The 116,189-nt window shown below is 41.8% G+C and overlaps 2 protein-coding genes across 2 annotated transcripts; one reads left to right on the top strand and one right to left on the bottom strand.

Annotated features, from left to right (window-relative positions):
- Window positions 1-335: 335 nt before the first annotated feature.
- SCN11A (sodium voltage-gated channel alpha subunit 11) lies at window positions 336-101,356 on the top strand. Its single transcript, XM_060180409.1, has 29 exons — window positions 336-602; window positions 7,897-8,015; window positions 9,166-9,247; window positions 12,649-12,660; window positions 24,359-24,363; window positions 25,236-25,364; window positions 28,918-29,012; window positions 31,150-31,332; window positions 32,156-32,210; window positions 34,204-34,215; window positions 39,008-39,149; window positions 40,603-40,800; window positions 41,843-42,016; window positions 43,052-43,181; window positions 45,798-46,036; window positions 50,594-50,791; window positions 55,318-55,686; window positions 57,656-58,054; window positions 64,147-64,242; window positions 65,924-66,044; window positions 69,296-69,459; window positions 75,803-75,976; window positions 78,925-79,026; window positions 79,472-79,735; window positions 81,455-81,508; window positions 82,923-83,064; window positions 88,659-88,759; window positions 95,829-96,099; window positions 100,004-101,356. Exons 1-29 carry the CDS (start codon window positions 336-338, stop codon window positions 101,017-101,019), a joined length of 5,313 nt encoding a protein of 1,770 aa, XP_060036392.1. The 3' UTR covers window positions 101,020-101,356.
- Window positions 101,357-112,736: 11,380 nt separating this feature from the next.
- Window positions 112,737-115,008, bottom strand: LOC103108344 (2',3'-cyclic-nucleotide 3'-phosphodiesterase-like). The gene is given in 2 exon segments (XM_060180410.1): window positions 112,737-114,733; window positions 114,735-115,008. Coding segments are annotated over 2 exon segments (1,263 nt in total). The 5' UTR covers window positions 114,939-115,008; the 3' UTR covers window positions 112,737-113,674.
- Window positions 115,009-116,189: the final 1,181 nt, after the last annotated feature.

Below are 116,189 nucleotides of genomic sequence, written 5' to 3' on the forward strand. Positions count from 1 at the left end.
CGTAATTCCCTGGAGTGATTTATGGTCTATGTTAGACTGAAATTCATTAAATTCTGTTATGGGGAATAAAAGCATTCAACCTGAACTCTGTGACCTTTTCTCAGAGTCTAGTTCTAAGCGTGGGGCTATCAAGGAAGTTCTTCTGGAAGGGTCTGTCTGCTATAGATGCCAGGAGAGTTATTATCTCAAGGTAGACTTACCCTATTAGCTTTGGCAAATCTTTTCTGGGCTCTCTCTCTCTATCTGTCTCTCTCTCTGTCTCTCTCTCTCTGTCTCTCTCTCACCTCCCAGAGTTCTCTGACTATCTGCTGCTTGTCTCTGTCTCAAGGGTGAAGATGGATGGCAGATGTTACCCAGTAATATTCCCAGATGCACGAAATTTCCGCCCCTTCACTCCTGACTCTCTGGCTTTAATTGAGAAGCAGATTGCCATCCAAAAGGAGAAAAAGAAGTCCAAAGACCAGACAGCAGAAGACCCCCCACCTCGACCTCAGCTTGACCTAAAGGCCTCTAGGAAGCTGCCCAAGCTCTATGGTGACATCCCCCGTGAACTGGTGTCGAAGCCCCTGGAAGACTTGGATCCGTTCTATAGAAATCATAAAGTACGTCCATGGGGGAGGGAGGGATGGGGTGTTCTGACTGCAGCTACAACAGGTGTTACAGAGATCTCCAAATACCGCTCAGGGGTCTGCAGAGGACAGACCATACTTCTTGGTTACCTCCTGCACATAGTTCCCGTCATCACCTGGGGGGTCCTTTTCAGTCCTCATTTCTCTCTAGAATGTATGTCTGTCTCCAAGAAGAATATAAGGACTAAGCAACAGAAAAGCTGTAGGGAAAACCGAGGAGACTTAAAATGGTACTGAGAGAGAGGTCCGGGGTAAGAGTCACAAAAGTTGGGTGTAGACCACTTAATTATTTATTTGATTTTTTTTTATAAAAAAGGGAATAAACTTATAATCTTTCATTTACCCTTCTTTTCTTTATTGGGGGAATGGCTTACAGATGACAGTAAAATACAGTAGTTTGTACATGTATAACATTTCTCAGTTTTCCACATAACAATTCAGCCCCCTCTAGGTCCTCCTCTGTCACAGGACCTGAACCCTCCCCCCACCTCAGAATCTTTTTTCTTTCTTTATTGGGGGATTCATGGTTTATAGTCAACAGTAAAATACAATGGTTTGTACATCCTTAGCATTTCCCAGTTTTCCATATACCCAAAGTCTTTTACTTTGGTGCAATACACCAAACCCAGCCCAAGTTCTGCTCTGTGTTTTCTTATTTTTCAACTTTTTAAAGATTATCATCAGTGATTTAATAATGATCAACAAGATTGTGGGATAAGAGGGAGGATGAGTCATATAGCTCCCACCACCAGAGTACCTTATCTCATCCCCTCCATTGGAAACTTTAAAGAAAATCTCTATTCTTTATCCCTCTGGGGGTGTGGACCAAAGATCTCTATGGGCTGCAGGGCAGAGGTCTGGCTTCTGTAATTGCTTCTCTGCTGGACATGGGTGTTGACAGGTTAATCCATATCCCCAGTCTATGTAGAACACTTTAAGATATTGGTTTTGTGACTCTGGGCAAGTCACTTCACTAATTTTCACACTTCTGGTATGTAAAAGTGGGAAGAATAACTGCTTTTGCCACCACACAGCTATGGGAGCATTTTACAAACTATAAAGTGTTATATTCACACAAGGATTAATATGCCTATTTAGGAATAGCCATTCCAGTAACAAGATTTTATCTTTAAAAACTTTGGACTTGGGAGGGCAATGGGGCAGTGTTCCCAGTAGAAAGTGCATATTATAGTGCACCAGGATCTGGGTTCAAGCTATCACCCACCCACCTGTAGAGAGTGGGGGAAGCTTCACGAGCAGTGAAGCAGTGCTGCAGGTCTTTCTCTCTCCCTCTTGGTATACCCCTTCCCTCTCAACTCCTCTTGGTCTCTTTTCCAAATAATAATAATAATAATAATAATAATAATAATAATAATAATAATACACCTTTAGACTTGGGGCCATATGGTGGTTTAGTTGGCAGAGTGCTCACATTAACATGCATAAGGAACCAGGTTCAAGCCCCTGGTTGCTATTTGCAAGAGGAAGCTTCATCAGGAATAGAGCAGTGCTGCAGGCATCTCTCCTTCTCTCTGCTTCTCTCTTTCTCTATCCCTCTCATCTCTCACCTCTACCAAAAATAAGGAAAAAGAAGTGATTACTAGAAATGGTAGAGTCATACAGGTATGAGGTCCCAGTGATAACCCTGGTGGCAAAAAAAGAAACCCCTCTCAACTTAAGCTTGGAGTTATTAAATAAGATTTGTAAAGCACAAAGCTCTAGCCTGATGCCCAACATTTCATAGGAACTCAATACATGAAGTCTAAGAATGTGAATATCAGGTGGGTACATGCATACACATCAATCCGTGATAGGTTTGATGTTTCATATGCCTGGATATAATTTGTGATCATTATGTTTTTTCGCAGCAGGGTTATCACTGGGGCTTGGTGTCTGCACAGTGGATCTACTGCTTCCAGTGGTCTTTTTTTTTTTTTGACAGAGACAGAAATTGAGAGAGGGAAAAGGGAGAGACATAGTGAAAGAGAGACCTGCAGTACTGGCTCACCACTGATGCTTCTTTCCTATGTGTGGGGGAATCCAGGGACTTGAACCCACAGGAAAATTCTGTCAAGCAATTTCTAAAGGTTTTATGAGTCAGAAAATACGAATTCTGTGCTCCTTTGCTGTTTGAACACTCAGGACTGTGAAGAGAGTCCTTTACAGACCAGCCCCTTTCAGGAGAGTCTGGGTAGACCTTGCCAGCATTCTTTGCAAGTGTCCTGTGGAACAGTGTGGAAAACCAAGTTGAGGTCAGAGAGAAAGGTAGCTGGGGAAGTTGGAGGAAGTCCTAGAAAACACGGGGTGATGAGAGCATTCTTTGCTGGCATCCACCAGAAGTTGGCTCCCCGAGGAAAAGCTGCCTGGTTTGCATGCCATTACACTGTGCATACTTGGAGTTGTCAGGCCAGAAGGGCACTGTGGACAGAGGAGAGTGCAGTGTAAGTTGGAAGGACAAGAAAAGACAAGAAACATGATAGCAGACAAGGACCTAGAGGGGGTTGAATTGCTATGTGGAAAACTGAGAAATGTTACACATGTACAAACTATTGTGTTTTACTGTTGACTGTAAACCATTAATCCCCCCAATAAAGAAAAAAAAGAAAGAAAAGGGAGTCGGGCGGTGGCGCAGTGGGTTAAGCGCAGGTGGCGCAAAGTGCAAGGACCGGCATAAGGATCCCGGTTTGAGCCCCGGCTCCCCACCTGTAGGGGAGTCGCTTCACAGGCGGTGAAGCAGGTCTGCAGGTGTCTGTCTTTCTCTCTGTCTCTCCATTTCTCTCTGTCCTTTCCAACAACAAGGACACCAATCATAACAACAACAACAACAACAAAACAACAATAGCAACAAAAGGGAATAAATATTAAGTAAATATTTAAAAAAAGAAGGAAAAGAGAAACAAAGGGGCCACAGTCTCAGTTATCCCTGGATAACTGGGGCTCAGGACCCCTAACCATCCATTTCCCCTAACAAAAAACATTAAAAAAAAGAAAGTCCAAGAAAGACACAGAAACAAAAGCACTGTAATATTTATCTTTCTTTAAAAAATTTGGATTTTGATTGTCATTAATTAAAAATATTATATTGTACTTATTTATGACCCAGAAAAAGAAACTGAGAAAGGGATAGAAAAGAGCGAGAGAGAGAAAGAGAGAGGGAGAGGGACTTGTAGCCCTGCTTCACCGCTTGTGACGCTTTCCCTCTACACGTAGAGACTGGGGCTTGAACCCACGTTCTTGAGCATCGCAGTCTACCAGATGTGCCACCACCCAGATCCCTTTATTATGCATTTATTGGATAGAGACAGCGAAGTCAAGAGGGAAATGGAAGATAGGGAGAAAGAGACCTGCAGCACTGCTTCGCATCTTGTGAAGTTCCCATCTGCAAGATGGAACGAAGCTGGGCTCAGTCCCAAGTCTGTGCTCACTGTAACATGCAGCTCCACTGAGTGCTGGCCAGCGCACCCCCACCCCTTCTTGGCCTTATAAGCCAGAATTCTGGGGGTTCCTTGCAGGCACAATTGCCAGAGGTGAGGTAATTGCTGAAGGCCTCCTTCTGCCTTCAGACTGGAGAGGAGACCGACAGGCAGGCCACCTCTTGGGGTGTGATGGGCAGTGCCAGGAGGACAGGCTCTGTGTCACCCAGGGTGGGCATTCTATGTCCATCTCTGTTCAGCCTGGTTCTCCCTTGAATTTCGAGGGCGTGATGTTTAAGAGTTTTGTGTTCCTACAACACCACACGGCTGGTGCTCTCAACATTCCTAGAGAGTATGTGTATTGTGAGTACTCTACAGATGAGAAAACTTCGAGAAGTCAGTCAAGTCAGGCCATGGTGGCTGGGCAGAAACACACCTGGTAGAGTAGACAGGTTAAGTCAGCCCAGGCCCTCAGGAGGAGATGGAACTGGGACGCATACCCAAGTGCTCTGGTAGAGTAGACAGGTTAAGTCAGCCCAGGCCCTCAGGAGGAGATGGAACTGGGACGCATACCCAAGTGCTCTCTCTGTAGCTGCAAGTCACTTCCTCACTTTGGACGCGTTCACTTCAGAGAGCTACAGGGCAAGGGGTGGTGGCAGTGTGTCAGCAGGCAGAGAGGAGCCAGTACCTATCATTTTAATCATTAAAACCCTGGTCAGCATAGTGGATACACCATTAGTTGAAATATTTAAAACATTCAGAAGAGCTATTAATAAAACATCAAAATCAAAGGGCTCTGATGTAGACCCATGTCCTACCACCTATTAATCGGGGCGCCCCATCTCCAGGAGGGGTTTACCCTTTTTTTTTAGAAGGCCTGAAATTGCCTTCTATCCAAAGGAAGAGCACACAACTCACAAAGTGGGTCTTAGCATCCAGCTTTTAGAGCTCCTGTGACCATCTCTCACTTTTCTATGGAGCCAACATCTGCCCTGCAGCCAGATGGCGGAAGGCTACGTTCCAACTTCATAGAAAGGTGGGTAGTTGACAGTGACTCCAATTATGGCATTTTGGCCAAGGCCACTCCCAACCTGCTGCCTCTGGACCTGGGTCACAAAGGTGATGTGTCAAGTCAGACAATGACACAGACAGAAAGGAATGACCCTCATTCTGTGAAGGTGTTTCCACCTTGGGGAAATGTAAGTGAATGACCAACTTACCCAGTTAAATGGAAATCAGGCTTGGCAGTAGGTAGTGGATGGTTGCTACCCAGGGCTTGTTTCATTCCCAGAGCTCAGGAAGCCCTGGGCTAGCTGGCGGTGTTACCCAGCGAGGCCTAGGACATTCTGGCCAGGAAAAATCACCATCTGGCAGGTCTGTCCTGCCTATTTAGCATCCTGGATCTATTCAGTAGGTCAGTGAGACTTTTGTGAGACTATTAAAATATTTTGTAAAACTATTAAAATCTCACATGTGTTTCCAGATACTTCCTATAGGGTTTCCTCTGCCAGTTGAGAACTATAGGCAAATTGTTTCTCTGTCTGAGGTGGGTGAGGGGTGGGGGAGGAGAGAAAATCTGGGAATCTTGGCTGTGTGTGTGTGTGTCTGCAGCCTCATGTATGTACAAGTTCAAGTTCAGCACTGCAGCCTGCATTTTCATTCAAATGAAGAGACGTAGAGAAGGAAATAAATACATCAAAGCACTGGAGCTTCCTCTGGTCCTTTGTGGTGCTGGGTCTCAAACCTGGAATGTGTGCATAGCAAGACACTCACCTCTCTGGTTAAACCTGGAATGTGTGCATAGCAAGACACTCACCTCTCTGGTTAAACCTGGAATGTGTGCATAGCAAGACACTCACCTCTCTGGTTAAACCTGGAATGTGTGCATAGCAACACACTCACCTCTCTGGTTCCTTGATCTTTTTACTGAATAATAATAAAAAAAAATCTCAATTTTTTAAATTGAAGGCTTTCAATGTTATAATTGATTGGAAGACTAATTCATATAGAGTTTCTTAGAACTGGATATAATATTTGGACCCTCTAGGTCCTTTGCTGGGGCTCACGTAGGGGTGTCTCCAGCCAGGAAGGTAAACTTACCGAGTTTCTAATCACCAGCTCAAGGGACTGCGTGATAAAGAAAGAGACTCAGAGAGGATTCTGGTACGAACGCACTCATTTATTGGGGGGTGGGTTTTGGTTAATATAGAAAGTTAGACAAAGAACATTTTTCACATACGTCAGAATTCACAGGTTTCTTTGAGGTCAGCTTGCCCCCTATGGTAGGGGGTTGGTATAACATGAGTTGATGTGATACACAAAGGTCCTAACAGTCCGTCTCCTGATGCAGGCATTTAATTATCCAAAGGCATTTGAGAGAAGAATAGGGGTTGAACCAGTAAGGTGAGATAGAGAAGGAAGATCAAGGCTTTAAGGACATCAAAAGGGTTCTAGGAAATAAGGTTTTGGGGGCTTTTCAGTGTGTGACAGGATGTGTTCTTCCTTTGTGATCAAAAGGCAGAGTGTATGTGTGAACTATGAGTGAGTGAATCCTAAGGTAGGCAACCATCTGGCTGTCAGCAGGGGGAACTAAGTGAGAGAGGGTGTAAGCTTTTTGTGAATTTGGGAGTCTAACAAAGGGCAAGCTGAGTCTGATAGACTTTTCCCTCTTGGCTCATCTCTATGGAGAGAGGCTAACAAGAGGGGTGTCTTTTCAGACCTCCATCTGTGAAGATGGGGGGAGCTCCCCTAAGCTCTACCAAACTTCCACATAGTCCCACGGTCCTTGACTATTCTAAGATTCATTAAGTTTTATTTATAACTAATTATCATTAAAAATAATTTACTAGGGGGCCAGGTAGTAGTGAAGCAGGTTAAGCATATATAGTGTGAAGCATAAGGACTACCACAAGGATCCCGGTTCGAGTCCCCAGCTCCCCACCTGTAGGGGGGTTGTTCACAAGTGGTGAAGTAGGTCTGCAGGTCTTTCATCTTTCTCTCCCCCTCTCTATCTTCCCTTCGTCTCTCAATTTCTTTCTGTCCTATCCAAAAACACCACCAAAAGTGAAAAAAAAAGATGGCCTCCAGGAACTGTGGATTTGTAGTGCAGGCACTGAGCCCCATCGATAACCCTGGAGGGAAAAAAGAGAAAAAAAAGAATTTGCTGAGTGTGACTATCACCTCTACTGCTATCTCTTCAAGTTCTCTCACTGTGTTTGTCTCCATAGATATTTCCTACAGAACACCCTGTGGAATGTTTTATTTTTCCCCTGTTATTACGCCTCTATTTTCTTTGTTTGCAGAGCCCAGAATACAGCCATATGTCACATAGTGCATTTCAGTCAAGAACAGACCACATTTGTGACAGTGCTCCCCAAATGTACTCTTGCCTAGTGACATGGTAGAAAACATTTTCAGTGAACTATAGAAGCAGTAAAAAAACATGGGTGACTTAAATGTTTTCTAAATTGCTGTGCCCGTGGGATGGAGAAGTACTGTGTAGACAGTGACACATTGTCATGTTTATACAACGGGATGACATAATGACACTTCTCAGACCATGTCCCCTTGAAAGCAACACCAAACTGTATTCCATCGGCTGAACAGTCTAGAATCCAGTATTTATCTTGGACTCTGTGTAGGACTCGGGTCCCATGAAGGGATCTGTTGTTCTCAGAGTCCCAGTGTAACATAATCACAAAGAACTTGGACTTGCAAAGCTGCAGTTTTCATACCAAGCCAAGTCATGCCTCAGTTTGTAGTGCCACTGAATTTCCTGCAAATGAACTCATGACACATATTGCTTTGTCAGTGCATGTAATCCCTGTTGTGTGTGTGTATGTTTTTCCCCCTAGATATTTATGGTGTTGAACAAAAAGAGAACAATTTATCGCTTCAGCGCCAAGCGTGCCTTATTTATTTTGGGACCTTTCAATCCACTCCGAAATTTCGTCATTAGAATCTCAGTTCATTCATATCCTTTTGCTGTATCTTTTACTGAGTCCAGGTCATGTGAAAAGTGCATGAACCCTGTATTGTGCTGAGTGGCAACAGCTCATGCTTTCAACAAATACTGCCAGTGAACTTACTGTTACAGGACAGGGCAGTGCGGGTGGTGTGACCAAGGTGTGACGCCTTGTTGTGAGATTTTGTGTTCTCTGAAGGTAGGCTAAGTAGGCAGGAAGTGGTAGAGTGGAGAGCTGCCTTCTTCTGTTGGGGCATCAGGGTGACTTCTTGGAGAAGCATCACTGGTTTTGAGACCCAAGCAAAGGTTGTAAGTTGGCAATCTCTGCATGACACTCAGCTGATAGATGGGGGTGTTGGACTGACACAGAGTTCAAGACCTTCTGACATTAAAACCCAGGCTTCCAGTTTCTTTTGAGAACGCAGAAACTTTTGCAAGGCCTGCGTTCCTGTATGACAAAAAATCAAGTGTAATAAGCCACTGTCTCTTTCAGAGGGGCTCTGCAGACTTGTATCACCATGTCTCCAAGCCTGCCTTTGTCCCCATTCCACTCATTTGTATGATTTGACACTCTCTTAAGACAAGCTTTCAACCTTAATCTTAAAGGATCAGATAGATTAGAATTAATCAGCATTATTGATGTGTACAGGGCTGGAGGAAACACCAAGAGAACCTTAGACAGAGAAGGTGGAAAAGATAGGCACTGTGGAAATGGAAAGGGGCAACATTCTGGGTTGGGTCCCCTAGAAGCAGAGGCTGAGACAGGGATTCTTATTTAAGTGAGTTAGCAGGAAGGTGCTCTTTGGAGAAGGAAAAAAAAAAAGCAGCACAACCGAAAAGGAAGATCAGGCACGTATGAGAGGCCAGGTCAGCATGGCCCCACAGGGGGCTCTGGACAAATCGGACCACAGAGCTGCCCACCCTGGAAGCAGGGGGCTGGGATTTTAGAGACCAGACGTGTGGAAGCATCTGTGTAGCCCTCATAGTGGGGAGCTTTCCATTTGGCAGAGGACATTTGTTCAGGAAAGGAGACAGTGTGAGTCCTTCTCTGTCAATGCTTAGACGTAGAAGTCAAGAGTGTCCCTGTCGGAACAGGGTCATTTTGGTAACTCGGGATGCTGCTGCCTGCAGTGAAGCTGCCTTAACGGACCCCCGTCACTTTGTTCAGCATGTTCATCATCTGCACTGTCATCATCAACTGCGTGCTCATGGCCACAGCTTCGGAGAACGAAAGCAGACCAGTCCTCAATGCTGAGTAAGTGTCAACGTGTCTTCCTCCACTTCTAGACTAATACCCCTAAGAGAAGGAAAAAGTCACCCAGCATCCCAATTACTGAACTCAGATGCTGATGGGATAATTTCATATATATGCTATTGTCCTTAAAGATCTTTTAAGGTTGCATATAAATGTTATATCTGATAATTTTTATTGATTTAATGGTGATTGACAAGACTGTAGGATAAGAGGGGTACAATTCCACACAATTTCCCACTACCAGAGTTCTGTATCCCATTCCCTCCATTGGAAGCTTTCTTCTTCTTTATACCTCTGGGAGTATGGACCTAGGATCACTATGGGGTCCTGAAGGTGGAAGGTCTGGCTGGATTCTGTAATTGCTTCTCTGCTGGACATGGGCATTGGCAGGTTGATCCATACTCCCATGTCTAATTTTAAAGTGTTTATCTGTACGCATATGTGAAATTTACAGGAGATTGTTTTGGCGACTATATATATATGTGTGTGTGTGTGTGTATATATATTTATAATACATATATATTTTCAGGTGAATAAACCCCAAGTGACTTAGCCATTTTAGAGTTTTACTACTATTGATGACATTGCAAGAGGTGTCTTTCTGCATAAAACTCTTTAAAATTTGTTGATTTGATAGAATCTTAAAATGGGATTACTAGATCAAAAGATACATATACCTTTAAAATATGTCAAGTTTGTATCATCATACACTACCATTCACAATGCATTATAACCAGTCATATTATATTCCCGCCATTACTTATTATTATTTATTTTTCGCTAATTTATGGAGTTAAACATGTATTTCCTAATTCAGATGAGTAAGATGTTTTGTTATATTTTTTCTTTAGTTGTGTACTCTGTATTCTCATCTTTGCTTATATACCAATTCTGCTTTTTTTTTTTTGGATGAGTTATTTGAACCAACAGAATATGAATATGATCTCTTGGCAATTTCAACTGCAATTCATATAAAAATTAATTTTAAAAAATATTTTATTAATTTATCAGTGAGAAAGATAGGAAGAGAGAGAAAGAACCAGACATCACTCTGGCACATGTACTGCTGGGGATCGAACTCAGGACCTCGTACTTGAGAGTCCAAAGCTCTACCACTGCGCCACATCCTGGACTACCAAATTAATTTCTTTAACCTGGAAAATTCTCTCTGTTGTTTACAATTTCTTTTTTTCTTTATTGATTGATTAGTGTTTTACAGTCAATAGTAAATATAATAGTTTGTACGCACATAACATTTCTCAGTTTTCCACATAACAATACAACCCCCACTAGGTCATTCTCTTTACAGTTTCTTTCTATGATTTAACATTGGTTCACAATATTATAAGATTTTTTGAGTATAATATTGTGTATGTGCATGTGTATATGTGTGTAAGAGAGAGACTTATTGTACCTACCACCGAAGTTCCTGTGCCCTAATGCCAAATTGAATCCTCTATCTATTCCTCACCCTCACCCCATTCCCACAAGTTATACAAAAGCCACCATAATCTCAAGGGTTCCAGGAGTCAATCTGGTTATTACTTTTACCTTTGCAAATTTGTCTGTTTTAGTTCTCCATTTTCCACATATGAGCGAAACCATTCAATAGTTATCTTTCACTTCTTATTTCACTTAACACCATCACTTTGCACTCCACCCATTTTGTTCTGAGCACACAATGTCATCTCTTAATGACTGAGGAACATTTCATTGACTTTATGTTGTGTAACTTCATCATAATGGGAATTTACCAGAGTACTGTCCAGTTCTGGTTTATGGTTGGTTATGTGGGGGATTGAATTTGGGACTTTGGAGCCACAGGGCTGAGAGTCTCTTTGCATTAACCATTAGGCTCTTTAGTCCAGAGGGAATTTTGGTTGACTCCCTATCTTAACTATTGTGAATCAGGCAACTGTGAAGGTAAGGCTGCATATCTTTTTGAATCAGTATTTTCATGTCCTTTGGATTAGATGTGGGATTATAGGATAGTCAAGTATTTCCTTTTATGATTTTTTTTTTTTTGCCTCCAAGTTTATCACTGGGGCCCAGTCCCTGCACTATGAATCCACTGCTCTTGGCAGCCATCTTTTTTTTCATTTCTGTTGTTGTTGTTGCTGCTGCTGTTGTTGGATAGGGCAGAGAGTAATTCAGAGACAAGGGAAAGAAAGAGAGGAGGAGAGAAAGATAGACGCATGGAGACCTGCTTCACTGCTTGTGAAGTGCCCGCCCCTGAAGTTAAGGAGCTGGGGCTTGAACTGGGATCCTTGCGCTGGCCTTTGTATTTCACACTATGTGTGCTTAACCTGATGTGCTACCTCTACTCCCCTTTCTGATTTTTAAGGAACTCCCATGTCATTTTCTATTTCCCATTGGTTCATATTCCCACCAACACTGTATTAGAGTTCCTTCTTCTCTTCCTATACACAGAACTTGGTTTCACTATTTTTATTTGTGCTTCAATAATGTTTTAAAAGGCAATAAAATCACAGGATTCTGGTTACACACCATGGCCATCACCAAATTCTGTTACCCATCCCTCTGGTAACTATGATTATTCTCAGGAAGTCTGAGACAGTTTTATGTAGGACATTCTAACTGGTGAAGGGTGATATCTCATTGTTTTAATTTGCATTTCTCTAATGAGTAGTGTGGAATTTTTAAAAAAATATATCTGTTGTCCATCTTTAAGTCTTATTAAGGATTTCAATCATATCTTCTGTCTGTTCTCTATTGGGTTGCTTAATTTTCTGGTTTGAGTTTCATTAATTTCTATTTTTCCCCATTTTTTATTTGTGATTAATAGTGGGCTACAAGATTGTAAGATTTCAGGGTATAGTTCCACATCATACCCACCACCAAAGTTCTGAATCCCTACCCTCCCACCTTCCAAAGATAACCACCATACTTCTTACAAGTCTTAGAAACAGAAACAGTTTGCTGGCTTCCCCCCCTCCCCGCCAAGTTCATGTGTATCAGTTCTCTAGATCCCACATATAACAGACATCATCTGGTAGTTTTCTTTAATCTCTTTACTTATTTTGCTAAGCATAACTTTCAATAGTTTGTCTGTTTCATCCCAAAGTATACAATATCATCTTTTTTGATTGCAGAGTAGTGTTCCATCAAATATATACCCCACAACTCCTCCTTCTCTTCCTTTTAATTCTTCTTTAATTATAGAGCTTCTTTTTTACCTAGTCATCTGTTGATGGGTATTCAGACTGCTTTCACTCTTTGGCTATTGTGAATAATACAGCTATGAACATAGGGGTGCATATGTCCTTTTGAATTAGTGTTTAAGTGTCCTTTGGATAAATTCCCAAAAGTGATACTGCTGATCATAAGGCAATTCCATTTTTATTTGACTGAAGACTATCCATACAGTCTTCCAATGTTGTTAAAATTTCGGAGGCTCTAGCTGGCCGGGCTAGCTTCACGGGCGGGTAACAGAGACGACTAGAGACATACGGTTGGGCAGGGAAGCTGTATTTCTTTATTCAAGAACAACGATTCATAAACTAAACCAAACTAATCACCAAACAGAACTCTGCTGTCTCTTTGCAGCGGCGCAAGCACTCTCTCCTACTCTGGAACTCTCCAACTCTGGAACTCAGGAACTCTCTCTTACTCTGGAACTCAGGAACCCTCCGAACTCTGTCACTCTGGAACTCTTCAACTCTCCAACTGTAGAACTCTCCAACTCTCAAACTCTGGAACTCTCGAACTCTGGTGGGGGTTCCTTGGGGCAGGGCCAAGCGGGCCCGCGAAACCAACTGGACTGATCCAATTCTCTTGGCGGGGGAGAACTAGAACCCAATGTAAAGCATACAACATTCCAAAGGGGCTTTACCAGTTTGCAGTGAAGCAGAGTTCCTTCTCCACAGCCTCACCAACATCTGTAATCTCCTGGCTTGTTGATGTAGTCCATTCTCACAGGTTTGAGATGGAGTCACAGTGTAGTTTTAATTTCCATTTCTCTAATGATAAGCAAAGTGGAGCAGTTCTTCATATGTCTGTGGGCCACGTGTATCTCTTCTTTAGAAAGCTTTCTGTTTAGTTCTTTGCCCCCCTTCTTACTGGGTTATTTTTCCTTTTTTCATAGATCTGTAACAATTTAGTACAGATCTTTGATATCAGTTGCTTGCTGGTAGTATGATATGCAAATATCTTCTCTCATTTACTGGATTGCTTTGTTATCCTTGTGTAGTTTGCTTTTGATGTGTAGAAACATTTTAATTTCATATAGTCCCCTTTATTTACTCTTGATTTCATTTCCCATGTTGATGGGATTGAGTCTTCAAATACATCTTTGATGTGAAAATCCTGCAAAGTTTCACCAACATTTTCTTCTATAAATTTTAGAATTTTTGGTTTAATATCCAAATCTTTGATCCATTTTGATGGATCATTTTGAGGTAGTGGTCTAATTTCAATTTCCTACATGTGGCTGTTCAATTTTTCCAGCACCATTTATTGAAGAGAACTTCTTTACCCTATTGGATGGTTTTGGCCCCTTTTTCATATAGTTGATGACTGCCTATTTGTTGGCTCAGTTTTTGACCCTTGATCCTGCTCCATTGATCCAAGTGTCCATTTTTATTCTAGTATTACACTGTCAATTACTATTGTTTTGTAGTATAAACTGAAGTTGGAGAGTATGATACCTCCATTCCCCCCCCTTTTTTTCTTCAGAAGTGCTTTGACTATTCATGGTTTATTTATTTATTTTGGACAAGTTGCTCAATTGTTTTGGGTAGAATGACCATTTTTTAAAAGTTTTTTAAAAGTACTTTAAAAAATATTTATTTATTCCTTTTTGCTGTCCTTGTTGTTTTATTGTTGTTGTTATTGATGTCGTCATTGTTGGAAAGGACAGAGAGAAATGGAGAGAGGAGGGGAAGACAGAGAGGGGGAGAGAAAGACAGACACCTGCAGACTGTAGGTGGGGAGCCGGGGCCTTGAACTGGGATCCTTAGGCCAGTCCTTGAGCTTTGCGCCATCTGCGCTTAACCTGCTGCACTACCGCCCGACTCCTGATAGAATGATCATTTTAATAATGTTTACTCTTCCAATTTAGGAACAAGGAATGTTCTTCCATTTCTGTATGTTTTTCTCTCTCTCTCTCTCTTTCTCTCTCTCTCTTTCTTTCTTTCTTTCTTTCTTTCTTTCTCTTTTTCTCTTTCTTTCAACAATATCCTATAGTTTTCCTTGTAAAGGTTCTTAATCTCCTTTATGAGATTCATCCCAAGGTATTTTATATTTTTGGGTTCGAATGTAAATGGGATTGAGTTTTTTATTCTCTTTCCTCTTACTTGTTTAGATATACAGATGCCACCAATTTATGTGTACTTATTTTGTATCTCACTCCTTTACTGAATTTATTAATTATATCCCGTAGTTTTTTGGGTACAGTTATGTTATCTGAAAATAGTGATTTTTTAATTTCTTCCTTTCCGGTATGCATACCTTTGATCCCTCTCTCTATTTTTTTTTTTTGCCTCCAGGGTTATTGCTGAGGTTTGGTGCCTGCACTATGAATGCTCCTGGAGGCTGTTTTTTCCCTTTTGTTGACCTTGTTGTTTATTGTTGTTGTTATTGTTGTTGTTGTTATTACTGTCACTGTTGTTGTATGGGACAGAGAGAAATCAAGAGGAGGGGAAGACAGAGAAGGGAAGAGAAAGATAGACACCTGTGGGTGGGGAGCTGGGGGGCTTGTACTGGGATCCTTGAGCAGGTCCTTGCATTTTGTGCCAGGTGCGTTTAACCTGCTGCACTACTGCCTGGCTCCCTGATATCTCTTGTTGGACTGCAGTGACAAGTACCACAAGCAAGTGGTTTATCTATTTTATTTATACATTTAAAGAACCAGCTTTTGGTATCACTAATCTTTTAGGCTGTCTTTCTTGATTTGGTTTTATTAATTTCTACCCTGACTTTGACTGTTTTTTCTCCTGCTGACTAGTATCTTAAAAAATATTCTTGCAGATATTGTAAGTTAGTCACAATACCCATGATAACTAGTATCTTCTTGCAGATTGATCCTTTGATAATTGCATAGTACTTTTCTCTGTAGCTTATTACCATTCTTGGCTAGAAGGTTATTTTGTCTGATATAAGAATGGCAATCTCTGTCCTGTGCTTTGTATTATTGGCTTGAAACACTCCAGCCACACTTGTCTTTATATTGCATGTGAGCTTCTTGTATGCATAGTATAATAAATTCCTACTGCTTTTCAATCTAGCCAGCCATTCTCTCTTTTGAGTGCTCCAGCAATAACAAAACCCTGAATATTATAATTCAAATAAAATGAAGAAATGAAGATATCAGATTTATAGACACTAGTGGAATTTCCACCACCAGACCTAGCTTTTAAGAATTATTGAAAGGAGTTCCATAGAAAAAGAATATGCACAAGGTGATTACTAATGTTTGGAACTTACTCAATACCATTATTATTTTTTATTTTATATTTTTGTATTTATTTTCTTATTTGTTCCTACTCGCCATTTCATGTGAATTTTAAAAAAATTTCTTCTTTATTGGGGGATGATTAATGTTTTACATTCAACAGTAAATACAATAGTTTGTACATAACATTTCTCAGCTTTCCCCAGAACAATACAACCCCCACTAGGTCCTCTGTCATCCTTTTTGGACCTGTACTCTCCTCCACCCCACCCCAGAGTCTTTTACTTTGGTGCAATACACCAACTCCAGTTCAGGTTCTACTTGTGTTTTCTCTTCTGATCTTGTTTTTCAACTTCAGCCTGAGAGTGAGATGATCATCCCATATTCATCCTTCTGTTTCTGACTTATTTCACTTAACATGATTTTTTCAAGCTCCATCCAAGATTGGCTGAAAACAGTGAAGTCACCATTTTTAATAGCAGAGTAGTATTCCATTGTGTATATAGACTACAACTTGCTCAGCCACTCATCTGTTGTTGGATACCTGGGTTGCTTCCAGGTTTTGGCTATTACAAATTGTGCTGCTAAGAACATAGGTATACACAGATCTTTTTGGATGGGTGTGTTGAGTTCCTTAGGCTATAACCCCAGGAGAGGAATTGCGGGATCATAGGGTAAGTCCATTTCTAGCCTTCTGAGAGTTCTCCAGACTGCTCTCCACAGGGATTGGACCAATTTACATTCCCACCAGCAGTGCAGGAGGGTTCCTTTGACCCCACAACCTCTCCAGCATTTGTTGTTGCTGTTACCTTTTCTTTTTTTAAAAAATATTTATTCTCTTTTGTTGCCCTTGTTGTTTTATTGTTGTAGTTATTGTTGTCGTCATTGTTGGATAGGACAGAGAGAAATGGAGAGAAGAGGGGAAGACAGAGAGGGAGAGAGAAAGATAGATACCTACAGACCTGCTTCACTGCCTGTGAAGTGACTCCCCTGCAGATGGGGAGCTGAGAGCTGGAACTGGGATCCTTTTGCTGATCCACATGCCCTTAACCTGCTGTGCTACCTCCTAACTCCTGTTGTTACCTTTTCTTACGTATAACATTCTCACAGGAGTGAAGTGGTATCTCATTGTTGTCTTTATTTGCATTTCTCTGACAGTCAAAGACTTGGAACATTTTTTCATGTGTTTCTTGGCCTTTTATATCTCTTCCATGGTTAATATTCTGTCCATGTCCTCTCCCCTTTTTTGGATGGGGTCATTTGTTTTCTTGTTTAGTTTGGCAGACTGTTCATATATTTTGGTTATTAAACTCCTGTCTGATGTATGGCATGTAAAGATCTTCTCCCATTCTGTGAGGGGTCTCTTGGTTTGGGTAGTGGTTTCTTTTGCTGTGAAGAAGCTTTGTAATTTGATGTAGTCCTGGTCTGGGAGGTGGCACAGTGGATAAAGCACTGGACTCTCAAGCATGAGGTTCTAAGTTCAATCCTCAGCAGCACATGTACCAGAGTGATATCTGGTTCTTTCTATTTCTCCTCCTATCTTTCTCATTAATTTGATGTGGTCCCATAGGTTTATACTTGCCTTAGTCTTCTTTATAATTGGATTTGTTTCATTGAAGATGTCTTTAAAATTTATGTGGAAAAGAGTTCTGCCAATATTTTCCTCTAAATATCTGACAGTTTCTGGTCTAACATTCAAGTCTTTGATCCACTTGGAATTTACTTTTGCGTTTGGTGAAATATAGCGGTTTAGTTTCATTCTTCTGCATGTTTCAACCAATTTTTTCCAACACCATTTATTGAAGAGACTCACCCTTTTCCATTTAATAGTCTGGGCACTTTTGTCAAAGATTAGATGTCCATAGGTGTGGGGGTTACTTCTGGGCACTCAGTTCTATTTCACTGGTCAGTGTGTGTATTCTTGTTCCAGTACCAAGCAGTTTTGATGACAATGGCCCTATAATACGATTTGAGATCTGGAAGTGTGATGCCTCCAGTTCTGTTCTTTGTTCTCAAGATTGTTTTGGCAATTTTAGGTCTTTTCTGGTTCCAGATAAACATTTGCAGCGTTTGTTCTATTCTCCTAAAAAATGTGGTTGGGATCTTCATGGGGATAGCATTAAATTTGTAGATGGCTCTAGGTAGTATATTCATTTTGATGATGTTAATTCTTCCAACCCATGAACATGGAATATCTTTCCACTTCTTTGTATCTTTTTCAATTTCCTTGAATAGTAGCTCATAATTTTCAGTATACAAGTCTTTCACTTCATTGTTTAGGTTTATGTCTAGATATTTTATTGTTTTTGTTGCTATAAAAGGAATTGATTTCTGGATTTCAATTTCTTCTAACTTAGTGTTTGCATAGAGGAATGCCACTGACTTTTGAATGTTAATTTTGTAGCCTGACACCTTACTGTATTGCCTGATGATTTCCAAAAGCTTCTTGCTGGATTCCGTAGGTTTTTCTATGTATATTACCATGTCGTCTGCCAATAGGGAGAGTTTGACTTCTTCTCTTCCAATCTGTATGCCTTTAATTCCTTGCTCCTGTCTAATTGCTCTGGCAAGAACTTCCAACACTGTGCTGAATAGTAATGGTGATAGTGGGCAGCCCTGTCTAGTACCTGATCTGAGGGGAAATGATTCCAGTTTTTTACCATTGAGTATGATGTTGGGTGTAGGTTTGCTATATATAGACTCCACTATTTTGAGGAATTTTCCATCTATTCCCAGTTTTTGTAGCGTTTTGATCATAAAGGGATGTTGCATTTTGTCAAAGACTTTCTCTGCATCTATTGATATGACCATGCCATTTTTGGTCTTGTTTTTATTGTCGTGGTGGATTATGTTGGCTGATTTATGTATATTAAACCAACCTTGCATCCCTGGGATAAACCCCACTTGGTCATGATGAACAGTAATCTATGTTTATCAGAGATATTGGTCTTTTCTTTTTTGGGTTGTGTCGTGAATGGTTTTTGACAGAGATTTTCTCAGCTTTTTCAGTTTTTCCTGCTATGAATTTCTGATTCATATTTTGTGTTTACCATGAGTATTGTATCCAAATTATAATATCTAAAATTGTCTTAATTAAACTCATCTTGACTCATTCAATTGTATCACTTCTATCCATTTTCTTTTTTAAAAAAATATTTTATTTATTTATTTATTTATGAGAAAGATAGGAGGAGAGAGAAAGAACCAGATATCACTCTGGTACATGTACTGCCGGGAATTGAACTCAGGACCTCATGCTTGAGAGGCCAATGCTTTATCCACTGCACCACCTCCCGGACCACTATCCATTTTTTTTTACCTGTTAATATATATATTTTTACCTATTAATATATATATTAACAGGTAAAAAGAAAATGGATATATATATCACCTTTTACTTCCACTTTATTTATTTCATTTTATTATTATTTATGTTTCTGGTTTTATTTTACTGTTTATCACTTTCTCAGGGTTTTGCCATACCTGTTTTATTCTATTTTTGTGGGACTTCTTTCAGCAGCAGAAACCAAACTTCATTTGTTTTTGTAAACCTGAGAAGTCCTTTGTTTGTTCCTCAGATCTGAATTTTTTCAGATTCTATTTGTATTTAGCCCTTTGAATGTGCCGTTACATTTTCTCTTAGCCAGTTAGATTTATGCTGAGATCATGAGAACCTGATAGTGCCACCTTTATAAATCATTTTCTTCTTTTTTCTAGCTCCAACAACATTTATTTTTTGCAGTTGACTTTTGATTTTATATTGATGTGTCTCAGTCTTGGTCATTTTAGATTCAGAAATTTTTGTGTTTTCTCAGTTTTCTAGACATCTATGGTCACTTTCTAGATTTGGAACAATTTTTGTTATTTCTTTGAATATGCTCTTTGCTTCCTTCTATATCTCTTTTGGAATTCCCGCTGCCTTTATATTTGCTTTTATAATGGAATTTGATATTTCTGATAGAGTTACTTCATTTTCTCTCACCTTGGTTCTCTTTCCCCTGCTATTTGAATGTGGTCATTTTATCCTCTTATCCCAATAGTCTCTCCTCTGCATGATCATGTTTTCTTCTTTGAGTTTCTAAGTTATTCCAAACTTCTTTGAAAATGCTGTGTAGTTATTTTTGGTCAGCTTTGGGTCTTCACTAATATGAACTGACATTTCAGATTCAAAGAATAAGACAGAAAGTCAGAGAGAAAGAGGGGGAAAGACATAGGACCAAAGTTTCTTCCAGTGTGATAGTTCATACACTTTGCAAAGCAGCACACTGTTTGGGTGACTTACTTTGTCAGCCTCAAAGTGCTATTCTCAACCTGTATCTTTGGAACAATTCCTTCAAATCTTCAGTATTTTCAGTGAATTACTTCCTTTGTTCTTGTATCTGATTTTCTGTGTTAAGTTGAGATTTTTTTTTCTAATTTATTTAAGTGGCTTTATGATTAATCTTCTAAATCTGTTCCGTGGTACATCTTCCTGTTCTACATCTTTGTGGATTTCTATTGTAGACTTATTTTCTCTAGAAAAGAAATGAGTTGGTCTTAAAGTATAAATGGGGAATAAGAAATGCATAAATGCTGTATAATCAAAGGATGGTGGGATAAGAGTGATTTTTAAATGTATTTATATATAATACATTTATGTATAAATCATATAATACTTGCTTATATAACACATTTGCATATCTACAGTCCTGTATGCCTTTTTAAATCATGTAATTTTCTCACTAGTGGTGTTTTTTTGCCTCCAGGGTTATTGCTGGGGCTCAGTGTCTGTACTACGAATCCACTGCTCCTGGAGGCTGTTTTTTCCATATTGTTGCTGCTGCTGCTGTTGTTGTTGTTGGATAGGACAGACAGATTGAGAGAGGAGGGGAAGACAGGGAGGGGAAGAGAAAGACACCTGCAAACTTGCTTCACCACTTGTGAAGTGACTCCCCCTGCTGCAGGTGGGGACCCAGAGGCTAGAACTAGGATCCTTATGCTGGTCTTTGTACTTCACACCATGTGCACTTAACCCACTGTGCTACTGCCTAGCCTCCTCTCACTAGTGGTTTCAACATATTGTCTACATCACTTTTCTTTGTTTTTCTAAGGCTTCTCATCATATATATTGCATTGAGTTTCTTTAATTTTGTATTTATTCATGAAATGATTTTGTCGTTGTGTTGTATTCCTTTACAAAGTTCTGACTAGTACCAGTTCTTATTTACTCCTTCCTTTTGACTCAAAATTACCTGTACATCTGCCTGTCTCTTGAACATGCATATGTTTATTTCCCAGGTTTCTCCTTATGTAAATTACAATTCATTTTGTAGTATTGCAGCTTTATAATTTTTCTAGTTTATTTTATTCATATGTTGGAGACAGCTTCTATTTTTAATTATCTTTATTTATTGGATAGATACAGAGAGAAATTGAGAGGGAAGGGGATGACAGAAAGGGAGAAAGACAGAGAGACACCTGCAGCCCTGCGTCACTACTTATACAGCTTTCCCCCTGCAGGTGGGGACTAGGAGCTCAAACCCCAGTCCTTGTGCACTGTAACTTGTGAATTCAACCAGGTGTGCCACCACCTGGCCCTGAGATTGCTGCTATTTTTCTTAAGTATTATTCATTCAACTTTTATATTATTACCTTTGAATGGCATGCTTTTTGTCTGGAACAAAGCATTGTAAGAATAATGGGAGGGGGTGACTGGAAGACAAACTACGCTGTAGAGCCTTTGCTTGACCATATGTGAAAGTAGAGGATGGCCCTGGCACTACAAGGAAACGCCATGGCAGTCACCAGGGAGCTCCACGAATGGTAGAACAGTCAGGTGGTACCTCGACTGCCCCATTCACTCTCTTTCTTTACCCTCTCTTATTAATTTTTTTAGAAAAAGAAAAATCGGCCCCATGAGACAGCTCAGGAGCACCCTGTGTGCGAGAGGCCTTGAGTTCATTGCGGGTTCTTTTCTCCTTCTGTTTTGATTTGTTATCTTACCTTTGTTTTCATTGGAGAACTTTGGCTTATGGTTGTACCTGGAATTAAACCTGAAACTCTAGAGACTCAGGCATGAAAGACTTCTGCATGAGCCTGCTTCTTCCCACCCTGACACTGCATTAAAGAAACTATAAAACATGTATGTATATAGTTATATGTAATTATATAACTATATATGTCGCTATATATTGAGAGAGACAGAGAGAAGTGGTGGGAAGCATAAAGTCAAGAGGTTTTATTCTTCAGGGGTTTTTTTGTTTTTTTTTTTATTGCTACAGTTTGTATCACTTACCAAATGACTTTCACATCTCTTAAATACAACCACCAGTGGGACCAGGCGGTGGCGCACTTGGTTAAATGCGCACACTACGGTATGCAAGGACCCAAGTTAAAGCCCCTGATCCCCACCTACAGGGGGAAAGCTTCACAAGTGGTGAAGCAGGGCTGCAGGCATCTCTCTGCTTCTCTCCCTCTCTCTTTCCCCCAGCCCCTTCAACTTCTCTCTGTCACTATCCAATAATAAATAAGTAAAATATTTAAAAAGGCAACTACCAGATGGTTTTGCACATACACATGATATAAAGAATTGAAGCACATGAACTTGTAAAAAAAAAAAAAAGCTGAATTCTCACTAAGACTGTGAAAATTATGATGATTATCCTTGGGGAGTGTGAGGGAGGACCCAGAACTATGCTGGTGGTATGGAAGTATACCCCTGTAATCGGATGCTCTTGTGAATCATTGATAAATCACTAATAAAGATGAATTTTAAAAAGTTACCATCATAACCATTTTTAGCTGTATAGTTCATTGGTATTAAACAACCCATAGTTGTGCAGTTATTACCACTATGACTGTGTCTTACGTAACTGAAACTGTCTGTTCATTAAAAGCACGACTCCCTGTTTATCCTTCCCTCCAGGCCCTGGCAACTACCATTTTATTTTGTGTCTCTATGTATTTAACTATTCCAGGTGCTTCATGTAAATGTGGATTCTTAAAAAGTATTTTCTTAAAAATTGAGCTATTTCCTTTAGCATTATGACCTCAAGTTTAATCCATAGGACAGTATCTTCTTCCCATTTTTGAGGTTAACTAATAATTCATTGACTTGTACAATGTGCATATCACCTTTTTATTGATTTTTTTTTCATTTGTTGGTAGACACTTGGGTCCCTTTTGCCTGTTGTTGTGAACATGAGTGTACAACTATCTCTTAAAGACTCTGCTTTTACTTCTTTTTGTATATATACACCCAGAAATGGTATTTCTGAATCATATAAGAAATCTACATTTAATCTTTTAAATAACCTGTGCTGTTTCCCATGGTGACCACAACATTTTACAATGCCATATAATTGTACAGGATTCCAATCTTTCCATATCTTCGCCAATACTTACTACTTTTAATATGACTTAAAACTCTAGTGGTGTCATGTAGTATCTCATTGTTGTTTTATTTGCATTTCCCTGATGACTGATGATATTGAACATCTTTTCATGTGATTTTTGACTATGTATGCTATTTATTCATTTTTAACTTGAATATTTTAGATTTTATTGTTGAGTTGTAGGAGTTCTTTATTTATTCTGATTGTTAGCTTCTCAGCAGGAAGATGCTTTACAGTTATTTTCTTCCAGGGGACTTATAATTTAGCTCTGTAATTCACCTGAGTTAAATTTTGTATGTCTAAAGTAAGGATTCAACTTTGTTCTTTTGCATGTGGCTAACCAGCTTTCCTAATAGCAACTGTTAGGAAAAAACTACCCTCTTTTAAAAAAATATTTTATTAGTAATTTATTTATTTATTTAAAATTTCATTATTGGGGAATTAATGTTTCTTGTTTTTTAATTTTTAAAATATTCTTTTATTTCCCTTTTTTGTTGTAATTATTGTTGTTGTTATTAATGTCGTCATTGTTGGATAGGACAGAGAGAAATGGAGAGAGGAGCGGAAGACAGAGAGGGGAGAGAAAGACAGACACCTACAGACCTGCTTCACTGCCTGTGAAGCAACTTCCCTGCAGGTGGGGAGCCTGGGGCTTGAACCGGGATCATTACGCCAGTCCTTGTGCTTTGCGTCACGTGCGCTTAACCCGCTACCACCAGACTCCCGGGAATTAATGTTTTACATTGGACAGTAGTTTGTACATGCATAAAATTTCCCAGTTTTCCATATAACAATACAACCCCCACTAGGTCCTCTGTCATCCTTTATTCTACCCCCAACCTGCCCCAGAATCTTTTACTTTGGTGCAATATGCCAATTGTATTAGTAATTTAATATTGATTTGCAAAATTATGATGCTAGGGGTAGAGTTCTACACCACCCCCACCACCAAAGTTGTGTGCCCCACCTCATCCAGCAGTAACTACCATAGTTCTCCTAAGATCACAGATACGGGTTGACTATATGTATATTTTTCCAAGTTCATGTGTACATTCTCTGTATTCCACATAATAGTGGAATAATGTGGTAGTTGTCCATCGCTTCCTTTCTTACTTCACTAAGCATTATCTCTGCCAGTTACATTCATTTTACCCCAAAGGACACAATGTAAGACTACCCTCTTTTTTTTTGTAATTTTTTTTAATTACATAAACACCATTCTCACCACCAAAAGACTGTGTCTCATCCCATTCTCCCCCTCCCCCCCGCTGCCCCCATCCTGTGAAGCTGAACATCCAGCCTCACCCTCAAGCCAGAGTTTTTACTTTGTTGCCCTACTCCAAATTTAGTCAAATACTGCTTTTAGTTTTCCTTTCTGTTATTCAGAATAACAAAAAGGATGACTACCCTCTCATCACTGAATAGTCTTGGCATGTTTGTGGCAAATCATTTGACCATATATTTGAGATTTAGCTTCTGATGCTCTTTTTTATCCCTAATGATCTGCATATCTGTCTTTATACCAGTGCCACACTATTTTGATCATTGTAGCTTTGTCATAAATTTTGACATAAGAAAGTGTGAGGAAGGGTGGGAAGACTGCATAATGCTTATTATGCCTGAGGCTTTGAAGAAGTGCCAGGTTCAATCCCCCTACATAACCATAAACCAGAGCTGAGTAGTGCTCTGGTAAACAAATAAAAAGGATAAAAACTAAACCAAGAAAGTGTGAGACCTCTCCAACTTTGTTCTTTTCCAAGATTGTATTGTGTTTCCTGTATTTCCTGAACTTTCACATCAATTTCAGTATGGATTCTTCTGTTTCTGCAGATACATCGATAGGGGTTACATTAAGTCTGTACATCATTTGGAGTAGTGTGAGCATTTTAACAGTATTAATCGTTCCAATTCATGAATGTAGGATGTGGAAAGATCCAATTTTTAGCCTTCTCACTTACTCTCGTTCCTTTGCCCTTGTTCCTTTCTATAGACTTGAGTGATAGTTCTAGAACAGTGATGACAAGCTACAGCCCCCATTCCAGGGCATAGTGTTTGTTATGGCGACAGTAAGTCCTCAGTGTTACTAATAGATTGTCAGAAACTTTAACTTTGACACAGTCCTTGAATACTATTGTCTGCTTTTCACATGACTTAACCATGTTTCTTGTTCTGAATTCTTTACTTTGTAGGTATGTTTTCACTGGGATCTATATTTTCGAAGCATTGATAAAAATATTGGCGAGAGGTTTGATTCTGGATGAATTCTCTTTCCTCCGAGATCCATGGAACTGGCTGGATTCCCTTGTCATTACAACAGCGTAAGAATGTTTAAATGTTTTTTTAAAAAAGAGATTTATTTATTTCATGAGACAGATAGATAGGTAGACAGAACATCATTATGGTACATGCAGTGCCAGGGTTCAAACTCAGAACCCTATGCATGTAAGTCTAATGTGCTACCTACTGCCCAACTTCATGGGTCACATTTTTTTCCAGTTTTTCATTTCATCCTTTATTTTAAGGATGATTTTCTCTAAATTTGAGAGTACATAAGCTTGAACAGTCCATCTTTAGACAACTTAGAAGAGTCAACCACTTAGTAGAGGAATAGTATCAGTGAGTCTCACTTATTCACAAAGAAGCTTAGCTAGAAGAGAAATGACCTCAAGTAATGCTCCATCAGGCTAAAAACATTGTAACAGACCTAGATGTTGTCCTTTGTTGGGTAGTATGCCAGCTCCCCCTGGCTTCTGCTTAACCAAGCACCGGTATGCCTATATAGGGATTGGTTTGATCCCATTCAAAGCGGTCTATTTACATAAATCACTTTTACATTTACATAAAGCACCACACTCCCTCCAGGGCATTGGTGGTTTAGTGGTAGAATTCTCACCTGCTCCACCCCCCCTCCTTATCACACCCTGATCTTCCACCAGTCACTTTTCGCTCCACCCTCTCTATATCACATCCTGTTTCCACCCTACTTGGAGAGTATAAAAACAGCTGCTCTTCTGATTAAAGACACTTGGAAATTGCTTTCCGGCTCCGAGGGTTCCAGAGTGTATCTCCTGCAAAGTTAGTGCGGCACGAGTTCCTGATCCCTCTCCCACGCAGCAGCCTAGATCGGCTCCAGTTGAGTTCTCTCCAACCTAGAGAGCACTAGCTCGGGAAGAAGCATCCTCAGGCTATCCCGGCAGTCCTTGTTTGAGACCTGGTCCATTATAGCAAACTTACTTCACCACTTTTTTCATGAGAGTTTATCCCCTCTCTACTGCAGTGAGAGAGAGAGAGAGAGGGGGATGGGTATGGGGGCTGTTTCTTGCCAGAAGACAAACTGTAGGAAGTATGTTAAACTCTCTGCCACCGAGGTCACAGAAGCCCTAAGTTGTAGTTTTCAGTGATTAAACACCACCAAGATAAAGACCTCTCGGCAAGAAGTGTCGTCTTCACTCCCTTAGCATGACCAGTCAAGTCTTTCTTGAAGATTTGTGCTGTGTTCGGTACTATTCAGTTAATTTTCAGTTTGAAGTTAGTTGTGCTAGTGACATCTATATTCATGTCAAATTCTTCCCCTATTAGATATTCAAGGTAATATACAAAGACTCTGAATCCTTACTGTGACATCACCTTCTCCACTTGGAGGGTGGTAGGGGTAGTGTGGAGGGGAAACTTCACAAGTGGTGGAGCAGTGCTACAGGTATTGGTCTTTCTTCCTTTCTTCCCTTTCTATGTCTATTATAAATAAATAGATAAATAATCAAATAATGAACAAACATTATCATTAAAAAAAAACAGGATAGTCACAACTCTCAATGGGAAGAACTCGGACAGGAGCATGTACAGCAACCATGGAGTCTAAAACTCTGTTTACTGCAAGACCCTAAAGTATTTCAAGTTTTTTTTTCCTCAAAGTTTTGTGGTTCCTGCTGTTAAGTTTAAGTCCATGGTTTATTTTGACTTAATATTCACCTATGGAATGGTATGAAAATCGAACGTCTTCCTAATGGAGAGGCCATCAGTTTGGCCTCTAAATAAGTTGAAGTCAGCAAAATAAAAGGTAAGAAGAGTGAAGGTTCATTGCCAGCACAATACTGAAAACCTCTCAGTTTGCGCCAGCCATTATTGAAAGGACTTTGTGTGTATTTTCCTATTGAATATGCACAAAAGCCCTTGGAGATAGGTGTCATTCATCTCAGCACTGTCCACTGGAAGTCCAGCAGATAGGTGCTCTTAGTGTAGCGCTGTGGTGAAGAGTGCAGGCTCAAGAGGCTTCCTTTCAGACATGGCTGTGGAGTGGAACATCTGCACTGCACATGGAGGTCTAGGATGTGGATGTAATCACAACTGCCTTGATCCTTTCTGGAAATACTCCTTTTTTTCCTTACATTTCTTTTTTTTAATCTTAAGTAAAAAATAAATTTAAAAAAAAGAAAAAAAAAGGAGACATTGACAAAACCATAGAACAAGAGGGGTACAACTCCACACAATTCCCACCAGCAGATCTCTATATCCCATCCCCTTCCCTGATAGCTTTCCTATTCTTTTTTAAATATTTATTTATTTTCCCTTTTGTTGCCCTTGTTGTTTATTATTGTTGTAGTTATTATTGCTGCTATTGTTGTCATCATTGTTGGATAGGACAGAAATGGAGAGAGGAGGGGAAGACAGAGAAGGGGAGAGAAAGATAGACACCAGCAGACCTGCTTCACTGCCTGTGAAGCGACTCCCCTGCAGGTGGGGAGCCGGGGGCTCGAACCAGGATCCTTATGCTGGTCCTTGCGCTTAGCGCCATGTGCGCTTAACCCACTGTGCCACCACCCGACTCCCAGCTTTCCTATTCTTTATCCCTCTGGGAGTATGGACCCAAGGTCATTTTGGGTTGCAGAAGGTGGAAGGTCTGGCTTCTGTAATTGCTTCCTCGCTGAACATGGGTGTTGGCTAGTCGAGCCATACTCCCAGCCTGTCTCTCTCTTTCCCTAGTAGTGTGCGGTTCTGGGGAAGTCTGTCCAGGGACGTCTGGTTGGCATCATGCTGGCATCTGGAACCTGGTGGCTGAAAAGAGAGTTAACATACAAAGCCAAACAAATTGTTGAACAATCATGGACCTAAAGGCTGCAATAGTGCAGATGAAGTGTTGGGGGTTACTCACTGCAGACTGTAGAAATACTCCTTTTATGTCAAACTGTAAAGATTAGTGGGGAGTGACCTATTAATACAAACTAGGGTCCATGGCAGTAGCAAGTGATATTCCCAGATCAGGAAATGAATGTGGGGTTGGGAGGGTGAAGCTGGGAGGCTGGGCCATGGCACACCTGCTCAAGCACACATAGCGCTAAGTGCAGGTCCCTGCACAAGAATCCGGGTTTAAGCCCCTGGGCCCCACCTGCAGGGGGGATGCCTCAGAAGTGGTGAAGCAGGTCTGCAGGTGCCTATCTATCAATCCTTTTTTTTTTTTTTTTTAACCAGAGCACTGCTCAGTTCTGGCTTATGGTGATGCAGGGGATTGAACCTGGAACTTTGGAGCTTCAGACATGAGAGTCACTTTGCATAACCATTGCACTATCTACCCCTGCCCATTGTGCTGTCTACCGTGTACTATCTACCCCTTTTCTATCTCCCTTACCCCTCTCAATTTTTCTCTGTCCTGTCAAATATAAGTAGAAAAAAATGGCTGCCAAAGTGGTTTTGCAGTGCAGGCACCGCGTCCAGTGATAACCCTGGTGGAAGAAAAAAAAAAAGAGGAAGGTGAAAGCTGAAGCTGTAGATTTCACCACAGTGGAGCCATACTTCCTTACTTGTGACTTTTGTGAGGATGTGCATGGCACCTGCAAAGCTGAACAGAGCGGGGCTTTCTTGTGCTTTGTCTTTTAGGATCATATCATATTGCCCAGGTATCACAGTCAACATGTCATCCCTGCGCACATTCAGAGTATTTAGAGCTTTGAAGGCGATCTCTGTCATTTCAGGTAAGTCACTTGCACATTCAATGCTGGGTGTGAACGAATAGGAGAGGATCTTCTTACAGATTCTTTCCAAAGTGTCATCATGTAAAGTAAAGGTTCAAGCCCTTGCTCCTCACCTGCATGGTTGGGAGATGGGGGTTAGGGTGTGGGGTTCCACTTCATAAGAACTGAAGCAGGTCTGCAGGTGACTATCTTTCTCCTTCTCTGTTTCCCCATGCCCTTTAAATTTCTCTCTGTCCTAAGAGAGAGAGAGAGAGAGAGAGAGAGAGGGAAAAAAAGGAAAAATGGCCATGGAGAGTGGTGAACTTGTAGTACTGGCACCAAGCCCCAGCAATAACTCTGGTTTCAAATAAATAATAAATATTTATTGAAATAATAAACAAATAAGAAATAAATATCTTGGATGGAGCTTGAAGAAATCATGTTAAGTGAGATCAGTCAAAAACAAAAGGATGAATATGGGATGATTCCCACTCATAGGCAGAAATTGAAAAACAAGATCAGAATAGAAAACACTAAGCAGAACTTGGACTGGAGTTGGTGCATTTCACCAAAGGAAAAGACTGTGGGGTGGGGGGAGGGGTCAGGTCCTGGAACATGATGGCAGAGGAGGACCTAGTGGGGGTTGAATTGTTATGTGGTAAACTGGGAAATGTTATGCATGTACAAACTATTATATATATGATAGGTACTGAGCACTTCCTGTGTCCAAGCACTGTGCTAGCTTCATTGTATATTTTTAAGATGATGGTGGAGGTGATGATTTTTCCAGAGCACTGCTAAGTTCTGACTTATAGTGGTGTGGGGTATTGAACCTGGGACTTCAGAGCCTCAGGCATGAAAGTCTTTGGCATAATCATTATGCTAGCCTCTTTGGGTTTATGAATGAGTGAAAAGACAAAGATCCCTGCTCTCGTGGAGGTTATAGTCCAGGTGGGAATGGGTAAGGAGAGAAGTACACTAAGCCAGAACTTTATGAACAAATGAGTAAGTAAATTAAATAATGTCTTCAAAGTAAGATGAACCCTAGGAACATGAAGAGGTAAAGCAAGCAATATGAGTGGTGTTGGAGGCTACGGGTTCTTGAAAACAGCCTGCAATTTTCGTTCTTTTTTATGTATCTGATTTATTTTAGTGAAGAGGAGAGTACAACTTTGATAAAAAGTTCTACTGTGAGTAAAAATGTATCAAACTGCATCATTTGCAACAAATGAGAGAGGGAGAAAGAGAGAGAAAGAGAAGAAGAGACACCAGAGCACTGCTCAGCTCTGGCTTATGGTGGTGCTGGGGATTGAACCTCGGTCCTCAGAGCCTCAGGCATGAAAGAAAAATTCTTTTTTTTCCTTTTAAAAAAATATTTATTTATTCCCTTTTGTTGTTGCCCTTGTTTTTTTTTTTATTGTTTTAGTTATTGTTATTGATGTTGTTGTTGTTGAAAAGGACAGTGAGAAATGGAGAGAGGAGGAGAGAAAGATAGACACCTGCAGACCTGCTTCACCGCCTGTGAAGCGACTCCCCTGCAGGTGGGGAGCTGGGGGCTCAAACTGGGATCCTTAGGCTAGTCCTTGCGCTTTGTGCCACGTGCGCATAACCCACTGAGCTACCGCCTGACTCCCGAAAAATTCTTATTATAACTAGTCATGTGGGTTTGTCCCCAGGAATCCTCATTATTTGGATCTAGACCTAACACCACCTCTCAGTTTCCAGCCTCCTAGAGTAGCTGTGACTCGCGGCACCTCATGTACCTTACAGTAGGCAGTGACTGCTAAGCAGGAACAAAGCTCATGCCTCCTCTGGAGAGGACCTCACCTTGGCCTTGCTGCTGTGTGGGGCTCCCCTTTATGGAGGCACCTGCATAGCTGTCATCATGCTTTATAACGCTTGTCCCTGTGGTGTGTTTTTACAGTATCTTCACTCCTTACAGCACCCTTATGACAGAGTGAGTGCAAGGATGAAGAGGCTTGCTGGCTGCTCTCATGTCGTGCCATACACGGGGGTAGATCCCAGTCCAGGCCACTTGCCCACTCCATCCTGCAATAAGGCAGTGTCCCAGACTCAGGATGCTCTGTCCCTGCCCCTTGCCCACATCTAGTTGGTTGTGTGCCAGGGCTGTCCTCACCCCTCTCTTCCTCCTCCTCAGGTCTGAAGATCATTGTTGGGGCCCTGCTGCGCTCTGTGAAGAAGCTTGTCAATGTGATGATTCTGACTCTCTTTTGCCTCAGTATCTTCGCACTTGTCGGTCAGCAGCTCTTCATGGGAAATCTGAGCCACAAGTGTGTCAGGAAGGACTGCCTCCAATATAATATTACTCTCAGCAATATGGGTAAGTAGACCCTTTCACTTCTTGATTTGCGCGTGGCTGACTTTTATTTATCCTCAGTCACACTACCTGCATATACTCATTACAGAGTCTCTTAAGAGCAAGGGATGGATGCATCCATCCAGGGTATCAGGTGGCAGGTGCTTTTGTTAGAGGATTGATTCACTCTTTTGGGTTTCTGTAAAGAAAGGAGAGTTTAAAATTACATCCACATGAAGAGCATTGGCCCCCATCTTTTCCTATTTGGATATCTGTCCACAACTTTATCACGTCTCAAAAGAAGTCTTCAGAATGCCTTCATTTGGTCAAAGGGAACCAACAACATCACAGTACCCCCCTGAACATATGCATACATTTCAGATTATATCACTTGTGTATGCCCCACTCATCCCCTGCAGCCCCACACCAATCTCATCTCTCAGGGCTTTACTTTCCCCATGTCTGTCTTAGCTTATGAGCTACTCATGGTCTGGCTTATGTCTAGCACCTCCAGCACCTCCAGGGCTAGCTTCCCCTCCCTTGTGCACTGAGAGGTAGGGTGGAGGTGGTGATGGTGGTGTAATTGCTTCCTCCTCCTCCTTCTTTACCTCCTCTTCCTCTTCTTCCTCCTCCTCTATCTCATTCCTTCTTTCTGTTCTAGTCTCCTTTTCCTTCCTAGAGGCTTGGTTCCAGTTCCTCTTTGGAACTGTTTTGATCATTTTAAAGAATTCCAAGTCTCATCTGTTTCAAGTGTAATCTGGCATATTTTCTGTGATCTTTCTTAGAGAAAGATCTTGTGATCTTTCTTTCTTTTTTTTTTTTTTCAATCTGATTGTTTCTTTCTTAGACTATTGCTTAGAAAAGAAAGACAATTGCAGTGACTTCAAACTGTGTGGCACCCGGCTGAAGAATGACAGGTAAGAGGTTTCTACTCTGGTTTTCTCCCAGGCAGAGAACCTCGGGACCTTTTTGACAGTCTCCCATCTATGACTTGTGGAAGCTCCCCAGATGTGGTTATATGAACACTAGTCCTAAGGCCGCATTCTTAGTATCTGATTACCTCTCCAAAACCCCATTTCCAGATATAGTCATCATGTTGGGGAATAGATTTTCAAAATAAGAATTTGAGTGGGGTGGGGGGGAGAGAATAACCTATTACCCTTTAAGAGAGGTAAGCAAAACAAGAATTTTTTAAAAAATTTTTTATTTAAGAAAGGATTAGTGAACAAAAGCATAAGGTAGGAGGGGTACAACTCCACACCCAACACCCAATCCCCATAACCCACCCCCTCCCATGGTAGCTTTCCCATTCTCTATCCCTCTGGGAGCATGGACCCAGGGTCGTTGAGGGTTGCAGAAGGTAGAAGGTCTGGCTTCTGTAATTGCTTCCCCGCTGAACATGGGCGTTGACTGGTCGGTCCATATCCCCAGTCTGCCTCTCTCTTTCCCTAGTAGGGTGTGACTCTGGGGAAGCTGAGCTCCAGGACACATTGGTGGGGTCTTCAATCCAGGGAAGCCTAGCCAGCATCCTGGTGGCATCTGGAACCTGGTGATTGAAAAGAGAGTTAACATATGAAGCCAAACAATTTGTTGAGCAATCATGGATCCCAAGCTTGGAATAGTGGAGAGGAAGTGTTAGGGAGGTACTCACTGCAAACTCTAGTGTAGTCCTGCTTTCAGGTATATATTTTGCAGTAGTTTATGGATACGTGTGCACATAAGCTCTCTCTCACAGAAAATGGTGTATATCTAGGTTATGGGACTTTGTTGGAAAGTGAACTACCTGAGATGAAATTAGAGTGTACTATTAAAGGAAAGGTCTCACCCGAGTAATGAAGCTGAAGGGTTGTCATTCCACACGTGAAGTCTCTGGATACATTCTGAGGTGAAGCATGTTGAGGTAGCAATCGTTGCTTTGGTTAGGTTGTGATCGGCAGATACAATGTTATTTGGTTTGGATTGGGAGATGCATACGGGAAAGTGGGCCCTATCCAAGGGTTCCAGGACTGGGGGAAGTAGGGGCTCTATAGTGAATATGTGAGGTTCCTGCTGTCTTAGGGTTCAAAAAGACAATCAATAGTTAATATTATCATCACATTATTTGTTAATTGGGTTAACTTTGAAAAGTCCCTTTGTTATGGTTTGCTGGACAGTACCCAGTATCTTGTATATAGCTGTGCTATTGGAAGCTTCTAATCTACTTGGTTTAGGCTTTTGAGAGAGTCCGCATATCAAATACATAGCCTATATATTAAAAAGATTCAGTTTGTCTCTTGAGAAACTTTGAGACATACAATTGATTTCCCCCTCTCATATTAATTAGCTCCTGATTTATATGTCTACATTTTGCTAGGAGTGTACATAAACACCATTCCCACCACCAAAGGACTGTGACCCATCCCTCCCGCCCACTCCCACCCCCCACTGGCCCAGGAAGCTACATGCCTACCCCTCACCACTAGGTTTTTACTTTGGTGCCCTACTTACAATTTGATCAGGTCCTGCTTTTAGTTTCCCTTTCAGATCTTCTTAGTCAGCTTCTGTTGATGAGTGGGATCATCCCATACTCATCTTTATCTTTCTGACTTAGTTCACTTAACATAATTCCTTCTAGCTCTGTCCAAGATGGGTCAGAGAAGGTGGGTTCATTGTTCTTGATAGCTGAAAACAAGAATTAAGAGCATCAAAACTAACTTAGGCCATTTTTGACAGAGAAATAAAAAATAAAATGATGAAATAAAAATATGAAATAAAATATAAATAAAAAAATTAATAGAGGCCTTTATGGAATTAAGAGAGATGCATAAAATAAAAATACCTTGTTATAAGAAAGAAACAGAATAAGAAAGAATTTCTGACAACATAATTATTAAAAACTATAATAAAATGAAAAAGATTAGGGAAACGGTCCAGAAAGTAGTAACACAAACCAGAGACAAACATAGGAGGTTAAATATCTAGCCATAAATCTCAAATTTGTTGTTGATGTTGTTGTCACCAAGGTTACACCACTTCAAAACCAACTTTTTCTGGATAGAAAGGGAGGGGGAGTGGTCTGGGAGGTGGTGCAGTGGATAAAGCATTGGACTGTCAAGCATGAGGTCCTGAGTTCGATCCCCAGCAGCACATGTACCAGAGTGATGTCTAGTTCTTTCTCTCCTCCTATCTTTCTCACAAACAAACAAACAAACAAATAAATAAATATTAAAAAACCAAAATAAAATAAAGGGAGGAAGGGAGAGAAGAATATGACACCACAGCACCGAAACTTCCTCTAGTGAAGTGGGGATTGAATCTAGATAATGTGTGTGACAAAGTAGGTTCACTATCTGAAGAAGCCATATTACTAGGTCTGTGAGTCCTAAGTTTTAACCAAGAACCTCAGTAACAGAGCACAGAAAAAAAAAGGGGGGGGGGGAGAAAATAGCAAATGTGTAATACAGATAACTTGCCAGGAAGTACTAATGCATATCTCCTGATGTTTGTTCCATAATGTGCCCAACATGATCAATGAAAGAACCATACAAATACATAGTCATGGTGTTTCAGAACCTTTGGGCGTGGGTACCTCATATGCAAGATAAAAAGAGAAGGGAAAAAAAATCAAAATGACTTCAGAATTTTTAGCAGCAATAGAGAATAATACCTGTGCAGTGCTTCCATAACTTCCTAGGGGAAAGTAATTATTTTTATTTTTTTTGCTTCCAGGGTATTAACTGGGGTTCAGTGCCAGCACTATGAATCCACTGCTCCTGGAGGCCATTTTTTCCATTGGATAGGACAGAGAGAAATCTAGAGGGTAGGGGAAGACAGAGAAGGGGAATGACAAAGAGACACCTGCAGACCTGCTTCACTACTTCTGAAGCGACCCCTCTGCTGGTGGGGAGCTGGGGGTTCCAACAGGCTCCTTGCACGGGTCCCTGAGCTTTGCACTATGTGCGCATAAACCAGAGGGCCACCTCTCTGCCCCCTGGGGAAAACTATTTACAACCCAGAATTCTGTTTCTGGCCAAACTATCGATTGGCTGAATATAGAACAAAAAAAGATGTTTATGTATGCTAAGATCACCCAGTCTTCTTAAGAAGCTACTTGAGATATTTTTTTCTCTAGAAAAATGAGAGTGAAAATTGGAAAGAGCAACTAACAATGGCAAAGAAAAAAATGTATTCAACTCAAGACAGCCATCAACACAGGCTGTCAACAAAGACTTTTTTTTTTATGAAGAATGATATTAGTAGTAACCCTCACTGACCATAAATTAGTCAACAAAAACTAAAATTAATAAATTGAATATCAGTATAATTGTATTTAAAGATATGTTTATAAAAGAGGCATAGGTGTTGGACTTGGGGTGCATGGTTTTCATTCCAAGCAATTGGATATCATGGAATCTTTTAAACCTCATGCATGCATTACTTTTCTAAAAATATCTACAGTAACACTTATAAAAACTAAGTGCCTACCTTTATTATATAGATAAGCCTAGTGATGGGTGTTTTGCTCATGTGGATGCAAGATATCCATTGCTTGTAATGTGAAACTCTAAAATTTGTAAGAGCAAACCAGTGTGGACAATTGAAATCTACAAATTTATCCTTAGCAAAGTACTTGGATAAATTATACAACCCCATAAAGATCTTTGGTCCATACTCCCAGAGAGATAAAGAATAGGGAAGCTTCCAATGGAGCGGGTGGGATACAGAACTCTGGTGGTGGGAATTGTGTGGAATTGTACCCCTCTTATCCCACAATCTTGTCAATCACCAATAAAAGAATAAAAAAATAAAAGATATCTCCCTACATGTTGATATGGATTTACCTCTAAATCATCTTTTTCCATGAAAAAAAATGTTCAAAGAAAGACTACATTCATGTATTACAAAAGGTGTGTGTGTGTGTGTGTTTGTGTGTGTGTGTGTTTGTGTGTGTGTGTGTGTGTGTGTATGTGTGTTGTTATTACTAGAAAACTTCTGTAAGGTACAAAAGTAACTGGTGTAACAATTATCTCTAGAAAGTGCCCGAGAAGCTGGGGAGAGAGGCAGACTTCATGACCATTGTTCCTTAAACTGATGTGCTCTCTCCCCAGTCAATCTTCATATTTGTTGTATACTCTTCTTTGTAATTTTATTATTTACTTATTTATTTGATAGAGACTGAGAGAAACTGAGAAGGGAGGAGAAACAGGGAGGGGAAAGAGTGAGACATCTGCATCCCTATTTCACCACTCGCAAAAAAGCTTCCCTCCTGCAGGTGGGGACCAGGAGCTTGAACCTGGGTCCTTGCACATTGTAATATGTGCACTTAACCAGGTGCATCACCACCTGGACCCACCATTTTTTTTTCCTCCAGGGTTATTGCTGGGGCTCAGTGCCTGTGCCATGAATCCACTGCTCCTGGAGGCCATTTTTCCCCCTTTTGTTGCCCTTGTTGTTGTAGCCTCGTTGTGGAATTATTATTGCCATTGTTGATGTTGTTTGTTGTTGGATAGAACAGAAAGAAATGGAGAGAAGAGGGGAAGACAGAGGGGGGATAGGAAGATAGACACACCTGCAGACCTGCTTCACTGCCTGTGAAGCGACTCCCCTGCAGGTGGGGAGCCAGGGGCTCGAACCGGGATCCTTACGCTGGTCCTTGTGCTTTGCGCCACATGCGATTATCCCACTGCACCACCGCCCAACCCCCACCATTTTTTTTTAAATCAGAGGGCTGCTCAGGTCTGGCATATAATGATGATGATGATTGAACCTGGGGCATTTTGGTGCCTCAGGCATGAAATTCTTTTCCCACAACCATTATGCTATCCCTTAGCTCTACCATTAATTATTTATTATGTCACCATACTTAATTTTTTATATCTGATCACTTGAAAAAAATTACTCATTGTTCCAGTTAAGTATGCTGGAATTATGAGCACTATTCAAGGAATAGAAAATAGAAAACAGATACAAAGACATGAAAAGATAGCCCATGTTCATAGGCTGGAAGAATGAACATCACCAAAGTGACCGTTATACCCAGTGCCATATACAGATTTAATGCAATTCCCACCAAGCTCCTACTAATTTTCTTTAAGAGAATAGAAAAAAAGCTACAAAAGTTTACCTGGAATCAGAAAATATCTAGAATTGACGGAGCAGTGTTGAGAAAAAATGAGCAAAACTGATAGCATCACACTCCCAGATCTCAACCTATATTATAAGGCTATTGTAATAAAAACTGTCTGGTACTGGGACAAAAAATAGACACACTGACCAGTGGAATAGAACTGAGAGCCCAGAAATAAGCTCCCACACTTATGAACATTAATTTTTGACAAGGAACTCCAAAATACTAAACAGATGGTGATGGGAAAACTGGGTTGAAACATACAGAATGAAACTAGATCACGGTATTTTACCACACACAAATACAAACTCCAATGGATAAAGGAATCAGATGTTAGATCAGAAACTGTCAAATATTTAGAGGAAAGCATTGGTCAATCCTTTTTTGAATTAAAATTTAAAGACTCCTTTGATGACTTAAGCCCAAACAAAACCAAAAATAAGCCCATAGGACTACATAAGACATTGAAAAGCTAAAGGGAACCACCACCAAAACAGAGATTCCTTACAGAATGGGAGAAGAGCTTTACAAACTATACTGTGTACATACATCTTCTGGACAGAATAGTCACCGAAGAAGAGATACAAAGGGCTAATAGAATATGAAAAAGTGTTCCAAGTCACTGATTATCAGAGAAATGCAAATAAAAACAATAGTGAGATGCCACTTGACTTGCAAACGAGAATGTCATACATCACTAAGAACAGCAACAATAAATGTTGGGGAGGTCGCAGGGCTAAAAGAACCATCCTACACTGCTACTGGGAATGTACATTGGTGCAGTCCCTGTGCAGAGCAGACTGAGGAATTCTCAGAAATAGATCTACCCTATGACTCAGAAATTCATCTCCTGAGAACATATCCTAATGCAACAAATACACCCATCCAAAGAGATCCATGTACAACGTTCATAACAGTGCATTTGTAACAGCCCAAACTAGAAGGCCACTTAGGTACCCAACAGATGAGTGGCTGAGAATGTTGTGGTATATAAACACAATGGAATACTACTAAGCTGTTTAGAATAATGAAGTTATCTCCTTTGCCTCATCTTGGGTGGAGCTTGAAGGAGTCCTGTTACCTGAGGTAAGCCAGAAAGAAAAAGGTGAATATGGGATGATCTCACTTGTAGGTGGAACTTCAGAAACAAGAACAGGAAAGGGAAACACAAAGTAAAACTTGAAGTGGGTTTGGTGTCTTTCACTAAAGCAAAGGACTCTGGGAAAGGAGGGCAAGGAGAGGCCCGGGAAGAGGAGGGCTTTGGGTCCTACTACATGGCAGTGGGAAAGGACCTATTCAGAGGGTGAGAATGTTTTGTAGGCATCATGGTGAGATGAGAAAGTTCACTCATGTGTCAACAACTGTACTGTAAGCCAGAAGTCCCTCAATAAGATGGTTAAAAAAAAAGTTGGGGAAAAAAAACAGAGGTTGTGGAGACTCAGTAGCTAGAAGGGTGACCATGTGACCACTCTCTTCATCCAGGGTTATCTGATGTGAGCCTGGGCAAAGAAACAGTGCTGAGGGGGAAGTAAAAGAAGCTGGATTGCAGAGAATTTGATTTTTTTTCTTTGTTCTTTTGTTTCCAATATCTAGTACCTGTTCTTCAGATTTTAAATGCATGGAAACACAATTTAACCCTGACTATAATTATACAAATTTTGACAACTTTGGCTGGTCTTTTCTTGCAATGTTCAGACTTATGACTCAAGACTCCTGGGAGAAACTTTATAAACAGGTTATGTATTCTCTCTCAAGTTTTTTTCTTCTCTCCTTCCCTCCATCTCCTGCTGTTTTCTCAATTACTTATTTTTTTATTTATATTATTTATTTGTCTATGTATTTAGCCTCCAGGCTTATGACTGGGGCTTGGTGCCTGCACTCTGAATCTGCTGCTCCTGGAGGCCATTTTTCTCCATTTTGTTGCCTTTGTTGCCCTTTTGTTTTTGTTTTTGCTGTTTTTGTTATTGCTGCTGTTGTTGGATAGGTCAGAGAAAAATTGAGATAAGAGGGGAAGACGCGGGAGTCGGGTTGTAGCGCAGTGGGTTAAGCGCAGGTGGCGCAAAGCACAAGGACCGGCATAAGGATCCCGGTTCGAACCCCGGCTCCCCACCTGCAGGGGAGTCGCTTCACAGGCGGTGAAGCAGGTCTGCAGGTGTCTATCTTTCTCTCCTCCTCTCTGTCTTCCCCTCCTCTCTCCATTTCTCTCTGTCCTATCCAACGACAACAACAATAATAACTACAACAATAAAACAACAAGGGCAACAAAAGGGAATAAATAAATAAAATAAATATTAAAAAAAAAAAAAAAAAGAGGGGAAGACAAAACAGGAGAGAGAAAGATAAGCACCTGCGGACCTACTTCACTGCTTGCAAAGTGACCCCCTGCAGGTGTGAGCCGGGGCTCGAACCTGGATCCTTATGCTGGTCCCTGCACTTCGCACCATGTGCACTTAATCCGCTGTGCTATCGCCTGATCACCTATTGCTTATTTTTAAAAATATATTTATTTATTTAGTATTGGATAGAGACAGAAATCGAAAGAGGAGAGGGAAATAAGGAGAGAGATAGACACCTGCAGCCCTCCTTCACCACTCATGAAGCTTTCCTCCTGAAGGTAGGCACCAAGGGCTTTAACCTGTATCCTTGTGCACCGTAATGTGTGCACTTAACCAGGCATGCCACCACCTGGTTCCTGCATTACTTTTCTATCTCTAGATCATGTATTTGTAAACTTCTAGCTGATAGTCTCCTTTGTCATCTCATCCTCTTCCTTAACAGTTAGACTGTTAGGTCCTTCCTTAGAAATTCTGTCAGAACATTACAAATTATAAATATAATTTTTGGGAGAAGAGTGCAAAAATGAACCTCTTTACTACCTCTCTCTAGATCCCTGACTGTCTGAAGTTCTGCCCTTCGCTCTTTGTGTTGCATTGTTAGCTCTCTTGCCTTGTTTATTTAAGAATGCAGATGCCCATGAGAAAGTGATGGAGATGGGAAGGTATGGATGGCATTACTCACCAAGAGAGAGTACACCAGAATATTTGCCCCAGGTGGTCAGGGAGGCTAGTTGCTATGGGTAGTTGAACCAACCAGGTCCGGTGGGGAGACCAAATGCTATGTGTAACTTCTGTTGTGTAACTTCTGTGGAAGAAGGCTTCTGATGCAAGCATGCTCTCTGCCCCTTACAGACCTTGTTTACCTCAGGGCTTTACTCTGTCTTCTTCTTTGTGGTGGTCATCTTCCTGGGCTCTTTCTACCTGATTAACTTAACCCTGGCTGTTGTCACCATGGCTTATGAGGAACAGAACAGAAATGTAGCTGCAGAGATAGAAGCCAAGGAGAAGATGTTCCAGGAAGCCCAGCAGCTGTTGAAGGAGGAAAAAGAGGTGGGATATGTGGGGTCAGACAGTGGAGGGAGGGCTTTCCTGTGTGTGTGTGTGTGTGTGTGTGTGTGTGTGTGCCTGCCTGTGTGTGTGGAGGGGTGCTCCAGAGACCACAGAACTGGGACTCAAGGCCTGATTGCAGTGGTTTTTCCCCACTGGTCCTTTTTAGAGAATTTAAGTTCCTTGAAGACTTTTTTCCCTAGCTCACTTTAAGTTGTGTGATCTTGATGCTCTCTGGCCTTCTGAAGCATGGATCTTTGGAGAAAGAGACAGGGCCCAGATTGCTGGTCTTGGATGCAATATGTGTTAAAAAAAAAGAAGTCTCTGCTCCACATTTTGTGGGAATCTGGATACTTGTATTAAGGGCCTCTACTTGAGAAACTGGGAATATAATAATGTTGATTGTTTCTTAAAAAATAATGATTATATATATGTATATACATATACATATATAGATGGGGGGAGGAGAGGAGAGAGAGAGAGGAAAGAGGGGATTGAGAGAAAGACGAACACTGCTCAGCTCTGGCTTTGGTAGTGCTGGGAATTGGAAATTGAACATGGGACCTTGTTTTCCTGCTACCTTTACATTATTTCAATTGAATTCCAATATTTTCAGGGAAAGGACTATGTCTTCTACTTCTTGTCCTCCAGAGAGATTTGTTAAGTCCATTTAAAGTGCATAACATCTGCATCACCAGGAACAAACTTCTGTTGAGTGTCTAGCATGGGATGTCTACTGTTCTAAGGGTTGGGGACACAGAATTATGAAATTCAGCCTTCCTTTTGACGGCTACAGTCTTTTTGGGTAACAAAAACGTAGACATATTCCCCCAGATAAATAATAGCAGAGATGGTACGTTGTTCTGTTCACTGAGGTAAAAGAGTAACTGATAGGAAGCACCAGAAATGAGAATGTTGCTCACTGAGGTCAAGGTCATTTGCGTGTTTTATGAAGCTATGTGTGTGTGTGTGGGGGGAGAGTATGATCTGTTCATTAATTGTCAATGCTGTTGTTTTGATTGTTTTTTTTTTTTTTTTCCCTAAGGCTCTGGTTGCTATGGGTATTGACAGAACTTCACTTAATTCCCTCGAAGTGTCATCTTTCTACCCGAAAAAAAGAAAGTTGTTTGGTAGTAAGAAAAGGAAGTCTTTCTTTTTGAGACAACCTGGGAAAGACCGTGGCCCAGGATCAGACTCTGATGAAGATTTCCATCCAAAAGTAAGTCTTGGCTAGCGAAGTTGAAATAACTGGGAAAGACTTCAGACTGCCTTTAAAAGAGTCATTCACAAAAAGAAACCTGGTTGGTCCAGAACGTTTAGGAAATAAGTCTTTATCAACACTTGACTTATCTGGATAGCTGAAGGTTTTTGTTCTTACATATTCCAAGGCAAGGTGAGACTCAATATACTTTGGCCTCAAGCTGATACGTACTTTGGCTAGTATACATATTTTGTGATGGTTATCTTTACATTTCTTTTTCATTATGACTATTTAAAAATTGACTTGACAATCCACTTATCTAAATTTGTCCATTTCCTCCTCTTACACACATTGTTCCTAAATTATATTTTAATGCATTCATACCCTAAGCCATAGTACGTTACCTTGGGAAACATGTTTGTGGGTAATGAATAATAAATGAAGGAACTTACAAAAGTTGGATCAGATGTGGACAGTGAATGAATCACAGAGAAAGAAAAATGTCTCTTGGTAAGATTTGAGGCATGTGTACATATTACAAATATGGCTGGTTAGAAAACTGAATGTTTGTAGTGACATGAAGTTGAAGTAAATAAACCAATAAAAAAAAACCCTATTGCATGGGTCTGGGTGATGATACACCTGATTGAGTGCACATGTCAGAATGTGTGACTAGAGTTCAAGCCCCCAGCCCCTACCTGCAGGTGGGAAGCTTCACAAGTGGTGAAGCAGGGCTGCAGGTCTGTCTGTTATCTGTCTGCCTGTCTGTCTGTCTATCTACCTATATATCTATCATCTATCTTTTTTCTATCTATCCATCTATCATCTATCCATCTATTATCTATTTTTTCTTTCTTTCTGTCTATCTATCTATCTATCTATCTATCTATCTATCTATCTATCTATCTATCATCTCCTCTTCCCACTCAACTTTTCTCTGTCCTATCAGATAAATACATTTTAAAACTCCTATTACATGTAGCACTGAAATCCAAAAGTGTTGAGGTGAGTTGATCCCTGTCCTTAGAAAATCCACTAACCCTCCCCTCTTAGCCACCCCTCCTAGAGCAAACCAAACGACTGTCTCAGAATTTGTCAGTGGACCACCCTGATGACTTCGTAGACCCCGTCCAGAGGCAGAGGGCACTGAGTGCTGTCAGCATCCTCACCATCACCATGCACGGTAAGTTCCTCTTCCGGTCCCCAGGGGGCGGGGCTTACCTTCCATGCTGTTTTCTTGCACTTCTCTAGTAACACCCTAGAAACCCTCAGCAACTCACTTCCTATATGGGATCAGCTTTATGTATGTATTTATTTATTATTGAGGAGCTGATGGTTTCCAGTTTCTCGTCTCCTTGTGAAAGTTCTCTGCAGAACATTATCACCTACAACTTAATTTCTTTTACATTATCCTGCAACAAACCCCAAGGTTCTCTTCGTCCCCTCCAGCCTCCTCCTTCCCCAGAGTCCTTTGCTTTGGTGCAATAGACCCCATCCAATCCAAGTTTTGCTTTGTGTTTTCTTTCTCTGTCCTTATTTCTTAAGTTCCACCTATAAGTGAGACCACTCTGTATTTGTCCTCTTTTTGTCTTGTCTTAATTCACATGATGTCTTCAAGTTTCATCCAAGATGAGGTAAAGGAAACAACTTCATAGTTTTTAAAAGCTGAGTAGTATTCCATTGTGTACACGTACCACATTTTTTTAGCCCACATCTGACATTGGATATCTGATTGCTTCCACTTTTTGACTATTACAAATTGTGCTGCTATGAACATACATGTACCTAAATCTTTTCTGAAAGGTGTTGTTGTTTCCTTTGGGTAAACCATCAGGAGAAAAATTGCTGGATAATAGGGTAGTCCATTTTTAGCATTCTGAGAAATCTTCAGACTGTTTTCCACAAGGATTGGACCAATTTGCACTCCCAGCAGCAGTGCAGACATGTACCTTTTCCCTCAACAACTTCTTCACCATTTGTTGTTACTGTTCTTTATAGTGTAAGACAGTCTCACAGGTGTAAAGTGATATTTCATTGTTGTCTTTACTTAAACTTCTCCGATAGTGACTTTGAGCATTTCCTCACGTGTCTGTTGGCCATTTGGATCTCCTCAGTGAAGTTTTTGTTGTTGTTTAAAATTTATTTTATTTTTATTTATATTATTGGATAGAGACAGAGAGAGAACTTGAAAGAGATGGGGGAAGATAGTGAGAGTGACAGAGAGACACCTGCAGCCCTGCTTCACCACTCGAGAAGCTTTCCCCCTGCAGGTGGGAACAGGAATTTGCACCTGGGTCCTTGTGCACTGTAATATGTGTGCTTAGCTAGGTGTGCCACTGCCTGGCCCCATCAGTGAAATTTTTGTCCATGTGTTCACCCCATTTTCTTCTTCTTCTTTTTTTGATAAGTTTGCTGAGTTCTTTATGTATTTTGATTATTAGGTCTTTACCTAAAGTATGCTATATGCAGATACCTCATAGGAGCAGATTGGCTTGGAAGTAGTAAGTCCTCTATAAGCACCCTAAGCTAGCACGTGAGTAATGAAGGGAACTGCTTAAATTTGTAAGGAACTTGGGTCCAAGACCATCTGTGTGGGACCCTAAATAGGTCGTACCACCACAAGTCTCACTAACAGCAGTAGTCAGTCAAAGAAGAGAAGACACAGCAGTGTCTAGTAGGTGGCAGGTGGCAGAGTTAGGAGAGCTGTCATGGAGAATAAAACGTCAGTTGGCTGCAAGCCTGTGAAGGACTTGATTAGCAGATAACAGGAAGTTAGCAAAGAGGTGATATTCAAAGGCAATATTCAGGTTCCTGCAGGAAGGTGGCCAGATGAGTTCCTCAGCACTTCTGAGTATCTTAAAAGGTGACTTTTGTGTCACCTAAATTGGCCTTCATGAGTCTTTGAAATGATACCAGAAAAATCAAGGGCACAGTTTCTTTATGGCCTCAACTTAGCCAGTTTACAGAGAGACCTTTATTTTGTTTTTGCTTGTTTTTACCAGAGCACTGCTCAGCTCTTGCTTTTGGTGGTGCAGGGGATTGAACCTAGGACTTTGGAGCCTCAGGCATGAGAATATCTTTGCATAACCATTATGCTGTCTATCCCTACCCCTGTGGCTTTTATTTTAATCCTCTTAGATGTCCTGAGCTCTTCTCTGTTATAGTCATCTCCATGGTTTAGCTTGAGTGAACATAACATGGATTTCTCTTGGGTGCATAGCCAGTTAGTTTTGATGTGCTGGGGGCCAAGCAGTGCCACACCCAGTTAAGCTCACACTGTGCTAAGCACAAGGACCAGCTCAGTGATCCCCGTTTGAGCCCTGCTTCTCTCCTGCAGGGAGGCTGCTTCACTAACAGTGAAGCAGGTCTGTAGGTATCTCTGTCTTTATCTTTGCCTCTCTATATTCTCCTCCCCTCTCAATTTCTCTCTTTTCTATCAAATAGAATACAAAGAGATTTTGAGAGAGAAAGAGAGAGAGAGAGAGAGAGGAGAAAAAATGGTCACCAGAAACAGTGAGTTGATTTACAGTGCAAGCACTAAGCCCCAGTGATAAGTCTGCAGGCAAAACATTTAAATAACTAAACATCAAAGTAAAAAAAAAAAAAAAGACTTGCTGTGCTTAGTACACCACATGTAGCATGTAGGAAGCTTTTTCTGGCCACAAGAGCTAGTCCTCTTCTTGACTGAGCACCCTGACAAGATCACAACAAAGAGAGAGGAAGGGATACTCATAGTTTGTGGGCAGCCTCATTCTTTCAGCGCTGAATCTACAACTACTCTTGCATTCTTCTTTCCCAGAACAAGAAAAATCACAAGAGCCATGCCTTCCTTGTGGGGCCAACCTGGCATCCAAATACCTCATGTGGAATTGTAGCCCCCAGTGGATATCCTTTAAGAAGGGCTTGAAGATTGTGATGACTGACCCCTTCACTGAGCTAGCCATCACCATTTGCATCATAATCAACACCATCTTCTTGGCCATGGAGCATTATCCAATGGACAAGTCTTTTGAGGACATGTTGGATAAAGGAAATTTGGTAACAGCAGGCTTTTAACAATATAAAACAATGCCAGAATCTGGGCTATCACTCATTCTAAATCTAAGAATTTTTGAGTGACCTAAACTAACCTAGATTGTTGGTCACAAGTTGAATAGAGAGATAGGATTTTATTTCTATGCAGTTCAATAATTTTCATGCACCGGTGTTGACCTTCTAATATAAAGTTTGTTTCTTTTTTCTCTCTGTCTCTCTCATCTCTATTATTTCTCTTTCTTTCTCTCTTGCTACCCAGGCTTCACACCTTTATAAAGTGTCTCTTAAGTTATACAGTGAGGATCCATACTCAAGCAGTCTTCTTAAAAGATAATTTGATTGGCTGGGCAGTGTTGCATCCAGTAGAACATAAAGTTACCAAGCACAGAGACCTGGGTTCAAGTCCCTAGTACCCACTGGCAAGGGAGGAAGCTTCACAAGTGGTGGAGCAGTGCTGCTGACGTCGTTATTTCTCTTCCTCTCTCGCTCTCTGCCTCTCTCTCTCTCTCTCTATCAAGCTATAGGGAAAAAGAAAAAGAAAAACAGCTGCCAAGAGTAGTGGAGTTGTTGTGCAGGCACCAAACCCTAGTGATAACCCTGGTGGTGGGGAAAAAAAGATAATTTGGGGGAGAAGATAATCAAGAGAGCATTATCCATGTCCAGAGACTCATGTAATGGGCACCATGGTTCCAGGTGATATTATGGCATCATTTGTCATGGAATAATGTGGTCACCATTACTAGATGTTATTCATCCTGGGAAGATGAGTCATGGCCTGGCAGCAGGGAAGCTTCTCCGGAAACTTCCTGTGTGTAGAGCTTCTGTGGCCGGGGTTTCAGATTTGAGCATGCTTTATGTTTCTCGTGTGCTGGATTTAGTCTCACTCAAACTGGGAAAACTTTCCAAGAACTATTTACTTTAATTCATGGTTTCTGGAAAAGGCTTTTATTTTTCCCCCAGGGAAATTAATATGCCAAATGTCAGATGTAACAAATAATTACTGACTGAATGTCCTGCCCCAATAAGCTAATGAGTTAATGGACTCAGCATCTAGAATAGCTCATTCTTTCTTCTTGAAATATATTTTATTCAGTTTTCAAACTAGTATATGCTTTTTAAATTAAAAAAATAAGGGACTAAATCAAAAACAATTTTTTCCTATGGGTTTACTAGCAGAGATGACAACTCTTAGCATCGCAGTGTTTGCTGACTGTCTATAAACACAGCTTCTTTTATTACATGTCACTTTCTTGTGTTCACAGACATCCCTTTATTTCGACAATTTGTGGGATGACTGTAATGGAGCAAGTTTCTGCTGTGTCATTTCCCCCAAAGCATGCACTGAATGTAGTGTCTCTGTTACTTTTTGGCCATTCTTAGAGTATCCCTGATCTTCCCATAATGATTGCATCTGTCATTAGGAGCTCTGGTCAATCATTTCTGATACTAATATAGTAATTGTCTGTGGGGTGCTACAGAATGTGCCCTTATAGACAACAATTTAACCGGTAGGTTTGCTCCATTGACCACCCATCTCCCCATCTCTATCCTTCTCTTCTGGTCCCCCAACCCCTGGAGACACAGCAGTTTTTTTTTAAATTAGGGATTTAATAATGATCAACAAGATTGCAATATAACAGGGATACAATTCCACACAGTAGCCACCACCACAGTTCTGTATACCCTCCTCTCCATTGGAAGCCTCCCTATTCTTTATCCCTCTGGGCCTATGGACCAAAGAATTTTATGGAGTGCAGAAGATGGAAGGTCTGGCTTCTGTAGTTGCTTCTCTGCTGAACAGAAACATTGACAGGTCGACCCACACCTCTAGCCTGTTTCTTTTCTTTTTTTTTTTTTTATCTATTTATTTATTTTCACTTTTGTTGCCCTTGTTGTTTTTTATTGTTGTTGTAGTTATTGTTGTTATTGATATCGTCATCGTTAGATAGGACAGAGAGAAGTGGAGAGAGGAGGGGAAGACAGAGGGGGAGAGAAAGACAGACACCTGCAGACCTGCTTCACCACCTGTAAAGCGACTTCCCTGCAGGTAGGGAGCCGGGGGCTCGAACCAGGATCCTTACACAGGTCCTTGCGCTTTGTGCCACATGCGCTTAACCCACTGCGCTACCACCTGACTCCCACCCCTAGCCTGTTTCTACCTTTCGCTAGTGGGGCAGAGCTCTGGAGAGGTGAGGTTCCAGGACACACTGGTGAGGTCATCTGCCCAGGGAGGTCTGGATGGCATCATAGTAGCATCTGCAACTTGGTGGCCGAAAGGTGGTAAGATATAAAGCAAGTTGGTCAATAAACAGGAATACAAAGGTAGGAATACAGCACATGAAACTAGGGGTCTTTGTGTGGGAAGAAGCTAGGAAGTCCATTTTAGGTATGTTCCATGAAGATACAGCAATTTTGATAAGGTTACAGTGCTCTTTAATTGTTTATGTGGAAGGAAGAATTCTATCTTTCACTTTCAATCCAAAACTAGAAATGATTAAATCAGTGAGAAAGGATACAGACAATTGAGATAGGCCAAATCTAGACGTCTGATAATTAGTCAAGTTGTGAGTGCAAAGAACACGTTCTTGAAGGAAATGAAAAGGGCCACTTTGGTGAACAAATGAATGAAGCAAAATCAAAGAAACCTGGATAGCCTTTTTGCTGATAGTAAGACAGTTTCAGTGGTCTGCAGAAACTCAAGCTGGGGGAGGCGGTGGTTAAGCACATTTAAGTACAGAGCAAAAGGACCCACGCAAGGATCCCAGTTTGAGCTCCTGGCTCCCCACCTGCAAGGGGGTCACTTCACAAGTGGTGAAGCAGGTCTGCAGGTGTTTATCTTTTTCTCCCCCTCCCTGTCTTCTCCTCTCTCAATTTCTCTCTGTCCTATCCAACAACAACAACAGAAGCAATAATAACAATAACAACAACAACAATGGAAAAAAATGGCTACCAGGAACAGTGGATTCGTAGTGTAGGCACTGAGCCAGCCATATCCTAATACAAACAAAATAACACTCATTTTATTCAATCCTTTGAAAGTTGAGAGGCCATAAAGTTACAGAAGAAAATTAGAAAATTAGTAGGGGAAGTTGGTTTATGAAGTTTAAGAAAACAAACTGTCTCCAACCCATTAAAATGCAAGATGGCAACAAGTAGAACCTGAAGTAAATTATCTAGATGGTTGATGTATATAACTGTCTTATAAGTTAAACCAGCAATTAAAAGGCTCCTCTAAGCTAAAAAACTGAGGAGCAGGTGGATTCAGTGATGAATCTCACAAGACTCTCAGATACATAACATCCATCTTATTCAAATTCTTCCAAAAATTGAAAAGGAGTGAACACTCCCCAAATTTTCTAAAAGGCCAATATCATTTTCATCTTCAGTGCAGGATATGTCACTACAAAAAAATAAACAACCAAAAAAAAAAAAAAAACCCTACAGATCCTGATGAACACTGACACTGACCTGATTAAGTTCTTCAACTTAATCTTTGCAAATTGTATCCAACAACAAATTAAGGGATTAATCCATCAGCACCAAATGACATTCAGCCCAGGCATGTAGGGATGGTTCAACACATTCAAATCAATTAGTATAATAAACCATTTCAACAAAAAAGAAAGACAGTCATAAGAGTATCAATAGATGTTAGAAAGTCATTCCACTAGATTCAATGTCTATTTTATGACAAAACTGTTAGTTGGGAATAGAGGAGTATTCCTCAACACAATAAAAGTTGCAAGCATTATATTCATGGTGAAATATAAAAGATTTTCCCCTAAGATCTGGCACTAGACAAGGATGTCCATTCTTACTACTACTACTGCTCTTCACCATGGTCCTGGAAGATCAGCTAGAGCAATTAGGCAAGACAAAAAAATAAAACAAATTCAACTCCTTCACTCATTTTTTTCCATCCACTGACTATACATACCCACACCCACCTGTGGCTTAGTGAGTTTCTGAAGAAGTCTCAGTTATAATTTTATGAGTTTTCAGGTGATTTTTTGCTGCTTTATCTAGCTGTTCTGGGTAGAAACATACAGCCACTGTTACTCCATCACCTCCATTAGTTCCTAGACCTCTTTTATTCTCTGAGTAGGTGTTGAGATTGAATGGCTAGGTGAACTCTTTATTGAATTCTGGTTTGTGGAGAATATTTATCTTTAGTTTTCAGTGCTGTATACACACTTCTCTCTGCCCAGTTTTGAGTTTCTGTTGATATTTCAAAGAGAATTAAGAAGAGAAATGGACACTTCCTTATGTGTCAGGTACCAAGAAGCCAACATTACCTTCTTTTCATTAGAGTGGGAAATAAACTTTGTGCAGTTTATGAATTTGGTAACACTTGTGTGGACACCATAGAGGTGGGTGGGAGAACAAAGGTAGAGTAAGGCTACTTCAGTAAACGTTGCTTTTCCGTGGCTTTAGGGTAAACCATGTCACCCATGAACATATGTCCTATTTTTTGTAACCTCTAACTCTTGTAATTTTCTTAAAAGCGTGTCTTCAAGGATAGATGATTTACCTTTCTCGTTCTTCTTTCCCTCACTGTAGGTTTTCACTGGCATTTTCTTGGCAGAAATGTGCCTAAAAATCATTGCACTTGATCCTTACCACTATTTTCAACGAGGCTGGAACATTTTTGACAGTGCTGTTGCTCTTCTGAGTTTTGCAGATGTGATACACAGTATAGTGGGTAAGGATAATCAGGAAGGGAAACGAAGGCGGCCATACTTTCGACCTTTAAGAGTGGTAAGACATACTTGCTTTTTTTTTTTTTTTTAAACTAAGGATTGAAAGAGTCTTGGATTTATTTTTTATTATTAATTTTGTTAATCATGAATAATGCTATTAATAATCTTACTTTAATCAAAACTGTAACCTTCTTCCTCGTGCCTAAGGTTGTTTTTTTTCCTCCAGTCACTTTACTGAGGGAATAAAAATTCACAAGATAGTCATTGTTACCTGAGTACAGTATAGTAATCTTAGACAAGCTTTGGATTATTGCAGCAGAGTTAAAGACTCTAACGGGATTGTATGAGAAGGTTTGTGACTACTGGGGGCCTAGTGCACTGGAGGTGGAGAAAGATTTCAGTTGGTAATGTCTGTGGTACACAGACATCTATCAGGAAGAGGTAAGACACTATACCCACTTAGTTTTTCTTTTTTTATAATTTATTTTTATTGATTTATAAAATATAAATATTGAAAAGACTACAGGATAAGAGGGGTACATTTCCACACAGTGCCCACCCCCAGAGCTCCATATCCAATCTGCTCCCCTGATAGCTTCCTGATTCTTTATCCCTCTGGGAGTATGGACCCAGGGTCACTGTGGGGTGCAGAAGGTGGAAGATCTGGCTTCTGTAATTGTTTCTCCACTAAACATGGGCATTGGCAGGTTGATCCATACTCCTGTCCTGTCTCTCTCTTTCCCTAGTGGGGCAGGGATCTGGGGAAGTGGGGCTCCAAGACACATGGTGGGGTCCTCTGCCCAAGGATGTCAGGTTGGCATCATGGTATCATCTGGGACCTGGTGGCTGAAAAAGAGTTAAGATATAATGCAGAACAAATTGTTGACTAATCATGAATCTAAGGAAAGAATATTACAGATGAAGATTTGGGGTTTCCCTTTTGGAAGAAGCTAGTAGGTCTGTTTTAGATATTTTCCAGAGAGCCAATGACTTTACTAGTTTTTGCCTTCACCTGATATCTAATATGCAAGTGGACCCAGGTTATTGTCTGGGAAGATGGTGTCATAGTTGGAAAAAGAACTAGAAAGCTGGGTCAGGGAAGAGAGTAGCTCCCAAATATGGGGAAAATATATAAATATTGTTAACTGTAAACCCCATCGATTTGATCTGGGACTCATATTCAGCACAAGAGCTTATGTAGCCTCTGTAGGTCTGAGCTCACATTCTGTGGTCATGGCTAGGAACATTCCAGGCTGCACTAATTTCAGGACCCATCTTCCTCGGGTAGTAGGTAGAATATGTTGTCCAACTTCCCTTCAGAGAGTGGAACATTCCCTACCATTTTTGATCCACATTGAGGGCAAGGTCCTATAGGGGCCCACAAAGGGGTCCATTGTGTTGTTCCTGATGGAGATGACCAGTGACAGTGGTGAGAGGGATCTGTTAGAGATCTAGGCCCATCATGTGTGTGGGAACCCCGGGGCTCTCTGACTCACCCCAAGTGATAGGGTGGCCTGATAGTGACTAAAAAGTCATTGTTAAATTATGCCAGTCTCTTGTCCTTATTCAGCTTCTGTAGTTCTTACTTCGTCTGAAAGAGTTAGCTTTGGAGTGATTGGGGGACATGTAATAGGAAGTAGGTGAGGAGGATATCTAGGCTTAAGTAGAAACTATTTCATTAGGTACTTTAAGGTGTCTTTTTAGTCCTGTACACTTTCTTGCTTCATTTGTTGATTCACTGTAAATTATTGTGCACTTTTGCTTTAAGGTATGTATTTTTCTCGAACGTATGGATAACATGTACATATGCCCAACCTCATGGGCCCTGGTCTATGTGTAGGTTTTGAGATTTTGTTAAGAAGTGTGCCACTTGAAATGGAGTTAAGGAGTCCTATGAGCTAGGAAAGGTCTCACCAGAGTAATGAAGCTGAAGAGTTGACATTCCACACCTGAATTCTGTGGACACAGTCCGAAGTGAAGCATGCCGAAAGTCAGAATTCTGCTGTGAGGTCCAAGTCACTTTTTTAGGCCCTGTTGACCAGGATCTCTGTGGTAGCTGGGACATTTTAGAGTTTGGTGTTCAGTACCTTGGCTCCTATATGTAAACCCTTGGGATTCACTCAAGAGCATGTGGCTTCTACAGCTCTAAACAGCATCTTGAGCTCCTTTTTAAGCCACTCAGTTCATGAGCAGTTCCATGTAGGCACTTTGAATCTGCCACATGGATTTCAAGCACTTGAAAATATTGAGTCTACTGGCAATGCAGTGGTGTGTTTCTTTGAGTCTTTCCCTCCCTTCCCTGCTGTTCCCGCTATCCACATATAATCAACAACAGTGATATTTCTTTGTTTACCATAAATTTCAGTTATTCTATGATATTCATAGAAATATTTTATTGTAACATTTGTTTTCTGGAGGAGACCCAACTTCCTTTTTCCCCCAGAAGTATCAAAAGATTATCTTTTCAAAGATGAAGGAAGCACTGTCTTCAAGGAGTTGGCAGTCCATAGATAATACAAGAGAGGCAAGGCCAACGATGACTATGCTATCATTTTTTAAAAATTAATGTGTTTTTAAATTTTGTATTATCTTTATTTATTGGATAGAGACAGCCAGAAACTGAGGGAAAGGGGTGATAGACAGAGAGACACCTGTAACACTGCTTCATCACTCATGAAGCTTTCTGTCTGCTGGTTGGGACCAGGGGCTCGAACCTGGGTCCTTGTGCATTGCAAGACATGTGCTCAACCAGTTGTTCCACCTCCTGGCTCCAGAGATGACTATGATGCAAAGTAGAATGTCACAGAATCTATCATAGGAATAGGAGGAAAGCTACAGAGAAGCCGCATGAGAGGAATTGGAAACCTGCTAGGTGTCCCTTTTTCCTCTTCCAAAGATTTACTTTTTGGGAGAAGACAGCATGAATACAATATCTATTATAAGTCTTTCAAGTAAGGATATAGATTCATTTTCCTAAATGCATATTTTCTTCTTGAGATATGTCAGAAAATTGTATAACTCAAAGTCAGGCATTATTAGACTGCTCACCTTAAATTTTATAGGCATTCAGGTGAGAAAAATTACATTTGCTTTATCACTATTTGGGCTTATAGCTATGATCTGAGGCATAGAACTCTGTGGCATTGCCTTTGCATGAGGATAGAACCACAGTTTATACCTGATATGGCCCTAGACCCCCTCTGGATAAACAGTGGTGGACATCCCTTGGGAACCTAAGTTCTATTAGCTTTCAGTCTTTTTTTTACCTCCAAATAGTTGATACCAGGATTTTACTTTAAAAAGAAATCACTGTCTTATACTGTAAGTTTGAATTAGAAATGACCTATGAAACTAATTGCTGTGTTTTCTCTATGATTATTTCCTTGAAGTCTGCAGTATCTCTATAGAAAAAGAGCATCTTTAGAAATAGACTGGTGTATGGCTGACCTGCCAACACTCATGCCCAGCAGAGAAGCAATTACAGAAGCAATTCTCCCACCTTCTTCACCCCAAAAATAATTTTGATCCATACTCCCAGTGGGGGAGTAATGATAGGGGAAGATGACCAGAGGGCTTTGAACTCCAACTCCATCAGCATCCTGAGAGAGAAGAGGAAAAAGAGAGAGACATTGGGATATAATAATAGGTATATGTGTGACTTGGTAAGGAAGAGAAAATGAGGCCATAAAAATGGGCAGATATGCACAAATATAGACAGATAGCTGTAGCAATAATAGTTATCTATTATTATCTATTATCTGCAACCTTGGGAGAACTGCTGTAGCTTCCAATGGAGGGACTGGGGATCCAGAACTCTGGTGATGGGAATGATGTGGAGTTGTACCTCTGTTACCTTATAATTTTGTAAATCAATATTAAATCACTTATAAAATTTAAAAGAGAAAAGAAAAAGAATATCTTTGAGAATAGAATGAATGTTTTGAGTAATAGGCTGAGGACAAAAATGTCTCCTCCTCTCTGTGTCTCTCCCTCTGTCTCTCACCTGTTACCTAGAAAAAAAACATAGTCCACCAGGAGTGGAAGACTCATGCAGGCAGGGAGCCTCAGTGACCTCCCTGGTGGCAAACTAGAAAACAAACCCAACTTTATTTGTGGATTCAGAACTTTGAACTTCATATAATTTTCATGTGTAATATGTTTTTCTTCTTTTGTTTTCCAGTCATTAAAAATACAGAAAACATTCTTAACTCTCAAGTCATGCAAACTCAGACAACAATCTGCATTTGGTTTCTCAACTAGAGTTTTTACCCCCTAGTATAGTATGTAGAATTACAAAACACTGATTTTTACAATGAACATATAGGTTCTATTCTATTCCAAAGTCTGTATCACTAAAAGAGATGAGCAAACTTTTCAAACAAAAGTAGATAAAGTTGAGTATTCATTCAATTGGGACAAGGAGGTGAAGAGACTTGTTTAGGATGTATCTGGCATTGAAAAAATATATTTTTTTGAAAGTCATAAATGCTGTGTTTTGGGAACATGTCATTTGCTTTATAACTGAACAGATAGAATTTGTCCTAAGCTGGCTTTCCTTCTGTTTTTTATTATCTGTTTTTACAGCTGAGGGTCTTCAAGTTAGCCAAGTCCTGGCCAACTTTAAACACTCTGATTAAGATAATTGGTCACTCTGTTGGAGCCCTTGGAAACTTAACTGTGGTCCTGGCCATTGTGATCTTTATTTTCTCGGTAGTCAGCATGCAGCTTTTTGGCTCTCAGTTCAATTCCACAAAGACTGATCTCAAAACGTGTAACTGTACAAACTCATGTCTGAGACGCTGGCACATGGGGGATTTCTGCCATTCCTTTCTGGTGGTGTTCCGTATCCTCTGTGGAGAATGGATTGAAAACATGTGGGAATGTATGGAAGAAACTAAGAGCAAACTGTGCATTATTGTCTTTCTGTTGGTCATGGTGATTGGAAAACTTGTGGTGAGTATCCTTACACCTAAAAACCTAGATGGACTAAAAATTGCATTCTCTTCATTTGTAATATTTTTCTAGAAAATATTATATTGATATGTATATATGGTGAAATTTACATCTGCATCAGAATTTGGTTTGCAGGAAGGATGACAAATTTGAAACATAATCGTCTTGTGACATGATGCCCATGATGGCTGACATGCCAATATGTATATACTCTCCCCCAGGTGGCTATTTTAAGATGACCATATTCTTTTTGCCAGTTTCTTTGGTCAAGCTAAAGGTTCATGACTTAATTTGATGGATAAGTTGGAAATATATGTCCACTGTGGAGATTTCTCATTCTTAAAAGAAAAGGACTGAGGAAAAGAATGACCCTTTTGCTTCAGCAATTCCTTCTTATGACTATAATTCCTAGTAGAACTCCAAATGTTATGTAGCTGGGGCCAGGCAGTGGCACACCTGGTTAATCGCACACTCTACAATGTGCAGGGACCTGGGTTCAAGCTCCTGGTCCCCACCTGCAGGGGGAAACTTCTTGAGTGATGAAGCAGGGCTGCAGGTGTCTCTCTGTCTCTTTCCCTCTCTGTCTCCCCCCTCAATTTCTCTCTGTCTCTATCCAATAATAACTTTTTATTTTATTTTTATTTTTTTCCTTTATTGGGGGATTAATGTTTTACAGTTGACAGTAAATACAATATTTTGTACATGCATAACATTTCTCAGTTTTCCACACAACAATACAACCCCCACTAAGTCCTCTGCCATCCTTTTCTAGGACCTGTACTCCCCCCATACCACCCCAGAGTCTTTTCATTTGGTGCAATGCACCAACTCCAGTCCAGGTCCAATAATAAAGTTTTTAAATGTTGTGTAGCTGTGAGAAAAAGCAGCCTACAGTGACACAGCCAGCACTGAGGGAGGGAGAGGGAAAAGGTAGAGCAAGTCTACTTTCATGTCCTATTTGGTCCTCTCCCTGTCCTATGTTCAAGCTTCATGGTAATTGCCACTTTCATATTGTGGAAGCTTTATGGAGTCTGTGAGTTGAGCTGGAAACAGATATTCCTGGAGGGGCTATAACTAGGGCTACTCTATAGAGGATGTGAATAGATCAGAGACATACAAAAATACCCAAGCACAAGAATTGCAGAATCATGTAGGGGCTGTCATGAAAATATAATTAACTATCCAAATAGGAAAGCTCTACCTAGCTAATGGTGTAGAGAGACAGTAGTGTACAAAAAGTCAGATCAGACTATGACCAACAGAAAGGGAAAAGAACACTGAGAAAGGATGTGGAAGATAAAGTCTTTGGGAATGGACTTTAAGGGACAAAGGGATTTAGACAAATTTACTTGAGCAAATATCTAGTGTTCTCCTGGTGATGCTGAGAAATAATAACTGGATTGCTTCACACCAACAAGACACTGCTCTCCAAAGGGTGTGTGTGTGTGTGTGTGTGTGTGTGTGTGTGTGTGTGTGTGTGTGTGTGTGTGTTTTAACTGGTGAGAGTCACAAAGGAGTTTCAGGAGGCAAATATGTTCAACTGGGACACCATTTTGCATATAGAGAAAAAATGAGGAAGCTGTGGGAATTTTCTGGATTTAAAGTGACATATGCTTCAGCTGAAAAGTTGTAGACTCGACCTTTTGATTTTTATTTGATTTTTTTATTTTGCCACAATACCATTTCTGCTAGACACTGTCCAGGTTCTATGCTATATGTTGCTTATATTATCTAATAGAGAAACTACATTTGGCTTAACCTCAGTTTTCTTTTGGTTTTGCAGTCTCTATCGCCGGCCCAATCTTTCTTTTATTTATTTCATAGATGAAATTCTTTGGAAGACAGATGGACTTAGAACTATTTGAGTTTGTTTTGAATCATGGGGAAAAGCTGTTCTGAAAACCCCCCTTATCTTCCCTGCACTAGATTCTGTATTCTCCTTCTGTTTTATGACCACTCCTGCCCCCAGGTACTCAACCTCTTCATTGCCTTGCTGCTCAATTCCTTCAGTAATGAGGAGAGAGATGGAAATGGGGAAGGAGAAGCCAATAAAACTAAAGTCCAATTAGCCCTAGACCGGTTCCACTGGGCTTTTTGTTATGTTATGAAATCTCTTGAACATCTTTGTGGCAAATGGTGCAAGCGTCAAAATTTACCAAAGCAAAAAGAGCTGCCAGGAGGTCCTAATGCAGAAAGCAAAGACATCATTCCTCTGGATACCAAGATACAAAATGACTCAGAGACAAGTGGTGAACCCAACAGTTTGAATCTAAGACATGATCTGGTTTGGCTGGCTCCACTTGCTGAGGAAGAAGATGAAAGTGAATCTGTTTGTGGAGATAATGCACAGCCTGAGCCTGGAACAAAGGTACTGACTGGAAGCCTGTGATGCAGGGACAATGAGTGATTGCTCAGAGACAAAGTCTAAGTCTGTGAGGACCCATGAGGGGCTCTCTCTCACCAACCTATAATCTCTTACGGAAGGAGTGAAAGCAGTAAAGCCCCATCACTGGGTTTCTTGACTTTTATTAGTTAGTTTCAAGTTACAGCAAAGTAGTTCTGAAACATCTTATTTCAGCAAAAAAGCAGAATACATCATTAAGGGGAACAAATGGAGCAGTAGAGTGTGAAAATGATAGGGGAAGTAAGCCTCAGGACCTTCCTTATTTCAAGGCCTTCCCTAGCTAGCACTCCTCATGTCATCTCAGAGATTCATGGCGGCAATGGCTAGGAAGTCACATACTCCTTCAGTGACATCAGACACCAGTTGACTATGGCATGGAGCTTTGGCTTCTGGGGATTTGGCCCCATTGACACCTCTCAGTGTTTGAGGAGTTACAGATCCATGCTGACCATGAAGGGTAATGAGGCTGTGCTTTGCACAAGCCTGTGATAAGCACAAGCCTGGCATTCTGAGATAACTTGTCTACATGTTTTCCCACAAGGTATGGTGAACGTTCATAGATAGACCTGGAGTTATATAAAGTTAGTGTGGCCAGGGATGACAGGTTTTCTGCTCTGATGGGAACACTGTGTTGGGGTAATGTGATAAAGCGTGGTGACCACCTCTCAGTAATTCCTGCAATTCTTGTGTGAGTTCTAATCATGGTCTGCACAGGTGTTGCAGATGGGGTTATCTGAGAAGTTCAGAGGGGAGAGATCAGAGTTGACTTGGGCAACAGGGGAAGCAATTTATTTGGTTTAATACTCAACAAAATAAAGAATTTGGATTGGCTGAAAGGTGAAGAAGGGAATCGTGAAAAGTGAAGTATATAGCACAGCACAGCAGAATATACAATGGGGAGAGACTCAGTCTCTGTAGGGACCAGCTGGGGACTTGTGGGTAAGGAGTGCTGAAAGATGAGGTCTGTTAGGGAGCAGGGGGTGATGGGTTCCCTACATCAACTCAACAGCTTCAGCCTTAGTCCTGGACACAGCAGGGTTCTCTGTTTAGTCCTGAACTGTCCACCATAGTATAGCGTTCAGCAGTGGACAGCTACAACCATCTATTTGCTCCACATTCTTCCCAGTGTTTGATGTTGTCAGTAGTCTTTAGTTTAACCATTTTAATGAGTCAAAATGGTGTCCCATGTGGTTTTTGTTTTAATTTAATGGTAGATGGTACACATCTTTCCCACATATCTCTTAACCACTTGTAGGCCTTCATTGGTGAAGTGTTTTTTATCCATTTAGTTTTATTAGTGATGAGTTATAGGAACTTACAGTGACTGGGCAGTTTACACACCCGTTTGAACACACACATTACCATGCACAAGGACCCAAGTTCAAGCTCCCAGTTCCTACCTGCAGGGGGGAAGCTTCATGAGTGGTGAAGCAGTGCTGCAGGTCTCTTTCTTCCTCACTTTCTGAATCCCCTACCATCTCAGTTTCTATGTCCTGTTACATAATAGAGAAAGAAAAAAAAGGAAATGGTCTCTGGTCTGGAAGTGGTGGTGGACTAATGTAGGTACGAAGGCCCAACAATAACACTGCTGACAAAAAAAAAAAAAAAAAGAACATTCCTTATCCTGAATACACATCCTTTGTCAGATTTGCATGTTGTAAATATTTTTTTTGCCTCTTTGTGGTACATCTTTCATTTTATTAATGGTATATTGAAATTTGATAAAGCATAATTTATCAATGTTACTCTTTAAAAATTATTATTATTTTATTTATTTATTGGGGATTAATGGTTTACAGTCAACAGCAAAATATGGTAGTTTATACATGTGTAACATTTCTCAGTTTTCCACATAGCAGTTCAACCCCCTCTATGTCCTCCTCTGCCCTCATGCTCCAAGACCGCCCTCATGCTCCAAGACCGCCCCCATCTCAGAGTCTTTTATTTTGATGTCATACACCAACTCCAGTCCAAGTTCTGCTTAGTGTTGTCTTTTTTTTCAACTTTTTAAATTAGTGATTTAATAATGATATATAGGATTCTGGGATAAGAGGGCTACAATTCCTCACAGTTTCCACCACCAGAGTGCCATATCCCATCCTCTCCATTGGAAGCTTCTCTATTCTTTATCCTTCTGGGATTATGGACCAAAGAGCTCTATGAAGTGTAAAAAGTGGGAAGTCTGGCTTCTGTAATTGCTTCTCCGCTGGACCTGGGCATGGCAGGTCAATCCATACCCCCAGCCTTTCCCTACCTTTCCCTAGTGAGGTAAGGATCTGGGGCGGTGGGGTTCCAGGACACATTGGTGAGGTTCCTTTTAAAAATTTTTTATTAGTGATTTAAATCCCCCCCCTTTTTTTTTTTTTTTTTTTTTTTTTTTACCAGAGCACTCCTCAGCTCTGGTTTATGGTAGTGTGGGGGGATTAAACCTGAGACTTCAGAGCCTCAGGCAGGAGAGTCTCTTTGCATAACCATTATGCTATCTACTCCTGCCCTTTATTAGTGATTTAATAATGGTCTGCATGATTATAAGATTACAGTCGTAGATTGTCACACTGCACCCTCCATTAAAGTTCTGTGACACACCTCCTCCCGCAGGAATAACACCATAATTTTCAGAAAATCTTAGAGAAAATTTGGTCACTTCTTTCTTTTTTTTTTTTTGTTTACAAGTGTATGTATTTCAATTCCATATGTTCCACGTATGAGCAAGACCATCCAGTAGTTGCCTTTCATTTCCTTCCTTATTTATTAAGTATAATCACCTCCAGTTTCACCCACTTTGTCCTGAAGGATACAATACCATCTTTTTTAGTTGAAGAGTAGTTGTCCATTAACCATATATGCTGTAACTTTTTTTTCCTGTTCATTTTCAATTTCTGATTAAAAAGTGGGTTACAAGATTGTAAGATTACTAGTTCCACATTGCAGCCGCCACCAAAGTTCTCTTTCCCCACTCTCCTTCCTACCCGAGATAACCACCAGAGTTCTCACAAAGACACAGAGACTGTTTAATTCTAGGTTTCTTATTTCTAGTCCATTTTCTAGACTTCACATATGAGGAAACCTGGACAACCTGGGAGTTGCCTTTCATCTCTTTACTTATTTCACTAAAACATAATCACCTCCAGTTGCATCCATTTTGTCCCGAAAGACACAATATCTTCTTTTTATTGCAGAGTAGTATCCTGTGGAGTATATACCCCATAACTTCTTTAGTCAGCTCTCAGTCAGTGGGCATTTAGGCTGCTTCCACTCTTTGGCTGTTGTGAATAATGCAGCTATGAATGCTGGGGTGCACATGTTCCTTCAAATTAGTGTTTACGGTTGGATAAGTGTCTAAGAGTGGTATTGCTAGATCATAAAGAATTCCTTTTTTTAAATGTTGACCTATATTTTTAATAGCTTCTCAGGCATGTGGATCTGATGTAGAGAAGTTTCTCAAATCAATGCAGTATCCCCTCCCTTTTTAAATTCATTTTCTAATGATCGACAAGACCGTAGGATAGGAAGAGTATAATTCCACATAATTCTCACCACCAGAATTCCGTATCCCATCTCCTCCATTGGAGGCTTTCCTATGCTTTATCCCTCTGAGAGCATGGGCCTGTTTCTGTGTGTTTAAGCACTCTCCACTCAGTCTTCCAAAGGTGCTGCACCAGTCTGCATTCCCCCAACAATGCAGCAGGGCCTCCTCTTTCTCCACTACCTGCCCAACACCCATCTTTCCTGTTTTGTTGATAAAGGTTGTTATCACAGCTGTAAGGTGGAACCTCAGTGTAGTTTCGATGTATATTTCACTAATCAGTGAAGTGGAGCCTTTTCTCCTGTGTCTGTGAGCCATGTGTATCTCTTCTTTAGAGAACTATTTTGGGTTTTGGTCCATTTTTTTCTTCTTCAAGTGAGAACTGAATTCCCATGCCATCCACTTCCTTGTGTTAGAGAAAGGAAAGAGAGAAGGAGGAGGGAATAAATGGAAATAATGTGTTATTTTTTCATCACTGGAATGTGTATAAGTATGGTTATTTACAGCATGAAAATTAAGTTAGCAGAATGACAGCATGAACACAGAACAAATTAATCTCAAAGTAAGATAACTTAAACTAGCAATCATGGGAGGGGCAGGTGGTGGTACACCCAGTTAAGTACACAAAGATCTAGGTTTGAACTCCTAGTTCCCCACCTGCTGCAGGGGGCACTTAACAAGAGGCAAAGTGTGTCTGCAGGTGTCTATCTTCTTCTCTCCCCCTCTGTCTTCATTTACACTCTCAATTTCTCTCTTTCCTGTCTAGTAAAATGGAAAAAGTGACCACCACAAGCAGTAGATTCATGATGCCAGTACCAAGCCCCAGTGATAGCCCTGGAGGCAAAAACAAAACAAAACAAACAACCTAGCAATAAGAAACCACCACAAATAAAGAATACTGGTTATGGGACCAGGTGGTGCACACCCAGTTGAGCACCTGTAGTTTTGACTCCATTTCCACTGTTTTTATCATTGAGTAGTTTGCCATCACATATATGTGATACGTATCTTACATGTTCTTTATGCACCCATCAGTGGGTACTTAAGTCATTTGCAACTCTTGGTTATTTTGAGTGATTCTGCTATGAACATGCTTTGCACTTATCTCTTTAAATCAGTAGTTTCATATTTTTTCACTGAACACCCAGAAGCAAGATAGTTGAATCCTATAATACCTATTTTTGTTTCTGATGCATTGTCATACATTCTTCACAATGGATGCACCAGTCTATAACCCCACTAGTAGTGTATGAAAGTTCCTTTTCCTCCGATGGTGGCCGATACTGTTACTTGTCTTTGTGTTAATAGTCATTTGTACGAGTTCAAGGGTGTATCTGATTGTTGTTTTGACTTGTGTTTTCCTAATAAGGGATGATGAACTTCTTTTTATGTTTGTATATTTGCCCTGTGTGTTTTTGGAGGATGTCTGTTCAGATCCTTTGCCTGTTTTTCAATTGGGTTGTTCTTTGTTGTTGAGTTATATTAATTCTTTCTTTATTTTGGATATTAATCATTTCTCTGACCTGTTTTTATAGATAGCTTCTCTCACTCAGTAAGGTTACTTGTTTTTAACTGTAGTCTCTTTTGCCGTGCAGTGTTTTAGTTTAATACTGTCTCATCTATTGGCTTTCCTTACTTTATGACAACAGGGATACGAGCACAAAGTAAGGAAAGCCTTCCCAATAAATGGTGTGGGAATGGGACTGGATGGTATAGCACCTGGTGGAGTGCACATGTGACAATGCGCAAGGACCCAGGTTCAAGCCCCCAGTCCCCACCTGCAGAGGGAATGCTTTGCGAGTGCAATGTTGCAGGTGTCTGTCAGTCTCCCTCCCGATCTCCCCCTTCCCTGGCTGTCTCTATTCAATAAATAAAGATAATAAGAAAAATAAATGGTGTGGGAAAGCTTCAGAATCACAAGAATGAAACTTGATCATTATATTAACAGCAGTACAAAACTTAAAATAAAAAGAAGCCCATGAATATATGATCAACTGCTTATGACATTTTCACATATGTATGGTCTTCTTACTGGGTTTTCAGTTCTGTCCCACTGACCTGTGAGTCTATTTTTATTTCAGTACTTTTTGGCTGTTGCTTTATAGTGTAGTCTGCCACCTGGTTTATCATTGGAACCCCAACTTTTTTGCTTGTTTATTTTTTAATAGGAAAGATAAAAACTGAGAGGAGAATGATAGAGAGGCAGAGAGAAAGAGAGACACCTTCAGACCTCCTTTACTGCTTGTGAAACTTCCTCCCTGGAGGTGGGGAGTAGGGGGTTGAACCCAGATCCTCACTCTTGGTAATCTATGTGCACCACTGCTTGGCCACAGTGGTCTTTATTATTGTGTGTGTGTGTGTGTGTGTGTGTTTAATTCTATTCCTATATTTTGAGTTTTTTTTTAACCAATAATGAGTGCTGAGTTTTATCTAACCCTTTTCCCACACATATTGAGATAATTATAAGGTTATTGTTTTATCTCAAGTGAGATGTCCAGAAAGAATATTAATCTGGACTTCTCTGTGTCAGGCCTCTGAACTTCATCAGGAGACCAAGAAACCTTCCAGTCCAGGAGCTGCAAGCGTGGAAGTTGATCTCTTCTCTGAAGATGATGTTCCTCCAAAGGTAATTTCCCTAAGAGGCGCACAGATGGAACATGTGACCGATCTACACAACCTTCTTAGACACCCACTAGAGAAAAGCAGCACTGAGTAACCTGGCAGAGTCAGGGCTAAGATGGGCATAGGCCAGGATTTCCCCACTTGGTCACTGTGACATCTGGGTCAGGGTCACTGTCATTAGAGTGGACTGTTCTGTGCATTGTATGTTGTACAGCAACACTCTTGGCTGCTAATAACCAGATTCCCATTTCTAAGTGTGAAAAAAAGTACCCTGGCATTGCCAGAATGTCTCTTCATGGGTGAAATCATTGAGAACCACTGGCCTAGGGCCCAGGAACTGAGATAGCTGAAAAGCTTCCTCTCAGGAAAGTGGACTTACCCTCAGCATCTGCCTTCCCTGTTTGTGGTTTGTTAGCCAATCAAGTACAAGCATACCTCGTTTGTCACAGTTAAATCAGTTCCAGACTCTACCACATTAAGTGGATTTCTGAGAAGTAGGATTCTTTATTTATAAAATCAAATATTGTCATAAAGCATAGAAAACCTGTTTAAAGCCTTCTAAGTATGCGTTTGAACATTGTTAGAGCCCTCTAGACATGAAGTAATGGTAGACTCATTCAAGTCATAATGGCGGGCAACCTCCACAATTTTCTTGCCATCTTTGATCATATCCAAGAGCTTCACCTTCTCCTGGATGGTGAACATCTTCCTCTGGTGCTTAGTTTCATCGTCAGAAGACTGAGAAGAATCAGCTGTATCATCTTCACTGTCTTGATCAACTTTTTAATAAATATATTAAAAAAAACAAAATAGGAGGCCAGGTGGTAGTGCAGTGGGTTAAGCACGCATGGCGCAAAGTGTAAGGATCCCAGCTTGAGCCCCTAGTTCCCCACCTGCAGGAGGGTCACTTCACTGGCGGTGAAGCAGGTCTACAGGTGTCTATCTTTCTTCCCCTCCTCTCTCGACTTCTCTCTGTCCTATCCAACAACAATGACAGCAATAACAACAACGATAAACAATAAGGGCAACAAAAGGGAAAGAATAGCCTCCAGGAGCAGTGGGTTCCTAGTGCAGGCACTGAGCCCCAGAAATTACCCTGGAGGCAAAAAAAATAAAAAAGGAAGAAAAAGCCCGAGGTAGAGTGAAGCCAAGAAAGCGGAAGTACAAAGCAGCGAGGGAGGACTGCGTATGACCTGAGAGGAAGAGACTGCCTAAGTGTGTGTCTACTTATGTCTTGCCCTTCCTCAGCCACTGTACAGCAGTTTGAGGATTCTCTCTTGAATTCATTGGCCAGAAAAGATACCTAAATGAAGGGGAGTCAGGCGGTAGCGCAGCGGGTTAAGCGCACATGGCGCGAAGTGCAAGGACCAGTTAGGATCCCGGTTCGAGCCCCTGGCTTCCCACCTGCAGGGGAGTTGCTTCACAGGTGGTGAAGCAGGCCTGCAGGTATCTGTCTGTCTCTGTTCCTCTCTATCTCCCCCTTCTCTCTCAGTTTCTCTCTGTCTCTATCCAATAACAAATTAAAAAAAAAAAGAATCCTAAGTGAAGGACGCTTCTTGACATCTATCATTCCTCTAGACCTTTGTCTAGCTAGTGTGTTTCCCATAAATCCATGCAATGCTGTATTATATATTATCATGGTGGGGCGGTGTTTGTAAATGATTGCCTTTTTCCTTTGGTCTTAGATACAGAAGCTCGATGCTGTCAGTGTATTCTCGGAATGTAGCACCATTGATCCACAAGATTCCTATGGGAGAATACTAGAAATGGTTCCCAAAAAAGGACCAGAGAGATGTTTGCCTAAACGTATGTGACAATATTCCTGCGTCTGGTTTACAAGTTCACAGAATAGTTAATGGGGTTGTCCTTTTTATTTATATATTTATTTACATATTTATTTCATATTAGTTATATCATGGTGGCTTACAATATCATAAGATTATAGAGGTTAATACTGAACCAACCACCATAGTTTTATGCCCTTCCCCTTACTCCTGGTTCACCCCTCTCCACCTCCAAGGATAACCCTATAGTTCTCCCCTTAATGAGTTTGACTACATTTCCCCCCTTTAAAATTTTTTATTATCTTTATTTATTTAATAGAGATAGCCAGAAATCAAGATGGAAAGTGGTGATAGAGAGGGAGACAGACAGAGGGACACCTGTAGCAATGCTTCACCACTCACAAAGCTTTCCCCCCTGCAGATGGGGACTGGGGGTTGAACCCGGATCCTTGTGCATTGTAACATGTGTGCTCAACCAGATGTGCCACCACCCAGCCCCTTCACTTCCCCTTTATAACAAGTTCACGTGGAGCAGTAAGAGTCGTTGAACATAAACTCCAAATTAGAGAATCTAAAGGTATTATTCATGATAAGAAAAAGGAGAAAAATGACAGCAAAAGATATAGGAAAGATTAAAGTAATAGAGAGAAAATGACATCTTAAAAAAAAACAAAACATTGAGGACTGAATCTATTTGGCTTGTCTAAACCCGGTGCCTTCTTAGTTTTACCTGTCTGTTTGCTGTCATTGGCCAGACAGTGTTGGGTTCTGGAACAGGTGAGTTGCAGTAGAGGGGAGGAATTTTGAACGAGTGGCATAGTATTCTGGGACTTGATGGCCTTTACACAGAGCCTTTGTCTGGAAGTGGGGAGGAGAGATACGGATCCTTTTCTTTTCAAAGACTGATCCATGAACGTGGGAGCTCTGCTATGAGGTTGAAACCACTTTTATTGCCGACAGGGTAGTCTGATACTGTTCACCAAGGTCTTTGTGGCAGCTTAGTATTTGATTGGCTTCCCTGATGCCACAGGGGCAGTGTTCAGCACCTTGGTTTCTCTAGGTGACTGTTGGGATTAACTCAAGAATGTCTGCATTCTACCGTAGTCCTGAGCTCCTTGTCTTAAGTCCCTCCACCCCAGAGCCAGGTGGTGGCACACCAGAGAGAGCCCATATGAACAGCGCACAAGGACCCGGCTTTGAGCTCTCAGCCCCACCTGCAGGGACAAGTTTCACAAGTGGAAAGCAGTGCTGCATGTGTCTCTCTTTCTCTCCCTCTCTACCTCCCCTTCCATCTTGATTTCTCTCTGTCTCTATCCAATACATATATAAATACATGAAATATGAAAAATAAACAAATAAATTTATTGTTTTTAAAAAGCCACTCTATCTCTGAGTGGTTCCTTGAGCCCTCTAATTTCTCCACATGGACTTGAGGCTATTGCAAAGAGGGCACCTGCCAGCAGTGCACTAGTGGGCCTCCAGCTGAGTTTTCTCTCCTTCCCTCTTCCTTCAGCTGTCCATGTACAATCACCAACTTCAGATAATGATGTTACGTACTTCTTGATTCTTTAAGGTTCTAGAAGATGCCTTATTTTTCTTCTACCAGGGACTAGAGAATGAGATTTCATAGATTCTTTGGAGGAGCCAAAGAATCTTCTTGGATCTTTTTCACACCTAGGTGAAAAAGATCTAAGAAATTTATTGATCCAAGTGGAGTCATCTTACAGACCACCAGGGTAGAAGGTGTAAACAATTGTCCTGGTAAATCCACTAGGTCAATATTTCTGCAACTTTGTAGTCTCCAGAAGTATATATCCATTGCTAGAATATATTTGAGGTCATAGACTAAAAGAGCTTGACCATAAGTCTAGACTTGACTCAATTCCCTACCAGACCTCAGTGTATATCACTCAAGATTTATTTCTTAAAGCAGGATAGCACTGTAGTTAGAAGCTTCAGCTCCTATCTTTCTCATTAATGAATAAATAAAATCTAAAAAAAAAAAGCTTCAGCTCTGGGGCTGATTGTCTGAATTAAAAATCTGGCTTTTCCAGTTACCAGTTCTGTGTCTCTTTCAATTTTTACTGACTTCTCTGTGTCTCATTTATTGCATGGGTGTAATAATTCTATCTGCTCCAATGGATTGTTGTCACTGCTCAATGAGTGACTATAAGTCACATACACGAGACAGTCAATCAGTACCATCTGTTCTGTTTCATTCCATCATTTCATCAAGTCCTGTATTATATTATAGGAATACTGTCTGTTGCACTCTGCCCCAGTGAAATTCTTTAAAAATCCTAGGGAGGAGGATGCCTCCCTCTCTGTCCATTTTTCTTCCCAAGCAGTAAAGCATATCTCCAGGTGTCTACGTTTCTCTATCTTACTCTCCCCTCTCAATTTCTCTCTGTCCTATCAAATGAAAAAAAAAAAAAAAAAAAAGAAAAGAAAGAAAGAAAACCGGCCACCAAGAGCAGTGGATTCATAGTGCTGGCAACGAGCCCCAGCGATAACCCTGGAGGAAAAAAAAAGATTTTTAATAAATAGGATCTTTGAAGAAAAAAAATAGATAAGGCAGTAGCTTCTGCAACATGGTTTCCCTAGAAGAGGATTTAGATCCATTATAGGACCTAGACTCAAGCAATGCTAATAGGTAAATAGATTAATCAGTTAAAAACATACGGTTTGATAGGTTCACAAATCGAGTGCTTCTAGTTCTTCAGTTTACTTTTGCCCCCACCCTCCCACCTCCAATATGCTGCATAACAGATAACCACACAAGTCAGCATCATATAGGAACAAGCATGGGTTCTGGATTCTGCACATCTAGACCGATGATCTCTGTAAAGAGTAGCTGGCTTTGTTCATGGAAGTTGCACTCAGCGTCAGCTGATCTGGCCTGCACTGAATTGGGCACTTTAGCTTTGAAGCACATGCCTATCCTCTTCCTTCTGAACCTAGCGGTCTAGAGTCTGCTTTTCTTAGGAGGTCACACTTGACTGGTAGAAACATGCAGGAACTCTCAGGCCCTAAGTTCAGAACAAGCACATTGTGAGTCTACTCTGTTCTGTTGTTTTATATGAAGTTGCATATCTGGACCTAGACTCAAAGGATTAAAACAAGACTTCACCTCTTTCAAAGGAAAACTTGTAAAGGTAAGAGCTGTGCCAGGGATACACATACACATAAGTATAGGGATGGGGAGGAGTTGAGGTTATTGGTCCAGTCTAGTAAAGACCCCACTAACGGGGTGCTACTGTTCATTGCTTACAGGCCTGTGCCTCTGCTTTCCCTGCTTTCCCTGCTGTGCTATGGACAAGAGAAAGGCCCCCTGGATCATCTGGCAGAACCTGAGAAAAACCTGCTACCAGATAGTGAAGCACAGCTGGTTCGAGGGCTTTATTATCTTTGTGATTCTTCTGAGCAGCGGGGCACTGGTAAGTGATCAGTCCTGTAAAGGGAGTCTGCATTCTGTCTTCTGCCCCGAGACTGTGCTGGTGGGGAGACCGCGCTGAAGCAGGGTCTCTGCTGCTAGGTCGAGGACAGGGTTGTGCACAGTTTCTAGAGTCATGCTTCGAGTTAGACACCCCCAAGCTGTAGATGCTTTGCAGAAGTGACACGTGTGATGCATAATTGATAATTTAAATCATAATTAAAACCATCGCTATTGGAGTCTGACCCTTGGCTCCAGGTCTCGCATTCTTGCAGCTTGTCTAAACATTCCGTCTGTATTCTGTGTTTCTGACCGTGATGCTCCTACCCTCTCTTTTGCTGAAGACCATAGTGCTGGTTTCTAAAAGACAAGATGTTAGGAGAAGACCATAGTAGGATACAAAAAATAAATGGTGTTAGTGTTTTTCATCATATGATGCCTTCAGAAGAGAGAGAGAGACTTGAGGTATTGTTTTATGTGCATAGGGCATCTTTCCAAATCACAGTGTACTGTGAGATCCCGTAAGGTCTGGAAGAAACTCCAGTCTATCAGTCTTCATAGCTGTATACAATCCTTCCTCACCTGGTCATTCCCCCCCCCCCCATTCTACCACTGTGTTGGGTATCTTCTCATGACCCACGTTCACTCAACTCCCCTTATATCTTGTCTCCCCTTGGCCATAGTATAGAGACATCACCCAGCAGAGTAGAGCAAGAGTTCAAGCTCTTGGCTCCTACCTGCAGAGGAAGCTTCATGAGTTGTGGAACAGTGTTGAATCTCTCTCTCTCTCAGTATGCTTCTAAAAACCCATTCTGTTTCATTAGTTTAATACCCCCTGCTTAACACTGTATTCTATTTACATAACTACTGTATTTTATTTACATAACCACTGCAGGGCATTGGTTCAATCCCCACTGGTTCATGATATGTTTTTGCTCTGCCCCCTCTCCTTGTCACACTCTGATTTTCACCAGTCACTTTTCTCTCCACCCTCTCTGCGTTGCATCCTGTTCCCACCCTACTGGGCTAGTATATTTATAAGGACAAGATTGTAGTTTTAGTTTAGCTTAGCTCAGCTTAGATTGTGCTGCGTCCTGCATGAATAAAGAGATACTGCGTACAACCCAGCCATGAGTCCCGGGGCGTCTGTTACCCGCCCATGAAGCCAGCCCGGCGAAAACAACATAGCCCAGCGAAAACAACATATGGCGCTACAACGTGGGACTGGACCTGCGCAACTCCCAGATAAGTGAAGACTTTGCCTACCTATGCACTATGGTCTTCTCTTCTACTTATGAAGAGGTTTGCCAAAGCCTCTACTGTTTCATTATGAGACAGTTTCTCTGTCTCTGGAACATTTTACTCTGGGCCACACTTCGGTTCCCTGACCGGGAACTTTGGTTTCTTATGACCGGGATCATAGAGCTTGGGAGATGCACGGAGATTTCTCCTTGGACTTTCTGGATTCCCTCTCCCATGTTTCCTGAGGAAAAGGACTACATTTTGCTCTGGGCCACAATTTGGTTCTTTATGACCGTGATCGTAGACCTTGGGATATGCATGGGGATTTCCACTGGGACTTTCTGGACTTCTTCTCACATGTTTCCCGCTGAGAAGGACTACTTTAGTTTGAAGAATGTTCTCCAGTACCCTGGCAGTCCCCAAGAATGGAGACACATGGTTAGTTTTACTCTCCTGATTGGATTCTTTCTTCGCTGGGAAGACAATTTTAAAAATGGGTGCCTGAAGCAATACAGCAGGAACAGTCAGAAGCACCCTAAATGGAATTTTGAAGAGCTTTTTGGACTAGGACGCCCTCCAGGGACTCTTGATGCTACATGGTGAGATCTGTTTCGTAAGAGAGTGATTTGAATGACTAAATTTTTGTTTGACATTGACTTAAAAAAAAAATGCTGGACGCAGCCATGATTTCTAGAGACATCCAGAAACAATCCAAAAAATTGTTTTTTCCCTCCTTTGATTTCTTTTTTATGTCTTGGCATAAATCTGAAATGATGAATCCTGAAACGGTATGAGTTATGGGCGGGGCAGATAGTGCAATGATTATGTTAATTATTCTCATGCCTGAGGCTTCTACTGTGATTCTTCTGTACCTTTCCACATTTTATTGAGTTTAAACTGTTTAAACAAACCTTAAAATCATACTAGAAAGGACTTCCAATTATAATGGAGTTATCAATTATAGTAAACTTCTAATCTGCTACAAGTTTTGTTTGACAAGTAAGTGAATTTCAGCTGTCAAGTCTTCACATGAAAAAGCATCTACTCAAATGGAATTCCCAGAAATCCATTTGGACTCCTGTTCTCTGACATCGCCCACAAGATGGAATGACTACAACAAACCCCCAGAAACCAATGATGTGACCTGGCATGACCTGAAGAAACAGAGTCACAGACTCCAAAGATCACTCTACAGAAAAGCAGAATTCTGGTGGCCGACATTCCCCATCGAGACAGACATTCAGCGTTTCATCCCTTGGCATTTTCTTCTGTGGTCAGCTACTTTGGACTGACACCTCCATCGGACTTACTGGTACATGCTGCTGTGTTTCTCAAAGACTAACTTCAGCCAATTGCCTTGAGACTTTATAGACCATGTCCCGTCGCCTGAAGGCTCTGTCCCCAGAGGCAGAAAACTCCCCCTCCTTATTAGGTTATGCCCACAGAGGCAGGAAACACCCTTTGAGGCAAGAGATGCCCCCAGAGGCATGAAGCGCTCCCAGAGGCAAGAAATGCCCTTTCGCCTGCTAGGCCTTGCCCTTTGAGGCAAGAAATGTTCCTCTTGGCATCATACTGGTTATTGCTGCTCGCCTATTTTGTTTTCCATGTCTTATGCCAGTTTTTTTGAAAATGCCTGTACGATAAAGGTTTCTGTTCACCCCACAATCCTGATACTATGGCCATTAGTTAAAAAGAAAGGGGGAATTGTTGGTATGCTTCTAAAAACCCCTTCTGTTTCATTAGTTTAATACCCCCTGCTTAACACTGTATTCTATTTACATAACTACTGTATTCTATTTACATAACCACTGCGGGGCATTGGTTCAATCCCCACTGGTTCATGATATGTTTTTGTTCTGCCCCCTCTCCTTGTCACACTCTGATTTTCACCAGTCACTTTTCTCTCCACCCTCTCTGCGTTGCATCCTGTTCCCACCCTACTGGGCTAGTATATTTATAAGGACAAGATTGTAGTTTTAGTTTAGCTTAGCTCAGCTTAGATTGTGCTGCGTCCTGCATGAATAAAGAGATACTGCGTACAGCTCAACCATGAGTCCCCGAGTCTCTGTTCACTGCTGCAAAGCTAGCCCGGCCTGCTGGAGCTCCCGAACATAAACAACATCTCTCTCTCTCTCATCCACCTTCAGAAAGGATAAATGACCTCCAGTAATAGTGGAGTTGCTATGTAGGTACTGAACCCCAGAAATAGCCCTAGTGGAAAAAATAGGTAAACAGGAGAAAAGGAAGGAAGGAAGGGGAGAGGGAAGGAGGGAAGAAGAAAGGAGAAGAAAGGTGTTGACTTTCAGGAACTTGGAGTAAACCGATGGAGACTGGGAATTACAGACCACAGTGTTAAGGAGACACCATGGAAGAAGAGGCTTGATGTCAGTGGAACAATGTTCTATGGAAAATATCAGCCAAGTTGAGATATAAAAGCTGATGAGAACTTGGTAGGACAGAGAAAGAGATGAAGGTTTTCTCCAGGCACAAGTCCTCTTGTTAGAGGGAGTCAGAACTGAGAGTTTCATTCTTTTGAATTTTCTTCCCCAGGGCTATGGGGGTATGTGGTTATCTAAGTGCTTGACAGCAGCTTGGAACATTCTTACTCATGAGCACAGAATGTGAGCTCAGATCTACAGGGCTGCAGAGGTCATGTAGGCTCCTAAGCTGAATATGGGCCCTGGATCAGATCAAATCAATGGGGTTTATAGTCAACAATATTTATACCCCTTTCCCATATTTGGGAGCTACTCTATTCCCTGATCCAGCTTTCTGGTCCTTTTTCCAGCCATGACATCATCTCCCCAGACAATAATTTAGATCCACCTGCATATCAGATTTCAGGCTCAGGAGAAAAAAAAAAAAACTAATATAGTCATGGGCTCTTTGGAATATAGCTAAAATGGCCTACTAACTATCTACAAAACAGAAACACCCCCCCCCCCCAACTCTTCATCTGAACTATTCCAGCCTTTAGGTTCATGATTAGTCAACAATTTGTTTGGCTCTATATGTTAACTCTTATTTTCAGCCATCAGGTTCCAGATGCTTGCATGATACCAACTGGACTTCCCTAGGCAGATGACCCCACCAATAAGTCCTGGAGCTCCACTTCCCCAGAACCCTGCCCAGCTAGGGAAAGAGAGAGACAGGCTGGGAATATGGTTTGACCTGTCAATGCCCATGTTCAGCGGGGAAGCAATTACAGAAGCCAGACCTTCCACCTTCTGCATCCCACAATGACCTTGGGTCCATACTCCCGGAGGGATCAAGAATAGGAAGGCTATCAAGGGAGGGGATGGGATATGGGGTTCTGGTGGTGGGAATTGTGTGGAGTTGTACCCCTCTTATTCTATGGTTTTGTCAGTGTTTACTTTTTATAAATAAAAAAAATAAAAAATATTATAAACAGAAAAGATAAATAAAAAATTTTAAAAATCAAGCTAGCTATAATATTTTTTTTCCTTTACTGTTTATTCAAATGTTTGGGGAAGTCTTAGTGCTAGAGTCTTTACTCTCTCTCTCTCTCTCTCTCTTTCATTTTCTATAACTCTGTAAAGGCCAAAAAAGGTTAACTTATTATAGACTTTGAAGAATCACAGGCTTTGAATGAGAGAAACACGAGGGATATAACATGGAAAAGAGGCTCTCTGGAAGCTACATGTATTATTTTGAAAATCACAGTTAATGAATGTGTATTATTCAAAATCATTAACACAACCAGCTCTTGCCCAGAGCTTCCTAAATTTTGGAAAGTCATATTATACAAACAAGAATATTTTTATTTGTTTGTTTGTTTGTTTTGCCTCCATGGTTATTGCTGGGGCTTCATACCAGCACTATGAATCCACTGCTCCTGGAGGCCATTTTTTCCCATCTTACAGAGATGGGAAAAAAGAGAGAACTTGAGAGAGGAGGGGGAGATAGAGAAGAAGAGAGACAGAGAGATGCCTGCAAACCTGCTTCTCTGTTTGTGAAGTGACTCCCTTGCAGGTGGGGGGCCTGGGGGCTTAAGTCCAGATCCTTACATGGGTCCTTATACTTCATACTATATGCACTTACCCTGGTGTGCCAAAGCCTGGATCCAGAATGGCCACATTTAGAGGGAACACTGACATAAATAGAGATAAGGCTGTTGGTTAGTAGTAGAAAGTGTTGGGCATCAAGGGTGGCAGGATTTTTTAATTAGTGATTGAATAATGATTGACAAGACTGTGGGGTGAGAGAGGTACAATCCCATACAGTTCCCACCACCAGAGTTCCATATCCCCTCCCCTCCACTGGAAGTTTCTCTATTCTTTATCCCTCTGGGGGTATGGACCAAAGATTTTTATGGGGTGCCTAAGGTGAGAGGTCTGGCTTCTGTAATTGCTTCCCCACTGGACATGGGCATTGAACAGGTTGATCCATACCCCTAGTCTGTTTCCTTCCCTAGTAGGGCAGGGCTCTGGGGAGGTGGGGCTCCAGGACACATTGGTGAGGTCGTCTGCCTAGGGAAGTCCAGTTGACATCATGGTAGCATCTGGAACCTGGTGACTGAAAAAGAGTTAACATATAAAGTCATACAAATTGTTGATTAATCATGAACCAAAGCACAGGAATCTCCCTAGGGCAGGGAGGGAGTTGGGGGGGAGGCCTTTGGGGTCTTGGCACATAGTGGTGGAAAAGGATGTGAGTTAGATTTGAGAGTGTTTTGCAGACACCTATCATGGGGAGATGAGAAATTGTCTTCATGTGTCAACAACTGGACTGTCAACCAATAACTCCCCCCATAAGATGAAAACAAATTAACAAAAGAAAGAAATAACATCTTCTTTCTTCTAGTTTTGTAGTTTTGTTGACTGAAGAGTTTGACTTGGGTAGGTTGTCAACAACTGGACTGTCAACCGATAATTCCCTCATAAGATGAAAACAAACAAATTAACAAAAGAAAGAAATAGCAGTTTCCAGTTTTGCAGTTTTGTTTACTGAAGAGTTTGACTTGGGAAAGTTTAGCCTTAAACCTTTTGAGAATACTGTCAATTTACTCAAATAGGAAAGAAAAAGTAAGGATTTCTATGCAGATACTTAACCTGGCTTATCATGCTAATGTTTTTTTTTTTCAGGTATTTGAAGATGTTAACCTTGAAAAGAAAAGGAATATCAAAACATTGCTTGAGTGCACTGACAAAATTTTCACATTCATTTTTATCCTGGAGATGTGTCTGAAGTGGTTGGCCTTTGGGTTTAGGAAGTATTTCACCAGTGCCTGGTGTTGGCTGGATTTCCTGATCGTGATTGTAAGTTTGCCATCTTTGTGACCCATGAAGGGGGCTGAGAAGGGAATCATACGGGTACCGTTTTTCTTGTTATGCCTCAGATGGTGACTTCCCAAAACATTTTTCTTCATAGTACTTGCCATTATCAGTTCCGTCAACAGTCCAGTCTTTCTTGGATTCCATCCCTCATGTATTCTATTTCTTAAACACTAGACTCCATGTTCTTATTTAAGAATTACTCACAGGGAAGTTATATAAACCCCCAAAGAGCAGTGCTGTGGAACTAATGTGTTTCCACGATGCATGCATTAATTTCTGTCCACAAGTACCGATAGTGTCTGAAGCATGCCTAGAATGACTTCATGTATTCTTCACTTTCCCTCTCCTTGCAACTTCCCGTTTCTTTTCAAGATTTCTCAAGGCAGGTTGGTAGCTAACAGATCAGACTGATCTTCAGTTTGAGCGTCAAGCACCTCAGAGCACTATTCACATTCATTATTTTGCTTAATCCACACAACAGTGATGTAAATTCAAATGTGGTATATCACCTGTCACATTACAGACAGGGAAACCGGAAGCTAATTTGTCGGTGTAGAGTTAATGCCGACGGGAGTAATAATAGACTGCATTTATCACCCGCTTCCTCTCTGTCAGCTGCACGCTTACTAATGTTGTTCAGCAATACCATAAGTATAGTTAAAGACCACTGAGGGCCTAGAGACAGTATTTGTCATCTCCAGAATAGATAACTATAATCCATAGTATAGAAAAACCCCTTACAGAGGAGTCGGGCAGTAGCGCAGTGGGTTAAGCACTGGTGGCGCAAAGCGCAAGGACCTGCTTAAGGATCCCCATTCAAGCCCCCAGCTGCCCACCTGCAGGGGAGTTGCTTCACAAGTGGTGAAGCAGGTCTGCAAGTGTCTATCTTTCTCTCCCCCTCTCTGTCTTCCCCTCCTCTCTCCATTTCTCTCTGTCCTATCCAACAACAATGACATCAATAATAACTACAACAGTAAAACAACAAGGACAACAAAAGGGAATAAATAAATAAATATAAAAAGAGAAAAGTATCTAAAAAAGAAAAAAAAGAAAAAATCCTTACAGATCAATAAGAAAAATGCAATCCAATGTAAGAGTGGTAGAAGACTGTGAATAAGCAATTCCCAGAAGAAATTCTAGTTGCCAATATATATACTAGTTAATATAGTAGTACTTATTAGGTAAGAGATTTATTTTCATTTCTCAGACTGACAAAATGTTTTATTTTGATAGTATTTAATACTGAGAATGATATAGAAAGATGGAATTTCTAATTAAAAGCTGCTAAAATCACTTTCTCCAAAGGCAAAGCTATTAAAAATAAAACAGAAAATCTATTTTTAAAAGCTATCATAAACAAAATACACTTTGAATTGATTTTTTAATCAACAAGAATTTTAAAAAATTTTGTATTTTTTATTTATTTATTTTTGTATTTTTTATTTATTTATTTTCCCTTTTGTTGCCCTTGTTGTCTTTTTATTGTTGTTGTAGTTATTATTGTTGTTGTTACTGACATTGTCATTGTTGGATAGGACAGAGAGAAATGGAGAGAGGAGGGGAAGACAGAGAGGGGGAGAGAAAGATACACACCTGCAGACCTGCTTCACTGCCTGTGAAGTGACTCCCCTGCAGGTGGGGAGCCAGGGGCTCGAACTGGGATCCTCACGCCTGTCGGTCCTTGCGCTTCGCGCCACCTGCTCTTAACCCGCTGCGCTACCGCCCGGCTCCCAACAAGAATTTTTAATTATATTTTCTGTCATAGTAACATATTTAATTCTCTCAATTCTCAAATGTTGTGCTGGTATGATAAGACTGGAGGGTCTAGTGGGGATTGCTTTTAGACCTTAGTCAACTCTGACACCAGTTCAGTTAGGAATAGAATTCACTTTCTGTTTTGCTGTGCAATCCCCCCTCCAAGTTGAGCCTCTGAGGGTTCTGCATAATCAGAAAGAAGGACTCAAAGATCTGCTAATAGCCAACTTCAAATTAAGGTCAGCATATTTGTTGAGTTTTTAGTTAGTATATTTATCGGATTTCCCTAGTCCTGTCCTGTTGGGAAGAAATGTGGAGAATAAATTGGACTTACATACTCCGAGATGAGACATTTGAGTGAGGGGAAATACTAGCAAATTTATTATTTTTCAGGGGCCAGGTGGTGGCACACTGGGTTAAGCACATACCCAACAGTGTACAAGGACCCAGGTTCAAGCTCCTGGTCCCTACCTGCAGGGGGAAAGCTTCACAAGTGATGAAGCAGTATTGCAGGTGTCTCTCTGTTTCTCTTCCTCTCTGTCTACCTGCTCCCTTTCTCAATTTCTCTCTGTCTCTATTCAATAATAAAAATTAATTTTTTTAAGATTTTAGAAAAAATAATTTGTTACTTTTTTCTCTTTATCTCTTTTTCTTTTCTCTCTCTTCTCCCTCTCCCTCTCTCTTGTTTTTCACTGTCAGGTTATCTATGGACTTGGTGCCTGCACAACAACTTCTGGTGGTCTTTTTTTTTTTTTTCTTATAAAGACAGAGAGGGGGGTCGGGTGGTGGCAACCTGGTTGAATGCACACGTTAAAATGTGCAAGGACCTAGGTTCGAGTCCCCAGTCCCCACGTCTAAAGGACCCCTTCACTCTTTCCCTTCATGTGCCTTTTCATTTTATATTTTTTAAAACAACTACTTAAAATCAAGTTACAGTTGCACCTTCTTACCCTTGAATAGTTCAGTCTTTATTGCCCAAGAACAAAGATGTTGTGTTATAGTCACTGTCCAGTTCTCAAAGGAAGGAATATCAACATGATCTAAGACCCATCCATTTCCACGTGTCAGTAGTGTCAGTGTTCGAGATCCACTATGGCAAGTCCCAATCTTGAGTCCCCACTGACTTCCCTTGACACCAAGTAATGAAAACCATCTGTGACTTCTCTGCCCACCAGGTCTCCATGACCACTCTTACTGATAAGAAAGACTGGAAGCCCTTGCGGATCCTGCGAGCTCTGAGGCCTCTGCGAGCACTGTCCCAGTTTGAAGGAATGAAGGTATTTTCTTCTAGAGGGAGGGAGGATGGCCAGCCAGCAGGGAAAGGCAGCAGTCCACTGCTGTTTCTGAGTTGAGCCAGACTTTCCTTATATTGTATAACTTTTCCTTTCTATCCAGCTCACTGTTTAGAATTTGAGAGATGGGGGCCAAGATATAGTAAATTGCGTCTCTAACAGTTCAGATGGACTTCTCCATCGAGATCAGGTGTCCGATGAGACTCTCCTGCCAGCATCATGGGACCCTTCCCAAGCGACCTTCAATAGCAGTAAGGGAGAGGAGAGGACCTGTCCTGTGTGGTGCTGAGAGCAGGTTTTGTCATGGCGAGGAGAGCAGGGGTGGGAAGTCGAGATGGAGCTCACCACACATCAGGCCCATCCCAGGAAGATGAAAAACTTGGCAAGAGCTGTCCCAACCATGCTTTCTTTCCATCTTTGTTTCCCTAAGGTGGTGGTGTATGCTCTGATAGGTGCCATACCGGCCATTCTGAACGTTTTGTTTGTCTGCCTCATTTTCTGGCTCATATTTTGTATCCTGGGAGTAAACTTCTTTTCTGGAAAATTTGGAAGATGCGTTGATAACACAAATACAGTTTTTAATCACACCATTATTGCAAACAAAAATGAATGTGACAGTGCAAATGCCATCTGGATCAACTTGACAGTTAATTTTGACAATGTGGGGATGGCTTACCTTGCCCTGCTACAAGTGGTAAGTGTTGCCTATATGTCTTTCATTGTGAAATAAGGAAACTTAAAAGAATCATAGATAATTTGTCAACTAATCAAATCACAGTGACTCCATTGAGATAGTAGAGCTGAGTCCCAATTTCTCATGAGGGAGCCAATGTCCTTTGGGGTGATTATTCATGAAGCATCTCCAAGGATACTCTCGCAAGACTCTGTACATCTTTCCCCCTCCTCTGCAGTGTTTTTCTCTCCAGAGCTCCTCTCAGAGAGGACTAGAGCTTCAGAGGCTATGCTCTTATCACCACTTCCACATTGTACCTCAGTCCCAGATCAGACTGTGATTACTGAGTCTTAGACACAGAGTGGAGACAAGCAGGAAAGATCCTTTTCCTTAACTAGGTTTCTTCCAACAGCTGGCCCACTGGTTCTCTGTCAGTTCCCTTCTTTTTTCCCCAGAGTTATGACTTTTTTTCTTTTATTTTCTTTAATATGTGGCCAGGGAATGAACCCAAGACCTCAGCTATATGTGATAACAGTGAGTGACTCCCCACCCATATTTTTATTCTGTATTTTTCTAGAGGGAAGTGGAAGACAGAGAGGGATAGACACCACAGAACTGCTCCATGTGTCATGCTGTTGTTGGTGTTGGGTATCATGTCCCCATGGGGTTCTGTGGGTTGAACCAGAGCAGCAAGTATGGCAAGGGATGTGCTTTACCCACTGAGTCATCTCTCGCATCCCATCCTCTGTTTTTTGATTTGTTTTGGGGAGATGACTGACATGCGTCACTGTAAAAGTTAAGGCATAAAGTATAACGATTTGATTCCTGTATATTGTGAAATATTATCACAGTGTCACCAAATGCCACGGTTCAGGGGCTCGCTACTAGGAAGTCAACCTTTGAGTGACAAGACCTGATGAGTGGAAGCCAGGCTCACTCAGACACCTGCGACCTGAGCAGATAGTGGCCTCACATCTCAAAAAGGAAATATATATATATATATATATATATATATATATATATATATATATATATATATATATATATGACACACCTTATTCTCAAACTTGGGCTTAGGGGATATATAAAACAGAGGGAAAGAGAAAGGCGGGGGGAAGGGATGGGAGAAGGCATTCAGTTGCAAGATGGTCTTCCTAGCACAAATCTATTTTTCTTATTTGTTAAAGAAAAATTTTAAAACTGTATTATTATAAGAGTCTTGCCTCTGGACATCAGAGGCTTCCTTGAGGGGCATTTCTTACCTGTTTTCTGCCCTTCACCTGTGACTGGCCTCTTGTTTATCAGAAACACTTGCACCACTAGTGAAAATATTCTGTTATCACAATGAGACAGAGAGCTTGGGAATGCACAGAGGTAAGGTCATGCAGATGGTCACTGTGGCAAAGCAAAACAAACTAAATTTAAACAGAACTCCTTGTAATAATAGGTACAGCTAAAATGCATCTTCTGTACAACAGAGAGAACGGGAAGAAAAAATATCTTTTCCTTCTATTATGAGAACTCTTATGTGTTTTGTTTTGAAATGTGTGTGTGTGTGTGAATGAATAAAGAAAAGATGCTCAAACACCCATCATGAAGCTCCTTTCTACCCATCCTTTCTCAGACCATTGTCTCCTGGGAGGGTGCTACATCACCGGATGTCCATGTCCACACTGCATGGTATTTGTCTGCTGGTAGTAAGTCCATAATTCTGTTAATATTTCCCTGTTCTTGTTACAGGCAACATTCAAAGGATGGATAGAAATTATGTCTGCAGCTATTGATTCCAGAGAGGTGAGTTTATATCCACCGTGTTCCAAAATACTTGGGTCAAGTCCAGGATGTCATGACTACGTGGATAGTCCAGCACTTCTGGCTTCAGTGTTCCATGGATCGGTGATCTTTCCCCTTTTCCCATGAGACAGACATGATGGAGATTTCTAGTTAATTTTCCATGAATGTGACATTTTAGTTTGGTTCTAAGTCCAGTCTTCTTTCTCCATATCAACCAAGAAGATCCTGTCAGGTAGGAGAGAGAGCCAGAAGCCTCGGGAGGATGGGGTGGCCTTGATTTCCTCTCTCACTTCTTCTCCAAGTGGGTAGACAGGCAGAAGACAAAATTTCATGAATACTTCTGTTGAATGTGAGGAAATCTTAGGACCGAGCAAGAAAGACCTTTCCATGTTTCCAGGATCCTCAGAGTAGAAAGAGATTTCTGGTAATTGCCAGCTATTAAGTTCTAGTTAGATAAAGAGGAATTATAGATCCCAAAAGTTGGAAGAGAAATCATCAGAAATCTACTTCTATTTCCAAATTGGAAAAATGGAGGAAGAGAATTGTCCAAAGCCAAAGAATGAGCAAATAATTGAATCAAGATAGGACTCACCATTGTAACTTTTCCCTTATCGTCACAAATATTGTATTGTTAAAGCTTCAGGATGTCTAGCACATAGCCCGTATTCAATACCTGTGAACTATTAGTAGCAGAAAGGTATGATAGTGGTGCAAGCAGTTTATCACAAAGTGAATATCTTAAAATATTATTACACTCATTTTTAAGATAGTGATGGGGGTGGTGGTGGTGGTGGTGACCATGGCAATAGAATTTCCTTTAATACCAGACTAGACTCAAAGCTAGGTTGGACTCATGGCAAAGTACACTATACAGGTGAGCAACCTTGCTAGCCCTCGTACTCATTTTGTTCGTTCGTCTGAGAACATGGGGTCCCCAGCTGCCTTGAGGCGAAGATCAGAGGGAAGGGCATGTCTTACACAGACGTGTTCTCTTACATGGGACTTACTCAGGGATTTACACATGTCCCTGAGTGATCGACAGGTGGGTAGACATTTGTCGGAGGGACGCATGCCCTGATATATTGCAGTCTCTGAGTTTTGGCTTCTATCATGATGGCCCACAGGCATCCTAGGAACCATTTCAGCTGACATTGGTGATTATGTCACTCCTGTTTCTCAGAACTTTTTAATCTCCCCATTGCTTAGAGAGAAAAAAACCCAACTCTCCTGTCACTCCATCTCCCCACTACATGCTATCATTCATGGGGGAAGTAGAAAGAGGGTTGCCTGCAGGGCCATGACTACCATATGTGGATGCTGAGAAACACTTTAGTTTTCTAGAGAGTCATCAAAATGGTTTATGTTTTTCTCCAGTAATTGTTTTTCCCCCTTTCATTTGAAATACTCCTAACAGCCCTTAGACCAGCCAAAGTTTGAAGCAAATAAAGGCATGTATATTTACTTCGTGGTTTTTATCATCTTTGGCTCATTCTTCACTCTGAATCTCTTCATTGGTGTTATTATTGACAACTTCAACCAACAACAGAAAAAGATAAGTATGCAGGTTGTCCTAACATGGTAATTTAATCTCTTTCCCAAAGGCCTTGTTAGAACATAATTCTGGGGAGTTGGGCAGTAGCGCAGCAGGTTAAGCACTGGTGGCGCAAAGCGCAAAGACCAGCATAAGGATCCTGGTTCAAGTCCCTGGCTCCCCACCTGCAGGGGAGTTGCTTCACAAGCGTGAAGCAGGTCTGCAGGTGTCTTTCTCTCCCCCTCTCTGTCTTCCTCTCCTCTCTCCATTTCTCTCTGTCCTTTCCAACAATGATGCCATCATTAACAACAATAACTACAACAATAAAACAACAATGGCAACAAAAGGGAATAAAGAAATTTTTTAAAAAGAACATAATTCTGGTGTAGATCATTGTACAAAGTAGCTTCTAGTCTCTGCTTGAGAACAATGAGGGGGTCACCTGTAGAATAGTCTTGAAGAAATTATTGAAAAGTAGCTGGAAACATCTGGGATTTTATAAAGTCATTGTTTTTATTCCCCATTTTACCCTCTTGAACAGTGATCACTGTTACTGTTGAAATTCAGTCCGACATAAATGAACCTTACTAGAGGAACAACTACTAGGACTATTGTTGATATTCTGGTCCAGAATTTGATACATTTTCCAGGGTCCATTGTTATCTCAGGTGAAAAGAATAAACTTTTCTTTCTCAGAAAACATGTGTCCAGACTCCCCATGGCTACGTCTCAGTAGATTCATGGATCTGTTTAGAATGAAGATGCTTGGAAAAGAGGCATGTTTAGGGAGCTATTTCCCCATGCATTATAATTAACATAAACACATGGTTAGTCCTCCAAATATAATTGTGGAAAATAAAAATTTGAAAGAGCTTAAATCACTTAAGTTAGACTAAGCCTCTTATCAGTTTGGTATGATTCCTTTCAGTTACTCTTAACTAAACATATATTCATTTTCCACAGCTGAGATTACATGCCATTTTTAATTTTGTAATTTCTTCTCCTCCTCCTCCTCCTCCTTCTTCTCCTCCTTCTCTTCCTCCTCCTTCCCCTTCCTCTCCTCCTTCTTTCTTCTTCCCCTTCCTTCTTCTTCTCCTTCTTCTTCTCCTTCTCCTTCTCCTTCTCCTTCTCCTTCTCCTTCTCCTTCTCCTTCTTCTTCTTCTTCTTCTTCTTCTTCTTCTCCTTCTCCTCCTTCTCTTCCTCCTCCTCTTTCACCTCCTCCTCCTCCTCCTCCTCCTCCTCCTCCTTCTTCTTCTTCTTCTTCTCTCTCTCTCTCTCTCTCTCTCTCCCCCCCCCACCATGGGGCAGGGGGCGACATAACACTAAACTTTCCCCTGTGGAGTGAGGGCCAGCCTGAGCCCTCACTGCCATGTACATGGCAGAGCAGTACCTTTCCTTATGAGCTGCTGTATCAGCCCTGTTACAATAATTTTTCAGCCTCAACTATATCATCTATTATGAAGAGATCATAATTCACGCTAACCACTCTTCTTCTTTGACACTTAGATAGCTTTTAAATTTCTTCCTCTTCTTACACAGTCATAGTATTATGGAAATTCTCTGCATATCTCTGATTATATCTTCACTATACAGTTCTTGAATTTAAGGTATTAAGGATGTATTATCAAATTACTTTTTAGAACTACTGTGTTAAGTATCTCCATTCTCAAAGGTGCGAAATGCCTGCTTATTCTCATAATTCTGATTTTTATAAGTACTACTGTATTTTTTTAGCTTGGTGGGTCAAAGTGTTAACTCACTGTTTTTTATTTATTTATTTGATCATTGTAAGGTTATATACATTTTTCACAGGTTGCTGTTGTTTCAGGGCTTTCTCAGACAGAGTTACTTTAGACTTAGAGCTACAAGGAAATAGACAGGAGGAGACATAGCCAAATATGGTCCCACTGCCTGAAGCCACAGAAAGCTGAACACTGTCACACCAGATTTTGCGGGAAGGGAAAGATGCTGGCAGTTTGAACGCAATGAAGGCTGGAGCCCTGCTCAAATCTACCTTCTCATCCCTTCACTTTAGAAAAATATTGGGTTGTCAGAAGAGTCACAATGCCTTTTTGCATGGGAAAACATGTCATGGCTTTCCTGATGGTCCAATATTCATACAGATAGAAGGAGGGTTGGGAAACCAGAAGATAGGTTATACAGCAAACAGGGTGAGGGCTTGAGGTTTTACTGCATCCAGAATCATGGCCTCCAAGACCATCGTCGGTTTTCCATGCACTTCCTCCTGAAGGAAAGTTTGCACCAGGTCTAATGCCCTGGTGTTTGCTCTTAAGACAAAAAGCGAGCAGGAAGGGTGTGGGACATGAGTTTCTGCTGGATGTTCTATCTTTGCAAATGCAGTTTCAAACATTTTAATGGTTTCTTGCAAAAAACAGTTCTAGGAACAGAGTGCTGAGAGTTTATTATCTTTTGCTTAACTCCATTTATCAATTTCAGGTCACCTCATCCCTCTAGATCTGTGTCAAGTAGTCCTGCCCCTCAGGATCTCAGTCTTAGTGGTGTGAATCCAGATCATGAAAATTCAGGACTACAAATTTTTTACTTAATCTCTGATACACCTGAAAACTTTTTTTTTCCCCGCTCAAAGGAGCCTTGTTCTCATGAGGACGGGAAATGGCAACATTCGTGCTTTTTAAGAATAACTCATTTTCCTGACCCCAAAGCATACACATATGGCAGTGCCAGTATAATAGTATCAGTATTATTATGATGCAGATAATTACTGAAAATATGTGTCTACCAGGTGTTCTGAAACTACCTGGTTAACTTCTAGGGATATATATTTTTTTTCAGGATTTAAAAACTGTGGTGCAATGTACATGAAATCTACCATTTTAACATGTTTTAGTGTAGGGTTGACTAGTAAACAAAACTTTCTACCCACTGTCCCCCAAATTAATATGGATTTCTTGCCTCTATTAGTGGAGAAATCACTAATTCAAGTGGTACCTACTAGAAGCTACTGAGAAACCAACGAACACATTAATTAACTGAATGAAAATGAGGGCTTATTGCCTGAAAATGAGACAGAAATACTCAGAAAAGAAATATTCGTAGTGACTGGCTCTTCACGCCCCCCCCCCCACACACGCACACGTCTGCCTGGTTTGGTTCAGCTCCACAATCCCAGCTCCCACTGCATCTCCTTCTCCATCTCTTCCTTCATGTTGCTTCTTCTCTCTTCCAGTCCTTTGTTTCCAAAGTCCAAGATCAGATTCCAAGTCCAGTCACTTCCTTTGAATTCTTCTTCTGATGTACTTTTTTTCTGGGGGGGGGGGCGGGGGGAGGATTAATGGTTCACAGTAAAATACAGTAGTTTGTACATGCATAACATTTCTCAGTTTTCCACATAACAATACACCCCCTACTAGGTCCTCCTCTGCCATCCTGTTCCAGGACCTGAACCCTCCCCTCCCCCCCCCCCCAACTCTGGATTCTTTTACTTGGGTGCAATACACCATGGACATACTTTTTCTTTGTTTGCTACTCGATAGAGGGAATTCTGAAAAATGTAGTTGCTCTGTCTCGAGTTCCACACCTTATTTCTTTGGGACCTGTAACACCACCACTCCTCCCTACTCCACCCTCTTCACCCCACTCTTTGTAATCTCCACTCCACTTTCTGTCTCTGTGATTTTAAATCTTCTATATGAGTCGAATCGTACAATTTCTATCTGGCGCCATTGTGTTGTTCAAGTGTTAGCGGTACTGCTCTGGCTAGATGTTGATTGGACAGTAAAGCAAATACAAGAAAATGATGGTTAATATCAGTCTTTAATAACAGCCTTTTCCTTCCTTCCTTCCTTCCTTCTTTTCCTTCTCCTCCTCCTCCTTCTTTCTCTTCTTCCTCCTCCTTCTTCTTCTTCAATTGCCACCAAGGTTATCACTGGAGTAGGGTGCCCGCATGATGACTCCACTCTCCCTCTCTATCTCCCCTCCTCTAAATTTCTCTGTCTCTATCCAATAAAAATAAGATTTAAAAATTTAAAAAGGGACTAATACAAAAATTGTAGCAATTGCTACAATTAGTGATTCTCAGATTAATATGGGGATCTTGGTATAAAGCTACTGCTTCCCCCACCCACCCAACGATTCTCTTTTGGTTATTAAAATCTCAAATTCTAGTACTTACGAAGTCGTCTGGGGCAGGGTGATGGTGTAGTTGGTTGAGCGCACACATTACAGCGCACAAGGACCTCAGTTTGAGCCCCTGGTCCCCACCCGCAGGGTGAAAACTTCACAAGTGGTGAAGCAGGCCTGCAGGTGTTTCTCTGTCTCTCTCCCTCTCTTATCTCCTCCTTCCCTCTCAAATTTCTGGCTGTCTCTATTCAATAAATAAATATAATTAAAAGTAAAACTTAAAAAAAAGTCATCCAATCTTACTTCACACCTACCATGTCCTCCAAGCTGATTATAGTGTCTTATTTTTAATCTCTCTTGATTTTCCACATCACAGATATTTAATTTTGTGCAAGTGGAGTCTCATTTTTAAAAGAAACTGTTCCATGTTTATTTAAAATCTCTAGGCATTTTGTCCTCTCTATAATTTTTTCAGGAATGAAGCTCTTAGTTCGTTTTTCTATTTTCTTGCTTGGTCAGGAGTGAGAATATTTAAAATTCCTTACTTCCTTTTATGACAGTGGCTCTGTATACATTTTATTAAATTGCAGTGGTAGAGGCATGAACACATTTATGTTTAGGAGAATTTTAATGACCACTTTTTGTGTACAATTTATTGGTTTTTTTATTGTTGTTGTTGTTACTGATTTCTCTTTGCTCCATTCTGATTTTGATTTGTGCAATCTGAAATATATTTAATTCTTGTAAAGATTCTGTGAATATTTACAAATAATGTTTTAAAGAATCTTCTTTTTATTAACTTTATTTATTTATTGGATAGAGACAGCCATAAATCAAGAGGAAGGGGGTAGTAGAGAGGGAGAGAGACAGAGAGACACCTGCAGCCCTGCTTCACCACTCACAGAGCTTTTCCCCCTGCAGGTGGGAACCAGGGGCTTGAACCCGAGTCCTTGCACATTGTGGCATGCCACCACCCAACCCCTATAAATAATTTTTTATCTTTGTTTATATCATAAAAAGTGAACTGATTAAAATCATTTTATTTTCACCTTATTCCTTAATTGAAGCACTGATTTAATAAGTTCTCTCTGAATCAAGCCTCTTTTACTTCCTATTAGAATTTTGGGGACTGTTGGTAGAAATGTTACATAACTTTAGAACTACTACTAAAAAATTCAGAAATTGTCTTCATAAAGTTGTTAATCAGCTCTCAGGCTGGGCGGTGGTGCACCCATGTGCAAGGACCCAGGTTCAAACCCCCGCTCCCCACCTGCAGGGGAAGAGCTACACAATGAAGCAGGGCTGCAGGTGTGTGTCTCTCTCTTCCCCTCTACCTCCACCCCTCTTGATTTCTCTCTGTTCTATCAAATAAAATAGAAAGAGAAGAGTGGGGGGGAACAAGTGGCCACCAAGAACAATAGTGCTGACACCAAGCCCCTGTGGTGACCCTAGTGGCAGGAAGAAGAAGAAACAAAGAAAATAAATAATAATAATCTCTCATCTTCTCCATATACTTAGGTGGCCAAGACATTTTTTTGACTGAAGAGCAGAAGAAATACTATAATGCAATGAAAAAATTAGGATCCAAAAAACCTCAGAAGCCCATTCCAAGGCCTCTGGTAAGAGAAATTGGTTAATTTGAAATATATGTATCTGTTAGGAAATATGAGAAACACAGTATTTACAATGTAGTCTCCATTATCTTTAAATTTGCAATCTTTATTGAAGATACAGGGCTCAAGTTCTTAGAAAAAAAAAAAACTAGAGTGTTCTGGTAGGTGGCACAGTGGATAAAGCACTGGACTCTCAAGCATGATGTCCTGAGTTCAATCCCTGGCAGCACATGTACCAGAGTCATGTCTGATTCTTTCTCTCACTCCTTTCTCATAAATAAATAAATAAATAAATAAATAAATAAATAAATAAATAAAATCTTAGGGAAAAAATTAGACATTCAGATAATTCAATGGCAAGCATTTGGGCAACAACTGAATCTTTCTCTTTTATGAATGTGCAGTATGTGTATTGTACGTAACCACTGCAATGACATGAACTTAGTTGGTTTTAAAATATATTTGTAGAGGGCAGGCAGTAGTGCAGCAGGTTAAGCGCAAATGGCGCGAAATATAAAGATTGGTGCAAAGATTCCGGTTCAAGCCTCCAGCTTGAATGAGGAAAAAAATGGCCTCTAGGAGCTGTGGATTCTTAGTGTAGACACCAAGCCCCAGAGATTACCCTAGAGGCATTTTTACTTCACAGGTGTTTAAGGTGAACTTTCTATATCAGGAGTTGACAAACTTTTTCTGTAAAAGATAAGACTGTAAATGTTGTAAGCTTTGAAAACCTTGTGAGTTGGACCACCTATTTCCATTCTGCTGCTGCAGCACAGACACAGAGCCCACAGAAGACTTGGACCAGCCTGTTGACTGTGTTCTCAGACAGTTGACTGCAAACACGAAAATTTGGATTTCTTGTCAAAATGGTATTTTTTTGTTTCTCCTTAAACATTAACCATTATAAAATCCATTCTAAGCTCACAAGCTATATGAAAAACAGGCAGTAGGACAGATTTGGCCAACAGGTAACAATCTGATAATTCACACTCTCTGTGAATCTTGACTTAGCAGGTACAACAGGACAAAACAGAAGTAGCGTGTGGCAGTGCCCAGGACTTATATGCAAGAGCTCCCAGGGTCAATTCCTGCGGCCATCCATAGCCAGAGCTGAGTGGTGCTCTGGTCATAAGAACAATAATAAAGTACAAAAATCATAGTATTATTGTACATTCTAGAGTGACATAGACTATTTTTGCTCATTCACACTTCAGATAACATATTCTTAATATTCATCTATCTAGATATTCAGGCTCAACTGAAAGACTCCCTGGTGTTTTTTCTTCCTTTCACTGTGATTCGCTAGAGAACAACCTTAAAAGAATTTCTCTGACTTCCCAGGTGCTTTCTCCAGACTACTTGTTAAAAGATTTAGAGCTCCCAGATCCAAGTTTGAAAAACACCAACTTAGTAGCTTATTAGAATCCCTCAAGTGTTGTATCTATCTGTCGTCTTATATCCCTGATTTTCCCTCAGTGACATTATTCTGTCACAGTTTTAATGCATGTTGGTATTAATGCTATTGAACTCTGTGTCTGCCTTCCAGCTCTTCTGAATAACAAGCTTATACCTCTACCAGCTCTTGGATGCCCTATTAGTACTGCAAATTGAATGTGTTGAGAGAGAGAGAGAGAGAGAGAGAGGAGAAGAAGAAGAAGGAGGAGGAGGAGGAGGAGGAGGAGGAGAATAAAGAAGGGGAAGAAGAAGAAGAGAGAGAAGGAGAGAGAGAGAGAGAGAAGGAGAGAGAGAGAGAGAGAGGAAGAGAGGAAGAGGAGGAAGAAGTGGAGGAGGAGAAAAAAAAGAGAGGAGGAGGAAGGCAGACTCAGCCTCTACCTCAACACAGCTCCTTCCCTGCTTCTGGTTGGCTGGATGACTGTGTCAACCAGAAAGAAGGGGTAGGACAATATCAGCTTGAACTTTCCCATAGCCCTTGCCATTTAAATACCTTCTGACTCTTGCTTCTACTTTCATATTAATTTTTACGTCTTTTTCCACTGTTACCAGCACAATTTTTGTCTTTTTCTTGGATCATCGTAACAGATACCTGGAGCACTAAAAGAATTCTTAGGGGACATACCAGATTTTTTTTTAACAAATGAAAAAGCTGATTTTTTTTTCCTGATTTTTTAAAATTTTTATTTATGAGAAGGAAACACTGACCAAAACCATAGGATTAGAGGGGTACAACTCCACACAGTTCCCACCACCAGATCCCCGTATCCCATCCCCTCCCCTGATAGCTTTCCTATTCTTTATCCCTCTAGGAATATGGACCCAGGGTCATTATGGGATGCAGAAGGTGGGAGGTCTGGCTTCTGTAATTGCTTCCCCACAGAACATGGGCGTTGATAGGCCAATCCATACTCATAGCCTCTCTCTCTCTTTCCCTAATGGGGCGGGGCTCTAGGGGAAGCGGAGCTCAAGGACACATTGGTGGGGTCTTCTGCCCAGGGAAGTCTGGTTGGCATCATGGTAGCATCTGGAACCTGGTGGCTGAAAAGAGAGTTAACATATAAAGCCAAACAAATTGTTGACTAATCATGTACCTAAAGGCTGGAATAGTGCAGATGAAGAGTTGGGGGGGTCTCTGTTTGGTAGATAGTTAGTAGGCCTATTTTACTTATATTCCAAAGGACCCATGACTATACTAGATTTTTCCTCCCTGAACCTGACCTCTGATATGCAGGTGGATCCAAGTTATTGTCTGGGGAGACGATGTCAAAGCTGATTTTTTGTGAAGGACATAAGTATCTCTATAGGTCAAGTAGGTGAGACCCAAATGTTCTTAATGATTCCTGCACCATGTACCACCAACTAACACAGAAGCTTTTAGTGCAGAGAACTTGGGGAAAGAGCAAAGGAGCCAGGTGACATGACACAGGTTCTTCTGTCTCCAAAAAGAAAAAAGGGGATGTTAGTAAGAAGGAGAGTTACCAGAACAGGGTATCTGAGATTGGACATTGGGAAAAACTCAGCCATGAGGTTGCTCCAGGCACAATCATTATGGTGGACTCTATAATCTATATTGAATTCTCTTTATTTTTTGTTGTTATTGAACTGAGACAGAAACTGAGAGGGTGGGAGGGATAGAGAGGGAGACAGAGATACTCCTGCAGCCCTACTTCACCACTTGTGAAGCTTTCCCCCTGCAGGTGGGGACTAGGGACTTGAACCTGGGCCCTTGTGCACTGTAATGTGTATGTTTAATCAGGTGCACCACTGCCTGGCCCCTATATTGATTTTTGCATCTCCAATTTTCATGGTTCCTAGAAAGACAGTCTCAGTGTTTAATCAAAGAAAGTCAAAAGAGGGAGTCAGGTGGTAGCACAGCGGGTTAAGCACATGTGGCACAAAGTGCAAGGACCGGCCTAAGGATCCCAGTTCGAGCCCCTGGCTCCCTACCTGCAGGTGGTGAAGCAGGTCTGCAGGTGTCTGTCTTTCTCTCTCCCTCTCTGTCTCCTCTCTCTCTATTTTTCTCTGTCCTATCCAACAACAATGACATCAATAACAACAATAATAACTATAACAATAAAACAACAAGAACAACAAAAGGAAATAAATATCAAAAAAGTTTTAAAAAAAAAGAAAAAAAGTCGAAAGAATAAAATAAGTAGTTTCCATCAGGGTCAGGGAGGCAGCACAGGGGTAGTGCTCAAGGCTTTTTCAGTCCTGAGTCCCCAAAGACCCTAGGTTAAATCTCTGACACGTCTCTCATATGCTAGAACTTAGCAGTTTTCTGGTCTCTATCTTATGAAATATATATATATATATATATATATATATATATATATATATGCTTAAAAGGGGGTAACAGAGAAGGAGAGAGACAGACACCTGCAACCCTGTTCCACACTCACAAAGCTTTTTACCTGCAGGTGGGGACTGGGGGCATGAACCTGCATACTTGTGCATTTAACCAGGTGCACCACTGCCAGACCCCTGGGCCAAAATTCTTTATGGGGAGCAGAAGATAGGAGTTTTGGCTTCTGTAATTGCTTGTCTGCTGGATGTGGACATTGGCAGGTGGATCCATACCCCCAACCTGTTTCTATCTTTCCCTAGTGGGGCAGGGCACTGGCAAGGTGGTGCAGTTGTCTGTTCAGGAAAATCAGAATGGAATCATAGAAGCATCTGTAACTTAGTATATGAAAGCAGGACAAGATGTTTAATAAACAGGAACCAGAAAGTAGGAATAGAGCAGATGAGAAGTACAGTTTTCCCATAAATTCTATAGTTATTTGAGCACAATTTTATGGAGAACCTGTAATAGAGGTTACTTGTCCGATGTCTTGTTTTGTGAATTTTCTCAAACATAGAGATTAAGCATAAATTAACAACTTCTGACAAAAGCTGTGAACGATCATGATTCAAGGTTTCTCTGTAATGCAACAGGAACTTCATTCGATTTTGTGGCATACAATTATTTCAGGATAATAACAAGAAAGTATTAAACTTCTACGAAGCTCCACATAATTCTAGAACATATATAATAATGTTTAAATACATGTTTAAAAAAGATTAAACATTTTCCTTACATGACAGCATTTCCCATGAAGTACTTTTGTTTGTTTGTTTGTTTTGCTTTTTGCCACTAGGGTTATTGCTGAGTTTCAGTGTCAGCACGATTTCTCATTTTTTTTTTTTTGTTGTTTGTTTGTTTTCTTTTGATAGAGACAGAAAGATTGAGAAAGAGGGGGAGTTAGAGAGGGAGAGAGAAAAAGAGACACTCGCAGCACTGCTTCACCATTGGTGAAGCTTCCCTGCTGCAGGTAGAGGAAGATAGGGGCCTTGAACCCAGGTGCATGTGCACTGTAATGTGTGTCCTCTACCACCTGACCCCATGAAGTCTAAAATATACCAAAATAAAATATACCAAATAAAATCCATATGAATTTCTCTTCCTACCAAGAGAACAATGATTATAGGATATTTAAGGAGCTCTTGTAAGCCTCCACCTACTTTTCCTCCCACCAGTCAAACACAAATTTTATACTCAAATTTTTAATTTGAGTTTTGTCACAGATATTTAAACATCAAGAACATTTATAGAGAAAACTATGAAGCAATACTTAATGGCCCATTTAATTAAAGTGACAAGGACTTCAAAAGTCATCAAAGGAATATGAAAGGAAACTTTCATAGTCGCTAAAACTTAAGGTCTTTTAAAATTAAATCTAGAGACAACATCACGGTTCTGCAGAAGACTCATGCCTGAGGGCCTGAGGCCCCAGGTCCAGTCCCAGAGCTGTGCCGTTTTCTCTGTCTCTCATTAAAATAAATAAAATAACTAAGACTAGGAGGATAAGGGAGACTAAGCATCAGTAACACAACAGACTTCCATGCCTGAGGCACCAGAGGTCCCAGGTTCAATCCCTGCACCACCAAAAGCCAGAGCTGCACGGTGCTCCAGTTTAAAAAAAAAAAGATATAAAATTAAGATTAGGTTTATTTAAAGGAATCAAGGGCCTAGTTGTAAACATTAACATAAGGTACATGAAGTTATTTTGATAACACATTTAATTTCTGTTTTTTTCAAGTATTATCTTTATTTATTTATTGGATAGAGACAGAAATCAAGAAGGAACGGGGAGATAGAGAGGGAGAGCAGCCCTGCTTCAAGTGATGGGGTGCAGGTGGAGACCAGGGACTTGAACCTGGATCCTCGTACACTGTGATGTGTGCACTCAACCAGGTGTGCCACCACCTGACCCCTTTAATATCTGTTTTCTAGGCAATTTACGATATACAGTCTATTAGTTGACTTCATTCTTTTACCAGTTTTTACCTAAAAGAGAAACAAAATCTTTCTTCTTAGTTCCCATTAACTTTCCCTGGAGAGGGAGAAAGGAATCCTGACTTGGTAAAACATTTAACTTGCTTTCTGACTTCAGAGTCCCCATCTCTTCTCTCTGTTACCATCTCTAGACGTGAGTGGTTTCCTAGTCATTTGAGGGCCACTCATTGGGCACTCAAGTTGTGGAGCAGAAAAGAAATCATTCTCTACCCTCCTGGGCTCTTCAAGAATGGCCTAATAATCAATCATGTAACAGGCTGATGGGAGAAAAAAAAATAAAGGGGGTTCTATTATTTTATTTGCAGAGGTACATATGAAAGAGACCAGAGATGCTATGACTCCCCTTTGATTTACAATTTCTTTACATAGAAAAATATGTGGCCATCCTGTTGAGTGATGATATGCTACAAAACAATCTAATAAACATTTTATAAAGTAACCAATGTGGAGTCAAGAATGCCATCCAATAGTAATATCCAAGTTTTTTTACTTAAAAAGTTTCACACTAAGAATGAAGTAGTGCTTCACAACGGTTAAAGGTGTGAAGTCATTTCACTACACACGGTAGATCATGCATGCAAACTTGAATTTGAGCCTGTCTCAGAGCAGTGAGCACAGACTCACTGTAAGCACTTTGGCTGTCTATGTAGAAGCCAACATGTAAAGATACAACCAATAATAAATGATGCTTTCCTGTTCCCATTTCTTCTCATCGTCTTGGAATCTTGTTTAGCCTTTCTTCAAGTAACAACAACAACAAAAAAAAAATAGAAAATTGACTTCCAAGAATTATTTGAAACAGTGCAAGTATAAGTACGTTTAAGGTTTGATTATTCAGAACTGACAAATGGAGCCTTGGAAGTGCTCATTCATTTTGTCCAGCTTTATAGTGTGAACAGGTATCTTCTGGAATAGTATTATTGAAGTTCAGATATAGAGGTGGATAAATACAGAAACCAGTTAAATGATTAAATCCCACACAAGATGTTGCATTTTGTAAAGCACCCATGACATCAGAGTTATGTTGTTACTAAGAAATTTTATTTAAAATGGTATTTAATCTATAACCCTGGCTGCTTAAAAATCAGTTATCTAATTAAATTTACATGGAAAAATGTGTTCAAGGTCTGCTTTCCCTTTAAAAGGGCCTGCAAAATTTCAGGAAACTGCTGGAACAAATAGAGAACAAATTGTGTTGTATGAATATGTCTCTTTCATGGGTATGATTTCATTGTCACGACTCCAAGTAATCGGTGATTTCTTTCCTTGTTTTCCTCTTAGAACAAATTCCAGGGCCATGTGTTTGACATTGTCACAAGCCAGTTCTTTGACATCCTCATCATCAGCCTCATTGTCCTCAACATGATCTGCATGATGGCTGAATCGCACAGACAGTCTCTAGCCATGAAGGACACCCTTGAAAATCTAAACTTGCTTTTTGTGGTCATCTTTACAATTGAGTGTCTCATCAAGATCTTTGCTCTGAGGCAGTACTACTTCACCAATGGCTGGAATTTATTTGATTGTGTGGTCGTGGTCCTTTCTATTGTTAGTAAGTAAAAAAGCTACAACCAGAAGAGCTCTAATCTGAGAGCCAGAAGTAAACTTAGAAATCCTATCATTTGGAAGCATGTTCAAATTACCCACAAAGCAGCAAATAAGGCTTAAAGTGGTTTCTGAAAACCAGACAGGTGTTCTAATGCCATTCTCTGCTGGGAGGTTGCTAGGAGATAGAGTAATTTTCTTTTCTTTGACTGTCTACACAATTGAAATGGAGTTAAAAGATTATGTGGATCATTTGTTCAATTGAAATCAGCAAAATTCAGATGACTCCAACTTTTCATGGGGGTACGTGGTTTACCAAAGTAAGTCCGTCAAAATTCTGGTTTTTTTTCTGTGCAACTTTAAGCCCTAATATACATTGTGTAGTAGTAGTTGTGGTGGTTGTTTTTGCCTCCAGGGTTATAGCTGGGACTTGGTGCCAACACTACGAATCCACTGCTCCTGGCAGCCATCTCTTCTATTTTATTGGACAGGACAGAGAAAAATTGAGAGGGTGGGGGGAGATAGGGAGAGAGACAGGTGAACACCTGCAGACCTCCTTCATCGCTTGCGAAGTGGCCCCCCCTGCAGGTGGAGAGTGGGGGCTTGTTGGTGTGCTTCTGGATTCTGCTTGTGAGACCTTCTGTTTTTATCATCACATGGGTTCGCTTGTGTTGCTTGCGATGTGTTCTGTTTGCACGTCCACTGTTGGCTGGGCACCCCCCTGCCTCCGGGACATTGGTTTGGTCTCCTCCTCTCCCCCCCCTCGCTGGTTCATGCTTTTTCCTTCTCCCCGCCCCCTAGCTTACATATTTCCTTTGTTTCTGACTCTTCTGGAGGAGAGAGATGCAGGACAGAATTGTGTTGTGATTAGAAGAGATTAGTTTTTTTGAACTACATCCCCGCTCGTGAATAAAGATTGAACTGCATTCTCAGCTCAGCCATGAGTCCCTGGTCGTCTCTGTCTCCTGCCTGCGAAGCTAATCCGGCAGGGGCTCCAACGCAGATTTTGCATGTGCGCTTAACTCGATGCACCAGCACTTGGCCTCCTATTGTGTAGGATTTTTTTTGTTGTTGTTTCATTTTTTTGTCTCCAGGTTATTGCTGGGGCTTGGTGCCTGCACCATGAATCCACATCTCCTGGAGGCTATTTTTTTCCCCTTTTGTTGCCCTTGTTGTTTTATCGTTGTTGTGGTTATTATTATTGTTGTTATTGATGCCATTGTTGTTGGATAGAGCAAAGAGAAATAGAGAGACGAGGGGAATACAGAGAGGGGGAGAGAAAGACAGACACCTGCAGACCTGCTTCACCGCCTGTGAAGCGACTCCCCTGCAGGTGGGGAGCCAGGGGCTCTAAACTGGGATCCTTGCGGGACCTTGTGCTTCACACCATGTGCACTTAATCCAGTGCGCCATGGCCCGGTCCCTGAAGCTGAAGAATCTTCTTCTTTTTCTTTCCTTCCTTCCTTCCTTCCTTCCTTCCTTCCTTCCTTCCTTCCTTCTTTCCTTCCTTCCTTTCTTTTCTTTTTTCTTTTCTTTTCTTTTCTTTTCTTTTTGAGTTTCTTTTCTTTTAAATTTATTTATACAATAAAAAATATCAACAAGACCATGGATAAGAGGGATACAATTCCACACAATCCCCACTACCAGAGTTCTATATACCATCCCCTTCCTTGAAAGCTTCCCTATTCTTTTTCTCTCTGGGAGCATGGACCTAGGATCATCATGGGGTGCAGAAGGCGGAAGGTCTGGCTTCTATAATTGTTTCTCTGCTGGACATGGGTGTTTTGGAAAGTGGATCCATACTCCCAGCCTATTTCTATCTTTCTCTAGTGGTGTAGGGCTCTGGGGAGGTGAGGTTCCAGGACACATTGGTGAGGTCATTTGCCCAGGAAAATCAGGTTGGTGTTACGGTAGCATCTGCAACTTTGTGGCTGAAAAGCATTAAAATATAAAGCAAAACAAACTTTAATAATCAGGAACCTAAAGGCTAGAATAGAGCAGATGATATTTAGGGTCTCCATTTTGGAAAAAGCTAGTAGCTCTATTTTAGGTATATTCCAAAGGGCCCATGACTTTTCTAATTTTTGCCCGAGCCTGACAACTAACATACAGGTGGACCAAAGGTATTGTCTAGGGAGATGGTGGCAGAGTTGGAAATAGTACTAGAAAGTTGGATTAGGGAAGAGAATAGCTCCTAAATATGGGAAAAATATATAAATATTGTTAACTGTAAACCCCATCGATTTGATTTGGGACCCATATTCAGTGCAGGAGCCTGTATAGCCTCTGCATCTCTGTAGGTCTGAGCTCGCATTCTGTGGTCATGACTAGGAACATTCCAGGCTGCATTAATTTTAGGACCCATCTTCCTGGAGTGGTAGAGAATGTTGCCCAACCCCTCTTTGGAGAGTGGAACATTCTCTACCACTGTTAATCTACATTGAGGGCAAGGTTCTATAGGGGCCCACAAAGGGGTCCCTTATGTTGTTTCTGATGGAGATGACCAGTGGCAGTGGTGACAGGGACCTGTTAGAGGTCCAGGCCCATCATGTCTGTGTGGGAATCCATACAGTACTGGTGATGGGTTGACCTGGTAGTAACCTAAAGAGCCATCATTAAAGTATTCTGGTCTCTTGCCTTTATCTGAAGCTGAGGAAACTTAAAGAACCCTTCCTTCAGCCTGCAGAGATCAAATCATTCCTTCCAGGTTGGGCAGCACCAGGTGTCACATAATTTGGGGGGATATCTGACTTTTGTCCTTTGAAAAACTGCCAGGCAATTGCAGTTGCACTCTCTAACATTTTACTCCAATGAGAGCTGCAGTCCACATGCTAAGTCAGATCCTGTGGGCAGCATAGTTTTATGCCTTTGCCTGTGCACCTGCCATCCAACACTTAGCACCCAAGTGCTTTATCAAGCTCTCACAGAATAACAGAGTGAATGTGGTCAAAGGAGTTAGCCATCCAGATTGGATAGTAGGATTTAAAGAGCGAAGAAAGATAAATTAATTAAACATCGGGCCACTGTACACAGAACTGAGCTCAGAGACAGAACAGATCACGATAGGCTTACTTAGTCAAAAAAGGGGCAGAGAGGAGGAAAGGAGGCTATCCATAGGGCGGATGGACCTGAAAGGGTGCATGTACTCCTGTTGTTGCTGAATTAGTCTTAGTAAATTCCACTTTCCAACAGGGATGGCTTCCCAATTACAAACGAGCTAAACTTTCATTGTCACCATCAGGCAGCCGGGAAAGTATACCGTCAGCTAGTTCTCTTTAACTGTTAGGTGATGGCAGATCATTTTGGATGCCATCCGCTTCTGATAACCTTAGAGGACCCCCAGAACAAGAGCAAGGCCATGCCTACACAAGGCAAGCATGTTCCAGCCACTCTGCAGTGTTGGGTTCAGAATGTGAATCGAGTAAAGCCTGTATCACTGGCCTGCACAGCAAGCAAAGAGCTGTTTGTACGCACCTCTGCTTGAGATGTCACTTCCGCCATTGCTAAAGAAGCTGATAGGGTATTTCTGATTTAGTTACTTACTCGGGAATCCTTAGAATGGACATATTGATAAACATATTGATATGAGAGGTCAGTGGCAGGTTTAGCCCAGAAATGAGATCTCCAAACAACCATCTCCCTCTCCCCATCCTCCTCACCTACAGCAGACGCTGTTAAGATCCCTCTATAAAGGGACATTCTGTCCCATCTAAAGTTTCTCCTAAAAGTGTGTGGCCCTTGGCCCGATAGATATTTTCTGAGCTCTTGGTAAGAAACATTTTAGCTCTGTGGGTAAATGACGAAGTATTGGTAAAAGCGGGTCCTACTAACATTCCAAGGCAGGAGAGACAAAACTGGCCCTGAAAACAGTGCGCCTGTTGAACTTAATCAGTCCTTCTCCTCCTTCCAAGGTTTAATGGTTTCTGCTTTGGAAAAACAAAGCCAGATTCGCTTTCCTCCGACACTCTTCAGGATCGTCCGCTTGGTTCGGATCGGCCGCATCTTGAGACTTGTGCGAGCAGCTCGGGGAATCCGGACTCTGCTCTTTGCACTGATGATGTCCCTCCCATCTCTGTTCAACATCGGTCTCTTGCTCTTCCTGATCATGTTCATCTACGCCATCTTTGGCATGAACTGTTTTCAACACACCCCCGCAGCAGATGGCATCGATGAGATATTCAACTTCGAAACTTTCTCGAGCAGCATGCTCTGCCTCTTCCAGATAACCACCTCCGCCGGCTGGGACGGTCTCCTCAGGCCCATGTTGAAACCCTGTCAGGCTGACTCGAAATGCAGCCCCCCTGCCATAGCCATCGCCTACTTTGTCAGCTACATCATCATCTCTTTTCTCATCGTCGTCAACATGTACATTGCTGTGATTCTAGAGAATTTCAACATAGCCACCGAAGAGAGTGAGGAGCCTTTGGGTGAAGACGACTTTGACATATTCTATGAAGTCTGGGAAAAGTTTGACCCGGAAGCAACCCAGTTCATCAGCTACTCTGCCCTTTCTGATTTTGCGGATGCCCTTCCCGAGCCCCTGCGGGTGGCAAAACCAAATCGATTTCAGTTTCTAGTAATGGACTTGCCCGTGGTGAGCGGGGATCGCCTCCACTGCATGGATATTCTCTTCGCTTTCACCACGAGGGTGCTTGGTGACTCCAGCGGGCTGGATAGCATGAAAGCCATGATGGAAGAGAAGTTCATGGAAGCCAACCCTTTCACCAAGTTGTACGAGCCTATCATCACCACCACCAAAAGGATGGAAGAAGAAAAGTGTGCTGTTGTCATTCAAAAGGCAATTCGCAGATACATAGAGATGACCAAGTGTCACATGGACAACAGGCCTCGTGTCGTCCTCCAGACACTCTGCAACGGTGACTTGCCCAGCTCGGGGGTGACTGAGGGTAAAGTCCACTATGACTGAGCCCCTCAGACTCACCCCTACCTCATACTCTTGTCGCCAGCCCTTGTGCTGCTGGGGGCTCAGTGCCTAACCACGCGACAGACTTTCTGAACTGCTGGATCTGTGTTCTGGCTAGAAGATGCCATATTTCAATGTTCACATCCAATGACTCGTGCAGAGAGAGGGGATAAGACCAACTGGCGAATAGCCACTGGTACTATTGTAATAAGAGAGAAGACACTAGACAGAGCTGTAGGGGACACACTAATATTAAGATTGCAACAGTTCAAATTTCATGAAAACATAATAAGAAACAGACTAAATAAAAATTTGAAATTATGCTTTTCCACATGCTTCTAGGTCCATTATCCTTTGTTTAATGCTTTTCCCAATACAAGCATGTAGTTTATCACTTAGTGCTATTTTGCATGCAAAATCTGACACTAAATAAAAGATTATTGCAGATAGTTTTTATCAACATTAAAAGATTTCGGGTTTATTTCACACTTTAAGGCATGATCTTGATTGTCTGTTACCACCCTGTCTTCCACCAACTCATATATAATCTCATATATATTCTGCTCTTTTACCAGTAGAATTATATTACTTGGAAAAGTACAGCCCTTTGTTTCTAATTAAAAATCAATAGTAGTGATATGCTGAGAAGAGTATAATATTCAACCCTTCAGGGGGTCTTGAGTTGTGGCATTTACTGTCATCTATTATGAAGACATCATGGTTGATTTTTTCCTCCCACTATCTGGTTTATAATACAATTGTTGGTACATGGGTACAACTTGTCATCTTCCTGTGAAAGATATCTGCAAAGCACTCCCTTTCCAACCTAGGTCCCTTCCCACCATGCACGAGGATTCCAAAGCCCCTCCATCCTTGGCTGTGTGTTGTTTTCTCCGGGCTGGCTTCACGGGCAGGTAACAGACGACCAGAAACACACGGCTGAGCTGAGAATGCAGTTTAATCTTTATTCACGAGCGGGCAAACAGTCCCACACCTAATCACCACACCATGTGCTCCTCCATCTTTCTCCTCCAGCGACAGAGTCCCGAACTCAGGACTTCCGTAGGCTAGGGGGCAGGGAGAAGGGAGAAGCACGAAACTAGCAAGGGCTAAACCAAATCTCCCGGAGGCAGAGGGGGAGTGAGAACAAACCAATGTAACAGAAAAGACCATGTAAATAGACCACAGTGTCAAACAATGTAACAGAAGCAGAACTAGATCCCAGAAGCAGAACTAGAAGCATACCAACAGCTGTGGTCCAGTGTGCCACGCCCAGCCCAGGCTTCGCATTGTGCTTTCCTCTGGCCTTTTCTCTCAAGCTCCACTTATGAGTGTGATCAGCCAGTGTCTGTGCTTTTCTTTTGGCTTATCCCACTTAATATGATGACTTCAAGTTCTACCATCATGATTGATTTTACACTTCAGATGTTACTGAAAGTGGAATGGGGAAAGAGATGTTACAGTCAGTTCTTGTGAGATGGCCCTCGCTGACTCTGGCATGCCATTGGCTAGGACCAATAACAAAGTTCCTTGATTCTTCTTAAAAGACCTGCAATGGCACCTTTGCTGAAGATATCCCACTTATTGCAACACCTAGAGCCCAGGGTGTGAGTGATCTTAAGACATTCTGGTAAGTCAGTGATCTTTTGACAAAACACACATGAATTCTGGATCAATGCCTACACGAAAGAACCTATGTCGTGGTAACACAGAGCTAGAGAAAACTTTGTAGGCGTATAATCCTCTGCCTCAGGAAGGCCAAGGCGTTCACATGACTGACAGCATCTTGGCATCAGAGATCAGACTTCTTCTTTTTTTTAAATATTATTTATTCCCTTTTGTTGCCCTTGTTTTATTGTTGTAGTTATTATTGATGTCGTTGTTGGATAGGACAGAGAGAAATCTGGAGAGGAGAAGACAGAGAGGAGGAGAGAAAGACAGACACCTGCAGACCTGCTTCACCGCCTGTTCTCCGCTTGTGAAGCGACTCCCCTGCAGGTGGGGAGCCGGGGGCTGGAACCGGGATCCTCATGCTGGTCCTTGTGCTTTGTGCCACATGTGCTTAACCCGCTGCTCTACCGCCCGACTCCCAAGATGAGGCTTCTGTCCTCCTCATCACTGTCCAGTGGAGGGAAGACCAGAAGTGGGTATCACAATGAGTTCTAAGAGTGGTCATTTCCACTGTGCACATGACCTAACTGTGACTCAAAGTCTTCATGTACAGGGCCTATGCTTCCTGAGGGTTTTGGGTTTTTTTGCCTCCAGGGTTATTGCTGGGGCTCAATACCTGCACTACGAATCCACTGCTGCTGGGGGCCAATTTTTTCCCTTTTGTTGCCCTTGTTGTTTATCGTTGTTGTTATTATTGCTGTCATTGTTGTTGTATAGGGCAGAAAGAATCTGAGAGAGAAGGAGAAGACAGAGGGGAAGAGAAAGATAGACACCTGCAGACCTGCTTCACCACCTGTAAAGTGAACACCCTGCAGGTGGGGAGCCGGGGCTCAAACCTGGGTCCTTACACGGTCCTTGTGCTTCCTGCCATGTGCACTTAACCCACTGTTACCTCACGGTCTCTGCTTCCTGAGTTTTCGTTTCTTTGTTTTTATATTTATTCGTGGTTTAATATTGGCTTAAATTGAGAGGGGACAGGGAGAGACACCTGCAGCCCCTGCTTCACCACTAGTGAAGCTTTCCCCCTACAGGCGGGGACCAGGGCCTTGAACCTGGGTCCTTGTGCACTGTAATGTGTGCTCTTAGCCAGATGTACCACCGCCTGGCTCCTAAACTGCTGGGATGGTGCCACAGTGCACAACCCTCCCATGCAGGGCTGTGTCAGCCTCATGGAAATCATCGATTCTAAAGCTACACCAGTTCTTCTTGAGGCTTCCCAGAAGATACCTCTGATTATGACTTCTGGGGGTTTTCCAGACCCCTACCAGCTTTTCTGAAAAAGAAAGAAAGAAAGAAAAAAGATGATTGACCACCATCCTTTGTAAAAATGTGTCCTGGTTGGAGGCAGAGAAAGTTCTGGAAGGATATAGTCTTGCCCATCCAGATAACAACTCCAGGGCTGGAGTGTGATCTGTCCTGTGAAGAGGTTTGAGCCTTCCCCAGTCTGTACAGTCACATGCCTCCCTCCATGATACACACACACACACACACACACACACACACACACACACACACGCTGAATTCCTGGGCTGGAGAGCACACTGGGATCTGCTAGGCTTTAGCAAGCTCTTAATACAATACACGTCCGGGGGCTACAGAGAAGCAGCAGCTGTGTTTCACACTCCTCAGTCAACTAGGAATAGCAAAGAGGATCACCTGAGAATGCAACAAGACAAGATTCAGAATACTTTGGGACCCCCCAAATCACAGGTGAGTGCAAACACGTGTGGCTAGTGGCCAGAGAGGAGCCTAAGGAGAGATTCCTGGAGCTAAAAGCCCATTTCTAGTGGGGAGCAGCTGTTAACTATCTGGCAGTTTAGGGGCCAGGCAGTGGCACACCTGGCCAGGCGCACACATTACAGTGCACAAGGGCCCAGGTTCAAGCCCCTGGTCCCTACCTGTAGGGGAAAGCTTTACTAGTGGTGAAGCAGGGCTGCAGGTGTCTCTCTGTCTCTCCCTCTCCCCTCTTAATTTCTGTCTCTATACAATAATAAATAAATAAAAATATTATTTTAAAAAAAAAACAATCTGGCAGTTTGCCAGTGGAGACACCACCTCTGGTCTGAGTTTTACCAACAAAAAGATGGCTGAAGGGAGAAGAGGACCCCCTGAGGCTCACCAAATGCAACTGTGAGTCTCCATTGCTACTGCCCCTCAGAAGCTGGAGCAGCAGGGGGAGGCCCTGTGCTGAGGTCTGGAGGCAGAGAACTGACGGGGAAACTCAGGAAAATATCAACACCCTGGTGGTCTAGAGGTGCGGCTGTATAGTGGGAGGCTTTCCCCATTGTTCTCCTGATGAATTGGGAGACAGGGTGAATAACGGTCTCAAAACCCACAGAGTACAAACGGGATTTGTCTAGAAACTCACAGGGCCATGGAGTGCTGCCCCGCTCAGCTCTGGCTGCTGTCAGAGTGGCTGAATTGAGCCCGGAGCTTTGGATCCTTGGGGTATGGGAATCTTTTTGCATAACCACTGTGCTATCTCTCCCTCACCCAGTTTTATCTCTTGGTCAGGAGTGAGTAATTAAGATCTATTTAAAGTTAAAAAGCCTACAGGCTCCCATAGCCTACAGGGAAAACACGATACACTTCCATCACTAGATGGCAGCAACGCCTGATGTTTCCTTCCCCAGAATGGTGGGGCATCTGTGTGTGAGGCTGCTTCTCAAAGAGTAGAGACTGAGGGAGGAGAAGCATGGCAAGAAATGGTGTGCCCCCCGCTCCCAGCCCTGGGTGGGGTGCTGAGAAATCCCCAGCTCTCATTGTGTGAGGCCCCGGGATAACTCAAAGAGGGGCAGCAACTGACCTGAGCTCTGTTTTCCTGCAGCCCTACTCTGTGCTCAAAGCCTACAGGCACATTAGCCAGTCTCCTTACCTTCTGACTTTCCTCTTCGCCAGTGTCTGCTCAGTACAATGCCCAGATGCGTTTCTGAGGGCCAACACACTCCTCCTATAATCTTTTTTTTAACTTAAAAATTATTAAGGGAGAGAGAGAGGGAGAGGGAGAGGGAGAGGGAGAGGGAGAGGGAGAGGGAGAGGGAGAGAAGACCAAAGCATTGTTCAGCTCTGGTGTAGGATAGTGCTGGGGCTTAAACCTGCAGCCTCTAGCAGCTGAGCCATCCCCTCAGTCCTGTATAAGCTACTTCTTTTTTTTTTTTAATTTATTTATAAAAATGAAACACTGACAAAAACCGTAGGATAAGAGGACAACTCCACACAATTCCCACCACCAGAACTCCGTATCCCATTCCCTCCCCGATAGCTTTCCTATTCTTTAACCCCCTGGGAGTATGGATCCAGGGTCATTATGTGGTGCAGAAGGTGGAAGGTCTGGCTTCTGTAATTGCTTCCCCTTTGAACCAGGGCATTGAGAGGTTGATCCATACTCCCAGCCTGTCTCTCTTTCCATAATGGTGCGGGGATCTGGGGAAGCAAAACACCTGCTGGTCATCTGCCCAGGGAAGTCCAGTTGGCATCATGGTAGCATCTGGAACCTGGTGGCTGAAAAGAGAGTTAATACATAAAGCCAAACAAATTGTTGACTAATCATGAACCTAAAGGCTGGAATATTGCAGATGAAGATTTGGGGTCTCCATTATGAAGATAGCTGGTAGGCCTATTTTAGTTACATTCCAAAGTGCCCATGACTATTCTAGTTTTTTCCTGAGCCTGAAATCTGATATGCAGGTGGATGCAAGTTATTGTCTGGGGAGATAATGTCATGGCTTGAAAAAGGGCTAGAAAGCTGGATCAGGGAAGAGAGTAGCTCCCAAATACGGGAAAGGTGTATAAATATTGTTGATGGTAGACCCCATTGATTTGATCTGGGGCCCATATTCAGCTTAGGAGCCTATGTAACCTCTGTATCCCTGTAGGTTTGAGCTTACATTCTGTGGTCATGAGTAGGAAAGTCCCAAGCTGCCCCAATTTCAGGATCCATCTTCCTCAGGTGGTAGATAGAGTATGTTGTCCAGCCTCCCTTCAGAGGATGGGACATTTTCTACTGTTGTTGATCCACGTTGGGGGCAAGGTCCTATGGGGGACCCACAAAGGGGTCTATTGTGTTGTTCCTGATGGAGATGACCAGTGACAGTAGTGACAGGGATCTGTTAGAGGTCTAGGCCTATCATGTCTGTGTGAGAACCCCAGGACTCCCCGACTAGAGCCCCAGATGATGGGGTGGCCTGATAGTGACTAAAGAGTCATCATTAAAGTATGCCAGCCTCTTGCCCTTATTCAGTATAAGCTACTTCTGAGTGGTGACCCTAAGCCTCAAGAGCATAGGTGCTAGCTGGGAAAAGCTGGCGGCTAATTCCTGTGATGACAATACAGTCCATATAACAGGTGCCGCAGACCAATATACACCATCTCTCTGAGAAAGTAAATGGAAGGAAGTTTACAGGAAGGGTTCATAAGAGAGCAAGGGAAGGAGGTCTCTGAGGTGAGTTTGACAGACGTGCAGGACTCTGATAAACAGAGATTTCAGAGGGTGTGGAGGAGAGAGTATAGTCTATATCACAAAGTGTTCAGAGTATTAGGAAGTATGAGCTGCCCCGTAGACTGAACACAGATGAGGATAAGTTGAGAAGCACCAAATGAATCTTAACAACCAAACTGTCCTTGTGATGACAGGGGTTCGAGTCCTGGGCTTCCCACCTGCAGGGGAGGACACTTCACAAGTGATGAAGCAAGTCTGCAAGTGTCTTTCTCTCTTCCTCTCTATCTCCCTCTCCCCCTCTCAGTTTTTCTCTGTCCTAGCCAACAAAATGGGAAAAAAAAAAAAAAAAAAGGCCTGAAGGAGTAGTGGATTTGTAGTGCTGGCATCAAGCCCCAGCGATAATCCTGGAGGCAAAAAAAAAAAAAAAATTAGTAAGACAACCCTCAGTCACCAGAATGAGGAATAGTAGCACATTTCATGAATAGGGAGGCACTTCTTCTTCTAGCGTTTGCCCTTCTTCCGTAGCCAGTCAACAGTGTCAGGTTGAAAGCTGTCAGGAGCTGCTTGTTGCTGGCTTTGAAAGTGACTGGGATCCATGTGGATTCAGTCAGCTAGGAAGGATCGTCAGTTTCCCCAGTGAATGGGTACTCACGGGATGCACCACGAGGAGGTCGATCCAATGCATCCCAGGGAGGCACTGAAGGTGTTTGAATAGAAGAGGAAAGTGAACCAGGCAGAGTCTGCAGAAAGAGGCAAGAGAGACCAGAACACTGGTCCCGGCAAAGAGGCACAGAGTGAGAAGAGAGAGAGAGAAGCAACGTGGTGGGGCTAGGGTGTTTGTGTCAGTAGCTAGTCTGAAGGAGGAGTCCAGGAGAAATTTTAGGATTTTAGGATTTTTGCCTAGAGGACAAGTCAGATAGATGGCAGTACAAGTCACCAAGTTAATGAGAGCACAAAAAGCAAATGTGAAGGTTGGGTGAAGTACTGTTTGTTTTCATAGCCAAGGCTGAAGAAAATATGAAAATTAATATATTTGTGGAGTCTGGAGGTTCAAGATACCAGATCTGAGTGACGATGTCCAGTGAGGTGTGGACACAGCTGGACAGGAGTTTTCTGCAGGAGGTTGGCATCTGAAACCCTGGAAGCAGATGAGTTCATGGAGAGGGGGAAGGAAGAGGACTTGCCCAGGGTGGGGGTGGGGTACTCCTGCAGAGATTAAAGAGCCAGAGGGAGGCAGTTGAGGGAAGGTTCTGAGAAATCAGGTGAAAATAAACACCATGACTTCAAGAGAAATCCACAGTCAACAAGATGAGATCCATGGTTCCGCCTTTTCATCCCTTCCAGTCCAACAAGAAGTTTACAAGAAGCCAGGGCGCAGTGGGGTTGTATTTTAGGACAAGACCCCACCTCTTGTTGCTCTACCTCTTTACAGGGCAAGGGTCAGAGCTCCCCTCACAAGTGCTTCAGCCTTAGAGATCAGCTGCCCTGGAGTTTTGTTGATGAGTCAATTACTGAAGCCAGTGCCCTGGGGGTGTGAGGGTGGGGGTTGGAATTCCACAAGGTTCCTCAGGGTTTCAGGTCATTTGTTGCCTGGCAACCCCTTCTTCTTCTTCTAGCCTTTGCCCTTCAACAGCATCAGGTTGAGCCTGATGTAAAGTTTCAAGACCTCCTTTGAATCTGGAGAGGTGGCAGTCGTTGACTATGTGGGTCATAGTCTGTCTGGAGCCGCAGGGGCAGTTCGGGTCGTCTCTGGCTCCCCAGCGATGGAACATAGCGGCGCACCGGCCATGGCCTGCTCGATAGCGATTGAGGAGGGCCCAATCATAACGTGCCAGGTCAAAGCCGGGTTGACGCTTGCAGGGGTCTGTGATGAGGTGTTTGTTCTTTACCTCAGCTGACTGCCAGCTCTGTTTCCAAGAGTCTGGAACAGAGAAGTTCAGTGTAGGCGTAGGGGACCAGATTGGGTGACGAGACGTCAAGCGTTGGACAGGGTGGGCGAAGATATCCGCGTATATTGGCAGGTCCGGTCGAGCGTAGACGTGGGAAATGAACTTAGATGATGCCGCATCCCGACGAATATCTGGCGGGGCGATGTTGCTAAGAACTGGCAGCCATGGAACCGGGGTGGAACGGATGGTTCCAGAAATGATCCTCATGGAGGAATATAATTTGGAATCGACCAAGTGGACATGGGGGCTACGGAACCATACTGGGGCACAGTATTCTGCAGTGGAATAGCATAATGTCAGAGAGGATGATCGTAGTGTGGAAGCGCTCGCGCCCCATGAGGAGCTGGCAACCCCAATTCAGGGTCATTCAGTGGGCAACCTTGTTCCTCCTCAGTTACCTAAATTACCTTGTTTTATCTCACTGACAATTCTATCAGAAAAAAAAACCTTGTTGTTGTTAACTTTCATTATCCAGGTGGAAGAAACTGAGGCAGATAATTAAGAAGCTTGCTGCATCTAGGCCAGTTAATATGTGATCTGGAGGGACTCAGGTGGTAGAGCATCGGGTTAAGCGCACGTGGTGTGAATCACAAGGACAAGCATAAGGATCCCAGTTCAAGCCCCTGACTCCCCACCTGCAGGGGAGTCACTTCACAAGTGGTGAAGCAGGTCTTTCTCTGCCCCTTTTCTGTCTTCCCCTCCTCTCTCCATTTCTCTCTGTCCTATCCAACAACAACAATTAAAAAAAGCAAGGGCAACAAAAGGGAATAAATAAATATTTTTTAAAAAGTGATCTGGACAGGATTTCAATCCAAAGATAGTATAATGGTTATGCAAATAAATTTTCATGTCTGAGACTCCAATGTCCCAGGTTCCACCCACTATACCACCATAAACCAGCGTTGAGCAGTACCCTGGTCTTTCTCTGGAAACAAACAAATAAGGATTTTAATCCAAGCAGTTTGGCTCCAGAGTTCAAGATATGAAATACTACAGCACACTGTTCCCAGAGGAGAAGGGATGATGGCACTGCAGTTAAGGGAGAATACAGAATTCTCTTGCTTATACCGTCTGCAAACCTTCCATTTCTGTCTTCTCTGGAGATAATATCGCTTCTTATAAGTGGAGCCCTGCACTGAGGAGATGCTGGCTCCCTCTCCAAACTGAACACTCCTCTCTGTCAGTATGCTCAGACAACATTATGACAGTTTTCTTCTTCATCTTTTAATTTCACCATTCTTTCCATTGCCATTGTTTAGTTGCTTTCTAAGGGGCCAAGCACCTGGGTAAGTGCACACATTACAGTGTGCCAGGACCCTGATTCAAGTCCCCCGTCCCCACGGCAGGGGGAAAACTACATGAGTGGTGAAGCGGGTCTGCAGGTGTCTCTCTGTCTCTCTCCCTCTCTATCTTCCCTTTTCCCTCTCAGTTTTTCTCTTATCTCTATCCAATAATAAATACATATTTAAAAAAATAAAGAATTTCTCTCTATTTCTCATTTCAATTCTGTGACTATTTGCTTTAAATATTTAGCAGCTTCAGCCAAAGAGGTTGCACTGTGGATAGATAGAACACGAACTTAGGTGTCTGAAGAACTGAGTCTGGTCTTCTGTGTCACATATGTTAGAGTGAGGCTCTCTCTCTCTCTCTCTCACACACACACACACACAAAATACATAAATAAATGTTTGAATGTAAGTATTTAGGTGCTTTAATATTGGGTGCATAAAAGTTTACACTTGCTATATCTTGGTAAGTCTTGATAAGTAGACACTTTTTCCACAATTTAGTAACCTCATCTCTTTATTTATATTATCTCTTATCTTTTTATTTCAGTGTAGGTATTTCTGTTCTCTCCAGTTTACCATTTGCATGGAATGTCTTTTTTTTTTAATTTTCTTATTGGGGAATTAATGTTTTACATTCGACAGTAAAATAGTTTGTACATGCATAACATTTCCCAGTTTTCCATATAACAATACAACCCCACTAGGTCCTCTGTCATCCTTTTTGGACCTGTATTCTCCCCGCCACCCACCCACACACCCCAGGGAATGTCTTTTTCTGTCATTTCATTTTTGCCAGTCTGTATTCCTATTATTGTTTTTTGTTTTTCTCTCAGTCCCACTCCCCACCTGCAGGTGTCTCCCTTTCTCTTCCTCTCCATGTCCCCTTCCTCAATCAAGACCACTGGCAGAAATCTGGCTACTTATAGACACCAGCCTGCCTTCTCAAAATAACCCTCCTCAATCTTGGATTCTGCCAAAGTTCTACAGTTTTCCACCCAGATGCCAAAGCTTCCACAAAGACATTATTTCCTAACTGGCTGTCAAATTATTGTTACTGACAAGAGGCTGCAATTGGGCACCACTGTTTCTGCTGTTTTGTTGACATTATTCACTCACAATGCACTAAACCCTGAGCTCTGTAAGATTTCCAGATAACTTGACTCATAAATTGGTACTTGAAATGTCAATACTTGGGGAAAAAATTAGATCTAAATGGAGATAGCATTAAGTTTCTGAATCACCCATTTTAACCCTGAAGTTCGAAAGGGCTGCCTTCTGCTACTCCAGGGGAGAAACTCAGAGTACAGGAGGTGGCCTTCCATCAAGGGAAATAGATCAAACAAATGAGCAGCTCTGCCATGGGGTTGGGAGTAAAATATAGAATGAGGCAGAAGACTTAACTATTGACCAAATTGATCTAATTGCTACTTACAGAACACAATCTTCTTCTTCTTCTAGCGTTTGCCAACAGAACACAATAAGAGAAAAATACATATTATTTGCAAGTACACACATCACATTTACCAAGTTGAGACCCTAAAATGTTTTGATAAGTATTGTTTTTATTTTTTCAATATGTTTTAAAATATTCAAATTATTAAAATATAACTTCAGATTGTAAGTGAATGAGTAATTCAATTACATTGAGTTCAGTCGACTGTAATTTAATTAGCAATTAGTAACAAAGAAAGGAAAGTCTCAAAATATTTAAAAACTAAAGACAGCACATTCCTCGATAACTTCAAGTAAAAGAAATTAAAAAAGAGAATTAGAAACTATTTTGAACTAAAAGAATATGAAAACACAATATAAAAATGTGTAGAATACAGAGAAAGCAGTAGACAGAGGGAAATGGATAGCACTCCATTTTGACTTAAAGGGGAAGAGTTTTCAAATCTGTGACTTAAGCTTCCACTTGAGGCTCAATGAGTAAATGTCTGTGCCACTCCAAAATTCTTCTATTACAGCCCAGTTCTTCTAGTGATGGGGCCTTTGGAGGGTCATTAGGTGATGAGGCTAGAACCCTTATGAAAAAGACCCTGGAAGGCGTCCTTGCCTCATCTGCCATGCAAAGACACTGAAGAAAAAAAAAAGCTAATAATCAGGAAGTGGGTGTTGACCAAATATTTGCTCTTGTCAGAACCTTGATCTCAGACTTCCCAGAATTCAAAATTGTGAGAAATAAACTCCTATTATTTAGAAATTCCCTAAACTGTAGTGTTCTGTTGTAGTAGTTCAAACTGTTTAAAAAAATTATTGAATTAGTATTGGATTATAACATTATGTAGATTTCATGTGTAGGGCATTAAGAATCAGCATCTTAACTACCTGTTTCTTCTACCTGACACTCATCACCACCAGCCTAGTTTTCTTTTTTTTTTTTTTTAGGATTAACATGACTTATTTCATTACCAGTCTTACAAGTTGCTGAAGTTGAGCAAGTCAGAATAATAACTTAAATCCCAAGTACTTTTGTCAAATGACAACCTGATTAGCAAGGCCCCATTACTGAGCAGAAAGCGGTGGAAAGCACCCCAGACCACAATACATGTAGCATCTTTAGCGCCCCCCCCCCCCAGCACTGGGAGGAGCTTGGCCCTGACAGCCAAGAGCCCACTCCATTGGCTCTTGGTACCCACCAACCCCCTTTTGAGGAGGCAGAGGCACCAGGGAGGATGAGTGAGGCTGAGACCTCCCCACCAAGGTCACATCTCTAGCCTCAGTCTCCTCTTCCTGGGGTAAAACCAGTAGCCAGCCTGGGGTTGGCTATTTGCTGTTTTCTTTCTTAGCTATCAAACTGTTACCTAGTTATGGTGTGGAGGAGGGGACAGGCACTTAGGACCAAAGGGGAGAGCCAAACCTCTCAAGCCTTCTTGGGGCTGTACTGATTAAGAATCAAGATCAAAGCCCAAGGGAGTCCCTCTCAAACCCACCAGCAGTTTTCCACAGCTGTGGCGACCTCCCTGTAGGGCTGTGCTATGCACCCCTGCCAGAATGGAGGGGAGGGCACTAGAGGCACCAGTGGCTAGAGGAATGCTCAGTTACGGCCGAGCCTGGCTCCATCGACTTTGGTCCAGGTTGCTGAACAGTGCCAACCATTCAGGGTAGTTGTGTTGACAACTGGAATGTTAAGAGGGGAAGAGATACACAGGGAGAGAGGCAGTTATTGTACACATTTCTTTGAAGTTACAAGTAAGTTAACAGAATTAAAAAAAAAAAAAGAAACTTTTTTGAAAACAAAGATCAAGCAGAGGGCATGTTCCCCCTCCTCCCTCTTCCCTTCTAGAGGGAGGGGCATGTGGGACAGACACTCAAATGATGGTGCAGGACTGCATCACACCCCCCTTCTGGCTGCCATGTTTGGGCACAGGTTTGCCCTTCCCATAGTAGCCGGGGAAGATGGCCCTGACCTCCATCTTCTTGGCTAGGTTCAGCATCCAGCGCCCAGTGCCCAAGTTGTAGAGTTTGCCCCGGTGCAGGTCACCCACCTCCTCGCCTCGGTTGCCCCCCTTCTTCTGCCGCACAATCTCTAGGAGGTCAATGCCCATCTGCACAGCCTCCACGTCATCTGCGCAGCCCAGAGTGATGTGAGCGCGGCTCCCCGGGGGCAGGTTGTCGGTGGGGGCCAGCTTGTCCACGTCATTTGGCCACAACAGCAGCTCCTGCTCGCTCAGCTCCACCTGCGCGCCAGCTGTCTTGGGTGTCACAGAGAGGGCAGAGATGGTCAGCGTGAAGGCCTCGCAGTAAGATTTCTTCACCACGTCCTGCTGGGCGTACTCATCTGCCCCAGCCGCCTTCCCGTAGTTGCAGAACTTGGTTGTACAGTGCAGCATACCCGGGGGTCTCTTTCCAAAGTAGCTGAGCAGATCAATCTTCTCCCTGGGCTCATCTCCAGAGATGAAGTGTCGGAGCTCCTTCTTGAAAGCCTTGTGGTTCCCCAGCTCCAACAGAAAGGTCTGGCCAGCTTTGTGGAGGCTCTCGGAACTCTTCTTGGTCAGGAACCAGCCAAAGTAGAGCAGCAGGAAGTCCTTCTCTAGCCCAGGCTTCCGCTTCTTCAGATCATCAGCCGACAGCTGCCACTGGTTCTTCTCCTTGAGCTGGGCACAGTCCAGCCGCCACGCTGTCTTGGGCTCCACCAGCACCACCTGGTACTGGTACTGGTCAGCCATTTCAAAGAGCTGCTCCAGCCGTTCCCGCTCATGGTTGGTGTCATCTAGCACAAGAATTCGGATGTTCCGGCGGCAGTAGGCAGCCAGGTTGTCATCCAGCTGCTTGTACTGCTCAGAGAAGTCTCCCCGAGCACCAGGAGTGATCTTGTAGGCATCAGCAGACACCATCTTCGTGCCGTCATGGTACCTGTCCACAATGAGCCCGTGCCAGTGTGGACTTGCCGCTCCCTGGCAGGCCTCGAAGGATGAAGAGCGTCTTGCATTCCTGCAGCGTGGCCACTGTCTCCTCGTCCTGTAGGAATGGGAACTGCAGCTCAGGCTTGTCCTTGGCCCCAGAGGAGGACATCTTGCGGAAGAAGATCTTGGGCAGGAATGTGTGGCTCTTCGGAGAGAAGCCCCTGTTCATGATGAGGAGGGGGAGCCGCCGTCACTGCCAGCGCTCGGGGCCGCCCACCGCGCGGAAGGACTCCGGCTGCAGCGGGCCAGCCTAGTTTTCATCCTTCAACATGCAGTGAACCCTTTCTACTTGATCTGCCCACCTCTTTTCAGTCTTGCCTCCGGTGATCACTACTTTGTTCTTATAGTCCAAAGTTTGTTTTTATCTTTCATTTATTTAGTTTCTTTATTTCTATTTTAACACTTATTATTATTTATTATTGGATAGAGACAGAGAAAAATTGAGAGGGGAGAGGGAGATAGAGAGGGAGCGAGACAGAAAGACGCCTGCAGCCCTGCTTCACCACTTGTGAAGCTTTCCTCCTGCAGGTGAGGGCCGGGGGCTTGAACCCCAGTCCTTGGGCTCTGGAATGTATGCGCTTAACCAGTTGCACCACCACCTGGCCCCAGTTACTTTATTTCCTCGTGTGAATGAAGTCATTCAATGTTTTTCTCTCTCCATTAGACGTATTTCACCGAGCATAATACTATTCATCTACTTGGTTACAGATGGTGGGATTTAATCTGTTTTAATAGACAACTTCTTCCTTAAAAGATAGAAAAAGAAGAAGAAATCAGACACAGGGCAAACATAAAATGTAGTAATGAAACAAAATATTAAAACAAAATGTAAAGCAGAAATAATAATGTTGAATATCAATGAAAATAAAAGTTGACATTTTGGGAAAAGCAATAACCTTCTACTGACTCTAGTCAGGAAAACAAAAAAACAAAACAAGAAAACAGAGGAGATAGTCGTGGTCCAGGAGATGGCACAGTGGACAGAGGTGATAGTCGTGGTCCAGGAGGTGGCACAGTGGACAGAGGAGATAGTGGTGGTCCAGGAGGTGGCATAGTGGACAGAGGAGATAGTGGTGGTCCAGGAGGTGGCACAGTGGACAGAGGAGATAGTGGTGGTCCAGGAGGTGGCACAGTGGACAGAGGAGATAGTGGTGGTCCAGGAGGTGGCACAGTGGACAGAGGAGATAGTGGTGGTCCAGGAGGTGGCACAGTGGACAGAGGAGATAGTCGTGGTCCAGGAGGTGGCACAGTGGACAGAGGAGATAGTCGTGGTCCAGGAGATGGCACAGTGGACAGAGGAGATAGTCGTGGTCCAGGAGATGGCACAGTGGACAGAGCATTGGACTCTCAGGAAGTTCAATCCCTTGCAGCACACATACCAAAGTGCTAGCTGGTTCTTTCTCCTTCTCCTCCTATCTTT

This window comes from Erinaceus europaeus, chromosome 21 (assembly GCF_950295315.1).
Source record: "Erinaceus europaeus chromosome 21, mEriEur2.1, whole genome shotgun sequence".
Classification (NCBI taxonomy): domain Eukaryota; kingdom Metazoa; phylum Chordata; class Mammalia; order Eulipotyphla; family Erinaceidae; genus Erinaceus; species Erinaceus europaeus.

What these genes read in the sequence shown, in the direction of transcription:
- SCN11A (XM_060180409.1), top strand. Translation starts at nt 336, where the DNA reads ATGGATGGCAGATGTTACCCAGTAATATTCCCAGATGCACGAAATTTC. An exon ending in TGGTGATTGGAAAACTTGTG is followed by an intron (nt 55,687 to 57,655) that starts GTGAGTATCCTT and finishes TCCTGCCCCCAG; the next exon opens with GTACTCAACCTCTTCATTGC. An exon ending in AAGATGATGTTCCTCCAAAG is followed by an intron (nt 64,243 to 65,923) that starts GTAATTTCCCTA and finishes CTTTGGTCTTAG; the next exon opens with ATACAGAAGCTCGATGCTGT.